Here is a 144,179-nt window from a genome sequence, read left to right as displayed (position 1 = left end):
ACCTTCATAGGGTCCAGTCCAGCTGCCTTTTTCTTTCTTTTTCAGATCTCAGCCTAAATGTCATCTATTCAGAAGGGCTTTTCTTTTTCACTGTGGAAGATCCCCAGTGAGTTATACCCTGTCTGCCCTTCTCCTTGACTGTGAGTGTTGTCATCAATAGGACATGGCAAAAGTGATGGACTACCACTCCCATGATTATGTTATGCCATATAAGACTTTGCCTTAGCTGGCCAGGCAGGATGGCTTATGCCTGTAATCCCAGCACTATGGAAAGCTGAGGTGGGTGGATCATTTTGTGTCTGGAATTGGTTCCTTCTGGTGGGTTCTTGGTCTCGCTGACTTCAAGAATGAAACCACGGACCCTCAGGGTTGAGTGTTACAGTTCTTAAAGATGGTGTATCTGGAGTTTGTTCCTTCAGATGTTCAGATGTGTCTGGAGTTTCTTCCTCCTGGTGGGTTCGTGGTCTTGCTGACTTCAGGAGTGAAGCTGCAGACCTTCGCAGTGAGTGTTACAGCTCATAAAGGTAGTGCAGACCCAAAGAGTGAGCAGCAGCAAGATTTATTGCAAGTGAAATAACAAACCTTCCACAGCATGGAAGGAGACCCTAGTGGGTTGTTGCCGCTGGCTTGGGTGGCCAGCTTTTATTCTCTTATTTGGCCCCACCCACATCCTGCTGATTGGTCCATTTTACAGATAGCTGATTGGTCCATTTTAAAGGGAGCTGATTAGTCTGTTTTACAGAGTGCTGATTGGTCCATTTTTACAGAGTGCTGATTGGTGTGTCTACAAACCTTTAGCTAGACACAGAGTGCTGATTGGTGTGTCCTTACAGAGTGCGGACTGGTGCATTTACAAATCTTTAGCTAGACACAGAGTGTTGTTTGGTGTGTTTACCATCCTTTAGCTAGACAGAAAAGTTATCCAAGTCCCCACCTGACCCAGAAGCCCAGATGGCTTCACCTCTCAACTTGAGGTCAGGCGTTCAAGACCAGCCTGGCCAACATGGTGAAACCCCACCTCTACTAAAAATACAAAAATTAGCTGAGCATGGTGGTGGGCACCTATAGTCCTAGCTAGTTGGGAGACTGAGGCAGGAGAATCACTTGAACCTGGGAGGTGGAGGTTGCAGTGAGCCGAGGTCATGCCACTGCACTCCAGTCTAGGTGACAGAGCAAGATTCTATCTCAAACAAACAAACAAACAAACAAAATAAAACCTTGCCTTAGTTGACTAAGAGTCAGAGAGACTCTTGCTGGCTTGGAAGAAACAAACAACAGTGGTGTGAACTGCCTATGAATATGAAGCCATGTACACATAACTAGACTATCTCCAGGACTTGAAGGCTGCTTCCAGCTGATAGCAGTCATACCATCAAGCCATCATTATGGCCTCCCAGTCATACCATCATAAGGAAATGAGTTCTACCAATGAATGGTCTAGTGAGTTTGGAGAGGGGCCCTGAACTCCAGAAAGAATGAAAATCAAAACCATAACGAGATATTACCTCATACCTGTTAGGTTGACTATTGTCAAAAAGTCAAAAGATAATGTGTGTTGGTGAAGATGTGGAGAAAGCTAACCCTTATACATTGTTTTTGGGAATGTAAATTGGTACAGTCATTATGACATTAAAACAGTATGGAGGTTTCTAAAAAAATTAAAACTAGAACCACCATATGACACAGAAATTCATTTTCTAGGAAAATAACCAAAGGAAATAAAGTCACTACCTTGCAAAAAAACAAAAAAAAATCTTCACTGTCATATTAATTGCCGCATTATTCACAATAGCCAAGATTGGGAACCACCTAAATGTCTATTGATGGATGAGTGGGTAAAGAAAGTGGGTAATACACACACACACGTGCGCACACACACACACACACACACACACAGATATGCAGTGGAATATCATTCAGCCTTCAGAAAGAAGGAATTCCTGACATTTGGGACAACATGAAAGAACCTGGAGACATTATGCTAAGTGAAATAAATCAGTCACAGAAAGACAAGTACTGTGTGATCTCACTTGTATGTGGAATCTAAAAATGTTGAAGTCGTATAAATAGAGAAGGGTGGTTTCTAGGGGTTGAGTGTTAGGGAAAATTAGGAGATACTGATTAAAAAGTGCAGTTTCAGTGATAAGATAAATTCTGGAGTCCTAATGTACAGCATGGTAACTATAGATAATAATGTATTTCATACTTGAAATATGTTAAGACAATAGATCTTAAGTGTTCTCATCATTCAAAACAGTATCTATGTGAAGTGATGGAAATATTAATTAACTTGATCATGGTAATCATTTCACAATATGTAAGTGTATAAAAACTTCATGTTGTATACCTTAAATATACACAAATCTTAAAAATTATTAATACATAGTATTTGTACATTTTAATGGGGTATATGTGATATTTCATTATAAGTGTAGAATGTACAATGGTCAAGCCAGGATAGGTAGGGTATCTATCACCTCAAATATTTGTCATTTCTATGTGTTGGGAACATTCAAGTCTTCTCTTCTTGCTATTTTGAAATACACAACATATTGTTGTTAACTATAGTAACCCTACTCTGCTAGCAAACATTATAACTTATTCCTTCTAGTAAACTTATGTTTATTTAATCAACGTCTTTTCATCCACCCTCACCCCCCACAATGAATGCACTATTCCCAGTTTCTTGTAAATATCATTCTACTCTCTACTATGAGATCAATGATTTTAGCTCCTGTATGAATAAGAACATGCCTGTCTTTTTATGCCTGGCTTATTTCACCTAAAACAATGACTTCCAGATCCATCCATGTTGCTGCATATGACAAGATTTCAGTATTTTTTATGGCTGAATAGTACTCTATTGTGTATATATACTACATTTTATTTATCCATTCATCCATTGATGGACACTTACGCTGATTCCATATCTTTGCCATTGTAAGGCTGCAATATACATGAGGGTACAGGTATTACTTTGATATACTGATTTCCTTTCTTTGGATAAATACCCAGTATTGGAACGGCTAGATTTTTATTCTAGTTCTAATTTTAGTCTTTGGAGAAATATCCATACTAGATTCCATAAAGTTGCTACTAATATAGATTCCCATCAGCAGTATAAAAGAGTTCTCTTTTCCCTGCGTCCTCATCAGTGCCTGTTATTTTGTGTATTTTTTGTACTAGTCATTCTAACTGGGTTAAGATGATACTTAATTGTGATTTTGATTTGCATTTCCCTGATGATTAGTGATGGTGAATGTTTTTTCTTAAATATCTGCTGGCCATTTGTATGTCTTCTTTTAAGAAACGTCTGTTCATGTCCTTTGCCTCTTTTTAATAAGATTATTTGCTTGTTTTTATTTCTTTGCATTGTTTGAATTCCATGTATATTTGGATATTATTCCCTTTCCAGATGAATATTTTGTAAATGTTGTCTCACATTCAACAAGTTGTCTCTCTTTTTTTTTTTTTTTTTTTTGAGACAGAGTTTCGCTCTTTTTGCCCAGGCTGGAGTGCAATGGCGCGATCTCGGCTCACCGCAACCTCCGCCTCCCGGGTTCAAGCGATTCTCCTGCCTCAGCCTCCCGAGTAGCTGGGATTACAGGCAAGTGCCACCACCCCAGCTAATTTTGTATTTTTAGTAGAGACAGGGTTTCTCCATGTCGGTCAGGCTGGTCTTGAACTCCCGACCTCAGGTGACCCACCTGCCTCGGCCTCCCAAAGTGCTGGGATTACAAGCGTGAGCCACCACGCCCGGCAACAAGTTGTTTCTTTACTTTGTTGATTGTTTGCTCTGCTGTGCATAAAGTTTTTAGTTTAATATAGTCCCGTTTGTCTATTTTTGCTTTTGTTGCCTTTGCTTCTGAGGTGTTAGCTATAAAAATCTTTGCATAGACCAAAGTCCTGTAGTATATCACCTATGTTTTCTTTTAGTCATTTTATAATAGTACGTCTTATGTTTAGGTCTTTAATCCATTTTGAGTTGATTTTTGTATATGGTAAGATATAGAAGTCTAGTTCCATTCTTTTACATGTAATATCCAGTTTTTCCAACATCATTTGTTGAAGAGGATATTCTTTCCTCAGTGTACGTTCTTGGCACTTTTGTTGAAAGTGAGTTGGTCATTAAATGTGTGGATTTTTTTATGGGCTTTCTATCCTGTTCCATGGGCCTTTGTGTCTGTCTTTTTTTGTGTGTGCGTTTTTTCCCTTTACATGTTGTTTTGGTTGTTCTAGCCTTGTAATAAATTTTGAAGTCAGGTAGTATGATGCCTCCACCCTTGTTGTCTTTGTGCAAGATTTCTTTGGCTATGTGGGTTCTTTTTTGGTTCTGTATCTATTTTATGATTGCTTTTTCTATTGCTGTGAGAAGTGACATTGGTATTTAGATAGTCAATTGAATCTGTAGATTGCTTTGTTAGTACGGTCAATTTAACAATATTAGCTTTTTTGATATATCATCATGACATGTTTTTCCATTTGTTTACATCCTCTTCAATTTTTTTCATTAATGTTTTATAGTTTTTCTTGTAGAGGTCTTTCACCTCATGATTATGTTTATTCCTAAGTATTTTTTGTAATTATTTAAAATGGTATCACTTCTTGCTTTCCTTTTCAACTATTTCATTATTGCTGTATAGAAACATTACTGATTTTTGCATGTGGACTTTTGTATTAGTCCATTTTCACACTGCTACAAAAATACTACCTGAGACTGGGTAATTAATTTATAAAGAAAAGTTTAATTGACTTACAGTTTTGCATGGCTGAGAAGGCCTTCAGAAACTTACAATCATGGCAGAGGTGAATGGTAAGCAAGGCATATCTTACATGGTTGCAGGTGATAGAGGAAGCAAGCAGGGGAAAGGCCACACACTTATTAAACAACCAGACCTCTTGAGAACTCCTTTACTATCGTGAAACGAGCATGGGGGAACCACCCACATAATCCTATCACCTCTCACCAGGTCCCTCCTTCAACATACAAGGATTACAATTAGAGATGAGATTTGGGTGGGGAGACAGAGCCAAACCACATCATTCCACCCCGATCTCTCCCAAATTTCATGTCCTTTTCACATTTCAAAACCAATTAGGCCTTCTCAACAGTCCCCCAAAGTCTTAACTCATTTCCAACATTAACTCAAAAGTCCAAGTCCAAAGTCTTATTTGAGACAAGGGAAGTCCCTTTTGCCTATGCAACTGTAAAATCAAAAGCAAGTTAGTTACTTCCAAGATACAATTGGGGTACAGGCATTGGGCAAATCTTTCCATTTCAAATAGGAGAAATTGCCCAAAACAAAGGGGCCACAGGTCCCATACAAGTCTAAAACCTGGCAGGGCAGTCGTTAAATCTTAATGCTCTGAAATGGTCTCCTTTGAATCTATGTCTCAAATCCAGAGCACACTGATGCAAGACATGGACTCCCATGGCCTTGGGCAGCTCTGTCCCTGTGGCTTTCAGAAGTACAGCCCTGAAGTTGCCTTCATGGGTTGGCATTGAGTGCCTGCAGCTTTTCCAGGGGCATAGTGCAAGCTGCTGGTGAATTTATCATTCTGAAGTCTGGAGGACAATGATCCTCTTTCAAAGCTCCACTAGGCAGTGCTCAGAGGGGAGTCTGTATGGGGGTCCCAACCTCACACTTTCCTTCCACACTGCCTTAACAGAGGTTCTCCATGAGGGCTCTGCCCCTGCAACAGACTTCTGCCTGGACATCCAGGTGTTTCCATACGTCCTTTGAAATCTAGGCAAAGGCTCCCAAAGCTCAACTCTTGTCCTCTGTGTACCTGCAGGCCCAACACTACGTGTAAGCCACTAAGACTTGGGGCTTGCACCGTCTGAAGGAATGGCCTGAGCTTTACATTGGCCCCCTATAGCCACAGCCATAGCTGGAGCAGCTGGGACACACATCACCCAAGTCCTGAAGCTGCAGAGGGCAGCTGGGTCCTGGGCCTGGCCCATGAAACCATTTTTCCTTCTAGGCTTCTGATAGGAGGGGCTGTCATGTAAGTCTCTGGCATGCCTTGGAGAGATTTTCCCCATTGTCTTGGCTATTAATACTCAGCTCCTCAGTACTTATGCAAATTTCTGCAGCAGGCTTGAATTTCTCCCCAGAAAATGGGTTTTTCTTTTCCACCACATGGTCAGGCTGCAAATTTACCAAATTTTTATGCTCTTCTTCCGTTATAAACATAAGTTCCAATTTCAGAACAACTCGTTGTGAACACACATAACTAAACACTTTCATAATAAGCTAAGTCACCTCTTGAATGCTTCACTGCTTAGAAATTTCTTCAGCCAGATACTCTAAATCATCTCTGTCAAGTTTAAAGTTTCGTGGATCTCTAGGGATTGACAAAATGCTACCAGTCTCCTTGCTAAAGCATAACTCCAGTTATGCTTTACTCCAGTTCCCAGTAAGTTCTTCATCTCTATCTGAGACCACCTCAGCGGAGACTTCATTGTCCCTATCACAATCAGCATTTTTGTCAAAACCATTAAACAAGTCTCTAGGAAGTTCCAAACTTTCCTACATCTTCCTTTCTTTTTCTGAGCCCTCCAAACTTTCCAACCTCTGCTGTTTATCCAGTTCCAAAGTTGCTTCCACATTCTCAAGTATCTTATAGCAATGCCCCATTACCTCTGTACAAATTTTCTGTATTAGTCTGTTTATTCACTGCTACAAAAATACTACCTGAGACTGGGTAATTTGTAAAGGAAAGATATTTAATTGGCTCACAGTTCCTCGTGGCTTGAGAGAACTCAGGAAACTTACAATCATGGTGGAAGGCAAATGGTAAGCAAGGCACATCTTACACGGTGACAGGTGAGGGATAGAGCGAGCAGGTGAAAGGCCAGACACTTATCGAACAACCAGATCTCATGAGAACTCCCTTACTATCACAAGAACAGCATGGGGAAACCACTCCCATCATTCAATCACCTCCCACCTGGTCTCTCCCTCAACGCATGGGGATTACAATTTGAGATGAGATTTGGTGGGGGCACAGAGCCAAACTATATCAACTTTGTATCCTACAACTTTCCTGAATTTGCTTATTTTTCTTTTTTTTTTTTTTTGTCTTTAGGTTTTTCTAATTAAAAGATAATGTCATCTGCAAAGAGGGACAATTTAACATCAACTTTTTCAACTTGGATGCCTTTTATTTATTTCACTAACCTGATTGCTCTGGCAAGGACTTCCAGTACTATGTTGAACAGGAGTGGTGAAAATGGGCATCGCTGCTTAGTTCCAGATCTTATAAAAGAAGCCTTTAACTTTATCCTTTTGGTATACTAGGAAAGGATTTGTCATAGATATACTTTATTATGTTGAGATATTTTCCTTCTGTGTCTAGTTTATTGAGAGTTTTATCTAAAAGGGATATTGGATTTTATCAGTTGTTTCTTCTGCATCTATTGAGAGGGTCATAGGATCATTTTCCTTCATTCTGTTGATGTAATGTATTGTGTTTGTTGATTTGCATATAGTGAATCAACCTTGCATCCCTGGCATAAATCCCACTTGATCATAGTGGAATCAAGTGGGATTAATACCAGGGATATATTGATAATAAATTGATAATTAAGAAAATAATTATCTTATAATTATTACATTATAAATAATTCTAAGATAATAAATCAAGTGGGATTTATTATCTGTTTGATGTGGTATTTAATTTGGTTTGCTAGTATTTTGTTGAGGAATTTTGTGTCTGTATTTATCTGAGATATCATTCTGTAGTTTTTTTTTTGTTGTTGTTATGTTCTTGACTGGTTTTGATATCAACGTAATGCTAGACCTGTAGAATGAGTTGGGAAGAATTCTCTCCTTTCAATTTTTGGAATAGTTTGAGGATAATTGGCATTTGTTCTTCATTGCATATTTGGTAGAATTCATCAGTGTTGCCGTCTAGTCCTGGGCTTTTCTTTGCTGAAAGACTTTTTTATTACTGATTTAAACTCCTTATTCATTATTGGTCTGAATAGGTTTTCTATTTTTTCCTTATTCAATCTGATAGACTGTATGTGTCCAGTTATTTATCCATTTCCTCTAGGTTTTCAAATTTGTTAGCATGTAGTTGTTCCTAACAGTCTCTGATAATCTTTTGTAATTCTGTGTTGTCAGCTATAATGTTTCCTTTTTAGTCTCTGAATTTATTTGAGCCCTTTCTCCTTTTTTTCTTGGCTAGCCTAGCTAGTGGTTTTCTGACTTTATCTTTTCAAAAAAACCAAGTTTTTATTTTGTTAAATCTTCATATTTTTTTAAGTCCGTATTTCATTTAGTTCTCTTTTGGTCTTTATTGTTTCCTTCTACTATTTTTTGTTTGGTTTGCTATTGCTTTTTTGTTCTTTGAGATGTATTAATAGATTGTTAATTTAAAATCTTTCTACTTTTTGGATGGGGACACTGATTGCTGTAAATTGCCACTTCATTTTTGCTATATCCCATAGGTTTTGGTATGCTGTGTTTTCATTTTCATTTGTTTCAATAATTTTTAAAATGTTCTTCTTAATTTTTTCATTGGATAAGTGGTCCTTTAGAAGTAGGTTGTTTAATTTCCATGTATTTTCACAGTTAAAAAAATTTCTATTGTTATTGATTTCTAGTTTTATTCCATGTTTATCTGTGAAGATACTTGGTATGATTTTAATTTTTAAAAATTTGTTGAGTCTTATTTTGTAGCGTAACATATAGTCTACACTGGAGAATATTCCATATGCTGATGAGATGGTTGTGTATTCCACAGATGTTAGATAAAATGTTCCATAGATGTCTGTTGGATCCATTTGGCCTAAAGTGCAATTTAAATCCCGTATTTCTTTGTTAATTTTCTATCTTTACGAGCTGTCTAATTCTGAGAGTGGGGTGTTGAAGTCCCCAAATATTATTGTATCAGAGCCTATCTCTCCCATTAGCTCTAATATTTGTAACATATACATATATTAATATATATAGATGACAAATATATTTATATACTTTGTGTGGGCACCAGTGTTGAATGTATATATTTAGAATTGTTATATCTTCTTGCTGAATTGATCACTTTAATATAATGTAATGACATTCTTTGTTACTTTTTACCATTTGACTTAAAACTGTTTTATCTAAGTATAGCTACTTCTGTATGCACATATAGCTGTTTCTGCATATACTCCTATACTTCTGTGTGTGTGTCTTTACAGGTGAAGGAAGTTTCATGTCAGCAGCATATAATTGGTTTGTATTTTTTTCTCCATTCAGCCAGTCTATCTTTTAAGTTGAAAATTTAATTAGTTTACATTCAAGGTTATTATAGATAGGTGAGAACTTATTCTTGTCACTTTGTTAATTGTTTTCTTGTTGTTTTTAAAAATATCCTTCAATAGATAATAACAGAAAAAATAGAACAATCATTGTGGTTTGATTATTTTGTAGTATTGACATTTGAGTCTTTTCCTGATTTGTGTATTTGTGCTACCACTGAGATTTATATTTTTGTGTGTTATCAGGATGGTAGATACTTATCTTTCCTTTTCAGGTGTAGTACTTCCTTAAATATTTCTTGTAGGGCTGGTTGACAGGTGATGAATTCCCTCAGTTTTGCTTGTCTGGGAAAGAGTCTGGGAAAGACTTTATTTCTCCTTCATGTATGAAGGATAGCCTTTCTGGGTGTAGTGTTCTTGGCTGGCAGTTTTTTGTCTTTCAGCACATTGACTATATCATCCATTCTCTTGTGGCCTGTAAGATTTCTCCTGAGACATCTGCTGTTGGTCTAATGAGACTTCCATCATAAGTGACCAGATGCTTTTCTCTTACAGTTTTTAGAATTATCTCTCATCTCTGAGTTTTTACAGTTTACTTATATGTGGAGAATAATTTTTTGGGCTGCATCTATTTTTTGGGTACCTGTGAAGAAGACCTTTTTGAGTTGCATTTATTTGGAAATTGATGAGCTTCCTATATCTGGATATCTAAAACTTTTGCTAACTTGGGAAGTTTTCAGTGATTTTTTAATAAATATTTTTTAACTTTGGGCTTCTTTTGACATTTTGGAACACCCCAAATTCAAATATTTGGTTTCTTAACGTGTTCCATATGTCACCTATGCTTTGTTTGTTCTTTTTTATTCTTTATGTCTTTTTTTCTGACTAGTTTATTGCAAATAACCTGTTTTCAAATTCTGAAATTATTTCTTCTGCTTGATATGGTCTATTTTTGAAGCTCTCAAATAAATTTTTAAAACTTTCACTTATTGAATTATTTAATTTCAGGATTTCTGTATGGTTCTTTTTTTTTTTTCTTCTTCTTCTTCTTTTTTTTTTTTTTTTTTGAGATAGGGTCTCTCTCTGTTGCCCCAACTGGAGTGGAGTGGTGCAATCTTGGCTCACTGCAATATCCGCCTCCTAGGTTCAAGCAATTCTCCTGCCTCAGCCTCCCAAGTAGCTAGGATTACAGGCATGCAAGACCAGACTCAGCTAATTTTTGTATTTTTAGTAGAGACAAAGTTTCACCATGTTGGCCGGGATGATCTAAAACCCCTGACCTCAGGTGATCCACCCACCTTGGGCTCCCAACGTGCTAGGATTACAAGCATGAGCCACCATGCCTGGCCTGTTTGGTTCTTTATTATGATATCTGCCTCTTGGGTGAATTTCTCATTTACACCTTCAATTTTTTTTATTTCTTTGCATTATTTATCTATGTCCTCTTGTATCTCACTAAACTTCTTTAATATCATTACCTTGAATTATTTTTGTGGCATTTCAAATATTTCTTTTTCATTATAATCTGTTGCTGGAGAATAATTGTGTTCCTTCAGAGGTGATTTGCTTTTTTATGTTTCTTGTGTCCTTTATTGATACCTGCATATTTAGTGTAACAACTGCTTCTTCCTATTATTTGATTTGGCTTTCATAGGGGAAGGTTTTTCCTGAAGATGTATCTGTGATATTGGTTGGGTAGAGCATTTTAGCTTTGATTCTGTCTGTGTGCGGAAGTGTAATCATTGTATGAGTTCTTCAGCTGCAAACAGCATTAGTGGTATCTGTTATTTCCTCAGTGGATTTTGCTATGGTTGTTAGTGGAGGCTGTGGTGAAGTTTTGCTTGGAAAAAGGATGCCAGGTGGTTCCGTCTTTTGGGCCTCAGTGGTGGCAGTGGCAGGCTGAGTGTACCTGTCTTTGTGCTCTTGAACATCATATGTATGCAGCAGTGTTAGTGATTCCAAACTGGTCAATTCTTGGGCCTTCAGGTGGTTTGCTTAGGAACTGGCAGCAGCAGTGGTAGGCCAAGTAGATGGGCAAGTTTTCAGGCCCCTGGGAAGTATATGTGATGTGATCAATAGCCATAGCAGTGGAGGGAAAACCTTTTGACTCCTAGATGGCACATGCTTATGTTAACATTGGCTGCAACAGTCTGGGTAGGCCAGTCCCTAGTGGTGCATGGATGTGGATACTGGCTATGATAATAGTGGTCGTCAAGGTGGGTCCATCCTTAGGTACCTGGGAGAAGTGCACAGATGCCTACAGTGGTGGACAGGGCAGGGTAAATCCCCAGGCCCCTGGGTGGTATTCTCAGACACTGGGGATGTTGGTGCCAGCAGTAGCAGACCTATCTTCAGGATCCCCGTTGGTGTGTACAAGTGCAGGCTGAGTTTGGCAGAGTGAGGTGATTCTCAAGTGTCCTGGCAGAGTGTTCAGGTGGCAGGAACATCAGTGTTGGTGATCAGGGAGAGCCCGTCCTCAGGGCACGTGCAAGTGTATTGTGGTCCTGCTGCTGGGGGGTTGACAGCATTCATGTCAGGGGCAGTAGCCACAGGCAAGTGATTATCATACTTTGGCGAGCATGCACTTTAGCTCCCAGCAGCAGCATCAGTGACTGTGGGCATGGAGAGCCTGTCCTAAGGGTGAGTGCCAGTGTACTTCGGCCCTCCTATTGGTGGGTGTGGGGTTGCTGTCAGTGGCAGTAGCCACAGGCAGGCAGGTTTCAAGCTCTGGGGAGCACATATTTTGGCTCCCTTCATTCTGGGGGCAGCCTCCCTGGTTTGCTGCACTACCTGTTCTCTGGGGTATAGGACACTGTGTGTATTAAAGTGCTGGGGACCCCACTGCTCTGCTGGGTCCAACAGGCCTTGTGCTACTGCAATTCTCCAGGTATGTATGAGGGATGTCAGCGGGGCTTCAGGGGCATAGAGATTCAGAGGCTCTTGGGCTCTGGGACAGGATGCAGTCTGGTGGAGGCTGGGTTCCCAAATCGGCACTCTGCTGCAGCTGCTTAGGACTTGGAGTGTGTATGGGACCCAGTTTGAACTCCTTTCCTGGAGGAATGTTATTATGTGGTCTCTAGAAAGCTCCCTATAGTAGCCTCATGACCCACAAGGATTGAGGGCAGTAGTCCACGGTGGGAATGTGGACCACTGGGGATTACTCACTTACCCTTTCTCCATGCTGGGGAACCTCTCTGGGTTCCCAGCCCATCCCAGCTGAGGTGACTGCCTTGCTTCTCCTTTTGTGCCTCAGGCATTTCCTGTCACTTCTTCATTAAATTCCCAGTGATCTCTTAGATGCTTTATTCAATGTGTGAGTATTTATTTACTACTTTGATTCTTCTTTATAAAGGAGGCAGGTCCTGAATGCCTCTAGTCAGTCATCTTGAAGTGCCTTCTCATATACAATTTACATTTGTCAATTATAACTCAATACAAGTAGGGTTTAAAAATCAGCTCAACCAACACCTTGATTGCAGCCTTGCGAGACCTGGGTGGAGGATCTAGAAAATACGGTCATTGAACTTCTAATCCACGGAAACTGTGAAATAAGAGATTTGTGTTGTTTTGGGCCACTATATTTGTGGCAGTGGAAAACTACAATATCAGTAAGTTATTCCTTAGTAAAATATCAGTAAATTATCACTCTGTTTTAATCCTCTGCATAATACTTATATCCATAAATATTTTATTTATCTACATATTACTTATTTGCTTCTCATTACCAGAATGGAAGCAACATGAAGACAGTTATCTTGACTCTATTATGTAAAGTTTTCTTTCCTGTATGTAGATCAATGTTGACTGACATGAATAAATGTGGAAAAAAAAAAAAAAGACAAGGGAAAATGCTACTCGTACTCCTCTCTGTACTTACTCCTTCCCAGAGTTTACCTCCACTGATATTCTGGTATGTACCTCCCAGTTCTAATTTTATTTACTCATGTATACATACAAAAATGTATACTTAAAACATTTTATGAGATTTTGCTTTCTTTTTTTTTTTAATTATACTTTAAGTTCTAGGGTACATGTACACAACGTGCAGGTTTGTTAGATATGTATACATGTGCCGTGTTGGTGTGCTGCACCCATTAACTCGTCATTTACATTAGGTATATCTCCTAATGCTACCTCTCCCCTCTTCCCCCACCCCATGACAGGCCCCAGTGTGTGATGTTCCCTTTCCTGTGTCCAAGTGTTCTCATTGTTCCATTCCCACCTATGAGTGAGAACATGCAGTGTTGGTTTTTTGTCCTTGTGATAGTTTGCTGAGAATGATGGTTTCCAGCTTCATCCCTGTCCCTATACAAAGGACATGAACTCATCCTTTTACACGGCTGCATAGTATTCCATGGTGTATATGTGCCACATTTTCTTGAAAGATTTTTCTTTATGTCTTGATCATTGACTTTCCATTTAATACCAAAATATTTAGAAATATTTCATGCCTTAGAAATGTTCCAAATACTCCATGTCACCTCATATCAGCTTAATTCTGTCTTTTTATTATGGAATAACACTGCATACTATGGATGCACCCTAACTTACCTAGCATTTCATTATAACAGGTAGTTTATATTTTTTTAAACAAAATCACTGTTTTAAAACAGTTACACAATTTCTCTTTACATATATTTTCATGTAAATATACATATATCATGGAAATATACATATTTGTGTATAGTAGATCCTAGAAATGGAATTTCTAGAGTAAAGGTCATGTGCATTTTATTTTAATCAGTTTTTCTTACCTGAACTGTTTCAATAATTTATTAAGAGATCATGCCATCTTCACGTCTTCCCCACTCCTCTATTCCACTAACATTTTAGTGTTAGGCTAGCATATCTCTGACTATGCAATCAATAACCTTTCTAAAACTTTCAGTGTTTTCTTATAGTCTACCTAATAACATCCCAACTCCTTGGTCTGGCATTCATGGCTGCTACCTTAATTTCCTAGCCTTCCAGCCTCATATTTAACTATCTACCTCACATGTTTGGTTAGTGAGCAAACGGGAAAATCTATTCTCCAAGCATTCCTGGCGATTTGTCTTCTACGTATCTCATTCTTATTCTTCCTTCCTGTAGAGTTCTATTCTTTTCTCAGTCACTATTGCCCCTGCCCTGTCAAGCAGCTCAAGTGCTGTCTTTTCTAATGAAAGATTTCTTAGGTTTTCTAGTCTTTGATAATTCTTTTTATCTGTAAATTTTTCAATTGTTTATGAACATTTTACAAATATAACCCATAATCCTCAACACAACCCCTTGAAATAGCTATTAGTTTGCAGACAAGCAAACTGAGGTTGGATAATTTAAATCAGTGTTCTCCAACCTTTTTGGCACCAGGGACTGGTTTTGTGAGGGACCCCTGGTTTCAATGATTTGCCTAAAGTCACACTTTTTATTTTAAGTGACAGAACTGTAATGCTAACCTTCTAAGCCCAGTGCATAGTCCACCATACAACGGCTGCCTCTCCTTTCTTCTGAATCCCTGTAATTCTGCACTTGTACCAGTCTAGTCTTTGGGACTTATTCAATTCTCTTATACATTTTAAACATTATTCCTCTTATGTCATGGTTCTTTTTATATTGTAAGCTCCTTGAAGTCAGGTAACTTCTCTTAATTTAACTTAAAAAATTTCCTGCAACCTCATAATTTGTCAGTTATGCTTCATTGGTGAGTGAAGAGGATTCAATTACATATTCATTGTATTTAATGAGAAAAGTCATATTTATGTAGAAAATATAATGAGTCTAGTTAAGGCAAGCTCCTTTCAGGGTGGTGAGCTCAGCTTTACATACAGCCAGCATCTGTGATGCACAGTGTAACCTAGCACTGTCCTTCAAGTCCAAGGTCTGTGTGCACTTAGTTCTCAGGTACTTATGCATATGGCTTAACCACGGTTTCTACCAACTAGTTTACAAGTGTCATATATATCCCATTTGTAAATAATGCCTAATTATCAGTAATCAATCTAAGGAACTCAGTAGAGTTCTTAGCCGCACTGAGACTTTGCATCACTTCCAGCAGATTGAAGGTCATATTCTGTCTCCATTCCTGTGCCAGAGGTTTTGCTTGGGACAGGCTAGGGCTAGGTCATTCCTGGCTTCATGGGTTTCTTCTTTTGTTTTACTCGAGAACCAGCAACAATCTTGTTTACAAATAAATTTGTAAAACCACCCATGTGTACTCCGGGACAGAACCACTGATGAAATTGAAAAGTGAAGATGATGTTTATATATTTGCTTGCATACATATTTTAAATATTGATTTACTTCATTCTCTTAAGAATTCTTGACATCTAAAATGTAATTAATTCTCCCTCAGTACCATGCTACCAGGATGAATAATCTGATAAGAAAACTGATTCTAAGTAAAATTAAGTAATCAGCTAATTACTACTTACACCCAGACCAATATGTTTTCGTCTTTCCAGTCCCCAGTGCTCTGCTTGATGCTTAGATGAAATACATTGCTGGAGACCGAGACCAGGTTTCAAAGGTCAGGGCATATTAAAAATTGTCAGAGAGATCCTTCTTTTTTTCTAGTGGCAACATATGATTTTAAGCCTTCCTCGTAGTGATTTTAATTATTTTTATTTTAAATACAGAAGTAGTTTTGCAAAAAAAAAAAAAAAATTCTAATAATAGTGAAAATGTCCATTGGTCCCCCACTTTTATTTCCATGAATATATCTTTCCAGGTGTGTAGTGTGTGCGTGCAGATGTTTAAAATACACTCATGCTAAGTCACTATTTTGCAAATTATTATTATTTTTCACTCCAGAATATATAATAGATCCCTTCTGTGTTAATACATAGCCTCCATCTTCCAGATGCCTCAGGCTTCAGGCTGACTTTTTTGCAAAGCTTCCTCAGCAAGACTTGCCTTGTTTATATTTATTATATGTACTTCTCCAACCATCTGGGAAGAATGTGGTCAAAGGTGAAGCAGTGCATGTGGCGATGTCTGCATTACCCACAGATCCCTGGTGAAGCATCACTCATTGTCCTTTGACCCATGTTGTATGAGTGCAAAATGATATTTCCTTGTGATAGACTTATCACCTTAATATTAGAACGTAAGCTGGAAAACAAACTAGAGCATTTTTCTTTTTAATTATTGATCGCTGAGTCATACTAGCCTCTGAATGCTTCTCTGGTGATTTGAAAGAAAACCTCATTAGCTTGTCTATGCATTTTCATTTCATAACAATAACTAGTTTTTTTTTTTTTACCAGCTTATATATTTTTAAAGCCACATATATAAATATAATCTAATTGATTAGAACATTTAACAAATCTTATATCTAGATTGATGCTCATTTAACATATTCAACTATTCTTTTTTTTGTGGGGGGGGATGGAGTCTTGGTCTGTCACCCAGGCTGGAGTGCAGTGGAACGATCTCGGCTCACTGTAACCTCAGCCTGCTGAGTTCAAGTAATTCTCCTGCCTCAGCCTCCCTAGTAGCTGGGACTATAGGTGTGCACCACCATGCCTGGCTAATTTTTTGTATTTTTAGTAGAGACGGGGTTTCCCCATGCTGACCAGGCTGGTCTCAATCTCCTGACCTCGTGATCCTCCTGCATTGGCCCCCCAAGGTGCTGAGATTACAGGTCTGAGCCACCTCACCTGGCCCATAAATAATATTGAAATTTCCTCTCCACTTGACTAATCAAGATGTGAAGATTTTTCTTTTCTTTAAAATCTCCCTACCTACATGTGTATATACACATAGATATTTATGTGCATAAATCATTGCTTCTTCAAATTAAATAAAATTTTCTCATGACACCCTCCTTTAAGTATAGAATAGAGAGAAAATAATAACATATTCTAGTATGGGTTGAGAGAAATAAAAATGTCTTATAATTCAAATAAACATTTCAAATTAAACAGGAAAAGGCCTTTCCGATGTGTTCATTTTCATTTATGTCTTTGTCAATTTACCTTTTATGAAATACAGTTTTATATATCTAGGATATAACTTTGTTTTAACATTTTTTTAAAGGTCCCTCATGGCTAGTTTTGGAAGATGCTCTGCTTCTCCAAGAAGGAACAAAAATACCTCCCAGATGCAGAATTCATTCATACCCCGAGAAAAGGGAATAAAAATTTCTCTATGTCTGTTGCATTTCACATTGAATACTGCTCAGCTTCAAACCTGAATGATCAACATGATTTCTCTAGAAATATTTAATTCCTCTTGCTATCCAAGTTAGTGAGTCTGGTTAGAAGAAATGTTTCTTCTCAAATTGGATAATGGTTTACATCTTTGGGATTCACAAAGGCGAAGCCATTTCTCCCAGAAGGTCATACAATAAATATTATGTACCTTAACATTCATATTTGAAGTTATTTTATTATTCATGTGTCTGTTTTGATGATCAGTTCTGATTTTCAACTTTCCTTTTCAAAAGCTTGCAAGAAAGTACTTGTCCTTGAGCTTGGGGGTCAGCAAATATTTTCTGTAAAAGGCCAGATATTAAATATTTTAGGCTTTGTGGACCAGATAGTTTCTGCTGCAAGCACTTAACTCTGCTTCTGTGGTGGGAAGCAGCCGTAGACAATAAGCAAACAAATGGGCATGACTGTGTTCCAATAAAACTTTCTTTACAAACACAGGTGGTTGGTCAGATTTGGTCCCCAAGTCTTAGTTTCCTGATACCTGCTTTAGCTCAGTGTTATTTATAGCACCTGGTTCATGGAATGTCTATTACCACTCTAGAATGTGATAAGGAGCTTTTTCCAGAATGTAAATCTGTATAGTGTTTCTTTCATTGAGGAAGTCATGCAATAGATGTGAAAATGTGAAAAATATGACAGTTGAACTAAATACTCCTTCATGACTATGTAGGTTGATTTATATTCTGCCTCAAACTCCTTGTTTCTCCATGTACTGAGAAAAGATTTTTTGGCCAGCACCGGTCCCTGGAGGACACCGAGTAGAGTAGCGCTGCTCAAGTTTATTTTTCTGTATATCCATCTCTGAAAATGTTGCAATTCATGATTAAGTTAAATTTAAACTTTTTCTTCCCCAAATAGAGAATAATTCTTCTACTACTTATTTTGTTGCTATGGTTGGAACTACAGCTCTGCTGCAGGGCAGAAACAGGAGTTATGCCAGCAATCCCTTCTTTAGCAGCTGTGGAAGCGCTGTGTCTCCATTTCCTTCATTGAGCTGATATTCATGCTGTATTTGTCTTTAAGGACAACAAATGTTGAATCTTTAACTTTTATAGTAAATTGCTCATTAAAGGAGATAGTTATTGAGAGGTAATTTTAACTTTTTCTGTCAAATAATAACAGAAAAGGATATTTAGAGAAAACTGATGCACGTTTGCCAATTGCTCTGTTTATTTATATCAAAACCAGAATTAAAAATGTTATGATATGTTGCCACTATAAACACATGTGAAAGTGTTTCCCTTCACAGTCTAGGTAATTTGGGGGAGTGCTGATCAGTGGATGCATAATATGTGAACAAATATGCAATTCAATACCTACAATTTAAAACCGCTTCTGTGAATGTATTTCCAGCATTCTCATTCTTCCCAAAACAGTAACAGACATGAAGATGAGGTTTTTAGTGCATGAAATTAGAAGATATTCTTTCTTTCTTCAGTTCTTATCTATATGTGATAGAATTTCCAACTTCTTAAAGCCTGAACCAACTGGTGTTTTTCTGTGCTGAGTAATCTTTCCTAATCATTTAAGCTTAAAATGGTTATACACATTGGCCATTTGGTTTGGAATTGTTGTCTCTATTTTTTAACCTAACAAATGACAATTTAAAATTAACTATATTACTTAACATGTCAAATGTGTAACCATTTTTAATTTTTTGTTTTACAATTATAATTAGTGAATAATTTGTGGGATGTGATGATTTTCTACTGAAAACAAATAATTTTAAGACATATACTGTATTTTTGTTTATGCTTTTAAAGAACTTAGCAACATTCGAAATATGTAGGATTTCTTCTTTGAGCAATACTGCACATTTCTTTGTCACACAAATCACTCAGTATATGTTGCAAGTCTTGGCTTCATGTGGATTTCAGAGATGTGAGAGAAAGTATCAAAAGATAAAGCCTGGCTTGGTAGAACCATATATTCATTCCTTCATTAAGCATTTTTTGGGCCATTATTCAGTGTTCAGAATTTCTGCTTAAAGCACTTGAAGATAACAATTGAGTTTGATAGGACTTCATAAATGTGCTTTATAATTTAGATTTAGGTTTTCATAGCTTTTATCAATTTAGTCACATACAAGCAGAGATGTTTGATCATATTCTATTTCCTGGCTTCAACGTTTCAAGCCTCTCCAGGGCAGAAATGAAAGATTATGAGTGTGCTACATTTCTATAGCTCTTTCATTTCTACCCCAACCCTAGCTTACTTTCAAGTCTACAATAAAAATTTTGATCCAGATCGGATTTATGTGAACATTATTTTTTTCAGATTGACCTACCCTGTGACTGAATTTTGCAATGAAACCTTATCAGGTTGTTATATACCATTGCAACTGGGAACCTTAAAATTAGATGGAAGAAACAGAATATGTTACCAAAGGATGGGCTGACTGGGCAAAAAGTGGGTTTTAGCTTGTTTCATATTTTTTGAGCATATAAACCACTTTAAAAGTTCGCAAGTCTGTAAAGCATTAGCTCTAGATATTTCAAATGTGCTAAGGTTAGAATATGCAGTGAAAAATATAAAACATCATGTGAAGGAAATTCTGATATGCTATTATATTAAGGAAAGTAGATGGAAGTTCAGGAACATGTTGGAAAGAAATCAAGATAACTAGATTTTCTTGTTTTAACTTCCCTACAAACTGATTGTGACATGAAGGATAAGTGATCTTTGTGTCATGGATGTCTACAGACGTGTGATCAGTTTGTTATCAGTTAGTGTTGTCACTCCGAACTGTTTCTCAATTTTGAAGAAAGTCAAAGAAACAGCGTTTTAATCAGTTCATCCAAAATAAATAAATGTGAAATATCTGTAAGGAAAATTTGGAAGTGAAAATAGCTCACACACTCTCCATAACTATATTGAAAGGTGGTATGTATATTGACTAAACTAGCTGGGTTGCTTGGGTTCAAATTTAAACTCAGCCATTTACCGAGTGACATTGAGGCGGCTTCTTCAACTCCCCATGCTTTAATCTCCTCATCTGTAGATTTAAGGACACTGACTTCATACTTTTGTTGTATTTAATACATGTAAGTACATGGAAGAGTTTCCAGAACAAAGTAGGCACACAATAAATGTTATTTCTTATTGTTTATCAATGCAATCGTTGGCATCACTATAGTTACATTTGAACTCATTTTGGAGTGAACTCTGAAGTCCAGGGTTCTAGATTGAAAACCATTGCTCTAAACTCATAAACTTACAGAACTGAATTTTAATTTAGAAAAATAATTTAAATCAATAAAACAGGATTTATAACATAGTATTCTCATTGTTTATTAAAGTTATAAAGTATTAGGCATTTTATATATGTGGTTAATTAAAAATTGTTTGCCCCATTTTATTTTGACTTTCTACACTGAGTTGACAGAGAAAAGTTAGGGTATGATCCTTATTTGCTGACAAATACACAGAAGATGACTTTTCTATCCAAGGCTGACCACAGACTGAAAGCTGAATTGTTCTTTTGATATTGATATTATTTTATCCAGAAGTCATTTTTATTCTTAATTTCTAGCTGTGTTGTTTTGCTTCTCTTTCTTCTTATTCCTCCTCTTGTTCTTCTTATACTGATAGATATAAGTTAGATTTTTCTGTGCTACAGACTGAGGATGCTACATTTGGACTCTGTATCTAAGTGCATGGAAGAGTAGAGATGTTTCTGAATTATTTATAGTCATCCATACTATATAAAATACTCTGAGTAAATAGGATTATGTATAAAAGGCACATAATCTATTATATTTTATAATATATTAAAATTATTCTAAATTATAGACTGCACCATGTGATATACGTCCACAAAACATAATTCTAGTAACAAACACATTTAGTTTATTGTTTCACTTGTGAATGTTGGTTTTACCTGGGAAATTCTGCTTTAAAAGTAAAACAGGTCTTACCTAGTGAAGCATCTTATCTAAATGTTGTTTGAAACCCTTTGTGTTCTATAATGACATGACATAAAGCAATATGAATTTAAACAGTTGTTTGGCTTTTCTGCATTTAGTTCTGAACCATGTAGACATGTATTATCAAGCTTCAAAAGTTTACTTGACATCATATAATAGCATATCATTGGCATGAAATGTTTTATATATAAACTGCACCATTTTACATTTTATTTAAATATGTAGGTTTGCCAAGGGCCACACTGTCACTTCCTTTTACTAAAATAGATTACCTTAAAAATTACTATCACAATACCACACTTCAAGGTCCTACAGAAAGCTCTGGATTTAAAAAAGTTATATTCTGACACTTTCTTCCAGTGATAAAAGAAAAAGAAAAATCAGTCTCTCTGAAGCAAGGCACGTGTATGGAATATCATAGGAATTCAAATTTTTAATTGAAAAATTATGATTATAGGAAATATTATTATCACTATTTTTAATTAATTCTTTTTTTTATTATACTTTAAGTTCTGGAGTATATGTGCAGGATGTGCAGGTTTGTTACATAGGTATACACGTGCCATAGTGGTTTGCTGCACCCATCAACCCGTTATCTACATTAGGTGTTTCTCCTAATGCTATCCCTCCCCTAGCTCCATACCCCCTGACAGGCCCCAGTGTGTGATGGTCCCCTCCCTGTGTCCATGTGTCCTCATTGTTCAACTCCCACTTATGAGTGAGAACATGTGGTGTCTGGTTTTCTCTTCCTGTGTTACTTTGCTGAGAATGATGGTTTCCAGTGTCATCCATGTCTCTGCAAAGGATATGAACTTATCCTTTTTTATGGCTACATAGTATTCTTTGGTGTATATGTGCCACATTTTCTTTATCCAGTCTATCATTGATGGGCATTGCCTAGTGGAGGTTCTGAAATTCATCTTTAAGGACTTTGTACTTTTTCTTCTTTACACATTTATAGAAATTTTTTTAGCTTTTTGACATTGTTGATTAAAAAAAACCAAAATAAACTTAAAACATGAATTACTAAGTAGTTATCAGTTGAGAAATGTTTAATTTTAATAGCAAAAATATTTTTATTCTTAAGTTTATGGCATGCAATTTTGTTCACAATAGTAGATTTATTTGGAAAACTCAGAATGTTTTCTTCTTTATTCTGTGATAGTGTTTTTTTCATTTACTTATAATTTGTTTCAGTTAAGGTCAAAGAAAATAGAAATCATATAAGGTAAATAGCAAATTGGTATAGATTATATAGGGTATTTCTGTATTGAAATTTATTTATGTGAACTTCAGCATTTTAGATTTATTGGATGTGACTTTTTTGTTTATAAAATGGTTGATCATTTATGCCGTAATTAGAAATATATTTGTACATGTGACTTTTCCTGTATTTGAATCATGTCAGAAAAACTTACATAGAAACTCCTTTATAAGAGTTCAACAAATCAGATTCTCAAATTTGATTGTTATTGTAATTGAATATTTCACTTAATTTTTCTGTACATATCTTGATAAGATGGTGCAGAGACGTAATAATTCATATTTGTTTTTTAAACAATACCTGAAAATATATAACAGGAATTTGTCAATTTCGTCATCATATTATTTACAAATAATATATTCATAATTATTTGAAATTTGTCTAAAATAGCTAAATACTCATTTAGTTTAAGTCTCAGGGAGAAAAGAGCAATGAAAGCGAGACTCAAATATATTTTAAAGATGATGTGGTGATAGTGCCATAATAAACACCTGAAATAAAAGTACTCATTTATATTTTGTATATTGGCTTATGTATTTTAATATTCCTGTTATCCTTAGTCTTCCCTTCACCATTCAAACATCAGTAAGGGTCTTTTATGTCCACTGCCTCAAGCATACAATATTCAAAAGCACTCCTACTTTTAATTGTAGGAATAAAGGGTGCTTAAAGGAGAAAAGTGTTTAGTAAATTTTGTAATCTTATTTGCAAGCATCAACAGCCCGAATGTGGGTGACTCAGAGCATAGGGTTTATGCCAGTGAGAGGGAATTGGTGATGAGTCTCAATAACACAAAGCATTGGATTGTGAAACAGACTCGACCGAGTAAGAAGTCTCACTCAATAACAAGTGTTGCTATCATGTTGAGAAGATGTAATCATGAGGTGTAGGTAAAACATGGAGAGATCCAGGGCCTTCAATGCAGTTACCTAGTTTATTTCTTGTCGGTCAGAATGTGCTCTGGCTCGGCTTCCCATGTGAGGCCTCTGTGTGATATTTGTGGCTGCATAAATGACACAGGAGAGAACCGTTTTTCTATGGCACACTGTCATAGCAAATTATTTCAGATGGTTGTATAGCTTATGTGACATCTTCTAGAGAGCCATATGCTATAAATTCGTAGATTCCTGGTTCACTTAGTACAAACAATCCTAGACAAACTGTGTATATTCTGCTAAAATCTTTTCATAGATAAGCACTTTCTAGGTAGATAATAGGGAGTTTCCCCATCTGCCTTGTCCTGCCACAAGGAAGTTTATGTATTGTAAACTTTGTGCTTAATTATTTTCTTTCTGGGAGACATTCCTGAAGATACATTCAGCTACAGGGCAGGAAAGAGACTTGAGGAAAGGTGCATTCAGTTAATGGCTATTGGGTGTTTGGAAATAAATCCCGTGTTTGCCATATCTTTCAGCTTGGTCCAGGGAGAATGCATGACTCTGGAGATACCACACGTTTGTAGGTATCTCAGTGCTGAATATACCATAGAATAATTTCCCCAGGGCACAGCCAGCAAGGTAACAAGAGTCTCTTGGAATATCAGAATCATGAATGATCAGTGGTTGCATGAAGGACTTAGTGGACCAGCTTGAGGGTAGTATCAGAACTTTGCACACCCAAGCATGTTGAGGAAGGGATTTTAAAAGTTAGTGTATCTACAATAAAAATGGGAAAACAGGTGTGAAGACCAGTGATCTAGAAGCGGTCTCAGTTCATAGGAAGAAGAGGTATACTGAATGTGGACTTGTCAGCTGAATGTCATGGCAGATTGGAGACATCAATAGCAGATGCAATAGAGGTAAAGGATGATACCTAGACGAGGAAAGATCAGGGAGCCTTGATGATGGCCAGTGCTGGCAGCAGACATTACATGGACAAGACGTCCTTGACTCAGTGTCAGGAAAACATGTGAGACCACTTAGAATTTATATTATTTCAGGGATAGGAGAAGAAGGAGAGAGAGAGAGAGAAAACTTGGTTTGACTCATTTTTATCTTGGAAGAGGCTATATTACCTTGAGTTGGTAAGATAAATTCTTTTAGTTAAAAATGAATGTTGTAAACCAAATTGCATTCGGTTTTAGAAGTAAAAATTACATGTTTGAAAGACTGAATTCATGACTGTGACATTCAAACATGCCGTTCGCTCTTTGCATACTTTTCACCCTTTGCTGAAGAACAAGTAAATAATAGAGGGAAACTGAGTAAGAAAACACTTCTGTTCTTATCAGTTGTGTTACCTTGATTATGTTGCTTAATGTCACTGACTTGTAGTTTTCTTATAAAGAATAACTATTCATACAGTTGCTGTCAAGAATAAATGTGATACTGGTGAAAATACCTAGCGTGTGGCCTGGCACATGTAGATTTCCAATAAATGCTTGGAAAAGCATAATCTGAAGAAATTTAATGGAATAATATTACTTCTTACCATTTCATATGGTATTTAGCTTTCGCTTCCGTACTAAGGCAAACGTTCTGTGACCCATTGAGATTTTCAAGTCACCACTTTTGTTCTTCGGTTTCTGGAGTCAAAACATTCCACCATTCAAACACAAATGAATTTGCAAACCTCAGTGGACGTCTTTTGAAAAAGAAGACACTGGTTGACTTCTGATTGCTGCTTTAAAAAACACCCTGAGGAATGTCCTAAGTTTTCAACTGTTATTAGAAGTACAAGTTTCAGTTTTGAATTAGGGAGAAAACATACCAAGTACCCCAATGTTTGTATTAGGATAGTCCTAGATGTAAGCAATGAATCCTTGCAGATGCTGATCTGAAATAAGCCTTGCTATTCTAGAAGTAATCCTCTATAGCATTCATCTTTATTTTTAAAACTCTGATATTTAATTATTTGAATTTATTATGAGACTTGTATAGACTCATTATAATTTACATGAAAGGAAAAGGTGAATGCATTTGTGATTTTTCATTTATTATTCATGTATTTATTCATTCTATTTTATAATATCAGTGGTTGCACTGATGTTACAGGGATGTGTGCATTTTCAAGAGGCTCTGCTCACCTCAAATATAATAAATCATACCTGCAAGCTATTTGGGAGCACTTCTTCTCTCATGTGATCTGGAATGTACAGGTAGAAAAGATGCAGCATTTCCTCAGGATATTTTTTAAAGCAGCAATCAAAAGTCAACCAGTGTCTTCCTTTACAAAAGATGTCCACTGAGGTTTGCAAATTCATTTGTATTTGAGTGGTGGAATGATAGGCATGAAACTAATTAGAGACCAAAGGCTACACTGCCATTCTGTCTTCTTCTGGGTACAGCACACTCTAGGAGTTTTCTGACACAGAAGCTTGAGGGGGAACATATGGCTGAGATTCTCATTCTTCAACAAGTCAGTCCAAAACAAAGCCCAACATTCTGCCCATAGTTTTTTGAATTTTAACAAAAAGCCTGAAGAAACAAGAGGAAGTTAAAAAATATTCTAAACAGTACTTTTAGAAGTCATCATGGCAGCAACCTTTAATAAAGTAATACATATTTTGATTGGGTTAATATTTTTAAATAATGAATTTGGACTTTAAATTTCACAATAGCATGTAAATTATTTAGAATTTATAATTGCAATAAAATCAAATGTGGTTGGTAAAATAATGATATGAAGAAGCAATCTGTCATTGTCTTCCTAAGACCCATGTTTTCTTTTAGGTAAAATGAAGACCTGGTATTCAAAGATCTCTAATTTCCATTGCTGCTCACACATTTTCTGAAACTATTTCATCATTTTCTTTTGTTGTTGATTTTACTTTTGACTTTCTCAGCACTTAACATAGATGTCTGATAGCTTTATCTTTTATAACCATGCTTTTGAGACTACAATCTTGTGACACCGTGGATTAAAATGAGACTTGTTTGGAGAAAAGTACTATAAGAAAATGGACATTATATAAATAGTAAATTAAAAACCAAGTGTCATCACTCGGAACCTGGAACTCCAGGTGTTCAGTGAGAAACATGGTATCTCCTATATGACATTAGGAACTTATTAGGAAGTCAGTGACAAATTTTGCTCTTTTTTACATTTTTATGACGTTATTGAAGTCAGCAGAAACTTAATATGAGTAATAGGGTAAGAATGTGACCTTTGCAGTAGGTGTCATTGTTATCTGTAGCCCTGTTCTTATATCACTCTGAGAGAGTGTTTTGTCAAATTCAATTTCAAATCAGAAGCCAGTTGCTTTTGCACCTGTGGGCTGAAACAAGCAGAAACAGAGAGATTGTTGTGCAGGATGCATTTTCTGGCCTGGAGCCACTAATTACAGAGGCTGTGTTGGAGGAAGCTGAAATGCTTAGATGAAAAAATCTGAATGCTTAGATGAAAACTCCTCTTAAAAGGATTGCAAGGAACATTTTCATCTAAGAAAACAGTCGAATTTTAAATTAAAAACACTTTGGAGATGGCTGTGTAGTAGTTTAAAGTCAACCTAGGTGTTGTGCTGTATATTATTGACTCTGGAATCAGTCATGTTATGAAAGAGTAATACTTAAACTTCATTCTGTTTCTCTTTTCTTTAGAAATCTAGACATGAGACAGATAATCTTCATTATGTTGATAACTGACATAAACTGGAATTAGAAATGAGAATACAGTTAAAATTTTTGTAGAAAGAATAGAACAGACCTATATCCACAATGACCTGGAATATATTAACATTTTCCATCCGTAGTCCATAGAGCCTCTCTTAAATTTCTTTTTAATTTGGATCAGTGTGGCCAGTTCACAAGAAGTTTTCAAGTCTATCTAACGTAATCAAAATAGATAAACAAAACTGGATTTCATCTATCTGATAAATTTAAAGAAATTCAAGATGACACTTAAGGTTTTATGAGATAAAATATTATTTATATATAAAATGCTTAATGACATATTTTAAGTTCGATTATTAATGTAATTCAACATAAGAAAGGATTTAGTCTCAATTCCACAGTTAATAAACTGCAAACATTTATAAACAGAAGAAAAAAGCACTAAATATTTAACAAAATGACAAATTAGAAAAAAAAAAGATTATGGGATTGTTTTTACCCTTCCAATAGCAAATAATGCTAATTTAGGTTATACAAGTGAAAAATTCACTTTATATAGTCTATTTGAATTTTTTAAAAGTATCTTTGGGATTCTACAGAGAACTGGAGTCCAAGATATTATATGAGTGTAACACAGATAGTTATTTTCTCAAGAAAATGGCTTAGAAGACAAAGGGCAAGGACATAGTTATTTTGTACTAAGGAGGCATGCCGTCATTTGCATCAGTTTAAAAAGGTGTCAGGTTAGTTTTATGTTTGGTAAATGGTAAAACACTATAGATTTTTTAAGCTGTTAAATATTTAATAGCTATTGACGTTAGCTCCAGAAAACACCTTTGATTCAGAGATAGTATTCTAAGATACTAGCATACAGTGATGCAGCAGCCAAAAGAGCTAGTGCAATTTTTGAAAACAAACCAACAGTGTGCTCAGAATTTTTTTTAAGGCTATACAATGGATAGAGACAGGTATAAATTTTCAGGCTCAAAATGCTAAAAAATAGAAAAACTGGACAGAAATAAAATCTAGATACATAAATTTCTTAATGTCATGAATGAAGACCTTTTTTACAAAAAATTATCAAATGCTAGAGAAATGCACACATTTAAAATGTTATCAATAAAAAATGAACTTTTACTTGATATAGTCAACAGAATTTCATAAATCTAAAGGTTAATAATCATAGAGAATACAGTTTAATAAACGGAGTTAATGATTTTTGCCTTTAATCAAAGAGCCACATGGAACTTATTACAGAAGCTATGACTAGTTATCAAGGAGAACATCATATCCTTCCACAGTGTGGCTCTTAAGGCCCCAGAATGCAAATAAATATAAAATTCACTAGGGCCCTACATATAATAGCTTTTGTTTGGATCATTTGAAGAAGTTACTTCAATAAATAAAATTAAGTTCAATAGAATATGTTTTTATAATACATGTAGGGAGAAATAATTGAAATAAATATTAGACAAAAATGATTAGCTTTGTTAAGTATTAAAAATACACTAAAATATTAGTGTTTATAATAAGCTAGTCTCAATAGCAAAATATTTTTGTTAAAATTATTCATTCTATTTGTGCATTTTAATATTTCTATATACAATTGGACAAATTTATATACCTTTATTATAGATGGATATTATTATCTGTAAATGCATGCTTTAGTTTTCAGAAAACTTCAAACATTGTTACCTAATCCATTCATATATGAACATGAACACCTGACTTTTGATTAGAAAGTTGTTATGGTTTGTCCATGACCCCTTAAGAACCAAGGAGTGATGTAGAGTCATGCATTAGCTTTCTGTCTTTCCCTCATTTTAGAAAATGAATTATTTAGTAGCAACTTTGTGTATGTCATTAAGATTAAATCTCTGTCAAAATTGTCCTGCAGGAACTCTAAAGGGTCTGGGAAAATAGCTTTGGCATTAACAACGTTGCTAGGTTTTTACATTAAAAATGTTGCTTTTTTTCTGACATACTACTTTGTGTATTTATGTGGAGAGAGTGTGTGTTTGTGTGCATGTGTGTGTTTGGAGGGCAGAATAAAAATTAACTAACTAAAGAGTGGGTAGACATATATTATTCCATTAGATATATGACTTTTTTTTTTGCGCATGCAAGTATGAAAACTTTTGGAGTGTCAGAGGATGAATGGGTATGATTTGTTAAAGTTGGATATGTTGATAGATGATATATTTTTCTATTACATAAATTGAAATGGAGAAATGCTAAACTATGAAGTACTAAAGGCAGTAATATAGTTGTTTAAAATGACATAGGAATGGAATAAAACATATGATGACTTGGGATGATATTTTTCTATTTTAATTTACAAAATTAGTTTAAATAATATATTTAATATATATAAAATAATAATATATATTAAAATTATTAATTAATATATAATTTAATATATATTAATGTAATTATTTAATATATATAAATTATTTAATATAATATATATTTAATAATATATGGCTGAAAGACAACTACTTTGATTATGGATGCCCTGTGTCCACACACAATAAAAAGTCTTGCATCCATAGCTGCTAGTAAAAATTTTATTTTCTTCCAGATTTGTTGTTTTCATTCTTTAGCTCATGAAAAGAAAGTCTAAAAATTACTATTCTGAGTTTCTACTTGAGAATTTTTTGTCATTATGAGAAAAACCTTTTGATCTTAGTATTCTTACAGTTATGATCACACAATGTTTTCTTCTGCATTCTACTTAGTCAACCATAATAGTAGCATACTTAATCTTATTCAAGAAAACTGTAAAAATATTAAATTATTTGCAAGCATTGCAGCTTTATTTAATTAAAATCTCACTTTATTCTTAGAATATTATAAGGAAATGTGAGGTGAAGGCAGTTTATAGAAATTCAGCATACTAAATGTTATCAGGGAGCAGGATCTAGTTCTTGATCTCATATCGTGATAAACTCACATTGACTGGGTTTCCATACTTTACTAATTACTATTCTCATGAAACAGTTTTTGTTCGGAACAAGATGTTAACCTGTGTATTAGTTATGACATTACACCTGTTTGTGTGTCTCATTGCTGCATAATCTTTCAATTAGTCAAAATTTAGTGTATTTAATTTCTTCAAATGGTCATTGTAAAATAAATAGAAGCCTTCAGTGTGAGGATATTTGGATTGTGTAGATACTGCGGAGGCTTTCTATCTGAAAAGAAACTCTGTTCTGATAGTCTTATACAAACAAACCAAAGCTCATTTAATTTGTAAAATAATAGACAACTGATAAAATTTATAATAGTAGTGGAAGTTACAGTAAGTTATCAAAATATATTATATTTTTATTAATAGTTTAATATAAATATGTATATGTATGTCTTCACAGATATGAAGACTTTCATGATAATTAACTCAATGTTTATTGATGACCCAGGTGCTCAGAAGGGGAGAGGAACCCAAGAACTGGTGAGCTGCACTGAACACTGCCATGAAGTTAATTTCCGCTCTGAACTCTGATAGTCCTGGTCTAATTTCATTTTCTCATTCACATTTTTATTTACCCAACATTAAAGGGGGAAATTTTCTCCCTGATTTTTTTGAGAGAATATGTAGCCTAAGAATCAGACTCTATAGCAAATGGGTCAAAAAACCAGAGGTCCATCTGAAGGGAAAACAAACAAACAAACCAACAACAAACAAGCAAACAAACCAAACCAAAAAGCAAAAAACTTGTGTGGTTGAAGTAACGGAATGAGGGATTCTGAAGGATAGGAAGCTGTAGAGTAGTTCATTATTTCTTAGGAAGAACTGTTAGGTTATGACAGAGTCCAGGGAGGGTGTGGTCATGGAAAAGGGTGAATAAGTAGAAAGGGAGTGAAGTTGTCTGAAAACAAGTAACCAAGATGATGAGAGATGTTGAAGAGCTATAGACATGAACACTGTAGGCACCTAAGATGATGTCATGACGGAAAGAAGTCTTAAGAGCCTCAAATGCCATGCTCAAGCAAGAATTATATTCAATGTCTCTCTTTCTTCTAGATGAACACAGACTGCATTAGATACCAACCCTGACTATTTAAGTTTGTAATTCAAGTGAAATAAATCAATTCTTCCTCTTAAAAAAAAAGAATTGGACTCTATAATATTGAAAATAATATTTACATAAAAGGAAGAGAGCAAAATAATGTAAATTATTTATTGAGGTAAAAAATGAAGTAACGTATTAAAGTTTCAACATAAAATGTTAATTCTTTTCTTAAAAGCCCCAGCTACATTTCATGAAAAAGACATTTTAAAAAAAGAGAGTCTACATCAGGATTTTCCAAGTTAAAAAAAGCAACCATAAGACAAAAGCACCTTAGAGGCTTCAGTATGGAGAAAGGGATAATTTCTGTAATGTCAACATGCAATTTAGATTGTAATTGCTTTGCACTTCGAACTACGTGAACAAGTCTGATAAGGAGAGGGAAGTATATCCTACAGTTTTTTTCCTTGATGTGATAACAATGTGTAAATATTTTTACTTTGCTTCATTTTTTTCTGTTTAGACAAAAACCCCAAATTAATATGGTTTAAAGTGGTATGGGAACATAGTATTTTAGTTCAAATAAGAAATTCTGAGTTAATAATCTGATCCATTTTCTTACTCTCAGGTGACAAGTTAAAATAAAACCCCAAAGCCTATTCTATTTTTAGATTCTTTAAGACTATTTTGGAATTAATGTAGTTTGGGGGTTACTTTTTACTCATGATTATGAAAAAAAGCTAGTAAGTTCACCCTTATCAAGTAAAATCAGGCAAGAGAGCCTGGTGAAATCCTGTTTTTATAATTATACATTAAGTAATTATGGTTTGGGACGTAATTCTTTTCAATATTCATACCTCTTTAGAACTTGTAATGCTCAGTGCTTGCTTTGAAGTTAAGAAAGCTCTGGGTACAGTTAAGATGCCTAAAAAGTACTATGAAAGTGTTAAATCAGACCAAAATTGGTGATAAAAGGGAAAGTAATAATAGGAAATATTCATTTTGTTTTGAAAGGTGCCCAGACAGTCATGTCAGGACAGCTAATATGCAATTGGTTTTGTATTCATGCTGTTCAACTACATGTGGGATCATGAAAAATTCCCAGTAGCTCTGCTACATTTCTTTCCTGTTATTGTTCTTATTTTAGAACCTTGATTTCACTTAAAAAAATGCATGAAATGCCCACCTCAGAGCAAACTATTTCACCCCATGTGTCTTCTATTGAAATAGCTGCAATTTACAGGATCTGTAGATAAAGAGGTCAATTTGTTTTATATAATGTGCTATTATTCAGGAAATACACATGATTTTTAGATTCAGAACTTGAGGTTTCAAATATTTGCTGTTCACCTAATAGAGTATCCTGGATATATAACTGTCACCTGTTCCTGGAGTCACTGCTGCCTTCTGGGTCCCTTGCTCATCATCTCTTGTATTCTCTTTTGCCCATCTTCTCCCCGGAATGTGGTCCTGTCACTCCTGCGTGTCGCTCTTAACTACCAAGTGAATTGGAGGGAGTGCCTTCCTTGTTAACGTGGAGATTCACACACCTCATAGAGAGATGCTAAATATAGATTAGCACCTACATTACGCTTTCTTCTTGATATAGCAGAAGAATTAAAAGTTCACAAGAGAAAAGTTTCAAGAGAGAAACAAAATATGAATACTAGGCACTTGTCTGAAATGTTTTGTGTCTGGAATATTTGATATTTGCAATTTTGTTTTCTCTTCTCAGGGATCTCCCGTCACTGAGATGAATATTCTATATGAATGTTTTGCTTGAATTAGCGAATATAATTATTTACTAATTATTATGTTATGAAAATTTCAAAGTGACATAAGTAATTAGCACAACAAATGTGAAGTATGCAGGTGGAGTGCACAACATTCTAACCGTCTTAGCTGAAATTCTAGATCTTTCTATGTAGCTGAAATTCTAGACCTTTCTGTGTCTTAAGTTTGTTTGTTTAATGTTAATGTATTGGTAACTACTAAAAAGCCTAACTAATAATTGTTAAATAGTTAGTGACTGGATTTGTTCATATACATTGATCACATTCTCTGAATGTTAAAAATTCCTACAGCTAAAGGAAAAATTGAAGTAGCTATTCCACTATTATCCTCTGGAAGGTGGGATGGACCCCTGATACCAGATTTGGTCTAGATGTTGAGGCTAATGACACCACACACATACACTACGAAGGTATGTAGAGCTGTGCTACTTTCCTAAGGAGGATTTCTGGTGAAGGCAGCACAGGCTCCCAAGCTGGTCTAATAGAAGGGAGAGGCCAGGGGCTTTGATTTTTATTGTGCTTTGTGGGTAGGCGAGGTGAAGTTTCCCAGGTTAAGTGGGGCCTTACATATTTGGAACTTTCTATTGGCACTAAAGGAGGGAACCCACCTGGCTTTCTTATGGTCTACCCAGATATTGAGCAAGAGAGAACATGTAAGAGATGGGACCTAAAGCTGTCTGCAGTCAAACACCAAAAATGGAGTCAAACTCTAAAATGACCTTTCTAAAACCAGTCCCTTGATAATGTCTCTTATCTCTGCCTGCACTGAAGTCTTTAATTCTCTACCCTCTTAGGCTGCTTTATTTATTGATTTTCATGGTGCAGGTCACAACTGACTAACATACAAGTGAGCCTTGGTTCATTATTTGCCTCTTCCAGCTGAAACTGTAGTCTCCCCAAAGCAAAGGTTGTGTCTGTTAGTTTACTGTTGTATCCTCAGCACCCAGATAGTACAGAAAGAAAAATAGGCACATGATAATTAAAAAAAACGTCTCTCAGATTTACTAGACTATAAGCCCCATGAAGGCAAGACTGTGCCAGTTTCAGCCATGGTTGATTCCAATGACTCAGAGAGATGCTTCACACCTCAGTAAATATTGGTGGAAAGAATTCATTCTTTCAGTTACTTTTTTTTTAGATTTGAATATTATTTTATTTATTTATTTTTGTTAATTATACTTTAAGTTCTAGGGTACATGTGTGCAACGTGCAGGTTTGTTACATATGTATACTTGTGCCATGTTGGTGTACTGCAACCATTAATTCATCATTTACATTAGGTATATCTCCTAACGCTATCCCTATCCCCTACCAACACCCCACAACAGGCCCCGGCGTGTGATGTTCCCCTTTCTGTGTCCAAGTGTTCTCATTGTTCAATTCCCACCTGTGAGTGAGAACATGCAGTGTTTGGTTTTCTGTTCTTGTGATAGTTTGCTGAGAATGATGGTTTCCAGCTGCATCCATGTCCCCACAAAGGACATGAACTCATCCTATTTTATGGCTGCATAGTATTCCATGGTGTATATTTGCCACATTTTCTTAATCCAGTCTGTCACCGATGGACATTTGGTTTGGTTCCAAGTCTTTGCTATTGTGAATAGTGCCGCAATCAACATATGTGTGCATGTGTCTTTATAGCAGCATGATTTATAATCCTTTGGGTATATCCCCAGTAATGGGATGGCTGGGTCAAATGGTATTTCTAGTTCTAGATCCTTGAGGAATCACCACACTGTCTTCCACAATGGTTGAACTAGGTTACAGTACCACCCACAGTGTAAAAGTGTTCCTGTTTCTCCACATCCTCTCCAGCACCTGTTGTTTCCTGACTTTTTAATGATCGCCATTCTAACTGGTGTGAGATGGTATCTCATTGTGGTTTTGATTTGCATTTCTCTGATGGCTAGTGATGATGAGCATTTTTTAATGTATCTGTTGGCTGCATAAATGGCTTCTTTTGAGAAGTGTCTGTTCATATCCTTTGCTCACTTTTTGAATGGGTTGTTTGTTTTTTTCTTGTAAATTTGTTTGAATTCTTTGTAGGTTCTGGATATTAGCCCTTTGTCAGATTAGTGATTGCAAAAATTTTCTCCCATTCTGTAGGTTGCCTGTTCACTCTGATGGTAGTTCCTTTTGCTGTGCAGAAGCTCTTTAGTTTAATTAGATCCCATTTGTCAATTTTGGCTTTTGTTGCCATTGCTTTTGGTGTTTTAGACATGAAGTCTTTGCCCATGCCTATGTCCTGAATGGTATTGCCTAGGTTTTCTTCTAGGATTTTTATAGTTTTAGGTCTAATATTTAAGTCTCTAATCCATCTTGAATTAATTTTCGTATAAGGAGTAAGGAAAGGATCCAGTTTCAGCTTTCTACTTATGGCTAGCCAGTTTTCCCAGTACCATTTATTAAATAGGGAATCCTTTCCCCATCCTTGTTTTTGTCAGGTTTGTCAAAGATCAGATGGTTGTAGATGTGTGGTATAAAACCACATGATTATCTCAATAGATGCAGAAAAGGCCTTTGACAAAATTCAATAGCCCTTCATGATAAAAACTCTCAATAAATTCGGTATTCATGGAACATATCTCAAAAAAATAAGAGCTATTTATGACAAACCCACAGCCAATATCATACTGAATTGGCAAAAACTGGAAGCATTCCCCTTGAAAACTGGCACAAGACATGGATGTGCTCTCTCACCACTCCTATTCAACATAGTGTTGGAAGTTCTGGCCAGGGCAATCAGGCAAGAGAAAGAAATAAAGAGTATTCAATTAGGAAAAGAGGAAGTCAAATTGTCCCTGTTTGCAGATGACATGATTGTATATTTAGAAAACCCCATTGTCTCAGCACAAAATCTCCTTAAGCTGATAAGCAACTTCAGCAAAGTCTCAGGATACAAAATCAACGTGCAAAAGTCACTAGCATTCTCATACACCAATAACAGACAAACAGAGAGCCAAATCATGAGTGAACTCCCATTCACAATTGCTTCAAAGAGAATAAAATACCTAGGAATCCAACTTACAAGGGATGTGAAGGACCTCTTCAAGGAGAACTACAAACCACTGCTCAATGAAAGAAAAGAGGACACAAACTAATGGAAGAACTTTCCATGCTAATGGATAGGAAGAATCAATATCGTGAAAATGGCCATACCGCCCAAGGTAGTTTATAGATTAAATGCCATCCCCATTAAGCTACCAATGACTTTCTTCACAGAATTGGAAAAAACTGCTTTAAAGTTCATATGGAACCAAAAAAGTGCCCTCATTACCGAGACAGTCCTAATCCAAAAGAACAAAGCTGGAGGCATCACGCTACCTGACTTCAAACTATACTACAAGGCTACAGTAACCAAAACAGCATGTTACTGGTACCAAAACAGAAATATAGACCAATGGAACAGAACAGAGCCCTCAGAAATAATACCACACATCTTTCAGTTACTTTAGTATAGCACTTTAGCATGGCTCTCCTGTATCTTTTACTTTCAATGGAGACTAAGCTATCTTTAGTGAAATCTTGTATCATTTAAGTTCCAAAATACAGCAAGAACATGTTAACTGAATCTTGTTAACTTTTAATTAAATCCTGTTGATTTGTTTAAAAGTTTGGGCAGAGCAGCAGCTTTATCAGAAAAGTAAAAATTGGGAACTCACTTCTAATGATGAAATGATGTTAAAATTATAAACAGTTTAGGGGTATGTACACAGGACTATTCTTTTGTTCACAGGAAGCAACATGAAATGTCTTAATTCCTGAAAAACTAGGTAAATTTTCAATTTAAAATCAATTATATAAAACTACAGGACAGCACAATTGAAGTCAGGGAAAATCTAATAAATAATCTTCTGATAAAATATGGGTTTTTGTAAATAAACCCAACTCCTCCCAACATAAATGAATAAATGTATAGGTGGATACATAGATAGAGAGATAGAGAGACAAAAACAAATAAATTAGATGTTGTCATGCTTCTCAGTCTAAGCCACATGAGAATACAAAAGTTACTGCCTTAGGACTAAACAATACTTTTTTGATTCATTAAATGTTCTGAGACTTAGGTTGGTTAATTTTAGTTCTTCTAATACGTTCAGTTCACTCTGATTTAGTAACTGTTATCACAAAAGTGTCTGATATTCTGCAACTGTGCAATTATTTGGCTGACAAACTCCAAGACTGACTGCAATGCTGTCCCAGCCTCGAAAAAGTGGCTTAGCCCATACTCCTTCCTGGTGTCCAAACCTTAGGTTTGCTTTCATCTGCCTGCTTTTTACTAGCAAAGAAAGGTGGAGTGCTAGAGCTTTTTCGGAGTAGTCTGTTGCTCAGCAACCAGGCTTGTCCTCTTAGGAAACAGGTCAGGAAAAAGGAAGAGAGATGAGGGGGTGATTAAATGTTTGTCTGCCATCTCTGATAAAGCAGATATCCTCTGAATGGAAATTGTTACAGACAGATATCTCCAACTCACGGGGAACATATTGATCTCATTAGGCAAGGGGCTAATATCTATTTGCTAGAAATATTGTTTCACCATCACCTGGTGGGAAGTTTTAGTAGCTGTCAATATTATAGAATGGTAAGATAAACAGCATTATATTTGGTAAGGTCCTGAATTTTAGTATAGTATGACTATTATCTCAAGGTCAAAGAAAAATCATTCCAGAATGACAAGAAAGAATGTTTTATTTTATATAGTAGACATTATTTAGTCATTCAGGGACACTTTAAATGTCATAACAAAATCTAGGTTCTTTTTAATGACAAAAACTTATTGAAACATCTTTCTTCTGTTTCTTACTTAAAAATACTGATGGATAGTATTTCTCAGGAAATATTCTAAATACAAAACTGCATTGCAGAATCACGAATACCTCTAATTACAATTTTTGAGATAGGAAAATGCTTCTTTTAAATAAAATTTTCTTTTGGATTGTTGGGAAACTGAAAACAATACCCCAAAGTATGATGCTGTGGCCCGATGAGGACTTTGAGCTGAAGGACATTGGAAGGGTCTCAGAAGCGAAGTCTCTGATCCTTTCTTGCCTTTCTTTCTCCTGCTCCCCTTCCTTCCCCAAGGAAGGCCATAGAAACTGGAAATATTACTCCCCTGCCCCCACCTTTCTGTGTAGGAGCTGGCCAGAAAGAAATGATCTGACCTACCTTGTTTGCTGGTAGATTATAAGACCATCATTCCAGAAGGGTCTTGCCTTATACCTGGGAGGAAGAAATGCCACACAAAGAGGCCAAGAAGAATCTGAACAGAAGGACTTGCTGGGTTTTCTGCCTCAGACCATTACCTTTAGCTCATACCCTTTTGTCCAATCATATTTGCACATGGCTGTCCATTCTTCATCAAACCTAAGAGTAAAAATAGACAGTTTACCTTAAGTCTTTGGGTCTTCATTTCAGAAGGCTTCTGTGTCAGGAAAACATTTTGAATAAATACATGTGTTTTTCTTTTCTCTTGTTAATCCATCTTTTCTTACAGGAGTGTCAGCTGTGACCATTATGATGGGTAAGGAAAGGTATCACACCTCTCTGCCCCTGCAACACAACATATTCCATGATGTGAGCTTGTGTTAACTGTATAGCATTTGGCAGATTTATAACCCTAAGGAATTAAATATAAGAACAACATACGTGAAAATAGACTGTGGAAAAAGGAAACTATGATTCTTTAAAAGCCCTCTCTTGATACTTCTCTTAAATTTTCTTTATGTGTACACACACACACATACACACACACATATACACACACACACATCTCAGCTGACATAATTACACTAAAAATCAACATTTCTTTCTTATATTACTTGACTGGCACACTATTTAAAAGAGCCAATATGTTACTTCAGTTATTTTTCAGTTCAGTTCTTTTTAGTGCTGTTAAGAAAGTAGAGCTTATCAGTTTTAAGTTCAGGGTCAGAAATGAATATGAAGTTTTAGTCAAGCAAGATGAATAAGCCCTTGAGATATGCTATATAATGTTGTAATATAGTCAAGAATAATGTATTCTACACTTAAACATTTAGGAAGGTAGATCTTCTGTTGAGTTACCATAATAAAATAACAAAATAAAATAAAATGTAGCGGATAGTTAACAGAAGGTGGAGTTTCCTCACCGAGAATAGCAAAGGGTCTACCCAGGACACTGCGGGTATTTGTAAATATGTCTTGATATTTCTGCCAGCATCTAAAACTAGGTCTATGCATCTCTTTGTTTACAATTCATTTATTCATCCATTTACTATTCAGCTTTTTAAAAGGCTAACAAGAAATATGAATAAATTAATTTAGCAATGACTTACTGCCTTTAATCTTGTTTTCTCGGTACACAATCTATTGGCTTTGAGAATTGAAGACAGCTAAGCAATTTAAAAACAATAGAAAAATATGAAGTGAGATTCAGCCCTTTCATATTCATGATGAACTCAATATATTACAAACCCAAAAATCAATCTGTATTTTACTTTGTCTTCCATAAAGTGGGGTTTTGACATCACCTTACATCTTTAATGAAGTATTGGAGTGCTATATGAGATCTTATTTTTGAAAATATTTTAGATCTTAGTTATAGCTAGTTATGTTATAATTAAGAATAATATTGTTCCTTGACCAAAAGTTACTAATTTTATTCTCTAGGTATCACTATATAATATACTCACATTTATATTTACATATATATTTTATGTATTTTGTAGTTTAGCTTAAGTAGTTATGATTTTTAATAATGGAAAAATTTTTATCACAAACACATATTATATGTGTTTGTTTGCATCTATCTGTCTGTCTGTCTGTCTATCTATCTATCTATCTATTTATCTATCTATCTATCTGCCATGACCCTGTAGATTTATCTCAATTGGTTATAATTGTTATACTTCTGGTTAACATCTCTATCTCAATATTTATGTCTAGAACTGGAATGGTTCCATTCACATCATTTTTACTCCTACTTTTCAGGTCTCATGCTTGCAGTAAAACCCCTGACAATCAGAAAGCAGAGGCATTCTATCTACTTCCAAGACCATTATACGATCCCCTGTATTATTGCTTAACTTTTATCACTAAAATATAGAGAGGCCACATTCTATGTGAGGGATGGAATTCCTCATAATTTGCAAAATTAGACTGATTTTCCATAGATATTTATATTTTAACATGATCTGGTTGAATTTAGCTGGGGAACAAAAATGGCAAAAATATGTTTATATTATATAGGCACAATGGACTTTTAAAAAAAAAAACAAGGCAAAGTCAGCTAACTTTTGCAGCAATTTTGAACCTAAGGAATCTCTCGCTTTATAAGTTTTGTTTACAACTGTAATAGACTAGCAGCGTATCAAACAATTTGCATTTAAACGTGATAATAAGGAAAAAGAGATTCTTTAAAATATAAAGCTCAGATCAAGAATAAATTATACATGCAAATGTGCTGATTTATATGCAGAGGATGCATTCTAACAGTGGGGCAACTAAAGATATTAAGGCTAACGCTTTTCCTGAGTGCCCAGTAATATTGAATTACAATTGAATACCTATAGAAATGAGTGTGACATCCAAATGGTTACCAAATGAATATATTATGCTCTGTGATGTTTCACTGAATTCTAAATGAGTTCAGAATGATGACATACCAAGAGGTGCTGAAGTACTTCAGACACACTCAGTCAAATGTGTATGTGGTTAAATAAAAGCCCGTGGAATGTTCCTTACATAAAATTAGTTTTTCCTATTCAAAGGGAAAGTACAGCAATTTATTTTTTCCTTGTAGTCTCATCACAAGTAGAAGTTTAATAAACTCCCTTTTGTTTTTAGAGAAACTTGCAATTTGAAAGTTACTTTGCAATGCTTTGGAACCATAATGCACTACACTTGTGATCTTGCCTTTAGTGTGCCCTATAACATTAAGTATGCTACCTTTTCTGTTTAATATGAAAATAAGTATAAGTGAACTAATGGCAGGACACTATGCTACCAACAGGCTTTCTAGAGAACTGGGGAATTGGGACATTTTTATTAGTTATATTATTATTATTATTATTTTACCATGTTTATATAGGAAATACTAAATGCTGTTAATTATATTACAATAAAATACTTATATTCTAAGTTCCTGCTCCTTTTTGAAAACACTGAATTTAATGTTGATAGAATTAATTTCAAGGAGTGAACCTAGAGTGGTCCCTCTGCAGATGATTTCGCTGAGGTGAGATCTGTCCTCTAAGAATAGTTTGGAGGAGCAGGTGCCTAGACCAGAGGTTCCCAGAGAGTTGTAACTCTCCCTGTTCAATTACTGAAGCAGAAGACAGGGCTGAGTCAGAGAAGAAAGCAGAGAGGAGCCTGGAATGGAATCTGTTTCTTGGGGCTCCGGAGAGAAAGATAAGGCCAAATTTAGCAGGCAGAAAAGGGCTGTTATGTTCCTCTCTTGTCTTTCACCAAGGAATAAAATCCAATAATTCATACAATATTATAAATTCTGATTCTGCCAATTACGTGCTATGAAGTCTTAGTGAGATTGTATCATCTCTGTAAACTCCAGTTTTTCAAGGTGTAAAATGGGGTGAAGCTTAGATTGTTGGACAATTGAAGATACAACAAAAATATTTTTAAAGCCAGTGGTATGAGTATTATTGAGCCAATTCATGGTTGTTGTTACTCTTATTCAATTGGGTCTCCCAAGGATCCAGTACTCTAGGACTTGGCTGTCCAGACTTACTCCATAGTACAAATGCCTTGAATTGCTGTTCTTCTCATGCTTGAATCCCTCCCATGCTCTTCCATGCCCCCATTTTATCCTACTCCCTATTTCACTTCCATGTGTTAGCTCGCTGAGATTCTTTCCATTCTTCCTACAATCAAGTCCTTTGCCTCAGAGTCTCTATGCTGGCTGTCTCTTGATCTTCAAATGGTCAAGCTCTTCTTGTGTTCCTTTTTTTAAAAAAAAAAATATTATTTTACTTTAGGTTCCGGGATACATGTGTAGAATGTGCAGGTTTGTTACATAGGCTGGCAAGGCTATGGAGAAAGGGGAACACTTTTACACTGTCGATGGGAATGTAAATTAGTCCAACCATTGTAGAAAACTGTGTGGTGACTCCTCAAGCATCTAAAACCAGAAATACCATTTAACCAAGCAATCCCATTACTGGGTATATACCCAAAGGAGTATAAATCATTCTATTATAAAGATACATGCACAGGGATGTTTATTGCAGCACTATTCACAATAGCAAAGACATGGAACCAATCCAAATGCTTATCAATGATAGCCTGGATAAAGAAAATGTGGTACATATATACCATGGAATACTATACAGCCATAAAAAAGAATGAGATTATGTCCTTTGCAGGGACATAGATGAAGCTGGAAGTCTTCTTAGTTTAAATATCTTACCCTCTGCTAGATCTTCCCTGAGTAACCAATCTAATTATAAAATTATGAAAACATTTTCTACAAATCATCCTATTTTAATTGTCTTCTAGCAATGGTCATTTCTTAAATATTCTTGTTTGTTGCATTGATTGATTCTTTTTCCCTCCAATAGAATGCAAGCTCCATGAAAGCAGGGCTTGGTTAATCTTGTTCACTTCTGTATCTGCTCTACCTACTATGATGATGGAACATACAAGATACTCAGTACATATTTGTTGGGATGAATACATTTCTGATGTAAGGTGGCTGTGATGTTAAATTTACATTGTCTAAGTGTATGGAAAGTTCTCTCCTCTGTGCAGACAGTAATCCCTTACCCATTTAAAGTAGGTATTTCAGTTTTCTTTATGATATTCTGAGGACATTTTGCTCTCAACTGGAAATTGAATGGTAACACTTTTCTCCTTTTGCTCCTCCTCCTCTTTCTTTTTCTTCATTTTTGCAGTGACCCATGACCAGATTTACTGTAGTATGTCATGAAACTCAGTTGAAATTTCCCCATTCAGTGTTAGTGTAGAATGTAAGTAGCCTGAGATTCCAGTCAACAAAGACTAAATTTTAAAATATGATGCTGTGACTTCAGGTTTCTGTGCAGGGCTCTTAACAAAAGTATTGAGCTTCATGTCTGTCCACTGAACAAGACAGCATCATGGAATAAAAAGAGAAAAATCGTTTTCAGCCGACCTTTAATGACCTCTCTCTTTTTAAGGGGATACATGAAAGCTGTCCAGGTAAATGAGTTGGGCCCTTCACCAGTCATAGTCTTCAGAATGTGGTAGTGGAAATCTGCCAAAATCCTAAAACTGAATAAGGAGAGCTGTTTATCCGAAACAAGCATTTTATTTTATTCTCTGAATTTCAACTGATTGAATTCTGAGAACAACTGATTCAGATAATCACATATTATTAAATCTTCATATTGAGTATAAATTAAAAAGTATCCGCTATTTGCTAATGAGAGAAAGCAGTATCCCCACTCTTTTCCCTTTTAATAAAAAGTTGGATAGGTGCTGTATGAGTGGTCTGCCCTGAGAACCTTCTTGCTCTCTCCATTCTGCTCTCAGCCTCCCTGTGATTCTTAAAGAGTTTCTCCTCCCAATGAATGATAGAAACTCTGTTCTTCTCTCCTGTGCTTTCTCTCCCTTCTGATGTTAAAATTCTGTTTTCTTTGGATGGGCTTCTTCCACTGCAGAGTGGAGGGATGTGAAAGCTTCCAAAATTATGGAACTAGAACATTTCTGCCATAATCTATCCCTGCTTCCACTAATAATTTTTTTTGGTTCTTGTGCTGACAGTTAAACCCCTAAGAAACAGAAAGCAGATATGTTCTATCATCTTCAAGAACTATTTTCTGACCCCTTGTATTATCTGTTCAGTGCCCATCACTACAATATAGAGATGCCACAATATATGTGAAGAATGGCATTCCTCAAGACCTACCTGCTAAATAAATCACACCAAACAAGTTTAATAGTAGTAAATTAATTTTTTCATGTTAAAAAAATTAAGATTCAGGGGATACATGTACAGGTTTATTACCTGGGTATACTGTGTGATGTTGAAGTTTGGGCTTCTACCAATACCATCGTCCGAGTAGTGAACATAATACCTGATAAATAGCTTTTCAACCCTTCATCCCTCTGTCCCTTCCTCCCCACTTTTTGAATTCCCAGTGTTTATTTTTCCCATCTTTGTGTCAGCCTGGACCTACTGTTTAGTACCCACTTATGAATGAGAACATGTGCTATTTGGTTCTCTGTTTCATTGCTATTACGCTTAGGATAATGTCCTGGAGCTGCATTTATGTTGGTACAAAGGCCATGGTTTTATTCTTTCCGTAGCTGCATAGTATTCTGCGGTGTATATGTACCACATTTTCTTATCCAATCTACCATTAATGGGTACCTGAGTTGATTCTGTGTCTTTGCTATTGTGAATAGCGTTCTGATAAACATACAAGTGCATGTGTCCTTTTGGTAGAACTATTTATTTTCCTTTGGGTATATGACCAGTAATGATATTCTGGTAGAATAGTAATTCTATTTTTAGTTCTCTTAGAATCTCCAAACTGCTTTCTACAGTGGCTGAACTAATTTATGTTCCCACCAACAGAATCTGAGTGGTCCTTCTTTTTCTCTGCAAGCTTGCCAACATCTGTTGTGTTTCTCAAATTTTTTATTAATAGCCATCCTGACTGGTGTGAGATGGTATCTCATTGTGGTTTTGATATGCATTTCTCTGATCATTAGTGATGTTGATTGAGCATTTGTGTTTTTGTATGTTTGTTGTCTGCTTGTATGCCTTCTTTTGAGAAGTTACTGTTCATATCCTTTGATGGGATTATTTTAAATGGGATAATTTGTGTTTTCTTCTATTTTCTTGTTAACTTCTTTAAGTACTTTATAAATTCTGAACATTAGTCCTTTGTCAGATGCATAGTTTGCAAATATTTTCTCCCATTCTATAGGTTGTGTGTTTACTCTATTGATTGTTTCTTTTGGTAATATACTCTACTAAAATAAAAAAAAAATTAGTTGAACATGGTGGGCTGTGCCTGTAGTCCCAGCTACTCAGGAGGCTGAGGCAGAAGCTCCTGCTTAATTAGATTCCACTTTCTTTTTTTGTTTTTTTTTTTGGTTGCATTTGCTTTTGAGGAGTTGATCATAAATTATTTGCCTAGGCCAATATTTGGAAGAGTATTTCCTAGATTTTCTTCTAGGGCATTATAGTTTGAGGTCTTACATTTAACTCTTTAATCCCTCTTGAGTTCATTTTTGTGTAAGGTGAGAGCTACGGGCCCAGTTTCATTCACTCTCCTTCATGTGGTTAATCAGTTTCCCACTACTATTTGTTGAATGGTGTTATTTTTGTCAACTTTGTTAAATGATGTTGTTTATTTTTGTCAACTTTGTTAAAGATTAGTTAGTTGTACTTGTGTGGCTTTTTTTTTTTTTCAGTGATCTGTGTTCTGTTGCATTAATCTATGTGTCTGTCTATTTTTGTACCAGTGCCATGCTGTTGTGGTTAGTGTACCCTTGTAATATAGCTTGAAGTTAGATAATGTGATGGCTCTGGCTTTATTCTTTTTACTTAAAGTTGCCTTGGCTATTTGGAGTCTTGTTTGGTTTTATATCAATGTTAGAATAGTTTAGAAATCAGGAAGAGAACACAGACCAAATCTGGATCCCCAGATCTGCTGAAACAAAGGGCAGGGATTTGTTAAGAGCTAGGGTGGAAGAAGGTAAAAGTCATCTGTGTTTGCTAATTGGCCTTACCAAATGGAAAATAAAGTTTTCCTTATCTTTGTGATAGTAGGTAATTTAACGACTTGGAACAAGGTGCCCACCAAAGTTATGCTCCTAACCTCCCATAGAGACTGGGAGGTGAGGGCGCTGTCTTCTTTGATGATTACATTTCAAAGGGATGGCTCCCAGGTCCTTGAGAAAGACATTCCTGGGTTGTAAAACTGACAAGAGGCAGCCAGGCATGGTGGTTCACGCCTGTAATCCCAGCGTTTTGGGAGGCTGTAGGCGGGCAAATCATGAGGTCAGGATATTGAGACCATCTTGGCCAACATGGTGAAACCCTGTCTCTACTAAAATACAAAAAAATAAAAAATAAAAAAAAAATAAATTTTCCGGGCTTGGTATCATGCCCCTATAGTCCCAGCTACCTGGGAGGCTGAGGCAGGGGAATCACATGAACCCAGGAGGCAGAGCTTGCTGTTAGCAGAGATCCTGCCACAGCACTCCAGCCTGGCCACAGAGCAAGACTCCATTTCAATAATGAATAAATAAATAAATAAATAAATAACCTGACAAGATGCTTTTAAAAACATTACCTTCTCAAAGAGGCAGAGAAAGCACTTACAATTACAAGATGTTTTCCAAGTAAATGCTCTAAGAAAAGGGAAGTCAGGGTCTAGAGTCTAAAGTCAAGTAAAGCTGAGGGGAATGTTAAGGCCCTCTTGGTCAGACATAAAACTAATTTCTCTTAGGACCAGCTAAACTTAGGGGCACTTTATAATGAGAGATTGCTTCCTTTTTTTCCCATTTGCCCTGATGACATGTGGTCCTTCTAGCTGGCTTAAAGGTATGCCTGGCCTAATGCTACATTTATTTTCTCATCTTTGTCTCTAAAATGTCACAGAGTATGCTTTCCTAACAGCACAGTGAGTCATGCAGGCTTTTTGACCATCATCATGGTGTTTTTTATTTTCATATTAATTTGCATTCCAAAGGTATTGATTTTAATCATTTATTTTCCAGCACCAGCACTAACACTTGATGAATCCTTGCATGATATTATTAGAATTTTAAAGAAAATTTAAGTGACTTTATGTTAAAATACTAGAACAGTGGTAATCAAAATCAACTGTAGAAGTTCCTATGTGTGTAAATAACAGCTTGAATCACAAGATACTGTAAACGTTTAGAAGTGGAGATTTCTGTTTACCAACAAAAGTACTTCCTCCATGAGAAGCCTACAATTTAACAGACTTTATAATTCATATGCCTGTCAGCTCTGCAATTTTTTTCATTATTAACTGAATCATAAAATTATTTCACATTTGTATCATTTTAAACTTTCTCATGAAATTGGTTAACAATATTAATCAATAGCAAATTGTGAGTCTAAACTTTAATTTGCAAATAGCAAATTTGCACCTTAGTTAGCAATGGCTACAATTTTAGCCAGGTAAATTTTCAGAGAACAGATGCTCTAATGGCTTCGGGTCAAGTACATGAATGCTTGACAACATGTACTCACAATAGTTTATAACATTTCATCTGAGTCATCTTTGCAAATATCAATGTGCTAATAATGATGATACATGGGCAATAGTTGGGGGGACATTATTGTCTTCATTTACCTGCCAAATGTGCAATCAAGATGTTCATCTTTTAGATAGTTGTGAAATCTTTTCTTTAATGATCAGTTTTTTCCAATTTTGTGACCACTATTTTATTTCACAGGACATTTTAATTAAATTATTGAATCACAATCATGAGGTATGATGTTACATTCTAATATTTAATGAAGGTCTGATATGACTTGAATGGTTCTTGTGTTATCGTTGAATTGACTGATCATGTCTCTTCAGCACAAGAGGTTACAGTTGGTATACTTTTTACAATAGCAGTTATAGCAAAGAATGCAGGCATGGACTTCATAAAATATATATAAAGAAAATTAACAATGTCTGCTCTGCACCAAGTTTGGTGACAAAACAGTAGAGTTCTGAACTTACGACAACTATAAGGAACAATGCTTTTGTCAATACTAAGTATGCTATTTTATTCTTTTAGCTTCAGTTAAACATTTATGAAAGCTATGAAGTATATTGGCATTAAGTATATTTTAAAAATGAGTAACAATAAAAGAAGATGAAAAACAGCAACTGTTACCAAATTGTTTAATATGTAGGAAGTTTTAGATAATGGCGAATATTTAATCTGAGTGCAGCCAAATTTTTTGCCATTAGAAGTAGCTTTATTCTTTGTAACTCCCTTTTACAAAAAGGTTATCATTTAAAAACAAAGGATTTTATTATCTATCAGAAATACACAAGAATTTGCAGAAGCTCAGGTTAAGATCAGGGTTAAGGTTAGCTATAGAAGGTGGCACCCCATGTTTTGCTTTTTCCTGGTGATTTGGCATTAAAAAGGGCAATTAAGCAATGTCTAAATCTTACTCTTTCATGCATGAGGTATGTATACAATGGCTTTCTCAAATTCAGGTATGAAGCTCCCCATCTACCTCCTCCACACTTCTTCCCTTCCACTCTGTGTTCCGGTAATAACCTGGAAGAAACTCTGACTCTTCATGAGAAAATTTAAATTATTTTTTAAAATTTAAACTATTTCCTTTAAAAAATGTAAGCACATTCTGAATTATCTGGATGATTATGTTGTAACTGAGTATATTTAGGCCTTTTAGAGCCCATATCTGTTTTATTGTTATTATTATTCATTTTACACAGTAACTCTTAACATAAAATTTACCATCCTAACCATTTTTAAGAATACATATGCAGTGTTGACTATATGCATATTGGTGTGCAACAGATCTCTTGAACCTTTTCATCCTGAAAAACTAAAAATCTATACCCACTGAAAAACTCCCCTCTGATGGTTGATTTTAGGAATCAATTCTGCTGGATTAAGGGATACCCAGATAGCTGATAAGGCATTAATTGTTCTCAGTGGTTTGATAGGAACTGAGCTCACCTGTTTTCTGCTGAAAGGCAGGCCCAGGTGATTTGGCTTTTGGTGAGTATGAGGGGCTGCCCCAGGTGTGTCTATGAGAGTGTTTCTGGAGGAGATTGGCAATGAGGAAAATCTGTCCTCAATGTGGGCGGGCATGATCTGTCTGGGGTCCAGGATGGAACAAAAAGGTGGAGAAAGGGCAAATTCTTGCTCTCTTTTCCAGAGCCAGAATGCCCTCTCCTGCTCTTAGATTTCAGAACTCCTGACTCTGTTCTTTAGACTCTGGGACTCACAGCAGTGGCCCACTCAGGCCCTTGAGACTTTGGCCTCACACTAAGAGACCACTGGAATCTCTAGTTCCGTGGCCTTCAGACTTGGATTGAGCCACGCTACTGGCTTCCCTGTTTCTCCGGCTTGCAGACGGCTCCTCGTGGGACTTCCAGTTTCCATTACTGGGTGAGCCAATTCCTCTAATAAATCCCTTTTCATATATCTGTCTCTACATATATCTTATTCGTTCTGTCTTTCTGAAGAAGCCTGGTTAAAACATCCCCCTTTCCACTTTCCTGCCAGCACCTCCCTGGCAAACACTGTTCTACTTTCTAAGAGTTTGACTATTTCAGATACTTCATGTAAGTAGAATCATACAGTACAGTCATATGCCACATAACTATGTCTTAAGCAATGTCACACTGTGTAATCTTAAGAGACCATGTTTATATATATGCGCTATATATATGCTCTCTCTCTATATATTTATATTTATGTGTAAACCATGGTCCCTTAAGATTATAATGGAGCTAGAAATGAATGCCTAGTGATGTCAAAGGTGTCATAATTTTATAGTACAATGCATTACTTCTATGTTTGCAGTGATGCTGGTGTAAACAAACCTACTGCACTACCAGTCACATAAAATTTTAGCACATATAATTAAGTACAGTGAATAATACTGGATAAAATTAATCAATGACTATGTTACTGGCATGTATTTACTACAATATACCTTTAATATTATTATAGAATGTACTCCTTCTACATATAAAAATAGTTAACTGTAAAACAGCTGCAGACAGGTCCTTCAGGAGGTATTCCAGAAGAAGGTACTGTTATCATGGGAGATGACAGCTCCAGGCATGTTATTGCCCCAGAAGACCTTCTGTGGGACAAGATGTGGAGGTAGAAGACAAGGATATTGATGATCTTGACCCTGTGTAGGCCTAGGCTAATGTATATGTTTGTGTCTCAGTTTTTAACAAAAAAGTTTAAATAAATAAATTCCAAAATTAAAAAAATACTTATAAAGATACACAGAAAGACAATGTTTTTGCACCATTGTACCACTTTGTACAATGTGTTTGTGTTTAAATGTAAGCGTTATTACAAAGGAGTCAAAAAGTTTTAAAAAAATTGAAAAAGTTTACAAAGTCCAAAGCTAAGGTAATCTGTTCTTATTGAAGGAAGAAAACAATTTTAAAATAAATTTAGTGTAACCTAAATGTACAGTGATTATAAAGTCTACAGAGTGTACAGTAATATCATAGGCCTTCACATTCACTTGCCAATCACTCACTGACTCACACAGAGCAGCTTCCAGTCCTGCAAACTTCATTCATGGTAAGTGCCCCACACAGGTGTACCATTTTAAATCTTTTATACTGCATTTTTACTATACTTTTCTATGTTTAGACACACAAATACTTACCATTGTGTTACATTTGCCTACAGTATTCAGTACAGTAACATGTTGTATGGGTTTGTGGCCTAGGAGCAATGTGCTATGTCATTTTGCCTAGACGTGCACTAGGCTATACCAGTGTATTAGTGCATTTTCACACTGCTGATAAAGACATTCCGGAGACTGGGCAATTTAAAAAAGAAAGAGGTTTAATGGACTCACAGTTCCATGTGATTGGGGAGGCCTTACAATCATGATGGAAGGTGAAAGGTACTTCTCACATGGCAGTAGACAAGAGAGTTTGTGCAGGAAAACTTTTTTAAAAAAACATTGGATATCATGAGACTTATTCACTATCATGAGAACAGCATGGGAAAGACCTGCTCCTACAGTTCAATTACCTCCTACCAGGTACCTCTCACAGCATATGGGAATTCAAGATGAGATTTGGGTGGGGATGCCAAACTGTATCAACCACATATAATAAGTTTGTGTAAGTACTTTCATATTGTTTGCACAAAGATTATACTGCGTAATGACACATTTATCAGAACATATTTCCATTGGTTATATGATGCATGGCTGTATTTTTTATGTGACTGGCTACCTCACTTCCTATCAGGATTTCTTGTTTTAAAGGTTGAATAATATTCCATTTTATATATAAACCACATCTTCTCTATCTATTCCTTTGCTGATGGGCATTTAGGTTTCTTTTACTTCTGAGTTTTTGTAAATATTGCCGCTCTAATGCAATGAACATGGGTAACATGTAAATATCTGTTTGAGATCCCTTTTTCAATTGTTTTGGATACATGCCTAAAAGTGAAATTACTGGATCATATGGTAGTGTTATTTTTAAGTTTTTGAGAAATGTTCATACTGTTTTAATAGGGCCTGCACCATTTTATATTCCCAACAAAAGTGCACAGAGGTTTCAATTTCTCCATGTCCTCAGCAATACTTACTATTTTCTGTTTTGTTTTGTTTGACAGTGACCATCCTAACAGTTGTGAGGTGATATCTCATTTTGTTTTGACTTGCCCTTCTTTAATGTAAGGGAGCTTGAGCATCTTTTCACTTGCGTGTTTGCCATTTGTATTTTTATTTTAGGAGAAATGTCTATTTTTGTTCTTTGCCCATTTTTAGATTAGATTTTTTTTTTTTCTGTTGCCGTTGAGTTGTAGGAATTTCTTCCATTTTTAAAGTTGCCTTTTCACTTTGTTGGTTGTTTCTCTTTACTAAGCAGAAGATTTTTTGATATACTCATTTGTTTATTTTTGCTTTTGTTGCCATATCCAAGAAATAATTGCCAAATACAAAGTCATGAATTTTTTCTCTATTCTGTTTTCTCTTGGGAGTTTTATAATTTCAGGTCTTGTGTTTAGGTCTTTAATCTATTTTGAGTTCACTTTTGTATATGGTGTGAGGTTAGGGTCCAACTTCATTCTTTTGTGGATATCTGGTTTTCTCTACACAATTTGTTAAAGAGTCCCCTTCCCCCATTTTATTTCCATCATAACTTTTGTGCAGCCTTTTCACCTTCGTTGGAGATCATTCGACTATATGCATCAGAGTTTATTTCTGGGATCTCTATTTGGTTGTATGGGTCTAATACCTTTCTTTATACCAGTAGCAGACTGTTTTGAATACTGTAGTTTTATAATACATTTTAAAATGAGCAATTATGAGGCCTCAAGCTTTTCTTTTGTTTCTCAAGATTGTTTTGCTATTCAGGGTCCTTTGGGATTCCATATGAATTTAATGATTTGTTTTTTATTTCTTTTCTGCAAAATAATGCCATTGGGATTTTGACAGGGATTTCATTGAACATACAGATTGCTTCAGTATAAATTTTTTACAAATATTAAGTCTTCTAATCCATGAACATGAAATGGCTTTCCATTTATTTGTGTCTTTAATTTTCCAGGAGTGTTTTTCAGTTTTCAGTGTACAAGTCTTTTGCTTCCTTGGTTAAGCTTATTACTAAGTATATTATTCTTTTTTATGCTATTATAAATAAAATTATTTCTTAATTTTCTTTTTGGATTATTTATTGTTAGTGTATAGAAACACACTAATTTTTGTGTATTGATTTTTTATCTGACAACTTTATTGAATTATTTTATTAGTCCTAACAATTTTCTGTTTGGGGGTGGAATTTTTTTAATATGTAAATAATGTAATCTGCAAACAGATAATTTTGCTTCTTCCTTTTTTATTTAGATGACTTTTACTTCTTTTTCTTCCCTAATTGTTCTGATTAGGATTTCTAGCACTTGATGAGTAGAAGTGATGAGAGTGGGCATCCTTGCCTTGTTGCTGACCTTAGAGGAAAAGTTTTCAGTTTTCACCATGAGTGTGATGTTAGGCTGTTGGCTTTTGATATATGGCCTTTACTATGTTAAGGTAATTTCCTTCTGTTTCTTGTTTCATTAGTTTTCTTTTTCTTTTTTAATTATAAAAGGGTGCCAAATTTTGTCAAATGCTTTTTCTTCATCAGTTGAGATTGCATGTGATTTTTACACTTCATTCTGTTAAAGTGTTGTATTACATTGACAGATTTTTATATGTTGAATCTTCCTTGCATTCCAGGAATAATTTCCACTTGGTCATGATACATAATCCTGTTAATGATGCTGTTGCATTTGGTTTATTAGTATTTTATGGAAGATTTTTTGCATCAATATTCATCGGGGATTTTGGTGTGTAATTTTCTTGTAATATCTTTGTCTGCTTTTGGTACTATGGTATTGCTGGCCTCATAAAATGAGTTCAGAAGTGTTCAATTTTAATTATCTTCACATTTTTGGAAGAGATTGACAAGAATTGGTGTTAATTTGCCTTTAAAAGTTTGGAGGAATTCTGCAGTGAAGCCACCTGATCCTCGGATTTTCTTCCTTGGGAGATTTTTGATTACTAATTCAATCTCATTAATTATAGGTCTTTTCAGCCTTTTTATTTCTTCATGATTCACTCTTGGCAGGTTGTACATTTCTAGGAGTTTATCCATTTCTTCTATGTTATCCAATTTGTTGGCATAAAATTGTTATCAGTATAATCATAGTAGTCTCTTACGAACTTTTTTTATTTCTGTGACACCAGTTCTGATGTCTCCTCTTTCTGTTTTTGAGTCTTTTATCTTTTGTCTTAGATTGGATAAGTGTTTTCTGATTTTATTAATCTTTTCACAAAAGAATTTGTTTTCCTCTTTCATCAGTGTTTGAAGTCAAGTGAAGTGAGACAGAAAAGAGTTCTTTGGGAAGCCCCCTGAAGAGCCAGAATATTGTAAACACACATTCCACTTTTCTCCATCCCTCCTAAGGAGGAAACCATGAACTGACCACTTTCTTCCAATTACAGTGGACTTTATTGGCTTCTGTCCACAGTATTACAAGGTCTATAGTTCTCCCATGAGCCACTGGGCTCTCTTGTTGTCCGTGCTCCCTGTGCTTCTAAAGTATATGACTTTCCCATTGAGTTGGGCAAGACAGACACCAATCTCTTGGGCAGCTTTCTGAAAAGCCAGAATGTTGGATATACTTTCCATCTTCTCTTTCCCTCCATAGAGAGACGATGGAAGTTGGGATTTTTCTCTCAACTATAAACTGTGCTGGCTTGGGGGACAGGCTGATGCAGTTAAAATTAAGTTACTTTTCTTGCCTACTTCAATGTGATTAGCCTTGTGTTTGAGCTTGCCGTGGATATTACGACTTCTTAATGGGTTTCTGAAGTTCTTACAAGGTTTTTCAGACTGTATATTATTGTTAAGTCTTGTTTCTATAGGTTAACAAAGCTCAGGGTTTACTATTCTGTCATCTTGCTGATTTCACCTTCCCATATCTGGTTTTGTACTTGAGATCAAAATGGTTCCAAGTAGAAGGTCTACAATCCCTTATCTGAAACCCCTAGGGCCAGATATTTTCCATAGCTTTAGATTTGAGAAAGGTAACGCAGTACATACACTGAAAAGTATATAATTTCTCAAGGGAGGATGGGGAAATCACTGAAATCAATAGAAACAAACTTGAATCAAATCAAATTTCTATAATAACATATGTGGCTGTTCAAATAAGTGGGAAATAATGACTATAAATATACTCTTGTTAGATTGTATCAGGATTTTTTAAAATAAAAATCATTTGGATTTCAAATCATTTTGAGGTGGAGAGTGAGGATAAGCAATTGTGAACAAGTAGTTCTTTACTTTCTTTGACAAATAAGGCAATAATACAGTGTCCTTAATATATAAATGATATGTACATGAAGTGGTGGTGGTAATGATTTAGTGGATGTGGTTATTAATTTATTGCCTCTAAGCTCAAAATTCACCCTTTTTATCTTATTTGTGAAAATGGACCTGAGCTTTTTAGATATTTTTCCTTTGGTAGCTGGCTCTAAGGATTTGCAAATAAAGGGTGTACAGCAACTTCAATGCCTGGATCATTGAGTACATGGCAGCTAGCAGCTTTCCCTTGATACCACATTAGGCAGTCCTGTAGCAGACTGTCTCTGGTCAAATGTCTCTCCATGAGTAGGTTTACCTGGCATTACAAAGAATTTGTTTCTGGCAAGTTCTACTGGTACAGTACTACAGTGGTTTCTTTGTCATAAAATGAGCCACAGTTCTAGGTTCTAAATGTCGTTCCTGTGGGAGCCCTTCCTTAAGTGTTCTGTCCCAACTCTAGAGGTAATAGTTGCACCTTATATTTGTTAATTTTGGATTTTTAAAATTCTCTTTACATCTAACTAGCAAATATGTTTTTATTCCAATCCAATGCAATAGTTATTCTTTATATTAAATGTTTCCTGTCCAAATTGTTCAGTTTCTCTTTCCTGATCAGACTCAGACTGATATAGTAGTCTCTTCATACAAATGTTTAACCATAGTTCAAATGGAGAAAGCTAGTGGAAAAATAGGAATTATCTATGGAACATACTAAAATCAAAAGAAATAATACTGTAGCTGCCAAAAGCACATTCACATTCTGAATTGTAATTTGACAACAGCAAACTAACTTGTTTTTGATCATGGTAAGTTAATGATGTTAATTTAAATTTACCTAATTTTAATATAGTTAAAACTGGGAGGGGGGAGGTTATTTAGTATTATTGGAATTATGAAAAATAGGAATTTATTCAGGTAACATTAAAATGAAAATAATATATCAATATTGGTTATGCACTTATATATTTTTCCGATTAAAATAGGTTTTTACCTGTTATGAGTTAAATTCTGTATCCTTCCAAATTGGTGAGTTGAAGTCCTAGCCCTCAGTACTTCAGAATGTGAACTTATTTGGAAATAGTATTGTTGCAGATGTAACTAGTTAAGATAAAGTCATAAAAGTAGGAGGCCCCTAATGCAATATGACTTATGTTTTTATGAAAGGAGAGAATTCGGACACAAGCATGCATGCAGGTAGAACATTGTGCATATGTGAAGATGGCCATTACCAGTCAGAGAAAGTGGCCTGGAACAGAGTCTCTCTTCAGAGCATTCAGAGTCAACCCTGTCAATATCTTGATTTCAGACTTCTGGCCTCTAAAACTCTGAGACAGTAAGTTTCTGTTGTTTAAGTCACCCAATTTGTGACACTTCATTTCACCAGCCCTAACACACTAATACAATATCTGATTAAGTTATAAAAAAGATACAGTTTTATCCTCTTCTGCAAATTTGCTCAATATTCTTGAAGCTTTTATACACAATTAATTGCTTAGCTGAAAAAAGTTTAAGGCATATCTATTCATAAACTTCATTTTCTCTCCTAACTCTTCCAAGAATTTACTTGCAATATTATTTATTGAACTAACTAGAGCTTGAAAGTATCAATTTAAAATAATCTTTATGATGTCACTTTTTTTTTCCTGCCCCCTTTTCTCTGTTTACATGTTCATGTAACTTTAGAGAATAAAAAACCTTAGGACCAAATTGATCATCATATAGAAACTGTTAAGGTATAGAATATATAAATGTGATATATAATTAGACTGTAATGACACTTGAATCAAGAAGAATGTAAGGTAGAATGCATTGCATTCTTTATAATCATAATTAGTATAGTATATACATAATAAGCCTTTCTCTTTTTGTTCTTTTCCTTTTTTCATCGTTCCTACCTGTCAAGGCATTGATGCTTCTCTTTCTCTCTCACTTTTCTTTGGTATTACTCTCATGTAAATATATTTTTCCTGTCTCAATTGACATACAATTTTTTTCTTGAAAGATGGTAATTATTTAATTACATTTTAGTAGTTATTTTGTGTTCTAAGAACACATCATTTGTGTTCTTAGAGCTAAAGAAAATGGAAGTCAAGAAATCAGTAACACCAACAGATAGAAGAAAATTAGCCTCCGGATTCAATCTTTTCCTATAAATCATATTTGTTTGTTTCTATGACTAATGAATGCAGTATGGAAATTATTCACACTCCAGCAGCAACCTGGATAAAAACCCATTTTCAGAAGGCTTTGAATAAGAATAAAATTCAGCATTCATTATTTTAAATGCAAATAGTGGAATCTGAGTAGGATAAGAGTGTCAGAGTGGAAGGGCGTGTTTTCAGGCATTGCAGAAAGCTGTCATGGTGACTAGGAGGCATAGCAACTTAATTATAAAAATAAATCTAAAAGAGTGAGTCAGGCACAGGTTTGCGATTTTACTCCTGTCAATGTTAGATGGAGACTATATCCTGAAAATCTGTTATCAGGATCCTGAGAAAAGCATTAGAGGAAGAACAGGATAACAGAAAATCATACTTTTATGAAGATAGAGATATAAAACATATTTATCTGCAGGTTATTTGAGATTCCAGCAACTATTTCTGGAACATTTTCTAAATTACAGTCAAGGAGTAATGTTTTAAGTGTGAAACAAAGAAAATAATATGTACTGATTTGTATTATATCACATATCTTGGGTTTTATAATGATAATTTTACACTCATCTTTTCCCATGAGTGTATTTTTCTCTGCCATTTCTCTTGATTATCATAAACTTAAATAAGTAGCAAAGACTAGGGCATACATATATTGAAATTCAGAGCAGAACATTAACTGGAAATCAATCCTAAATAATATGGCATCATTCTAAAGATAGAGTATGTCCTCTCTCAGCTTGAGTATATTAGGGTAAAGTATCACTGAGATTAGTTTGAGAAATGTGGGGTTGAAACCCTGCTCTGGGCAAAGAAGTCCTCGTAGCCACTGCTGTGAGCTCTGTAGGGGCCAGACCCCAAGGCCCTGGTGTGCAGCAATTAAGCTTAATTGGCTAGTTGGACTTCTTTGGGGGATTGTGGAGGAGCCTAATTAGCAGCAAGCAGTTGATTTTCCACCAAGGTGCTCTTTCACTTCTTCCCACATTTAGACTTTGAACTGGATGAAAGTTTAGAGGTGAATTTCCCCCCAATGGTATGAATTTTGATGTGGAATGATCAGGTAGGAGATTACTGTCTCCATGATGGAAACATTCATTCTAATTCTATAACCCATATACAGTTCCCACTGGGAATCTCATCTGGCGATTACCTGGAGAGTTTCATGTGTTTAGTTTGTGAAACGTGGTTTTGTTAGTTGTTTCCCTACTCATGACCCCACCCTTCTAGAGAACAGGACCAAGGAAATAGGCAAGAGAGAGGCTACTTGATATATTTAAGGAACTGGTTACAGACATTTAGTCAAACTTTGATTTTTTAAAAAATTTAATTTCACATGGACCATGAAAGGATAACAAAATCAAGGTGCTTTTAAACATGTCAACCATGTTTGTAAGCACTTTTAGAGTTTGTGACCAACTTATATATAGTTTACAGAAAGCAAACAGACACTTCCAGCTTCAGTTTGTTGTGTTTTCTGCTTCCAGATTAGATATTACAGGAGTATTGAAAATGTGTTTACTGCATATGAAATGCTGTCAAACTGCTTTGTGAAAGGAACATTTCTTGCCCTGGAGGAGCTTATCACTCATGTAGAAAGAAAGTCAAAGAAATAGAATATTGTGGTCAATAGAATTTTAGATGAACATTTTATTTAACATCTGGAAGCAGAAGTTTTCTTCCTTTCCAAGGCATTTCAACACTATATACATTTATCTTTCTAAAAGAAAATTTTGATTTTGTTATTCTGTTGCTGAAACTAAACTCCTTCAAAGCTTGTTCTTTACCCTGTACACAGAATGTGAGATGTTTTTTGGAAAGATTTATCTGAACTCTCCATCCCTGCCTAAGAACTTGATATATTCTTCCTCGAACTTTGCCCTTTTCTTTTCATAGCAAATGTGTCCTGGGCTTGTTTAATTTTCTCCCTGTTACTCAACTGTACTTTCCAAAGAAGCAGATATCCTACCTACCTTATGCATTTTTGTATTCCTAGAAACGAACTCACTGTGTGCCTCTTATCAAGTATTCAGTACAGATTTCTGGAGTATATGAACATTAATACCGCCAACTGGTGGCACATCATCAGGCAACAAAGCAAAACCAAAAAGAAAAGTTCTATTTCTCTTTTGTGTGGATACCTATAATCTTGATTTGTTATGTGTAGCTTGTAGAGAGGAGTGGTAGAATATCTAGGGACATCATATCTCCACATTCAGATTCAGCCATAGTAATCAGGAGACCAATGAATGCCAACACATAAGACTAAATCATTTATTTAAATGTGGAGCTGATTGGGCATCTCTCCTTTCTTTCCTCCATACCTTTGGAAGCAAAGAGTATGAGCAAAGAGTATGGAAACTCATCACTATGAGTTTCCCCCATTCGTTTTCATGCCCTATCACTCTGTCTGGTAGATTTTTAGGACCAGTTAAAGCATAACTTTTCCCTCATCTTTCATTAGAGGCTCTTCCTACGCCAAACAAACACATAGGCACACACACCCAATTTTTCTTTCTCTCTCTCTCTTTTTTTTTTTTTTTGGAGACGGAGTCTTGCTTTCTTGCCCAGGCTGGAGTGCAGTGGCACAACTTTGGCTCACTGCAAGCTCCGCCTCCCGGGTTCACGCCATTCTCCTGCCTCAGTCTCCCAAGTAGCTGGGACTACAGGCGCCCGCCACCACACCCAGCTAATTTTTTGTATTTTTAGTAGAGACAGGGTTTCACCGTGTTAGCCAGGGTGGTCTCGATCTTCTGACCTCGTGATTCGCCCACCTTGGCCTCCCAAAGTGCTGGGATTACAGGTCTTTCTTTCTCTCTTAAACTTCCCACTGCCTCACTTCATTGATACACATGTCCGCAGGGCCCTCTATCAGTGAATCCCTGTAATAATTTCCCTATAATGTGATCAGTGACAGTAATATTTTATTTAACCCATTGAAATAAGTTTCTACCTCTTATTTACTTTTTTATCCATCACAGTTAGGAAACAACCTAACGGTTAGTTACTTCCTAGACTGCTTAATGGTTGAAAGGACCATTTAGATGACTGAGCAAATGGATGAATGGATGGATGGATACACATACAGACTGGAGCAGTAACTCTTTTTTCATTCATTGTCTGTCAACTTGGATTATTCTTACATTCCAACAACAGATTAAGTAGGTGAGAGTAAAAACTCTGCAGGAAGAAAATAATAGCAAAATAAGCAGCAAAATAAAAATACATAAAAAAACTTATTGCAGGTACTCATCCTCATTCTTAGATGTTATGCATCAACATATCAATTTACTTAAGACATTTTTGCATTTTGTGGAGATTTTTGTTAATGTTGGAGTACAGATAGCATAAAGTTTAAAATTTTAACACCAAAAAATAAAACTAATTTTAATGCATTGTTTTGATTATAGTTTTTCTTAAAACTTCTTACTGTAGTGTATTTAGTGCATGCATAAATTATATCTGTGTACTGGATAGATTAGCAAATTGATAGGCAGCTGTCTTGTGCCACTCATAGAGGAAAAGGTGTTTAATTATTTTCAAAATGTGTATAATATTAGAATTTTGTATTATCCTAAATATACACAAGATGATTTAAACAAAGGGAATTACAGCTTTGTTATACCACAGCAACGGGCTCTCAGGAATACAGCAACACAGTACATGAAGCTGACTTTCAAGTGGGCAACCTTGCTCTTCTGCAATGTTGCATAACTACGATATGGAACCACAAGTAGTGTAATATAACTAAAACTATGTATGGTAAATTTAGGATTTACAATGATGACTTCTTGTTAGAAGACAGCAAACAGTAGATCTGAGAGCAGTAAAGTTTCAGTTGAGTCATTGCACTTGTGACACTTATTTTAAATGCAATCTGTTTAGCCCAAAGTATTACCAACTTTAGAAAATACGTGCCTCTTTCACAGGGCATTTCTCTTAACAATTTGTAGGCAGCCTGTTGAAGAGCTTTCAAAGAGAAAAATCTCATCTCATACAAAATAATGTACTTTAATATATTTTCATTGAGAATATCTTCTCTAACAAAAGATGACTACTACCTTTTTCTGTCAATTATTATCTCCCGCTCTTGGGGAATGGCTTCCTGCAAGGTCAAATGTGCCTCTATAGTCACAATTCACACAACAAAATGTCTGAGCGTTCTCTCCATGTTCCTTGAAATAAGATTAGTTATATTCTACTCTTTGGGTGGTCGTTAGGACACAGTTCTTTACAGGCTTCTCACGTCTTTGCCCATTTTGCAAGCAGAGGCACTGACTGCTTTGGTTTTGGTGCAATTTTTCGAGAATATTTGTATAGCAAATGGCCTTGGAAAGAGGCATAGTGTCTCTTTCCAGAGCAGAAGATAGGTATGTTTACTGCCCACTATAAAAGATTCAGGTACTCTAAGCTTAGCTTTTCTCTTTTGAAATACAAGCTGCAGAGTTTACAAGTGTCACCTGACCCTCTGAGCATCACCCTGTGGAAACTGGGACTGGAAGTTACTGATGCTCTGACTACTATTACTAGTAATACATATTACTAATAGTAATGTATATTACTATTGCTGTGAACTATAACATCTTTTTTCCAGTTCTAGGAGCCTGTGTCTTCTGCTAGTATTCACGAAATTGTAGAAGGCTAACTCGTTAGCTTGAAAATAGGGTAATATATCATTCACATTAAGGAAGAATGGTTAGGTAAGATATATTAAGCACTGAGATGTAGAATTAATTATGCTTTGGTTTTAACACATACTTGTAACATATGTTCACTAACGTCTGAGTTGTTACATGGAAGTTTAGAATTCTACTAGGAAGAAATGCTTCATTATAGTATAGTATGTGCATTTATTCAGTGTTATAGCAAGAGTAAAATTATATTTACATAATGTATTGCATAGCTCTTGAAAGCCAGTACACTGCCTCTTTTTGTCAAAAAGTTGGTACTTAGAATTCTAAGTTTAACATTTTAATCTTGAGAGGAAAGTAATCTTAAACGTTTTGCATTAAAAGATTTTCAGATACTTCCTACATAAAGTTCTTCAATTATTTCCTTTTATTTCATGTTCCTAAGAAATCATATTTTTCCTAAGCATGTATATGAAATGCTCATACTTAATAAAATTTTTTCAATTCAAATATGATTATATATTAGAAGTTAGATCATTTATATATGTTTAATTAGTGCTATATTATTTCAAATTCATGAAATATTACAAATTATAAGTTTGAGATTATTCTTTTAAAACTATTGTGAGGCCTAATTTGAACAACGATTTTAGATAACTCAAATACAGTTTTACAATGTATGCATTTTATAAAATAAATTAAATATCAAAATATTTAAATATCTTTTATTTCATATTATAGATTTAATAAAGTAATTCAGCATAATCATATTGTTATTATATATTCAGAATTTTGAATTATCTGAGAAATGCAAATGCAGTGGGATATAATAGTATTATTCTTATGCAAATTTAGTACATTTTAATGTTAATTTATAATAGTCAGTGTCTGATTATTATTATGTTAATAGTGAGAAATATGTTTGAGATTAATGAGTTATGTGTATTTCATAGGTTTTCTTTTTTCAATGCCCTACCTTTCATAGATTAGCCTGGATGTGCTGTCAGGGACTGGCTATTTTCATTGTGGGAAAATGAAATTTTACTCTCAAGAATCAGTATTTTAGTAGATTTTACTCTCAAAAATATGATTTATTGTGCTTTTTTCTCCCTTGATTCATCTCTGGTTTTTGTTTCCACTATTTTCATATTTACTTTCTTCATTTTCTTTTACTCTTCATTTCAGGTTTCTTTGCTTTTTCCTTTTAGCTTTTTACTCTTAGACATTGACTTCTTAAAGAACAGCTTCTGATTGCAACTACCCAACATAACAGTGAAAAACAATAGCAACTGGACTCCTTACTAAATATATATTTTTGTATAATGTAAAAGGAATAAGAACATGAAATAAATTCTTTGAAAAATAGTTCACCAAAACTATATGTTTGTGAATGTGCTTGTGTATGTGCATCAATGTAATTATGAGAAATGACAGAGTAAGCTGTTTAAAGTCAAACTCAAGTCCCAGCTATGTAGCTTGCTTTGGGACATTTAGCTACTTAACTCTTTTTTCTCTCTGCTTTCTCATTTGTATAGTTAACAAATTATCTAAAATTTGGAAATAAGGCAAAGGAAAACTGCATTTTTTTTTTTAGTGTCACAATAAAACATTGTGCCACAGACTCACTCAGGGATTATTTTATTGCCTAGGGTAGGGGGTTGGAAAATTTTTTTTTTTTTTTTTTTTTGAGATGGAGTCTCGCTCTGTCGCCCAAACTGGAGTGCAGTGGCCAGATTTTTTGTATTTTTTTTCGTAGAGACGGGGTTTCACTGGGTTAGCCAGGATGGTCTCGATCTCCTGACCTTGTGATCCGCCCATCTCGGCCTCCCAAAGTGCTGGGATTACAGGCTTGAGCCACTGTGCCCGGCCCCTAGGGGTTGGCAAATTTTAACCCACAGGTGAAATCCAGCCCAAATCCCATGCTTGTTCATTCTTTGAGCTAAAAATAGATTTTGCATTTTAAAAAAGTTGCAAAAAAAAAAAAAAAAAGATTAAGAAAGACAAATATGTGACAGAGACTTGACGTAGCTCACAAATACTAAAATATTTACTATATGAGCCTTTACAGAAAACATCTGTCTACCCCTGCTCTAAAGGAATGAAGCATTGTTTGATTTAACTGTGTACTATTGATCAGGATTCAGACTCAGTGAAGGCAGATGATAACTAGAAGTTTAATAAATTACAAATGATTTTTGTCTGCTGGTGAGGCAATGATTTCTGTCTGCTTAAAAAACAAAACAAAACAAAACAAACAAAAAACAACCCAGCCAGGCACTGTGGCTCATGCCTGTAATTCCAGCACTTTGGGAAGCTGAGGCAGGCGAAACAACTGAGGTCAGGAGTTCGAGACCAACCTGGACAACATGGCGAAAATCTATCTCTTCTAAAAATACAAAAATTAACTGAGTGTGGTGGTGAGCGCCTTTAGGCCCAGCTACTCAGTAGGTTGAGGTAGGAGAATCGCTTGAACCCAGGAGGCGGAGGTTGCAGTGAGCTGAGATCTCGCCATTGCACTCCAGCCTGGGAGACAGGGAGAGACTCCATCTAAAAACAAAAAGCAAAAACCAAGAAACAAAACCCTAAAGGACATAATGGTATTACTCTTTAAGACATTAACCATTTCCATATATCACTTTGTAATAATATTTCAGCATCTTTTAATTGGCTGTAAGTTCTTGAGTCTCATTCTCTTTTGAAAAAGCTTTACTATCCTGCTGGTTCCCTCCTTAATTAAGAACATAATCTTATTGACATGTCTTTATTTTATATTTGTATATGAATCAACTTTTTAACTTTTAGATATTTAAACTTCAACAATAAATGGGCAGTCTGCCACTTTCCTATTTAACTATCAACTCTCAGGGTTTTAATACAACATGGTCTTAGACAGTAAGTGGACTTTATTTGCTCATCTTAAATGTCAGTCTAGATGTTCTTTTAGCAGAACTCCAATTAAGAACCTCTCAGGGTTATTCCATTCTCCCCAGATTTTTCAAAGACTATTTTTTAGACTAGTTTTAGGTTCACAGCAAAATTAACAAGAAAGTTCAGAGATTTCTTGCACCAGTCCTCACTCATGCATAGCTTCCCCATTATCGACATCCCCAACAGAGTAGTATATTTGTTACAGTTGATGAACCTATATTGGCACATCATTATCATCTAGAGTCTAGATTTTACATTATGATTCTCCATTTTTTTAATGATCATGTTTGTGGAATAGTGAATTCTTATTGCTAGAGCTCATCTGCTGATACCAGTAGAGTTGTAGGTTTATCAACAACCGTTATGTTTCTCTTTTTCCTCAAGCTTCTTTATGCAAATTTTAATTATTGTTATTGCATGATATAATTAAATAATATGCAATGAGATGAAATTAGTGCAGGGGGAGATTTAATTCAATGAGGTTGAAATTGAGTGCTTTGCTATGGCTTTGTTAAAGACATAACAAAGGTGAATTGCTAAATAATTGCTATGCAATTAAGTGTGGGTAAAGCAATAGCAAGAGATTGGTGTGTTTGGCTGTGACCAGGCCTCTACTTGGAAGCATCTAATTTTGAAAACACATGTGCTGCATATAAAGCAAAAGTTTGCCTATCATATGGATGGTTTTGGAAACATAAAATAAATCATGCTATTTTGCCTCAATTTTTCATTGTTCAAACAATATCAAAGTGGAAATATCAATACAGATAAATCTGTACAAATAAAATGGAAACATGGAAGATCTGCTGAATCTTCACAGCTTCTCCTATTGCCATGAAATTTTTTCCTATTTATCAAAGGATATTTATTTAAAGAAAGAAACAATTTTAGAAACATTTCAAAATAAATGTTTTTTAAATAAAATTTGTTCGCATTTCATAAATAGGTTCCAGTGATGAATGAGACATAAATAATTGAGTAGACAATGTTGCTGATTGGGGTTAATTAGTTTAAAAGCCCATTCCCAGGGAGATTCTTCTCTCCTTAATCAACCCAAAGATCCAGGGTGCATTTAGTGAGGCATTCGGAAGACATGGGGGAGCAGGTGTACCTTTTGCTCTAAATAGCTGAACTCTTTTCCTTTCTCAAGTAAAGAATTCAGGCAACTACTGTAAGATTCTGAGCACTGACTCCACAACTAGACTGGGGTTTCATATGCTTTTTGCATGCTTTGCCGATGAGAAGAATTCTCCTTCTCTTCTTTGCATTTTTTCACACATCAATTTACAGTTTCTCTTTGTGAAGTCTCTGTTGACTTTGGTTTAACTAGTCCCTGTCTTTACAATTATACATTGATATATAGTGATATGAATTACCAATATTTATATCCACGTACACTATCCTGCAATTAACATTTATGCTGGAGTTTAGTTGCATATTTTACGTGAAAATAGAATTACTTTTCTTCTGTGAAAATATGTTGAACTGTGAGCTGTTATCCAAATGCTGTCTTTTTAGCTTACTGTGCACTTTTGAAAGACTTTTAAAAATCTTTTTTTGCCTTTCCACATTGCCTACGTCAGAAGTGTTAATTCAATGAGAAATTCTTACAACTCAACTAGTCAGATAGTAGTTATTGAGTGCTTAGGCATTTATAGTCATAGTCCTTCAAACTTGAGTTAAGAAATGTCCATTCACATGTCAGGGCTAATGACTGCATTTTAATTGTGAAAAAGAAGTGTGTTTTACTTATATTTAGTCTCTGTTTTCAAAGTTATTGATTTAGAAAATAGATCTTCTGATTTGATTAATGCTGCTTTCATTTCCTTTTTGAAATGGAGATATTATGAAACACAACTTGTATAGACCTAAAAATAGCCAGGTGATATATGCCATTAACACTTTCAAAAAACAAAAATTTAAACAGAAACAGAGTTCATTAAGTAAATATATGTGTATATTCATATATACATGTAACCTTAGATTTTTCAACAAAGTTCTACATTTACTTTAAGGTACTATAATACTATTTAATTTCCACTGGCTTCTACCACTTAAAAGCCATTTTCCCAGATGTAGTTTCTGTATTATTTAGTTTAAAACACAGTTAAGGCTCATGGATTGAAATTTCAATCAATCTTTAACATTCTAGTGTTAGGGTTTATTTACTCTTTTAAAAGACTGCTTCTAGGTTAAAAACAAACAAACCTGCGAAGGAATCTAGAGAATCACTGGCCAGCAAACAATAATTTAAAAGAAAATTTTTAGCAGGTCAATCATAACTCCAACAGTTTAAATCTCTCTTACAGTGTTCTTGGTCTTTTACATGGATTATGATATGTTGTCATAAAAGATTCATATTCAGATATTAAACATTACTTTGAGTGATTAATAAATTTATTTTTTTCTGCTAAATAATAGGCATTTTCTTTGTCTTTTCCTCATAATATGTAAGAAAAAACTTACAATTTTGAATTCATGATTATATCTTTGGGGAAAACATGATATATTTGAAACGCACAATAAAAACAACAATTTAAAGGTATCATGATCAAAATATTTACTTCTTTAAACCTAAAACTGACACTATAAAAATAAGATATTTTAATTAAAATCTATAAGAAGTAAATGCAAGAATATTTAATATATCCAAGTTAAAAAAACATTTAACTTTTTTCTTATTAGTTTTTAAAAAGAGCTATTTATTATATTTTATCTCTAAGCCATCATTGTTTACAAAATTAATGATCTAAATATTACAGCTTATTTTCCTAAATGCACAAAAGAAATAAACGTATTAGGACAAAGAACTCAAATCATATTCATAAGGAATTAATTGCTTTAAAATCCTTATTTGTGAAAACAGAAATAAATGAAATTATGTTTTATGTGAAACTTCCAGGAATAATTAAACAATCATCACCCAAGAAAACCATGTACATTGAATAAAGCAATTTTTGTTTCTTAGAAATATTCATAGCTGAATTTATTCTAGATATAACACAAATCATAAATACTCAATGGCTACCCAATAAGCTGATTAAACTTCATTGGACATATATATATATATATATATATATTTTTTTTTTCTTTTCCAGATATCTAGCCCTGTTTTTGCTTCTTAAAAGAAAAAGAAAGGCTAATGTGATTTCTTTAAAAAAAATGCATTTTTAGGTAAATGTTATTTTCCCACTTTCTGTTATGTTTGGAAGCATACTATGTTCCTTTATTAGTATTAATTATACATAGACATTATATATTTCAACACACTCTATACGTAGTATTTATACAGAACATACAAAAATTTCTCCAAATGGCATAGCCGAGGTAAATAAGCTATCACTTAATATTCATTCCTGATCATTGCCCATTAAAATGCAGTGGCAAATCTGACAAAACAATAAGAGGAAACTAGACTGTGTGACTCTTTATTCATATAATAATTGATTACCGCTGTGCAACATCCCACTTTTTTCACAGTTATGAAATGAGTTCACTTTAAATTAGTTGGCATCACCATGAAATAAATTACCTGGCCATGTGGTTGGGAAGCAAATCAGGCCCACATTTGGTATAATTGGGGTGAAACTGTTATATAGGGATTTTGTGAGTGAAAACTAAGATATAATTTGTACATAGGACATAAATGTAGAGAGCAGCAATACTGAGACCAAATTGTCTGGTTTTGTTTTTAAGGAGAATTTTCTGGTTTTAGAATACATTTCTTAAGTTTTCCCACAATTATTTATTTATGTTAGGCATAGCCTACATGATTGGGAATATTGGCTAATTATCTTCCATATAGACAAAGAAAAGAAAGTTCAATCTAAATTTCAAGTCCAGGATAATGAACCTAAACTTTTCTTGAAATTTCAGGAAAGAAATTTAGACCATTTTCCAAAATTATGGCCCAGAATGCTACTATGGTATAAAAGGCCAGGTTGATACTAAGCTTCATTAGAAAGGATATTGCAAAAGAAACTGAAAACACTTTTTTCTCTTCTTTTATTATATCAATATGTGTTTTCATCAACAATATCCTGAGTACACATAGTTGCTATACCACACAGAATTTTAAAAACTGTAGAGCAAAGTAACTAAAACAATGAAAGTGGTTAGAATGAATTCTACATATAGACAGACTGAAGAAAACCCCCCAAAATAAAAGCAAATTTGGGAAGGGGAAGTTGGAGACTAGATTATGTTTGTAATGCCCTCAAGATTTTAGATTTTTACAATATAGCATTAGAAAAAAATTTGTTGATTATATCTTGAGGCAGAAATAGATCCTTTCTAGGCAAATGTAAGAAACTATATTTAAGAGAATCACTATTGGTGGAATTATTAATACTTGAAATACAAATAAATTCAAAAGGATTTTAGATAAATTCATGGATTATAGTTCCATAATTCATTGTTAAAAAGGTAAGATCATCTTAGAAATATATCATTTTACTTCTTTAGGTCTGACTAGTGGAGGGCAAGCAGAAATTTCATTAAAACACATTCTGTGGAAACTTTCAGAAGGTGGAAAGCACTGTGCTTGGAAAAATCTTAGAGGGTCATTTCAATTTAAATATCTTGTAATCATATTAATGTTTTACTGCTTACCTTAGTTTTTAATGTTAGCACCTCATTTCTTAAAGTTGATGGAAACATTTTTAGGAAATGACATTAAACAATCATTGAATATTTAAATACGTGTTTAAGGAATGTTAATGTTGTTATTCATTTCTTGCAAATTAATCCTTTTTACTTAAAATTTCATCCATAAAATTACTCATCAATGGTAACTGATGAAATAAAATAACATATGGCATGAAAGAGACCATGTGTGTAAGATGTACATCTGATATTTTATTAAAAATTCTCAGTGATAAGTATTCAAAAATCTGCAATTGTTTTCTTTTATTTAATCAGAATACCTAGAATTGTCACTTAGGGTGGGAGTGAGTTGAGGAGGTAGGTGTTGTTATTGAGGGTCTTTGGCTGGGATTCTATTAGAGGTCATTTAACATCCAATTTTCAACAAACCGTTTTGACACCAGCTGTATTTTTTTAGGTACTATCAAGCACCTACGGTTTCTAGGTAGTGAAAGTTTGATTTGTGTCTTCTTTCACATCATTAGAGAAAACTTGAGAGGCAATCATTAAACATAAAGTCTTGCTCTATGGTAACGAGAAAGAAGTTGCAAACTGACTGTAAAGAGAAAATTGAAATACTTGATGAAAGGGATCATGTCTGGGTATTTGAGGATTAGTTGGAATTTAGATTTCAGACCTCAGAACAGTTCTAAATTGGAGAGAGGACTACACTCTTCTGTCAGAGCAGGGAGCCCACGTGGGAAAACCACTGCTCTGACCAGCTTGGTCACTTACCAGCCTTGTGATCCGAGGAAATAACTGAGATTTTTTTCTTTTCACATCTAAAAGTGGGATGTGCTTTTAATTTCTAAGATTGCTTTTATCCTCAAAAGTCTATTTCTTCTCTGAGAATAATTTTAAAGTTTCCCATTTAAATAGAGAGTAAATTAAGGTTGAAATCTCTAGAATAAATGTTAAAAAGTGTAGCTATTTTCCACTAAGTGCACCTTAAGGCACATTGAATGCTTCACAACCAATTTCTATTTATGTCTTCTTTTAAAGAATTTGCAAATGTACAGGGAATATTCCATTTGCATACATTTAAATGTTTATTTTTCATGATGAAGGGGAGACAAAATTTTGTGTATCAAATGAGTAGTTTGTGAAAACATAAAATAAGCCATGCTATTTTTCCTCCATTTTTTAATGTTCAAACAATCTAAAAGTAGAAATACCAATACAGATAAATAAATCTGTGCAAAGAAAATGGAAACATGGGAGATCTGTTGAATCCTTACAGCTTCTCATATTGAAATGAAATTATTCATATTTATCACAGGATATTTACATATAGAATTAAACAATTTTAGGAACATCTTAAAATAAACACATTTAAAAAATTGTTTGGGTTTTATAAACAAGTATCAGTGCTGAAGGAGTGAATAGATACTTCCCCACAATTGAGTAGATAATGTTGCAAATTTTTAAATTTTATGACTTGCTATATATTTCATCTTATAAGGATTTATCCATGCTCCTTAGTCTTCCACTGTCTTTTACATTTCTGTTAATATAAGAAAATCAGTATTCCCCACCCTTGAGGCCTTTTTCATACATAACTCATCACATTTCATATGTGATGCCATTGAATTGAGCCAAGTGATATATTTTAAAAAACTTTAGTCTATGGTGCATTCAAGACATACATATAAATGTGTATACATTTCTGTGATTTAAAAAAAAATTTGAGAGGCATAGCAGTTTCCATAACCAGCAAATTATTAGAAATAGTTGGAAAGAAATTGTAGGAAAAAACCAGTTAAATATGTTAACTGAAGGCTTGTTTTTTGGTTCAGAAATTCTCTTTTTACAGAAGTGAGTTTTTTTGAATAAAGCAATGGTATTTAAAATTGTGTATATGATGCTCAAAAGTCTTTCCTACCACGTGAAGATATGTACAATTTCTTACATTATAATGTAATAAGAGTATTCAGTTTTGGTTTAAGACTATATTGTATCTCCATAAACTTTCTTTGTACTTCCCCTGTAGGAGATTAAATAGCTGGTAAAGCAAATGCGTTCTAAACAAATGAGTTAGAAATTCAGGCTTGATGTATAAAACATGGGTAAAAAATGTTTTCTAAATCCTAAACAAAACAAAAGACAATGCATTGTGCTTGTGTATTTAAAATATTGTAGCCCTGAAGTCCAGTGACTAATTAGTTAACTTTTACCTTCCTCACAAAAAAGGGAGCCATTTTTTATGATTTGGAACCTGTTGACTATTTACCAGTTTTTTATAAATCTCTGACTTTAGAAATCGAGGGAAAGAATCTTTGGCCATGAGGCAATAGATTAATTTCTGAGCCTCATCAAAGCATTTGAGTGTTGGTTCAGCAATATTCTTTGAGATGAGGTCTCTGGTGCTGAAGTCAATGTTAATCTGTAGAAAATAAGGTTGCATATCATTGGATTAGTTTAATCAAAGAATGTATAGTATATACATACATATTATTTGAAATTCTTTCTAAACACAAAGCTAATCGGATGCAAAACAGCAGAAAGGTCATGTATTCATTTTCTAGAATGCAGAATACATGCTTAGTTTAATTATTTTTCCTTGCTTGAGAAGGGTAGCATTGACAGGAAACAGTGGTAAAACTTTATTTTGAGATTTATTTTTTAAAAAGACAAAGTGAAAAAGCAAGTAAGACATTTTGCGACTTTACATTTTTTCACCTACCTTTTGTTTTCTAATACTTTGACCTGAGTACATAAAGTGTCATTTTCATAGGCAGAACTATTACTAGAATTTATTAGGTTTGATTATACCAACTCATTCCCATTCTCCATATTTTCCTTTGTTCCTTACAGCACTGCTTTTCTTTCTAATTTGTGTTTCTTTTTGTTTGATAAATGGATCAAATAACATCCCCTCTTCACTGATTCCCATCTCTCCCAAGGAACATATATCTACATATAATCTACCTGTTTCTTTACCATTACCACACATAGGCATTTCCAGTGAGGTCTAATGGAGATCTATTATATTCTATTCTATATTCTATATATTCTCCAAACCTTTTTGTGGAGATACTAAGATCCCCACATATTCCAGGATATATTCTGAGAAGCAGAAAAGTTTATATCCAAGTTATCTAACTTAAACTGAAAATAGTCATGAAGTTAAAAAAGGTTTTTTTTTTTTTCTTTTTTTTCTTTTGCTCTTATCACCCGGGCTGGAGTACGATGGCACAATCTTGGCTCACTGCAACCTTTACCTTCTGAATTCATGTGATTCTCCTGCCTCAGCCTCCCTAGTAGCTGAGATTACAGGTGTGCTCCACCACCCCTGGCTAATTTTTGTATTATTAGTAGAGATGGGGTTTCATCATGTTGGCCAGGCTTGTCTTGAACTCCTGACCTCAGATGACCTGCCTGCCTCGGCCTCCCAAAGTGCTGGGACTATACAGATGAGCCACCGTAGCCAGCCTCAGAAGAGATTTTAATCTTAAAATTAAAAGCTCACCATAGGCGGATTCTGTATCTGTCTTATTCATCATTCTGTTTTCTAGCACTTAGCAGAATACCTACCACATAATAGTCAATCAATAAATATTTGTTAAATGGAATTTAAATGTCCCTTGGCAAAATGCAGGAGATGGTAAAAATGTTAGAATTTTGGATTCTGGAACTATAAATGACAATTTATGGTGCATTAAATTGAGGTTAAACAATAGACATAGACACCTGCAATCAAATTACTCCTCAGCTGTTTACTTGCTGTTTGTATGAGTGAAGTAGTTTCTATAATTTTCTTACATCTTCAATTTCCATAGTGTAAAAGAGAATAGTAATAGCACCTATCTTAAAATGTTTTAAGGGTTAAATGACATAGGAATATCAAACTATTTTAATATTATTATTCTAGGAAGAAAATAATAAAGAAAATAAGTAATTTGAAAAGAATAATCAAAAGGCCACTATTTGCTCATAGATCTTTCCTTTCCTTTGGGACTTCAGCTACTCAGTGATCCCAGAATATACCTCCACTTTTCTTCCTTTGATTACCTTCTTGAGCCCCTCATCAAAGTTCCAGAACAAGTACCAAAATAATCTTAAAGGCCTGAAAACCTGGAATCAGTTGCCCGTTTCTCATACAGGAAGATGCTGCAGGGCAGTGGAAACACTTGGGGATCCTTTTCAAGTCTGTCCTCTAACACTTACGGCTTTGGTGACCTTGGGTGAGTTACCTTAATATTTCCAAGTTTCTGCTTCTTCAGTTTTAAGCTATTGATAGTTTTTGACCCAGTGATATAAGAATTAAAGCAGGATGATCCATATATTTATTATTTCACAAAAATTATGAGTGTCTGTTATGTATAAGATGCTGCTGTATTTGGGGAAACAAAACCAACAACTAAATAAATGGTGTTGTTTTAGATTTAAAGTTGAAAGATAAGAAGAAGATGGTGCTCTAAGAATCTGGGGAAAAACACTTAGGGTAGAAAAAATAAACAAATAAACACAGAGTCCCTAATGCAAGAAAAAAATTGTTAGGTTCTAATGAGCCACTACACCTGAATAGCTGGAGTGCAGGGTGTAAGCAAGGAATTTTTGTTATAAAGTTGTAAGAGGAGATCCAGGCCAGGTCTCGTAGAGCTTGTGTGCTATGTTCAGGACTTCTTATTTTCCTACTAGAAGCAATAGAAAGATACTGAAAGGTTTTGTGCCAGGAAGTGGAATGATAACTTATATAATGAACATATATAGTGTCCCATAGTGGGAATCAATAGTGGCTATTATCAAGATCTTGTAGCAGTTTTTAAACATCTACTATAGTCTGTTTCATAAACTTACCTGGTGTGGGAATATGAGAATATATGTAGCCTGTTTCCTCAATTAACTATATTGTTAAGTCTTTAACAGCATCATCTGTGATTTATTTAACTTTGTATCTCCCCTAGTGGTTAAGCAGAGGAACCTAACCTGTTTAGACACTCATCAAGGGAGTTTTTTTTACTGACAGCATGGCCAAGGTGTGCCTGCCAAACAGTGCTAACTTATTATTATTACTGTTGTTGTTGTTGTAACTGAACACCTATAATAATTCCTCATTCCCTATTTAAAAAGTCCAAAGCCATGATTTTGGCATTCATGGCCTTTACAATGTGATACCTACTTACATATTTCTTCTCTTCTATGTGTACCCTGTATTCCCATCAAGCTAGACAATTCCACTTACATTTCTTGTATATTCTTACTTTTAAACCTTTCTCATAATATCTCAATCTAACTGAAAGTCATGCCTTTTATCCTAAGTCTTTCACAAGTCTTTTTGTCTTTAAGGCTAAATTTAACACCTAACATTGAAGTTTACGTGTGGATTTTTTTTTCTTTCTGATCTGTCAAGGGATTTTGCATTGCTTAGATGATATTTACATTTTGAACATCCTTTCTTATGCCTCGCACACTATAAGGACTCAATAAATACATGTATAAGCAAGTGAAAAAATGGTTCCATATTTGTTCAAAATCATGTTTAAATTTTAGAGAGAACTCTTCAATTTCAACATAATAATGCCAATTAATATTGTTTTTGAAATATATTAACCTTGTACTTCTGACCTATCCTTGCCATTTTTCTGATTTGCCTATTTTCCTACCAAGGAACTGCCAGCATCAGCAATTGGTAGCTAAGTAATGAGAAGGTGTGCTGTTCTCAGGAGATAATCAGTAGTCTTATAAAGCTGTGTCTTGGCAGTTCAGCTTAATGTCAGTGACAAAACATCACACCCACATGTTTGTGTAAATGTAATTATATTTCTTAAAGTCGTTCAAGCTAACGTAGAAATTGTCTCTGACACCTCTCTTTTCTATGATCACTTATCTTGTGTGTTTGTGTGTACATGCACATATGCATATAAATTCTCTTTTATTTTCTAATTTCACAATGGTCTTTTTAATTCTCACTCTTATTCCTCCAGCTTAGGGCTTTATAACCAACATTTTCCCTAAGTTATGGAATTTATAATTTATCTGATACCTCTTTTTACAGTATCTTTCCCTTCTGAACACAATAGATAATATTACTAAATCGGTTTTAACAGAATATAACTTTTATCATATAAAAGTTCAGTTGAAAATCCATTATTTTCTATAACAGAAAACTTAAACATCTCACTGTGGCATTTGAGATTCTTCACACCCTGACTTGAATATGTTGTTCTGAAATCAACTTCTACTTTTTCCTATTGATATACATAAATTGGACTACTTTCTGTTCCCAAAGTGAATATTTTACCTAAAACTTTTGTTTACACTGTTTCACCATCTAAAATTGCTTTTGCCTCCAGAATTATATCCTGTACAGATTGTCTTCTACTTTTATCATTTACCTTAAGTTGAATATCCTCTGAGAAGCCTTCCTTGTTCACAGAAAGTCACTATAATTTCTTTTTTATTATATTCAGTGTTGGTTTTAAAATCTCCAGAAAATTGGCCAGGCATGGTGGTTTACACCTGTAATCCTGGCACTTTGGGAGGCTGAGGCAGGCGGATTACCTGAGGCCAGGAGTTAAAGACCAACCAGGTCCGACATTGTAGAACCCCATCTATACTAAAAATACAAAAATTAGCCAGGCGTGGTAGCGGGTGTCTGTAATCTCAGTTACTTGGGAAACTGAGGCAGGAGAATCACTTGAACCCAGGAATTGGAGGTTGCAGTCAGCCGAGATCGTGCCACTGCACTCCAGCCTAGGTGACAGAGCGAGACTCTGTCAAAAAAAAAGAAAAAAAATTCCAGAATTGATTTTTTAAACAGATTTGAATACAAAAGCTTCTGATAATGTTAAGTATTCAATGTGATTATCAGAGAAAGATTTGTTACTACAGATGAATTCAATAGTTCATGATGTGGAATTAAGATGTCTTCTATTTTCTATCTTTTCTCTATTTCTTTTACTAATTTTTTATTTGCCACAGGTCTTTTAAAAATATAAGCAGATCATATATATATTCCCCAAGTTCTGCCTCAAGTCTTTTCTTTCTAGACTTTTTCCTTAGTGACTCTGTCTTCTCCCATGGCAAAGTATTTTGAACAATACCATCAGCTCTAAAATAATAATAAGAGTACTTCAAGATGATTATTTTAACTGTAAATAATGTTGTTTTAATTAAACATTAGTACTGATGTGCTAAGTTTTCATATGGCCACTTTATGCTAAATATCACACACCCATATAAGATGGATAATATTATCCTTTTTTGGTGGTGTTGGGGGGAAAGTCGTAACATATTTTGGAAAGCTATCTATTTTATTTTTAGTAATTTTTTCAATTTATTTACTTGGAGCATTTATGGAGTAGGTGCTTAGAAACTGTGCTAGGATTTGAAGATAAAAGATGATTAAAGTAAAAAGTCAATCAAGAAGACAGATTTTGAAACAGTAACCCAAAAGAAAAAATTGCTTGAAAAAAAGCTCTAAGGAAGAGCTTTCTGAAGGAAATGAAATTTTAAGCTGATTTTTCAAGTAGTATTATGATAGTGAAATATTAAAGAGGAAACTTGCACGTGGAATGGTAAACTGGAAGAAGCCCTGTGGGTTTTGAGAAGAAAGGTAAATCACAAAAGGCATAAAGGTGCCAAATCATGTAGGACATTGTAGGTCTTGTAAGGACTTCTTTACTTATTCTGAGGCCAATGAGGAAAATTTTATGTAAGGGACTAATGTAACCACATTTTTGAAAAAGCACCGCTGGCTCCCATGTGGTGTAATAGCTGGCTGTGGGTGAAGGAAAGAAAAATTAGGATACCACGCCAGAAGATCAGGCGGACAATTGATAGTGAATTAGGATTGGTAATGTCACAGAGAATAAAGGGAAGTGCATAGATTTCAAAGCTATTCAGAAAGTAGAATGAATGGGACTTGTGATTGAATAGTTATGAGCTAGCGCAAGGCAGAACATCTTTTTAAGAATAACTGGATATTAGAAATAATCTAAAGAAAGAGATGATAGAAAATGCTGATGGATTGAATATAGGGTATATGAGGAAGAGAAGAACCGAGGGATGACTACAAATTATTTAGCCAGAACAGTGGAAGAACAGAGTTGTTATTAACAGAGATAGAGAGAACTTGGGTTGGAGAAAGCTTCGAGCATGAAATCAGGACTCATATTTAAATTTGTGAAGTTTGAGATTCCCTTTTAAAGCCATAGAACTGGAAGAGATCATCGGGAGAGTGAGTATAAGAAGAAAATAGATGAGGAGTGTCTCTTATTATAATACATGTTGGATTATGAGTAGAAACAGGAAAAGAAATGGTGAAAGAGTAGTCAGTAGGGGAGAAAGAAATTCAGTCCTAGAAGCCAATTTAAGATATTTCCTTTAAGAGGGAATCCTATATTTTGTTAAATGCCCCTAGAAGTCAATTCTGGTGATGTATGGAACTATGCTATCAAGAGTGCCTTATCTTTTCTTTTCAACTCCCTTGACATTTTAGTAAGATAGATATACATATCTTACTAAATAATATATGTAACTTACTATGTGTGTATTTTTTATATAGAGAGAGAGAGAGAAAGAGAGAGTTATATATAGAGAGTTATATATTACTGTGTTTCTATATGTAACTGAAATATTAAAGAGGAGACTTGCACATGGAATGGTAAACTGGAATAAATATATATATATATATACACACACACACACACACACACATATATAAATACACACACATACACACACACACATGTATTTCTTCCTTCTTCCTTTAATAGAGTCACTCCTTGGGACATGTCCGTGAATTGCACTCCCAACCCAACTCGGCACTCCTCTCAAATGTGATTTTTGGTTGTATTCTACCAGAAGATACTTGGATGCATTTCTATCTCTAAAAGTAAGATAGAGGAAATACTGAGTTGGAAGCGTACTAAAGGTGGGACTCCATCAGGAGGTGACCCCCTAGAAACTCATACTTGGCAGTTGCATGTTGAAGGTACTCGTGAGCCGCTTGGAAGGTCCAGAGAAGCTTAGACTTTGGTGAGCATGTCAAACTAGGAACTACAGAGCATGGGCTGAACATTATATCAATTAATGAAATAAACAGTGCCTCGTGTATTTTATTTACTGCTATAAATGGCTAATTTTATTTTTTTTGTATGGATACCCTTTGGTTTCAATGACTTTCAATATTATGTCTGTGAAACATAATATTTTATTTGCTTATTTTTCAAAAGGTCATAAATTATCTTAGATTTCTGAAACCACTACACTGCCAATCTTAGAAAACAAGACACAGGATTGTGGTTCTTAGAAAATGACAGCTGAGATGTCATCACAACCATTTAGAGGCTTTTAAATCCTGTCAGTTTTGAAAAGGTCTTGACACAGCTGACATTGACAACAATCCACTGCATTAAAATGAATGACTGCTTTATGAATGATGTTTCAGGTAGTTGTGTAAAAACAATTTTATTATGAAGACCCAGGATGTTTTAATACGCATGTGATTTTTGTTAACTGAAAGTGATGCAAACCAAATTTATTTTCTCTATACCAGCAGACTTAAATTTTTTGGCTTTCAACAAATGACTTTAGTGGAAAGAATACATTTTAAATCGTACCTGTTGGCTCTCTTGTGACCCTAATCTGTGCTTTATGTATTTTTACATAATTTGAATGAAAAGTTTTCAACTGTGCTCTCACATTCAAATTAGATAGCCTTTCCTCATTTAGAATGTATAGTGTAGCAGGAGACTGTCATTATGCAAAGGGTGTGTGCATGCATAAGTAAAACGCCTTACAAAAATGGAGCCGACAGCATCTTAGACCTCATTCACAACAGAGCTTAAAAATTACTATTCAAATTAAGGCCATCTATAATCATGTTTTTGGTTACATAATTCCTTTAATCACCACTAACACCTCAAGTATTACTTCATTTTGGCATCATTAAAAGCAAATGAATATCCTAAAATGTATTCTCAAAGGTGGCTATTAAAGTTGAATATAACAAAGTTTGTAACATCTAGAAGGAATTCATCCCTGCACAAGACTGTATCCTTTTGTTGTCATTGGCTTTGGAGGCAGAAATAGATGATACAAGGTGGCAGGTAAGATTAACACCTTAAATTGGGAAAGAGAAATGAGAGAAATACAATTCAAAACCATCTTGATTAATTAGACAAGTAGTCAAAACAAAGATAGAACTGAATAGAAACCAGATGCTTCTCTGATTTCTGTGGTGATAAAGGAGATGACACATATGAAATCATAACGTGTACAGATGGCTAAAAATAAATATACAAAAGCCACAGCTATGCTGGAGCAGCTGAAAGGGAATCAGATTGACCTGTTCCCTTCACCAATTCCAACATGCTAAACTAAGGTCAATTTAAGTGGCACAGAGACATAAAAGTTTAAAGAACACCTGAGCCTTTTGTTTTTGAGTTGAAATGCAGAAATTATGTTTTGAAGCACAGAATGATTCTGCAGATTATTAGAAGAAATACTTCGGACACTTTTTTCCTTCTAATGTCATATTTGAATCTAGGCTTCATAATCTAAGAAGTTACACAAATTAGAATACGAGAAGAGAAACAAAACTTTTGATAGGAAGATATATTGTATGTGACTAGATAATTTTATGCTTCTGCCTTTGGCATAAACCTTCAAGTATCCCAGGCTATGCCATAAAAACTTAAAATGAGTGGTAGATCTGGGGGAAGAAATTTGAAACTTAAAAGTGTGGGCTGAAGACCACCCTCTCCATGGATCTTAATGACTGCAGGGCTCATCATTTTATCTCTAAGCCTCAGTTTTTCACCTTAAAATGTGAATGAATGTAATACTCCCCTAAGAAAGTGAACATGATGAACAAATGAGATAATCTATGTAAAATCTCTATACAGATATTATGGTTTCTTTAGATCTCCTTTTCTCTTTCTCTCTCCCTACCTCTTTCTGTGTCTCTCTTTCTTCTTTTGAAGGAGATCTCTACTAGAAGGAATGAATAGAAATGTGGAAATCACTGGGATCCAGAAGGTGCAGTTGCCTCAATTTATACTTGAACACACACAATACTAGGCTTCTTTCACTGCTGAACCAGTCTTCTAGGCACTGGCTAGTCCTTTGCTTGGCTCCTTTGCTTGGCTCTTCTTCCTCTTCCTCGCCTATCCTTCTCTCTTTCCATCTTGTCTTGTTTCCCTGTACAGTCAAATTTCTGGTCAAAGCTTTCCAGTTACTTCTTCGAAATATATTCCCTGATCCTCTAGACTTGGATTTTCCTGTTGCAAACTACCATCTCACCTTATATTTCCTTGTTAGGACACTCATGGAAGTTTATTGTAATTATTATTTTTTATCTAGTGTCTTCCTACCAGAATATGGGGAAGGATCTACTCAGGGACCATGGCTGTCTTTTTCTTAGTAGCACCAGCATAATGCTTAGCAGATACTAGGTATTCAAGTATTGATTAATGAACAAAAACCTAGAAAATTAACAAATAAGCAAGCACATTATATACAGAGATGATTCTGTAGTTGGGAGAGCACTGTTGTCTAACAGTCACTAGTAGAGCAGAAATACGCTACTCAAAATAACATCAACATATAGAGGAAGTGGCATTTAAAAATACAAAGAAAAAATACGAATATAAAATGCAGAATACAAATTGGCATCACAGTAATAGGATAAAATACTTCTAGATGCCTATTTTCCTGGGCTTTTCTCTGCCAACAACTCATATATCTGTTTCTTCCCTTAAGACTCAGTTTAAAACTATCCTTATTTATAATGAAGGCCTTATCTCAATATGCTGCTGTCTCACTGGTATTTAATCATCATATCCTTCCAGGTAGCATAAAAATAATTTCATCTTTGTTTTGCAGTTAATCATTTGTTGCTTTGCCATTTTCTCTAGTTCTATACACTTTTATTTTTTAACCCAACTATATTGAAAGGTTCTTTAGAATCAAGCTAAGGTTTCTACTTATTTTATTTTCTTACATTTCCTTATCAAGAGCTGCCTAGCACAGCAATACATTGTGTCATACTTATGTGTTTGTTATCTGTTTTCCTCCCTAAACTGAGCTTCCCTTCCATGGAGGGATTTTATCTTGTAAGGATGTGACTAGGCTCAGAATAAAAAACATTTATTGATGTGAAAGATAATGTGACTCAATAAGCAACATTGTGCTGCATCAAAAATAAAAGTAAGAAGCCAAACACAAATATTAAGAAGTGTCTTGCACAGACCCGTGAAGATGTGCTCTCCTTTATGACTATAATTTCTTCTTTGTTTTATGAGATACAGTGTCCTCACATTTGGGAGATACATTTAAGAAATAAACATTTTGTCCTGTTTTTTTGACTTAAAAAACTACCAATGTGTTTTTTTCTGGATTGTTGATAGTGTGAAATTGAATTTATATAATTTTTAAACATTACACCATGATATGATTTGATACTATTTTCTAATTTCATAGAATGACAATCAACATTAAAAATTTCCCCTTAATGACATATTTTTCATCCTGTATGACTTTCCTTACAATATAGAGGAATGATGACATAAATATAATATATATTTAAAAGATGTTAATTTCTTAGCTGGATATGAAAATATTAATTTTTAAAGATTATTTTCTCAAAGTTAAATAATATTTTCTTGAAAATTCAATAATAATCTGAAATTAGTGATCCAAGCTGAAGCAAAAATAAGTACAAGTTTAAGAATTTTTTTCTTTGCCACTCACACATTATTAGTATGTACAAAGTAGAGATAGTTTAAAAATATATATTGTTTCTCTAATAATTTTCTTATTTTCAAGTCACTTAGTCAAATACTTGGGTCATGATTTTGTTTTTCTGCTGTATTTTCTCCTGAAGCCATTTGGGTACAATTTATTCGATGAGCAACTCTTTTTATTTGGACCTGCCAATTTGCAAACCCATTTTTATAATATATGTTCACATTTACACTTCTCTCAAGTCTTGACATTGCTTATCTACGTATGTTCTTAGAAATATGCTAAGGTTTGTTTCAATAGTTAGTTTCAATAGCACTTATCATGACTTGTTTAAGAAAGAAAGGAATTAACATTCCTTAAAAACTGTTCTGCATGATGTAAACCCTAGATACACTATCTTATGTCTTATGTATCATTCTCATTTTTCGATGTAAATGTATTATTATGCTTTTTCAGATGAGGAAACTGAGCAGAGAGATAAATAGCTTATGACAAAACTATGCAAGTGAGGGATCAGGATTTGAACCCAGGTCTAGATAGCTCCAAACTTTAGTTTTTCTGTTACATCATACTAACACCCTATTAATTTGGGAACTGGAGAGAAGGTAACACTTTAAAGGAGAAGACATAAAATCTCATTCTTGATTTAATTTTCCATTTGTGCAAATCATATTTTCCATCTGTTGCAAATATGTCACTGAGTCTTGTCAAGTCTGCCTACCCAATACAGCTAGAATACTTCCCATCATTTCTTTATTTCTACTGCTGCCTACCTATCCAACCTCATCCCCAACTCTTCTACTCGCATTAGCAATATCAAAATGCCTGCAATTTCTGGAAAATGCTAGGGAGCTTTATACATTGGTGCTCTCAGTGCTGAAATAGTATTTCTTCATTCGTTCTTTTAATAAAATATGACTCATTTTTCATGTGTGAACCACATTGCAAATCTAACTTTAACTCTCCAGGTAGATAAAATTACTCTTTCCTATTGTGCTAATAATGAACTTTAAATGAAGTTTTATTATTATATCACCTATTGTGTATTTTACTAGTTTTATTACATGTCAGTCTCTCTCTTCTTTTACTCTGTAACTTCACTGTGGGAACAGATACTCAAAAAATCAGTTTAATGAATAAACATACTAATAGTATCACTATATTTAACACATAACTGATGAACTTTAGAGAAATACCTTGAAGTTTGCAATTGGTATAATATATAACAAGCAAACTCCCTTTAGTAATTTGAATAGGAAACAACTAATAATAACTGATAGGAAACAGAATAAGTATTTCATATATATGTGTGTGTGTGTATATATATCAACATAGGGTATATATATTTACACTTGCATATTTTCAATTAATTTGGTACTATAGCATTTTTAGAGATACTTCAAGGAAAGACTATAATTTATTACTTGAAAAGCAGCCATCAATTTAATTATATTTTGTTTTATCAAAATTAATTAGATGGACAATCTATAAAAAGCTGTGAAGTTTTATATCCCAAAATAATAGCAATACTATTTAGTTAAATTATTACAATATAAATTAATTTTGGAAGAAAAGGTTAGGAAAATAAATAAAACTATTTTATCAAAATTGATGGTTTATGATATATTATAACCTTGAATTCAGCTATAATTAAAAGATGACATTTTGTGTTAGAAGATTTTTCACACACAATGTTTCAAAATATTATCCTAAAGCAACTACTGTTAATTAGATGAATTCATAACATAGGAAAAAATATGTCTTTCAGACCATTGTAACAATAAGTAGGATATCTTTAGGGTTAATTTCAAAGCAAAATGACACATCAATCAACCTGAAAAATCTTACATGCAACATTTTCAATCTTCCAGCATTATTTATTGATTCTTAGATGATGACTTGGACATAAATGTTGAAATAGCTCCACAGGAGTTAAAGTTCTTTATCCACCCCCATGAATTCCAGGCCATGTTTCAATGGTTCACGTGACTATTAATGTTATACTAGACTAATATATGCTGTAGTAATTAATATCTATCTAAAACTTGAACTACTAGTAATATGGTAACTAACTTTGTCTCATATTTTCTGAAAATGTTTGCATTTCATCGAGTCTATCTTTTTTTCCTGTGAGTACAACCATCCTCTCTTACCATGAATCCTCATTTTGGATCAGAATATATAGTAACTGTCACTTATACAGATATCAACATTTCACCTCTGTAGGAAAGATGACTAGTAATAGTAGTTTGTTTGGTACTAGTAGTTTAATGGAGCTTCCTGTTTGTAGGTTACTTATACATTAACACTCTTTGTTTATGTAATATATTCAGCAAGAAATCCAAAGCAGTTTAGAAATGTCAATTGTTTAAATTTTACAGTTAAAATTTTAAAAGGATTCGAAAATGATTATGGTTTTGGCTCTGGAAATTAAATCAACTGTAAATGAGATATTCCACACATAAAACTCTTTTGGGGGCTATTATCAGAGTCATTGCAGGTTTCTCCCCAAGGCTCTTTCTAGTTTCCTGATCTTTAAGCAGTACAGGTGAGTCCTGATCACTTGATACAGAGCCGCACATCTTTGGCTCAATTTTACCATCAAAGAAATAAAGGCAAGCAACATATCATTTTGTTTCAATTAATCCACACACATTAATTTGTTTTTACATATTCGAGAATGTTATCCATATTGACTTTGTCTAATTCCTAGTTTAGCAAAAGAAAAACAAGAAACTACATTGGAAATTCAATAGCATTTTGAAGTAGGATTTATATTGGGTTGACTTTAGCGCTGTTTGAGATATTAGACATTATTTTTCAAGGGCCTGAGTATTGTTCCAAAGAGACAGAAATATTAGTCATACCTAGCCCATAATAAGTGTTGAAAAATACTTACTGAATCAACAAAAAAAAAGAGAATCATCTTAAGGAACTTCTCTTGGAAGCTACTGACATTTTCTATTTAAACACATAGCGAGAAGTTGGTTATCTTTTAGATGGATTTAAGGTCTTCTAATTGGGAGCAGATTTGTTATGGGACGACTCTTCACTGTTCTGAAGTAGTTCACTCACCTCTTTAGGTGCATCAGCTTCAATGAATTCAGAATAAATCATCCTGGCTTTGGAAGCAATTTTTTCTGCATTTTTCGTTTTCTTAAAGTCTTCACAGGCAAGCCAGAACTCAACATTTTCTTCACTAAACTCTGATTTTAGAAATGTTCGAAAAGCATCTAGACCAGCTATGAAATATATGAGAAAGAGTTTTGTATAATAGCATACAGAGTAGTAATATGACCAAAATGAGTACATTGTATAGTATGAGCATTTACTGGGTATTCAGTGGCAAATATTGATCATTCCACCTAAATGTAATGTATGTTTTAGTTGCTAACTTTAGAAAACTTTATTTTGGATCAGTAATTGTTAACATATATACACACACAAAACATATGTGTATATATATATATCTATTTCTACAATTAGCTTCATTAACAAAGAACAGCTGTACTTTTTTCTTTCTGTATTTGAGAAATCTAGAAGTTATGTTTAGGAGATCTTGATGGTAGTTACCTCACAGGAAGCCCCACGGATTTTGCTTTTAAGGTTTATTGCACTAAGCTCAGGTCAAATTAATGATGTTATACTAAATTCAGGGTAAAAATATCTTTGTTGCTATGAGTTGGTGCAGAAACAAGGTATGATGCTAAAGTGTTAAATTGTATTGGTTTGGGCTTAAAGCAAAGGAGGAAGCGTTAGCTTTTATTAGTTTTGGGTAAATATATAGACCAACTCAGTCTCAAAACCAAGAAAGTAACTGGCAACATATTTGATGTGAATGCTTCTCCCCTTTATGTGGCAACAAGCAACTTTAATTCCATAAAGTAAACACAAATACGTAGGGTTTTTCTCCAATGTTGCCTTAAGCAAAACATTGGTGCCTCCCATTCTCCCTTGTGGTACCTGTTTATGGAGTTCCTCCTCCTCCTAGGTATTATCCTTAGCATGTACTTCTCCAGAAACTTTAGATCAGGAACTGCAAATGGACTCACTTATTCACAGGCATGTTTACTCTGGCTTGATTATGATATGATGCTCTTTTAAATGCAATTGACAACAGGCAGGGCTTTCAGTCTGTGATTTCCATGAGTCTCACCTCTTCCCCTTATCTTACTTTCAGTCAAATTTACACTTATATCCCTTACTCCTAAAGATATTTGATATTGTGACCACTTGTTTAGACCCTTCCTTCTCTATTTTCCTCATCAAAATGGGCCAGGAAACATTCTTCTTTGGTATACCCAGAGCTTATATGAGAAGGTAAGTGCCTCTGGTTAGACAACAGGTCAGAAAGATCATTGTCATATTCCCACTGTGGACAAAACTAAACCAATACATTTAGGTCATGTTATTCAGTGTCACAGTTTGTACCCTTTTTCTGGCTGTCTCTATTTTGAGAATGTATATCTCTCTGAGGAGTAAAACATGTCAGCACTTTTGCCACTCAGAGAAATTTGCCTTCCAAAACGTTGGTGGTTTACTCCTCCACCTGCCAGGGAGGCCCCCTTTGCATGTGCTCCAAACAGCTGCTCCTTTCCTGCAGACGGAGAGAGTTAATCCTTCAAGTTCCAAAGTACGGGAGGAGTAAGTTTATGGAAAAGCAGGGGATAGGCCAAATTGGCTACAGAAATAGAAAACAATGAGAAAAGTGAATGAAAAGAGGCTTAAGTTCGTTGTTCATGGGTTGCTGCCTGCAGAATGTAAAAGTGAAGTTTATAAAGATAAAATAGAAAAGGACTTTCTGGAGCAGAATTAAAGTGTCTAAAAACACTGTATTAAAATAGATTTAACGGAGTTTTTTAAAAGTTATTTGAAATAAGTTTGAAATAACAAGTCATTGCAAAAGGTTATCAGGTACCAATTAACATTCTTGGTTGAAATACTGGAGAGTGTGGATACAGTTAATATATGAGCACTATATAAAAATTCAATTAACTTCACGTTCCTTGCATTTAAAAATACATTCAAGAAGTTTCTGTGACACCAATTTAGGTTATAAAAATCCTCTTAGTAACACTCAATTAAAATTTTTCTTGAATTCAGTTCAAACAATGATGAAATTTCAGAGATCTAAACAGAATTTATGCTAAGATGTATTTTTGTATAGAGAATAAAGTGTTCTTTAATAATACAGAAAGAAAGAATATTGTAGATTCATGCCTGGCAATATTTTATATGTGCATCATCAAGGCATATGGAGCTTCTCCCTAGGAGGATTTTCTAAATGCATCCCAGAGAGATGGGATGTTAGAGATCAAGATACAATTATTATTTTCCCCTGCTCTCCACTTTTAACGACAGGCTACTCTCAACTAAAAATTAATATCTTTCCTCTTCCTGTAGCTTGATTCAGGACCCAATGGAACAAAATAAACAACTTAAACAACTAAACCTGGGGCTAGTTATCTCTGTCTTGAACATGATATTTTGTTGATTTACTCTCCTATACATACAGTTTGAATGTTCAAAAGATGCCAAATGATTTTAAAGTAATATGCTACATAAAATTAAACTTACTATCTGAGGGCACTCTCCACAGAATGGAATGCTTACTGGCTAGTATCAACAAAGGGTGTTAAATGGAATATGTCAGCATTATGGGGTGAAAACTAGGCTAATGCCTATGCTTAGTACATGCAAAGTATGTCTGCAAATCAACAAAAACAACTAGGTAATTTGGTGAGTCCTTTAGCTGTTTAAAGCATTAAAAAGCATTCATACTTTGCTATTTCTCTGGTATTATAAAAAGCAAAAACCAAACAACTGTTCAGATGCCTATATGACTTTTCCATTTCATGTGGGAATGAAATATAAAATTGCAGAAGATATGCAGAGGAACGAGTTTGCCTTCATCTCACCCTTCCTGCCTCTCCTCTATAGTATTGTTGTATGGACTTCCACTACTCTGAAGCCTTCTGGGTCACAACACGCAGAGATGATTCAGTAAGCCCTTTAGCAAACTTGATCTGTCCTATTAGTTATACACTTAAGGAGAAAGAAAATACGCCATTTAACACTTAATAAACTGCAGTTCCACAATCTCATCTCTTCAATATATGCTCTTAGGTGGATTCTGGAAGTTCTGTTGATTCTTTAATGTTTATACTTTAAAAATTGGTGACTTAGAAGTAATATGTTTATAGTATCTAAATTCATCTAAGTCAATCTAACTTTATACATAAATAAGCAGCTGTGAAGAATTTATTCAGGTCTATTGTGTTTTATATTTTTCTAATATTCTAATTTTTATTCTTCATGAATTTAAAATAAAATGCCATTTGATTTATACAAATAATACTATATTATAAACATTTTCTCTATATGTTTCACAGTGCCATTTTTCCCCTTTCAGATGAGATAGAACTGCAGATTATTTGTAACACAAGCAGAAGTTATACCTTTTTAAATGATTATTTTGTATATAAGTTGTGTTGACTAAGATGTCTTATTAAAGACTAGGATGTTTTATTTATAATTGGCCAAAATTACCTTACTGAACCACTCTATCAATTATAAATATATATTCACACATATACATAATTAATACAAACGTATACATTTAAATATGTTTTTATATTCACTGAAAGTGAGATAACACAGTTGATATAAAGTACTTTAAAATACCTTTTGTTTTGGCCAACTGTACATATGAAACAAGTGATTTATTTAAATTTTCAACTTTTTCAACAGTTTGTATGTTTCTTTCAACTTATACCAAAGGCAGTCATGATGTACATCAAATTAAAGTGAGCCAGCTGGGCGTAGTGGCTCATGCCTGTAATCCTAGCACTTTGGGAGGTGAAGGCAGGCAGATCATCTGAGGTCAGAAGTTCGAGACCAGCCTAGCCAACATGGCGAAATCCCATCTCTACTAAAAATACAAATATTAGCTGGGTGTTATGGCATGCTCCCGTAGTCCCAGCTACTTGGGAGACTGAGGCAGGAGAATCCCTTGAACCCAGGAGGCGGAGATTGCAGTGAGCAGAGATCATAGCACTATACACTCCAGTCTGGGTGGTAAAGCAAGACTCCGTCTCAAAAAAAAAAAAAAAAAAAAAAAAATATATATATATATATATATGTGTGTGTGTGTGTGTGTGTTTATATATATATGTGTGTATATATATGTGTATATATATATGTATAGCGAGTCTAGGGCTGGCACTGTGACTCACACCTGAATTGAATCCCAGCACTTTGGGATGGCGAGGTGGGTGGATCACCTGAGGCCAGGAGTTTGATACCAGCCTGGCCAACGTGGTGAAACCCTGTCTCTACTAAAAATAGAAAAATTAACCGAGTATGATGGTGCATATCTGTAATCTGAGCTACTCAGGAGGCTGAAACAGGAGAATCGCTTGAACCCGGAAGGTGGAGTTTGCAGTGAGCTGAGATCATGCCACTGCACTCCAGCCTGATTGACAGAGTCAGACTCTATATTAAAATAAAATTTTAAAAAGGAAAAGTTAAAGTAAGTCTAAGGAAATGGAAAACTTCACTTGCTAGTTTGAATTTTCCTTTTGTTTTAATGTACAGAGTTCCTATAAACTTATTTTAGACCCAACTTGATTCCATTTAGATTTTGGATTTTTATGAATTTATGATCATTAAGAATTTTATACTTCATTGACTAAACTCATACTTTATGATATGTTACCAACTTTCAGAATTTAATTATTTATATTTAATTATTGTATTTTTAAGCCTATTATTAGTTAGATCTTACCTTGGTTGGCTAAAAGTGTGTCCATATTTTCAGACCATGTCATTGCTTCCGTAGTTTGTGACCTGTAGAAACAGCATCTACCCTTGACAATAGCATTGTGATCTTTCTCTTCTCTAACCAATAGTAATATCTGAGTTATGTGTATTTTGAATTACGTCATTCAAATGAACTTCATGCTGCTAATCAAATAGTCAAACGTCAAAAAGTTATATAGTGCTATTTACAGTAGATAGCTATGGTGACATAAATTGGGATGTAATTGGACATCAGCAAATTATTAATCTAGCTGACAGTGTTAATAATATTTGAAAATTCTTAAATTCTAATAATGGCATAAGAGATTGGTTCTGTGGATCAATGGTGAATTTCTTTTCAACTATGAGTATTTTTTGTATGTATAAATTAACAAATAATCATATTTGTTAATTTATGTGACATTACTCTAGTCAAAATTTATATTAGCAAAGGTGATGAATAAACTACTTTCTAAGTTTTTATGGTGTAAAGATTATTTCATAATTATGCATCTCAAAAAAGTTCAAAAAAGTTTTAAGAATTTCTAGCATGTGATGAACTTGAAAACATTTTGTTCATAATATTTCAAAAAGTCTTTACCTACTCTGAGGCAGCCTTTATTTCTCTTTAGACTGGTATACTTCTAGTTCTGAGCTGATTTATTTAAATCTAGGAATCTGTCAAGACAGAGTAATATCTTTTCCAAAGCAGTCAAAAAATTTATAGGCTTAAGTCTTCTGAAGAAGGTTACTTTTGGGGATGTGATGTAGAAATAATAAATCAGGTTTAAGATAGAAATTTTCTGAGATGCAAATATACATTATTCCTCTTAATAAATAAACACGATCCTGATGAAATAAGCCCCTATTCGTAGAAAGCATCTACTGCCCAGAAATAAAACCACATTGGATTACGTAGCTGTGATGTGCAAATAACTTAGTTGTGGAAATAGAGGGTCCAATTTAAAGTCTGTGTTGAAATTATCAATAATAAAATAGAGAAAAACTCATATATCGCAATTCTTATAAAACTTTTGTATTTGCACGGCAAGATGATTAATCTTAAATATGCTAGTGTGAAATGATTCCTTTGCTTTTGTATTACTTCTTTAATTTGCTGCAGTTTTTATAGTTTTTCCTCTACTGATGCAGTTGTAGTTGCATCTTCAGTTAATAATGGTCATCCTCATTGAGGACACACAGAGAGGGCAATATAGCTAAGAATTCATTTTACTATTTTCCATTACTCACATTTCCAATCTCAAATTTCCTTCTCCTGTTGTAAGCAGCTGACTTTCCTTTCTTCTTTGACTTACTAAATCTTGGGGACACAAATTACCTGTGAAACCATTTGGAAATAGTGTTTTTTTTTCATTCAAGTGGACACAAAATTTGGGTTGTTCAGTTTCTGTCTTTCATAAATGGAGGATGAGACACAATCCTACATTTAATTTTACATTGAAGAAATTTTGTGTACTCTATAGCCTGTTACTCAAATAAGCTTATGTTATATTTCATGTAACTCAAATATTAGATCTTGTAGGAATTCTAAAGTTATATGGTCACTTAAAATACATATGCTTAAAAATATTCCTGTTTGTATACTAAAATTTGGTTCCAAGCAGGGTATTCAAATTAAAGCTACTTAGACCTGTGGAACATATGCTAATGAATAGGATAGAGAGGAGTCTGGCTATGCAGAATGCCCATTTTGAATGAGGAACAGGCATCCAGGAAAAAACAGTGAAAAATAAAATCTAGACAAATTCATTCAAAGATGAACATTTATATTCCCATTAGTATGTAAGTTATCTGACGACAGGACTAAATGTTATTTTCTAGCACCAAGAACAGTGTTCCTGGTCTATGAAATATTAAACATATTAACAAACAATAGATGACCAAACCCCATATATTGACACATATTAAAGCCTTCAGTGGAAGATGGTAAATGTCCTCCAAGATGCTGATAAATTACAATGATAAAAAGTATTGAAAGGTATAGCTAAATTGTATTAGCTTCGAAGACATAGGGTGTTCTGGGCAAGAAAAGACAAAAAATAATGTGAACACATCACTGGATCATCATGAGGTATGTGAGGTTGGAGAGAATGACCGACATCCATTCTAGAAGGCAGTGTCCTTTAAGGACAGACAGGTTTTACTTAAGCCAAAAGCAAAAAGGCATATTCCATGAAGATCTTTTTGGATATAAAGGAGTATTTATAGAATGAAGGTGTTTACATAAATAATAGCTATTTATATTGTCTTCATTAATGTAGAGAAACAGTAAAAGAAAGAAAGCAAAGTGGGGGAGATGGTGTAGAACCAAGGATAAAAGAAAAATTCCTAATGTTTTGAATTACAGAGAGAGGCTAAAATGTTATAGATATTTGATAGATATAGACATGGAATACTGTACATAATAGAACTAGGGATATGGGCATATCCTAGTATTAATCAAGGTCCACAAAATGCTGACATTGTTTTAAAGAGAAGAAATTGCCCATCAGCTCTGAAGGAGTACCTCTGCTGGTATGTAACAATGCCTCGAATGCCCTCAGTCCATTCCTTCAGAGCCTATTTCTTATCCAGAAGGTTACATTTTGACTATCTGAGATGTTGAAAGAGTTGGAGGTAACACAGCATTTACTTTTCAGAAATTAGGTGAAATGTAACTATTTTAAGGAGTAATGCTTGTTTGTTGCCAGTTAAAATAGTAAAATTTGGAGTTTCTTGTAATTCTGTGGAAGAGCAAATTGATGGTATCTATGAATAAACTAAATACATTATTTATAATAGCACCAAAATGCACAACTATGTATTGGATGTTTACAATGTATACCACATTGTGCTAAGCATATCATATACTTTATTTCATTTAACCTTGAAAATAATAGTCTGTTTTATTCCAATATTACCAATGAGTAAAGAGGCTCAGAGATACAAATAAGTAGTGCAATATTCCACAGACAGTAATGGCCAGAGTTAGAATTGAAACACAAGTGTGTCTGCTTTAACCCAGATTATTTCATACTTCTTAAATAGATAAGTTAATACATATATGTTTGTACTTAATTCATGTTTTATAACATTTATAATAACTGAAAAGTTATTTTTTCTGCAATAGAGATTTATCATACTTCATAGAAATATTATTTTTCCTCTAAATAATAGTTAAATTGTGGTAACTGGCTGCTCAATTGAAAGTTTACACGAAACAGAGATTCTTAAAGCTTATACACTATCAGATAAAAATAGGGCATTTCTTATGGTAGATGGGAGTAAGAAATATCATTTTCTGTTTTTAAAAACTGTAACTATATACATGTTAAGAAAGAAATCTATTGAATAAAAGTTGGGGAAAAAAGAGGGTGGTTGATTTTAAACTCTACTGACTTGGTTGACTTTTACTTGATATGTGCTATCTGCAAAAAATGGACAATGGCCACTCCCTCATTTCTTTTATTCTTCCTTTTATTGAGTTTTAACAGAAGTTTTGTCTGGCTCTTTTCATTTCTGTGTATATTTACTGTAAAATTCTGATGCATAATCAGAGTAAGGTTTTGCTTGTGTATGATTTGCCATGAAAAGTCACTGTGTATCTGAAGCCAAAATTATACTTAGTATTTCATGGGGTTTTGGCTGATTTCCTTTCTACTTTCTTCATTAAGCAAGTGCCATCAAGGCCAGCAGTACCCATATTATATGTCCAGAGAAGAGGCAGGCCAGATGGGAACTGCGTGAAAGCTACCAGTTATCTTGCTAATTGTGCCAGCTAGAACCAGTTGTATTGCATTAAAAAATGTGGAATCCAACAACTTAGCTGTTCACACTCAATTAGCAGTGTGCTGGAGAATGGAAAATTCAAGCAAGGAGTCCATGTGCTCCAGGAAGTAACAGCTGCTTCCTTACCCAGCCCTTAATATCCATGTAAAAATTTTCAATAAACATTGTGCTAATAATTTTTGCAAGGATCATGTATATGTTATGTCTCTAATCCATCTCATAATTTTTTAAAAAATTACATAAAGAAAGCACAATGGTCTCTCTCCACTTTATAACCTTCCTTTAGCCCACATAAAGAATAAATTGCAAAAGTAAACCACAAATTCTTGATATGTTTTCGAAAAGAAGAAATCAATAGAGAAAGGAGAAAAAATCAGGAAGAAAGACAACAATTAGTGTATATATCATAAATGAAGGAAATAAAACATCGAGACTAAAGAAGACTCAAGTGTTTCATTTGTACATCTTCGGAGATAAAAATAGCTGGAAACGGCAACTCACTTCACTGGCATTTTTCGTTCCACTGTCTGTCACAGATGATGCCGAGTTTCTCTTTCTGACTGATCTTCAAGCTGAAGGTAATGTGACAGCAGGAACATTACAATTAGTATGCAAATACCTATCCCCTGGGTTACAAATTGGCATTCTTTAAATCCTGCTATTCTCAGCTTTTTTGTTTTTATTATTAACTTTTCATTGGTCAAAGCACTTAAACTTCTAAGTAATAAATAACTCTGAATAAATGTGACATTTCTCTGAGTCTGTGGCATAATTGAAATAAATTCCATCTGAAAGTTTGTTTTCTGAAGTTCATATTCATCTGCTTATAAGACAACTATTGTTCACAGGAGGTTAAATCAATATATATTAAGATATACATATTTGAAATATATAGTTAATATTCACCTTTGAGTCTTTAATCTGCCTAAAAGATCATTTTGTTTTCCTTTGTTCTTTGATTTTCAGAAAATCTGAGGAAGGCTCTACATCTAATATACTTATCTTAAACAACTATATATGTTTAAGCAATTTTATTCATGAGCTAAAATGTTCTAATATAAGACATTGCAGTTTTCTTTGAAATTTATGCAGGTTTTATGGCTTAATAACGTATATTTCTCTCTTTTAACCATGGATGTCATGTCATTTTATGCCAATATTTATGCAATGCAATGTTTAATGTAATAAGGCCAATATATTTATCAAAACAAAGACCATATATTGGCAATTTTAATTATAGTCAAAGTTTTATAACTTCATGCTTTGTCAAGCTTTTATCTCAATGTAATACAGTTCTTTGGTAGTAAAATTCAACTGGTATGTGTTTATGACCCTCAATGTCAATTAAAGACTATTGAAAGATTGACAGTTTTTCAGGTGAGAGAAAGAAAGGAGTCAGAAGAAGGTAGAAAATGTTCTTCTCCTTGACTTAGCATGGAAGTACCCTAGTTGATCTATAGAAATGGCTAGTATGAGTGGCCCTGGACTAATGAAACTGAGAGAAGAAGAAGAAATGACCTAAAAAGTCAGTGTATCATTAAGAAGGGAAATCATCAATTAGCTCAATCCCTTTTGTTAATTCAAGCTCCATTAAGTAATGTTCTTATGATAAGCAAAATCTGAATCATTAAACATATTTTGACTTTTTGTTTTGCTCAGGGGGGATAATGAAGTATTAATTTTATAATATATGCTTGAAAATAGTACAGTTTGGAAAATACACTGTCAAAATTTAAAGACCCTCTTGGTAAAACAAAAACATGCACAGTCCTTAAGAAATAGGAGCCAGGGCTAGGCTTACTTTACATTAAAATGTTAAAACAAAAATTTAAATTTCTATTTTGAGTTTAGTGCAATTGCAAGCATGCTTTTTCTCATAAATCCTTCCACAAACCACAATTATTACTTGTTTAGTGTGCACTTCCCATTCCTTTCAATCTTCTTTTCATTGTTTAAAAAAAACTCAGAATTAGATTTTATTTATCAAAAGGAATCATAATACAATGAGCAGGTGAGGAAATAAGCTTTCTTATTAGGTGGAATGATGCTTTATAGCATTCAATATATCTTGACAAAAGAATGCCATATAGATACTGTTGAGACATCTAAATACCATCAGCTTTCAGTCCAATGAGTTTAGGCTCCATTCTCAGAACTTATGCCCGGTGTGATAAGCTAAGTGTACAACCCTCCCTGAAAAGATGTCTGTGTCCTAATGCCTGGAACATGTGAATATAGTACTTCTCTTTTGAGAAGTTGATTATCCTAGATTATCCTGGTGGACTGGGTGTAATTATAAGGGACCTTTTTAGACGGGAGAAAGGAGGGTTAATGTCTAGTAGTAGGATATTTCAGGATGAAAACAAGATGTTGGAGTGAGGTGAGAAAGGGTTAAGAGTCAAAGAACGTAGGTGGCCTCTAGAAGCTGAAAAAGGCAGGGAAAGAGGTAGTCTCCTCAAAGCCTCCAGAAGCAGCTGACCATGCTAATACCTTGATTTTGACCCAGTGAGACTGATTTTGGACTTCTGGTCCTGATATGGGTTGGCTGTGTCCCCACCCAAATCTCATCTTGAATTGTAGCTCCCATAATTCTCAGGTATTGTGGGAGGTACCTGGTGGGAGCTAACTGAATCATGGGGGCAGTTTCCCCCATACTGTTCTTGTGGTAGTGAATAAGTCTCATGAGATCTAATAATTTCATATGGGGTTTACCCTTTTGGTTGGCTCTTTCTCCCTTGTCTGCCGCCATGTAAAATGTGCCTTTCAGCAGCTGTGATTGTGAGGCCTCCCCAGCCAGGTGGAACTGTGAGTCCATGAAACCTCTTTTTCTTTATAAATTACCGAGTCTCAGGTATGTCTTTATCAGCAGCATGAGAACAGACTAATACAGGTCCCCTGGACTCTGAGATAATAAATGTATATTGTTTAAGCAACTAAGTTGGTGGCAGTTTTTTACAACAGCAATAGAAAATGAATACATCTAGGGAACTCCCCTCTTCAAAACCCTCCTTAGAAGAAGGGAGGTCAATAATAAAATAGGCATAAATTTTGAGTCAAGAGTAACAAGCTCATATGCAAATATGGATTCTTCATCCTGGACAATAACCTTGACCTTTCTCAGTCTCTTTGCTACTGATAGTATTGATAATACCTATCTCACCAAGTTATTGTGTGAAACTGAAAGAAAATATAGCAAGCCAACACATCTTACATAGGATTATTTATATATGCTTATTTATTTTGTTTCTTTTGTCCTCATTTGACATTCACAGAACCATGGTTAAGATAATAATATGCGAGATCTTATGGACAATACTGTCATGCAATCAATGGGAATTTCTGTGGAAAGATATGAGATTTATTCTGCAATATTTTAAAATACTTGTACAAGAAATCATAGATAGGTGCTGTAGGAATTCAAAACTTTAATCAGACAGTATAAAATTGGTCATTCTGGATAATTAACATGATGAGAGTATGTGTGGAATAATTGGAAGACTGAGAGGCAGATGGGAAAGTTAAAGATTATGTTTAACTCCATAATATATATGATATATATAAACATATATAAATATATAAATTTTATTTGTCAGTTACAAAATTAACTAGTTTAAAAGGTAAAGGGGAATTAGCAGAATCATGGAAGGTATTTCTTTTTATTTTCAGTTTATGGGTTAAGTTCATGACACAAATTATACTCGTAAACCACTTTAGAGCTGTAATATTTTTGGAAACTGGACTCTGCAGTCAACTTTCTAGTTTAAAAAGTAACATAGTTTCTTTTCTCCTTGAAATTGCAAAACAAAGTTTAAGAACATTTTTAAAAAGTATAGTAAACTGTTCCAAACATGAGAGAACAAGGGTGGCGATAGATGGATGGAACAGTAAACATCAGTGGTATTATGTCTCAGCAGAGGAGATGGGGTTAAGAGGGTCAAAGGAACAGATTTCAAATCTGGTAACTTGAAAGAATGGTGATTCCACTCATGATCATGGCAATCCATTAAAAAAACAAGGTTAGGAAAATCAATACATAAAAAAAGGTTTAGAGATATGTAGAACGTTTAGACACAGTTTGCTTAACTTTCCTGTCAGAGGTCATAGTAATTTTATAGGCATATTCAAAGACAATATAGAGCATTTAAATCTACATGAAACCCCTCTATTAACCTAAGAAACTACTGCTATTTATACTTCATCATTAAAAGTAGGATAAAAAATTAATAAGAATTTAATTCTGGTACTTGCATAATTTAAGCAAAAGTATCATATTTTATCTTGATACAAGTGCTAAACAATGTTCATTAAAAAAAAAAATGCTGATTTGATTGTATGACATCCAAGTGAGAATGTCATGAAAGATTTGTGGAAAAAACACCATAGCAGTTAAAATAATTGAGGATTTTAATCAATAATAGTTAAAATGCTTCAGACATATGTGTCAGAAACTTTCTGAGCATTATCTCTTTGGTTATTATTCAATGAGATAGTCAATATTTTTATTCATATTTTAAATATGAGGAAACTAAAACTCAAAGAGGCTAAATAACTTGCTTAGGCTTATATAACTAGAAAGGAGAAGGGCTGGAGCAAGATTGAGTGGGGGCAATTTGGTATTTGAGTGGTAGTGATAGTTAAAACTGCTAGATTTAGTTTAACAGGTGAAATGACAGAGAAAAACAGAGCTGAGAACTGAGGGCTTAAATGTTCATTTATTCAATAAATATTTAAATACTTTAGTGACTGCTGAATGTAGAGTAACACTTATGTTTTAGGAATAGAAAAGGGAAATGAACTAGGGATGAAGATTTAATGCAATAAGCCAGAGAAAAGCTAAGGGTACAGAGTGGCATGGAATTTCCTTTAAAAACACTGTTCACAGCCTTTTGGGAAGAAGAAAGAATGATCAAGAGGTCAGATGACAGACAGGTTAAGGAGAATGATGAGTGATAAAATACTGTGAAATTTGTTAAGATGGTCTCTTGCACAGGTCACAGCAAAGGAGATCAACAAGAATGAGATTAGATGAGCAGGACAGTTCACCACAAAATCACACTGATTGTTATTTGCCCATATTATGTTTCTATTCAAATTATAATAGGAAAGGAAAGATTAATTTTTTTTACAATTGTCTTCTTAGATTTATATAATAGGGTTATATAAGTGGTTTATTTTAGGACTAAATAATTTAAAAGTTAATTTTCTTTTTATAAACAAATGGGAAAAGAAAATTATATTTTCTTGATTCTGCTTTGCCTCAAGTTACTGCTATATGAGGTTCAATTTATAAAGCAATGAGCCTGAGTTGTGTATGGTTCATCAATTATTTCTGAGAGCAGTTCTAATGGAGAAGTTAGAAATGTTTTGAGCAATGACAATATCGCTGAAATGTGTCTGATCTCCCCAAGTGGCTGCTTGGAAATATAACGCTCATTTGGACGTATAGTTCTTAGTATGCTTGTTGATAAATTGGTCGCATTACTTGCTAGTCACACTTCGTGACTTGACTGTATGTCCTAAATGTATTTTCTTTGTTTTCTTAGAACATGTACTGTCATTGATAGTTAAAGAAATATCTGCCTTAGTAAAATAAAATATTTAGAAGTTCAAGATTTCTGATGTAAGTAAAAATGTCTTTTCTTATGTTTTGAAAGTGAATAACATTTTTTCACTTTAGTGAATTCATATACCTCAATGAATTAATCAAAATTCTAGCATGATAGATATAAAAGTATTGTATAAATTTAAAAGTCAGCTTTTTGGGAGGTAGAGAATGTTTAAATTCACATTGTAATCTCATAGTCATCATCATATTTGTTATCATTTGCTCTGTTGCAATTTTCCTTTACTGTAGCTGAATATTTTTAGAACACAAAGATAAATAATCATTTAATTGACCCTTTCCCCTGTGTTTTACATTTCTGTGTTGCCATTGTGTATACATAGCATCTGTTAACCTATTCTTCTGAGCTAACCTTTCCTGTCTTTACTGTCTGGTGAAGACCTCAGTATTCAATGCAAAAATATGCAAGGCAGAGTAGCAGTCATGGGAGATATTAATAAAGCTAAGTAATATAATTTTTTAAAAAAGTATTTTAACTGAAATCTATGTACATCCTTAGCCAAATTTTTATTAACTTTTGAACAAAAACATTAATAAGAAATTAGCTCAATGGAATGCCACAGTCTGGGTAGTACAATTCTATTAAGTAATACCACAGTCTGGGTAGTGGAATGTTGACATACTGAGAGGAACGATTCTTTATAAATTCTAGCATTTTAAAAATGTACAATTTTTGAGATGGTACTAAGATTGTCTTAATATTTTGGGGCACTGATGCCTAATAAAAAATGGAAGAAACACAATTACTACATCCAAATATATTTTAAGTATAGCATACAAGATCATTGACTATTTTATAAGGAAAAGGCTCAATGTCTTTTATTATATATTCCTAGAATAAATTGTCAAAGCCATGATATAAATTAAAGTTTATTTAATTATGTTATTGCAACTATATCCAAATTTCAACTATGGGTAACTTGTACCATCCTATTTATAAACTATTCTGAATAGAAAAGGAAAAAAAAAAACCAAATAAAATTCTCACCAAGACAATCACTTTTTTTCCCCCTCAACTCATAACAAGATTATTTTTATTTATTTTCTTCATGACCAGGTATCTCCTCCTGCATGGTCAGTTTGCTTTCATATCTTTTTTTTTTTTTAACCCTTAACTTGTAAAATTCATTTTTTTTAAATGGAGAAGGAAAAATGACAATTAAAAATATTCACTCTTCGTTGCAAGTATTATAAAATACCTGGCTTGATTCTTAGGGATATTCAACCATTCATTTTTTTGACAGGTTAAATGGGTTTCTCTTAATATGTAGATTATTGCTGAAATAACTCTCTTTTAAACAGTATAAAGAAGGCAGGAAGTCATCTAATATGTGCATTGCCAGGAATCAGACAGTAACCATGTCTTCCATTGAATTTATCATTCTTAGACTACTTGAGCCTTTTATTTTATTTTATTTACTTTATTTTATTTTATTTATTTTATTTTACTTTATTTATTTTTTAGACGGGGTTTCACTCTTGCCCAGACTGGAGTGCAATAGCGCAATCTCAGCTCACTGCAACCTCTGCCTCCCAGGTTCAAGCGATTCTCCAGCCTCAGTCTGTCAAGTAGCTGGGATTACAGGCATCTGCCACAATGCACAGCTAATTTTTTGTATTTTATTTATTTATTGTTTTTGAGGCGGAGTCTCGCTCTGTTGCCCAGGCTGGAGTGCTGTGGCACGATCTCAGCTCACTGTAAGCTCCGCCTCCTGGGTTCACGCCATTCTCCTGCCTCAGCCTCCTGAGTAGCTGGGACTACAGGCGTCCGCCACCACGCCTGGCTAATTTTTTTTGTATTTAGTAGAGACGGAGTTTCACCATGTTGATCAGACTGGTCTCGATCTCCTGACCTCAGGTGATCCACCCGCCTTGGCCTCTCAAAGAGCTGGGATTACAGGTGTGAGCCACTGTGCCTGGTCTGAGCCTTTTAATCTTCTGATTAGTGGTGCTTTAGGCTTGACTTATAGACTGGTTACAGGAAATTCGGAAACGTCATACGTGTATTAATTTTCAATTAATTGATTTTTAGACAATATGCTTTATACGGAGAACATTACACAGGTTGTTAATCTGGATGCTATTACAACAAATATACTTCGTTCAACAGCAACTAAAAAAATTTATTTTTGTTGATTTCCGGCTGCTTACCTAGAAGTCTAAAATGCTGGCCTGGTAGTATGTAAACTGTTTTTGTAAAACACAGGTGTTTGTGTTTTTGTTTTTCCTCTCAGACACACTGACTGCCTGGTATTCCCTGAAAGTTCCACTGTTTTATAACTATTGCTGATCTTGAAATTTCTTCTACTTGGAATTCTTTACCCAGTTTTTGTCTTCTTTAACTTCTCAAGGCTTAGTTTAAAAATTATCCCTTCTTGGAAGCCTTTGGTGTTCTCCAAAGAACCAGCCTATCAATAACCTTCAGCTGGTAGCATTGTGATGTTACTGATTATATATTTTCTACTGCAATATCCAGTGTTCTGGTCTTTTTTCTTATCCAAGGTAGAGATACAGTCTTGTACATCTCACAGCATATGGCATGGTGCCTAGCACTATATGAATGTCCGGTGAATATTTGCAAAATAAATAAATGAAATGGGTAGGTAGAAAAACAATATGTAAAACTAAGGAACATACTAAAAAAAATGAGTAACCAAAAATGAGGAAGAGGTTCTTTAGTAAAATTATTGACAGTGATCTCTATTAGTAAGCTGCTATCATGTGCAACACACTGCATACTAGCTTTAAAGAGAATATCTAATTTCATTCTTATAAAAATTCTAAGATTCTCATTATATATGTGAGAAAATAAGCTCAGATAATCATTTCCTTCTTCCCAAAAGTTACTTAGTTTTAGTGGTGGAGAAAGGATTCAAACAGGTTTAACTGATTCCAAAATCCATGTTCTTTCACAATTTAAAAATTCAAATTATGTTCATCCTTTGCTGCAACAAAAGAACAAAAGTAGCAAGCTTTATCCTGATGACCTATGAAATGATTTTTTTTAGGGAAGCTAAGCTCTGTGAGGATAATACAATGAACAGGTTTATTCAGGATCATACTTTAATACTGTTATTTGTAGGTCCAGATATGGTGATAAATATTTAATTAGAAGAGTATATGAAATACATGTTAAAAAGAGGATTTGTGCAAACTCATTAGGCAGTCTTTCAAGCTTTGTAATGACATAAGTGGCAAGTGGATTATGGTTTATTTTAAAAGACTTGTCAATGCAATGTTGTTGGGGGAAGGGAAAGAAAGTGGAGAAAGAGAAAAAGAGAGATGGAACACATTCTTTTGCAGATTTAACAAATGATTTCACATGCTTCATGCTGTTTATTCTGTGGGATTGTTCTCTTAGCTAAATATACACACTCATAAATACCACATATTTCCTACTGTCTGTTTAAACTTTTGCAACTCATTCTTTATTTTCAATAGCTCTTCTCTCTTCAGCATCTGTGTTTTTTTTTTCTTTTTGTCCCAAATTTCTCACATATATTACAACACAGTTCAGAGGCCTCTTTTTAATTTTATCAAGTTTTTAAGCTAGCATTAGAAGCAATGTCCAGTGACCTTCGATGGTATAACTTTAAAAGTATACTGTACTCATTGTCCTATGAAAAGATCTAATTCTTCCTGAAATAGAATTCAATATAGAATCCCAATATAGAATAGAATAGAATAGAATAGAATAGAACAGAATAGAATTCAATTCGAAAACAAAAATGGAAGAACGTTAGCAGAAAATACTTCATAAACTGTATTTGATCTTGACTGTAATAGCATATAACTATTTATTATCTCTTCTTTAAAGGTGATAACCTAAAGTGAGCATTAAGATTTTTTACTCATAGTTACATGACAAATACACTTTTTAAATTAATAACTGCTGGATATGGAATTGAAGCTCAGGTATCTTTAAGTCCAAATATACTTTCTACTACACTTACATTGAAAAGTTCACTGTCTAGAAATGTAGCCTAGATTAGCAAAGGCATGCAGACCCAAAGACAATGCTATGTATACATCTTTTTATAATCATGATGTCCTTAGAGAGCCATATGTTAAACTTTTTCCAAAGGATTAATAATTTTGAATTAAATTTTAAGTCATACAACATGTTTTACTTTTTCCAGCTTTTAATTTTGGCATAATTATACATTCACAGGAAGATGTAAAGACAGAACAGAGAAGTTTCAGACCCTTTGTGCAGTCTATCCCAGTGGTTGGCATGGTTTGCATCTTATATAATTATAGTACAGTAACAAACCAGTAGTTGACACTGGGGTGTATGTGTTTGTCCTTTGTCATTTTATCACATGTGTAAATTTACATAACCACCAATGAAGTCAACATACAGAACTATTCCATTACCTCAAAGATCTCCCTCATGTTATGTCCTTATAGTACCTTCTCTGTATCATCCCTAACCCCTGGAAACCATTCATCTCTTTTTCTTTTTTGTTATTTTGAGAATATTATAAAAATACGATCATACCACACATGTCCTTTTGAGATGGGCTCTTTTCAATCAGCATAATGTTCTTGTGATTAATCTGCATCATTTCCCATGTGAATAGCCCTTGCCTTTTTATTGCTGAGTAGTATTTCATAGTATGTGTGTATCACTGTTAATGTAATCATTCACTACTTAAGGACACTTTGCTTGTTTAGGGGTTTTGATCTATGACACACAGAGCTGCTATGACTAGTGTAGGTATTTGTATAGACATACATTTTATTTATCTGGATTAAATGTGGAGGGTTACAATTGATGGGTCCTATGGTAAGTGTGTGTTTGTATGTGTGTGTGTGTGTGTATTTAAGAGACTGCCAAACTATTTTCAGAGAAACTATCACTTTATATGCTACCTGCAGTGTATGACAGGTGCACTGTTTCTGCATCCTAATGAAATTTTTGTTTTATCATTAAAGACATTTTTATCTGTTCTAATAGATAGGCAGTGATAACTCATTTTGGTCTTAATTTTAATTCCCTAACAGCTCGTGATGTTGACCCTTTTTTTATGTGACATTTGCCATCTATATGTTCTCTTCAGTGAAGTGCCTCTTGTATTTTACCTTTTTTACTAATTGTTAGTTATTATTATTTTTAACTGTTGAGGTTTTATTTTTTTTTATTTAAAATTATTTTTTAGAGACATTTGGGTAGGAGGAGAGTATCTTGCTCTGTCACCCAGGCTGGAATACAGTGGCATGACTGTAGCTCACTGACTGCAGCCTTGAACTGCTAGGCTCAATCCATATTCCTGCCTCAGCCTCCGGGGTAGCTAGGACTATAGGCGTGAGGCACACGCTCCATTGAGTTTTGAGAATTATTTATGTATAGTAGGCATGATCACTTTATTAGATACGCAGCTTGCAAATATTACTTCCTAGTATGTGGTTTGCCTTTTCATTCTCTTAGCAGGCTTTTTCGTAGAACAAAGGTTTTTAATTTTGGTAAAGTTCAATTTATTGTTGTTTCTTTTATTAATTGTGCTTTTGATGTCATGTCTAATGACTCTTCCCCAGGTCCTAGATTCCAAATACTTTCTCCTGTTACACTCTAACCATTTTAGAGTTACATTTAAATCTATGATTCATTTAAAACTATTTTTTTAAAATATAAGGTGTGAAGTTTAGAACAAGATTTTTATTTTTTATTTTTTTTATTTTTATTTTTTTTTTTGCCTATTGGTATTCAATTGACAGTTTGGCAGGGATTAAATTTTAGGCTGAAAAATATTTCCCTTTATAATTTTGATGGTATTGCTTCATTGCCTTTTTCTATCCAATCTTACTGATTACTGAACCCATATAATTCTCATTTCTTTGCATTTGTATTACTGGTGTTATGAGATACTTTGATTCTGTTCATTTACATGGTTCTTTTTTCATTCACTAGGTTGATTTATCTTTTAAATATGGAGCTTTATGTTCTTCAGATCTGGGAATTTCTCTTTCATTATTTTAAGAAATAATTTTCTCCTTTCAATTCTGTTTTTCTGTACTTTATGCTTATCAGTTAGATCATGAACATCCTGAATTTTACTTCTTTATTAGTAATTTTTACCATGGTAAACCCTCAGTCTGTCTAAGATTCTACTTCATTTTCCCCGTTGTATTTTTTTTGCATCAAATAATTTCCCCAAAATTGAAAAGGATTTCTATTTAAGACCGTTCTCTAAATATCTTAATTATTGTGGATATATGCAATGTTCATTTGTTTAACATTACTTTTAAATGGTCTCAAGGGAAAAGAGATAAATACATTTTCAATCTTCTAACAAAAGTAGAGACCCCTGTATTTAAATTTTGAAAAAATATTTAAAGTAGTAAATATTTCAAAATGTTATTTTTCTAACTCATGATTTTCATACTCTTCTAGTATTTTATCAAATACCTGTACCTTAATTTTTAAGTTACTCTCATTGTGCCACTCATTAGGTTTTTAAGTATGTCAAAGTTTTTGAATAATATGTTTTAAAGTCAGTTTAAATTACACACAGTCTTATTTATTTATTTATTTATTTATTTATTTATTTATTTATTTAGAGATGGAGTCTTGCTCTGTCACCAGGCTGGAGTACAGTGGCACGATCTGGGCTTACTGCAACCTCTGCCTCCCGGGTTCAATCGATTTCCCTGCCTCAGCCTCCCGAGTAGCTGGGACTACAGGCATGTGCCACCACGCCCGGCTAATTTTTTGTATTTTAATAGAGATGGGATTTCACCATGTTGGCCAGGTTGGTCTCGATCTTCTGACCTCATGATCTGCTCACCTGGGACTCCCAAAGTGCTGGGATTACAGGAGTGAGCCACCACACCCAGCCACAGTCATGTTTATTTAAAATAGAATTTTTTTTTTTTTTCAGATCACTTACAACTTTTAGATCCAGAAACAAGGGAGAAAATAAATTCCACAAAATTTTCATGGCTACATACAGCCAGACATTAACAAGAATGTAGAGCTATTATTTATTGAGGGCTTCATGTGTTCTATTATAGTCTTTCTTAAAGTAGCCTAGTTGAGTAGAGCCAGAACATATACATCAACCATAGGTTTGAGTTACTACCACATACACAAACACTGATACAATCTACTACATCATAATCACCTAATTAATTACCAAAATACATCTCAGTGCCACATTCCCAACTTTTGCACAGATACACTTGGTTACCCCTCAGCTCATCAAACTCAAAGTGTCTAAAACTTAATTCATTTTCCATTGTCTATCATTCAATCCTTATTTTTTTGTTTTGACTTAACTATACTTGTAGTCACTGAATTAAAGACTTCAGAGTTATCATTAACATAACTTCACATGAAGATAATGGCTTGTCACGTCTCATTCAGGTATCTCTCACATTTATCTGTAACTCTCCAACTCCAGCAACATTCCTTGTCCACGCCCTCACTTCTTAGTGATTAATGTATCTCTTAACTAATTGTACTGCCTCCAGATTCTTCTCCTTCCAATCCATCCTACATATCTTAAAAGAGTCTTAATGAAAAACATAAGATCTCATTATCTTTTGCCCTAGGATCTTATATGCCTCCGTCGTTTACCAAATTGTGTGTAAACCTTTTAAGATGACTTTCAGCATCTGCCAGAATCTGGTTTCCACCTGATTTTCTAGATTTTATTTCAAAGTTTATTGGGTCAAAGTAGCTTCTACTTTAGGAAAATTCTTCCCCTCCCCCCCACACCCTTTTTGAATTCTGAACCATTTTGTATATCTGTCAGTATTTTAAACTCCCTCTGAAATTGACTTAACCTCACCATCTTTAGTTGTCTAAATTCTACCCATGGATTTCAAAGCTTTGCTTGCATGATTTCCCATCTCTGATCCACAGAACTGGAAACGATGCCTTGCTCCTCTGAACTTTCATAACACCTATTATATGCTTTATCACTTTCTATCTTGTGTACTTCTGATGTGTGACCATGTCTTGTTTCTCCTTTTAGACTTTTTATTGCATAAGGGTAAGTTAAATATTTATTCAGCTTTAAATTATTCTCAATGCCTAGCATATTACCTCATATATAATAACAATGCCAGTTGATATATAATATTAACAACAATGTGATATAGAAATATAAAATATTTAAAAATTTATATTTTTCTTCCTCCCTCAACCTTTAGGAAGCTCTTCACCACATGATTTTAGCTTACTATCAACATGCATACAAGATGAAATTTATCACTGAATTAGAGTACTTCTGTTTAAATCAATAAGCTTATATACCTAATCCTACTTATAATGTGGAAAAGGCAAAGAATATCTGTTCTGTGTGTGTAGGTTTTTGGGGTTTGGAGCATGATTCTTTTTTTTTTTTTTTTTTTTTTTTTTTTTTTTTTTTTTTTTTTACTTTTCCCTGCCTATGCTGACCTTCTTTTCTTATCTGTACTATTGCCTGAGGCAGTAATATTATAGCACAAAGATTTGACTACAGTTTTATATTAATTGCATGACACACTTCATTTGAGAAACGTCTCTCTTCTTCATAGAATCTGTGAAACTGCCTTAGTACTTTAATTCCTTTGTTACAGATATTCTTTTAAGTTAGAGTAATAGGTCATTATATGTTTTTATTTTTCTTATGTAAGTCACAATTTACATAGATGCCCCTTTTCTCTTAATAATAAGGAGAGAAATTAAAAGACACTTCCATATTTTATTCTTTTCAAAAATAGAATCAGAAATAGTCAAATCAGAATAAAAAATAGAAAAAAAATGTAGCTTTAGTAGTTAATCTCAGAGAAACAGCCTAAGGGAAGCAAAATTAACAATGGAATGAAGTATACCTCTGCTCATAATGAAACTAACATATATCCAAGGAAAAAAAATGAATAGGTAATTGAATTTTATGCTCATACTAGTGGGATCAGTTCTATATATTTTAGATACTCAGTATCACTGAATTCACTGAGGTGTTATCAATTTATTTCCAGGTAAACCTGACAATATCAGATACTAAAGTCTGTGTAATATCTGTTAATATTAAATGTGTGATTTATTGTATCAAAAAACTTATAACCTACATCATTACGAGTGATACTAACTTCCCTGATTCTCTTCTTGTCATTTAAAAAGAAAAAAAATGCTCATGGAATTGTAAAGTTGATCTATGGGAAATAATTTTAAATTGTATAACATTTTAAAGGAGTAAGTTAATTGAATTTAATCATATTTACAATATGAATGTATGAGACTTCAATATCAAGCTTTAATATTTCTGTATCAATAAATATGATTCTTGAACATAATAGCTATCACCTGCAAATTATTTGTTGATTTATTTAATCAATCCTCTATTAAACTTAAGGGTTATTTCCCCTTATCCACTATTGTAATACTGTGATGGATGTCCTAGTGTACACATATTTTATACATATGTAGTTATATCAATGTAAATTCTTAGAGATGAGGTTTCTAGATCAAATTTTATGCACAATGTATATTTTGATAATTATTTCCAAACTTCCCATTAGACACACTTTACCAATTTGCTTTTACAAGTCCTATTTCTCTAAACTTTTCCAACAGTGAGTTTTTATCATTTAAAATAAAAGTCTTTGCCATTTTGATTAAAGAAAGTAATATAAAGGCCTAGCATAGTTGATGGCCTGTTTTGTAAGATTCTTATCTGAAGCTTGGAAACATTTAACTTAGAAAAACATAATAAACCATAGGGACAAATTATTAATTCAATTACTAACATTAATTCAACTACTAAGCATTTAACAAATAATAAAATCAACAAATTTCAGGTAACCATCTGTGTTTAATTTTTTATCTCTAATTCTTATACCTCTTATCCTGTAAATTGAGCTAATACATTTTACATAACAAATTAGTATTAATTCCAATAGTTTTGTATCATGCGTCTGTCCCTGGCCGCCCTCAGAGCCGTGCCCAGCCTGGCATGCATATGTGATGGTTAAGGATACAGTTAAAGAGTCAATCACGCGTGTCCACAACAGAGACACATGCAGCCTTGTATGCCTTCTTTTTAAAAGTTGAGAATATAGTATTCATTTTGCCTATGGGATATTGTTCACATTGCCAATTACATGGATTTTACTTATCAAAGTAAAGACAACCTTATTGATTTCCACTTTGATCAGACAATATGACTTAAAAATAATAAGCATTTCATGAGAAATTATAACTCTTCAATTGCTATAGAAGTCAGAGTATTTTTTGCCATGTTAATTCATTGCTCGTGTCATCATTTTGTGCATATAACAGGGGATATAATTGACTTTCTTTATTCACTAAATGCTCAGTTTGTTACTTACTAGAACTTTGCTTTCCAGATGGCAAATTCTTCTAAGAATGTTTTTTTCTGGTTGGGAGCAGTTGCTCACGCCTGTAATCCCACAACTTTGGGAGGCCAAGGTGGGCGGATCACGTGCGATCAGGAACTCGAGACTAGCCTGGCCAACATGGTGAAGCCTGGTCTCTACTAAAAATACAAAAATTAGCTGGTGTGGTGGCACGTGCTTGTAATCCCAGCTACTCGGGGGTCTGAGGTAGAAGAATTGCTTGAACCCAGGTGGTGAAGGTTGCAGTGAGCCAAGATTGTGACATTGCACTCCAGCCTGGGCAACAAGAGCAAAACTCCATCTCAATAAATAAATAAATAAATTAATTAATAATAATAAAAATAAATGTTTATTAAAATGCAATAATCTTAAATCTTATAGACTTTTGGGATTTAGCATTATTACTAGTTTTTTACTTTCTGGATTTCTTGTATGATTTGTGTATTTTATAATCTGCTTGTTGCTAGAATATTTTGTTGTCACTTCTTTTTCTGATGCTTTTTCAGAGGCTATTATTGTCCTGAACTCTGCACATTTTATACTGCATTTATTTTCTTTTTACTCATTGCTCTTTGCCACTCAGTAACACCCATATCCAACTCTTTATTAAGATCACATGCTGTTTGGGTAATTTGTATAGCTTCTTAGGTCAGTTAAATGTTTAACAATTTCTCTGTTATTCGATGCACATTGAAAGAGTTTATGTGCTTCTAGACATTCTATTCTTATTTTTGAAGGAAATGGCTGACTTCTCTAAGACTCATTGAAAAACCATTTTATTAGAACATAAACTGATTCATCTACTATCCTTGACAATACTCTAAAACAGGATAAAAGAGCCCTAGAACCTGTGTATATTAGAACTTTTTGGAGAGCTCTTTTGAGTTCACTGTCTCTAATATTAGAATTATGCAGATCTGTACATTAATTTATTGACATTCTTTACCTGCTATGAACAAAGTGGCTAGTACAATTTATATCCTTGTACTGTCATTTAAGGCACATAAAGATACTAGTTCCAAAGTTTGGGAAGAATATTGTGTTTGAAAACAGTTGTGTATATTGTAAATACAAACTGAGTTAATACATATTGCATATAAAATATTTTTTATTTTGACAGGACTCTATCATTGTGTGCATTTTCATACTCTAAAACTGAGAAAATTGTATTTCACTTTGCATATTCAATTTCTTGAATTTTAGTCATTAGAATAAAGACAACTTTTTGGCTTTTATGTTGATTAGGCAATATGACAAACGTAATGAGTACACACATAAGTACTTTTAAGTTTATGAAATTATTTTCCTTATGTCATTCAAAGTTGTTAAAAATAACTTTGAGGTAAATATTATTAACCATATTTTTTAGGTGTGCAATTTGTCTTACGTAAGTCATAAAATTAGCAAGCTGTAGAATTAAAATTTGAACACATTTTGTTTAGCCGTTTTTAGAGAGTCTAATTTGGCTTCTTTCTTTCTCTATCCAGTTCAGTAATGCTGAATACAACCCCATTGTTTATATGATAATGGCTTAATGTATTTTAAAAAAACTGCTATGTAATTAAGTGGTATAACATAAAAAGAAACATCATTATTTTAAAGTTATGTCAAACCTTTTTACAAATCTAGTACCACAAAGGTTACCTAGATTTGTTTGTCCTTAGAGACAACAGTCCCTGCATATTCCTTATACTTAAGTTGTAATATTTGCAGGATCCATAGCTTTCATGTATCAATTATGAGTCATAGAAGAGCCATATTTTATCTTAATAATGTGAATAATTAAAATAATTCCTATAGAATACAACTTCTGTTTTGCAAGGTAACATACAGAGATCCATATTCTTTCTGAAGGATCTGTCTCCAGTTAATCAAATAAAAATTCTTGTTAGTATCACAAGACAATTTAAAATTAGAAAAACTCACAAACTGCCTCTGACAAAGGTCTAATGCCCAGAATCTATAAGGAACTTAAATAATTCAACAAGAAAAAAACAATGCCGTTACAAATTTGGCAAAGGACATGAGCAGAGACTTCTCAAAAGAAGACATGCAGCCAACAAGCACATAAAAAATGCTCAACATCACTAATCACTAGAGAAATGCAAATCAAACCACTATGAGATGCCGTCTCACACTGGTCAGAATGGCTATTATTAAAAAGTCAAAAAGTAACAGATGTTGGCAAAGTGGCAGAGAAAAGGGAACACTTATACATGGTGGCAATGTAAATTAGTTCAGCCTCTGTGCCATGCAGTTTGTAGATTTCTCAAAGAACTTAAAACAGAACTACCATTTGACACAGCAGTCCCATGACTGGATATTTACCGAAAGGAATATACATTGTTCTACCAAAAAGATATGCACCCATATGTTCACCGTAGTACTATTCACAATAGTAAAGATGTGTACTCAACCAAGATGCCCATCAACTGGGTAAACATAATGTGCTTCATATATACCATGGAAAACTCCACAGCTATAAAACCAAAACCAAATCATGTCCTTTGCAGCAACATGGATGCAGCTGGAGGTCATTATCCTAAGCAAATTAATTCAGGGACAGAAAACTAAATGCCTCCTGCTCTTAGTTATAAGTGGGAGCTAAACATTGTGTCCATGTGGACACAAAGATGGGAAAAATAGACACTACCTATTGGGTACTATGCTCACTACCTGAGTGATGAAATCATTTGTACACCAAATCCCAGCATAATGTAATAACCTAAAATAAAAGTTGAAAAACAAAACTAAAATAAGATATTCAAGACAGATCATCCTCATTCCCAAGGATAGTGGAAATTAAAAACCAAGAGAAGAGGCCAAGATTTAACTATGTTATCACCAAATGGATTTTTATAGCTTAAAGAGTATCACCGTTCCAGCCTTCTCTTAGACTCACCAATTTCCTATTTTTCAATTAAGCTTCTGAATGATTACCATGTAACTAAGACATTTGTTAGCCTGGAATGGACTTTGTAGGCTTGCCTTTGATGGATTCAATGCAAAGATTTTTTTACAAAGAAGTTAGAAAGGATAAGTGGTGTTTAATAAATATCAATAAAGCAAATGTATTTTTTTCTATGGATGGAGATTTTTTACTGCCAAAATTTTAGAATTATGTGCATGTGTGTGTGAGTGTATCATACACACATTCCTCTGTGAATACTTTTGGTGTTTTATGTGCAGATTTCCAAGTGCAACATAATCTTTATTTTTTTCCAATGTGAAATTCACATTGAAATAAAATACTATTCCTAAGGGAGCAAGAAGTCGTGTTCTTGATACTCAGCTCAATTCTACAACTACTGCTATATGAAATTGTTGTTAAGTTCAACTGCCAATGCCTTATCTTGCTGTGAAACAGATCTCTTTCAATAGAAAAATCTAAACAAGGAAAATTTATATGTAAATGTAAATCAGTATTCAAACTGAAGTGAAAATTCTCCTAATGAGAAAATTGTTTAAGTATCTTGTAGAATTGGTCATTCTAGAGTTTCATTAACTTAATTTCAACCAAAATATAACTAAAGATATTGTTAGTAACAAGACCCATTGATCCTTTAATATTAAAGAGAACTCTTTATGCTGTTTTTATGAAGTTATGACTGTAGAGAAATAAACATGTGTCTGTGGAAACAGTTAATAACGATTACATGTGTATTATTTCTATCTATATTTAGCTACTTATTTGCTCTTCTTTATTAACTGTGATATTTCTTAGGGATGAACAATGAAACATGATGTAAACATTTACATAAGGCAAAATTCATTTTTTAACAGTTTTTTTTCCTTACAAACAAGTTTTTTGAATACATTTCTTAGCATAATACTTGAACCTGTCTAAAGAATAGCCTGATTTATAATCTCTGGGCTGTGCATTTATATGACTTGGAACTTTAGTTTTTTTTCTTTTCTGAACCTATGCATTCTACTACTTAGATAATCTTAATAACTTTTTGAGTAATCTTCAGGAAATTTATACACATCACTTTCAGGCTGATGGTTGTCCAGTCTTCACCTGCAGTTCAACCCTTCTTCTGAGCTTCTTATCATTTCCATTGCCACTTAAAATCTCCATAAGCATCTAAGTATCTATATGCTCATCATCTTTGCCCTCTATCCACATGTCTCCTAAAACTTTTTTTACCAGTCAATTTTTCAATCATCTACTCAGTGACACAAGCAAATCTGGGAGTCATTTTTCATTCTTCCCTCACTCTTGCCATTATCTATTTTCTTCATGTTATATATTTTCTTCATATTTCCTGATTTATTCATTTCAGTTTCTCTTTACTTTCACTAGTCTATTACAACTTTTGCCTAACATTCCTGCAACAGAGCCTTAAGTGCTCATCTGGCAGCTTCTCCTTCCTTTCTAAAGGCCATACTCCATAATGCAACAGGATTCATCACTCTGAAAAGCAAATCTGAGGTTATGTAGTTGCCTGAGCAGATGCCATGCAAATAAATGGAATTTCCTTCACAGCCAAACTTTATGCAAAGGCAGAAAGAGGCAACTGTGTTTCTGGGGTAAAGCGAGGAGTGACTACACTTTCTTCATCTCAAACTTCTCTTGTTGCAAATCTAACACTGTATCTGCAATTTCCATCTTCCTCATCCTTTGTGTCAATACATTGAAGTCTCTTTTAAAAACACACCACTTATTTTTTTAAATAAACTATTTTGGAATAGGTTTAGTCTTGCAGACAAGCTGCAAAGATGATATAAAATCTAGATAGATGCTTCCTCCATTCCCTCCACCCCCTTAATATTTTACATTATCATGGCAGGTTTTTAAAAACAGAAATCAACCGTGGTATATTACTGATATTTAAACTCCGAAATTTATTCAGATTTCATCTAGTTTCCCACTGATTTCCTCTTTCTACTTCAGAATCCAATCCAGACTACCAGGGAATTTAAATAATGCTGATTTTGACAGAGAAAACGTTTTTGCAGTTATTAGAATCTTAGTTTAAGACAGTTTAAGACACCCTTTTAGAAGGGTGAACAAATAGGACAACAGGCAGTGAAATTTGGGGAGATGGTGTTGGGGTGTTTGAGTGGTGTGCTGTAGCATGGGATCCTGGCTGGAGGTGTCTGGCATTACTGGAAGAACTTGGGAAACCAGGTAATGCCATGAGGAGACTTGATTTAGAAGATACAAATTAAGGGGGTTGTTAGAACACATAATGGGTTGTTAGAAACAAACTGAAACAATTTCAGTTCAATAAACATTCAGAGAATGTTTATTGATTACATAGAAATGGATACAATCATGAGTCCAACCTCAAAATGGGAAAATAATTGTGGAAGTAAATGAAAGCATATGTGCCATTGATTAGAACTGTGAATTTGTAAATTTCTTCCTAAGAGGGCCTTTCTGTGGCATTTGATGGGCCTGTTGGTCTGGGAGTTTGAAAAAAATATTCTGAGGTTTGGAACAATTAATTTGATTGATTAGATTGATCATTTCCATGATAGGATTTTTATTCTGCAGATACAAAATTTATAATGAACTTTAGATATTTGAATGTCATGCTTCTATATTCAAATGAATCTCAGGTTCTAAAGGAAGTGAATATACCTTTCTTGTGAAGTCATGTATATTCCTAAGGGGAAGGACTGGGTAGTTGTCAATTTCCCTGGAAGTTATCAGCTGCAGTCCCCTGCAAGGGGCAGGATATTAGATTAGCCGTTCCATTTTTAATTTCCTGGGAACATATTGTGTGTTTACAAAGATATTGTAAGAAAAATCTGCATCAAATTACTTTTTAAAAATGAGACTTGCAGAAGATTTACTTGCTATAATCTGTGTGTGTGTGTGTTGGGGAAAATTGTGGGTGTGTGTTTGTGGTTTTAGCTGTTTTTTATTTTTTGGTCATAGTTTTCAATTCTAATATAAGGAGCTACTCAAAATGAAGGATTTATTTCAAGTATTGAAAATAAAAACATACTCAAAAAGCATATTCTCTTCAGATCAGGGCTCTTTTTAATACATCAAAATGTGAGTATCTCAGGTTCATGAGAAAATAATTTGATTTATACTAATTGTACATCCATATGGTACATCTTTTAACTTATGCTCATATTATATATTAATATACAAATGATTCACGTAAAAGTAAAAATGACATTAAAATAAAATCAATAAGAATTAGCTCCTTTTTATGAAGTGTCAATAAGTTTTTAATTTATTTACGTTTGTAGTGTTTGGTACCTAAAGTTATAATCAGAAAACAGCAAGGATCAGGATGATTTTAAATTAGAGTTAGATTTCATCAGTATGCCTGGGGATTAGAAAATCCCCAAGTTATAAAACTTTCCACCAGTTCCAATGAAAATTCAGCCCTAATGTCAAATCATTTTAAGTTTATTAGGCACTTGTCATAACACTAATTATAAATTAGATCATTTTATATTCTCGAGATTGAGAAAAGTAATTAAATTGGTGGTTTCATTAGGTGATGGACAGTTTTAAAGAGTTTATTTCTTCTGGAAAATCAAGGTGTATTATTTCAGTTTCTAAAGAAGTGCTTATTAGAAAACATGGGGTTGGATAGAAATCTAAATCTAACAGAAAATGATAATTTTGTCATGAATATTGACTTAATTTTATTAATAGCTTTTAATATACATATTTTAAAGATATGAAGTCTTAGCTTTAGAATTTAAATATTAGGATATTTCTTCATTAAACTGAAAATTCGAATTCAAAGTAGATATTTAATTAGATGAATTAAAAATATAGAGTCATCATAATATTATCTATTATACAGTCAATCCTTTAAAATATGCTAATTGCAAGGTTTATAAATGACGTGGGGAGTCGAAGTTTTATAAATCCTCAAACATTATAATTAGTCTTTGGAATCTTTTTTTGTTGTTGCTGTCCAGACATAGAAATGTACAAATGTTTAATTTAAGGTCAGCCAAGCTAAAAAAATTTAAAAATATTTTTAGTCAATTGGCTAATTCTAAATTTGCTTTGTTTATTCTCATGTTATTTCTTATTCTCTCTTTTTTTCTGAAACTACTAATGTAGCAGTAGGAAGTTAAATTAATACTATAGAAAATCATAAAAGTCATGTTCAATCAAGGTTTTAGCTTTAGCTTTAGCCCTGCTTTAGATTGAATGTGTTTTCTTACCAGGAAATTCTGGAGAGGTTATTACAACACACCCTCACACATACACATACATGTTCCTTTACATTTTACATGGTCTGTGCTAGAGGATTAGCATTTATTGAGTTTCTACTATATGAGGTGCTCTGATTCTCGACCTCCCATGCCACATTGTGATGTTGAACATCTCTGTGCATATATTCTTGTAAAATGTGTGTTGCAATTTTTATGCAAATCTTTTAATTTAAACAAATGTCATTGTGTGATATATTTCATTTTGCTTCTTTTTAACTTTTATTTTAAGTTCAGTGGTACAAGTGCAGGTTTGTTAGATAGGTAAACTTATGTCATGGGGGTTTGTTGAACAGATTATTTCACCCAGATATTAAGCCTAGTACCCATTAGTTATTTTTCCTGACCCTCTTCCTCCTCCCACCCTCGATCCTCTGAAAGCCCCAGTATGTGTTGTTACCCTTCTGTTTTGTAATGTCTTTCATCTGGTATTGTGGTTTTAAAAAGATCTATCTATATTGCTGTGTGACCTTTGCTTCTAATTGCTATAATATACTTCACTGTGTGGACTCATTATCCTTTCCCTTTACCCAAAGGCTTCTGACTTCCAGCAACCACAGGTAAAACACAGTTGGGTATCCCTCTTCAGCTCCCCTTTGTCACCACTTTTAGATGAAGAAACAGAGGCATGAAGGGTTGAATAATCTTATCAGAATTGCACCGCTAGGATTAGAACCAGTCTAGTGGCAGGCACATAGAGGAAAGAGAAGCATCAATTATTAAATATCTATTGTAGCAGAAGTTTTATGTCAAAAAATCAATTTTATCCACTTAAGTGCCTTATGTAGTAGCTAAAATGACTCAAAAAAATCAGAAAAGTAACCCGAATAATCATAATTGATAACTGGCAGATTCAGAAGTTTACTAATACTGGTCATCCCTTAAAGCTCATCTTGTTTTTTAATTAACCAGTGTCTCGTTTCAATGAATGTATTATTTTTAAAAAATATGTAGGTAAGGTTGCTTGATTACTCAGGTATTTCTCTCATTTTGGGAAATTGCATACATAGCCTTAGCAAACAGCATGTAAAATTGTTCCCAAATACCTATTTTTATTTGCTTGTTTGTTTTCTTATTTTTGGGTAATCTACAGCAGCAGAAGAATATATATATATATATTCTATATATATATATACACACACACACACATACTCACACACATAGATTGGAGGATTAATTTTCCTAGTAACAAACATTTTGAAACAACTGATATAAAAAATTTGGAAGGGATTCTCATGTTAAAAGCTTATTGGATTTTTTTTGGATTTTTAGAGAAAGGGTTCTGTTCTGTCACCCAGTCTGGAGTGCAGTGGTGCAATCATAGCTCACTGCAGCCTTGAACTTCTGTGCTCAAGTGACCCTTCTGTCCTCAGCCTCCCAAGTAGCTAGGATTACAAGTGTGGACCACCACACCACATCAGGCTAATTTTTAAATTATTTTTATAGAGATGAGGGTGGAGAGGGGACCTTGGCAATTTGCCTAGGCTGGTCTTGAATTTCTAGCCTCAAGCAGTCCTCCCGTTCTGGCCTCCCCAAATGCTAGAACTACAGGCATGAGCCACCATACCCACTCTTGAACTCTTAAAATAGATTTTACTCTGTCATTCATTTTGTTTATTGATTTGCAGATGGACATCATGACTACATAAAATTATTTCCATTTTTCATTTCTATCTAAGTAAAAATTACCAGCTGGTTTTTATGGCGATAATGACATGGATCAGCAATAGTTCTTGGAAGTGTTATTTTTCAAAAAATTGTTGAATAAAAAGATTTTTTATTCTTTCAATAGATATTATTTTCCTCCAAGCTTGAACAGTGATGAGCAGGATGATTAATCAATATCATTTTAAGTACTAGAATGGCTCCTGAATGATAAAACCCATCAGTAAAGACAGACTAAGCCAACATTAAGAAGTAAATGATATCTGACCTAGGAATTTCCCTTTAGATATGACATTCTCCCTGTTTTTCTGCTAGAAGACAAATCTTGGGTGAGGACTACATTGCAGAAGGGCCTGAAGAGAGAGTTGAGCTCAGTATAAAACTTCTGACAGATTTTGCTGTTCTGGGAGGGACAGAGTCTAGCCCCAAGGAGGGGGAATGTTAGAGGCAGTCTGATGGGGTGAGATCCTGTGATGTCCTTCAAATGAAACCAGAGGAGATTGCTTTACTTCTTTCCCAATTGCTCAGAGGCAATTAGCAGAAGTAATTAATAGTGTTACTTCGAGAATGCTGTGGCTGCTTGATTTATTTTCAAATCAAATAGAAAATTGTAGTGTCCCCTTAACAAATTCGCAGGTGTACTTGACATTTCTAAGTTTAATGACTAGGTTTTTTTAGAAAATGCAATATTTTGACATTGTCTAAAAATAACAGGATATTGATTTCTTAAAAAGGCAATTATATGATGAATATATTAATATTTATTAATATTTTAGACTATAATTTTAGAAAGCAGGAGAAAGGGTTGCCAGCATTTGGTGTCATAAGTTTTAGGGCATGGTACAAACCACTAATATGTTATACATATGCTATAATACATGTACTAGTAAATGTCAAAACAAGGTAATACCATTTCATCTTGAGTTGTGAATGCACATTTTGACTAAAAATTTTATGAAATTACAAATTAAAATTATATAAACTAATTTTAAAGAACTTATTATCAGTTATAAGTTAATAAGACTTAGGGTGGTATGAAGATGCATTTTTCAAAATTATTTTAAAAATTAAATTTGAATAATAGTGAAAGTACTAACTGAAATATATCTTTAAAACTTTAAATATTGTTGAAGTAGTGCTTTTATCCTATCAAGTTCTACTCAAGTCATTGAACCATATATAAGTAAAGACATAAAAATAGTAATATTATATTTAATGTGTTTTGTATGCTGTATATAACATCTTTCTTACATTTTCTTTATTTATATAATTCATTACTTTCAGGTATGGTAATTGGCCACCTGCTAACTGTGTGTCCTTGAGAAAGATGTTATTATTACTTGTTCTAGTTGCTTTTCTAAAAGGATATAAGAAAAGTATGAGATAGATTTTTTTTTACATTTCTCCTAGCTGTAAAATTCTATGGGTTCTATAATCCTATGTCTTGTCTTTTTTTCTCCCCTACTGTGGAGTCTGATATCCTTTGTTCATCTTTTTTACAAATTTGAATCAGACTAGTTGGCAAAGTGTCAGTTCTCTGACAATCTGTGATAATATATTATTTTGCGCAAATGTTACCAAATGAATAGCTAGTAAAATTTTTTCTTTTTATGATTCCAAACTCGCTGAGTTTGATGAATAGGATCTAATATTTGGCATTTTTATCTCTAAATGTCATCAATTTAATCTTTGTAACAAGTTCATTTATATAATAAACTTTAAATCTCTTTATACTCACACAAATGCAATGCAGGGGAAATCACTGTCCTTGCTCTCTTGATTTCTTCTTTGTTGACAGGATAGGTGACAGAATCTGCACTTCTTTCAGATGAATTGTTTTTCAGGTGGTAACTTTTCTATATTAACATACTCCCTACCATATATTTTTCTTTTCTACACAATCTTCATATAACCACATTATTTTTGAGGTTAAGTTTAATATCTAAACACCATTGAATCCATTCCATAATCAAGATATTTAGATTGTAGTTAGTTTTAATTTGAAGAATTTTGGTGGTGTTTCTATCAAATGTATAATAAATTTAACAATAACTCCGACTATCTGAGTCTCTTTTCTTAATGACCTGGTACCTATTCATGTCAGTGTCCTAAAATCTTCAAATTGTGAAGTCCCATACATGTGGTATGGAAATTATTTTTTCAGTCAAAAATATGTAAATCTTTACTTTGCAATTGTACTCCCATAAAGTAGCTCAGTTTGAGGGACAAAAATAAAACAAGCCTTTATTTTTCTTCTTAAGGCAGTATTTGCATGACTTTCATATGGTATATATGTTTGCATAGGAAATTTGTCTTTAGTTTCACATCTGCCCAGATTATAGCCTTTAATTCAATGATTCAAAGCTTATCTGGAAGACACTTAAAATATTTGAAAGCTACATACTATTATTTTATGATTTCAGCTACTCAAGACATAACTTTTAATGTATAAACAACATCTTTATCAAGTCAAGCAAATAGTGAAGGGAAATTACCAAACTATGGTCTTGTTTTTAAAGGAATGGGCCTAAAATTGGACAGATATACTTGAAGTGGTGAAAGAGGAAAATATTATACAACCATTTCATGTGTCCAGATTATTTGAGCCTTTCCTGTATCAATGAAACATCAGCTGTTGCGGTGAGATCATCTTTAATGCCCATCCTATTTTATGATCTAGATGAATTAATGATTAATGTATTGAATATTATTTGTTTTCTATACTGTAACACTGGCATATCAAAAACTTCAATAGATTGTCACATTTTAACTCTTGACCTTTGGGTTTTATTGCAAATAATTAACTCTTTACTACTCACATACCCTCAAATGTAGTAATATGATTTAAGTATTACTGCAGGAAGAAATATATTGTTTTACTAAGTAGTTTATTTGACATTTTACTAAACTCTGTTAAATATATGTTATGTATGTAGTATTTGAAATGTGATACATCTATAAAGGAAAATATTTAGCATAATTGTTAGCTTTACCCAAACAATTTTGAAAGTTAGGTTATTTTCTTTTTGTCTCAGTGTCTGTATACTTAATGTCCCTCGTGTGCTACACACAGTGACTGAAGAAAAGCTTCATGAGAAGAAACATTCACATATAAATTTTGATCATTTTCTCAGAATTAATAAATCAAAGAGAAATGCTGATACTGTGTAATAAATTCGGCCATATGTAACAGACTAGCTTTCACTAATACAGATCTGTGCCTCCTAATGATGCTATAGTCAATAATGAACCACATAGATGATGGTGATCCTGTAAGATTATAATACTTTCCAATCTTACTATGCCTTTCCTATGTTTACATATGTTTAGATATGCAAGTACTTCTTGTGTTAAATTGCCTAGAGTATTCAGGACAGTAACATGGTGTACAGGCTTACAGCCTAGGAGCAATAGGCCATATTGCCTAGATGTGTAGTAGGTTATGCCACTTAGGTTTGTAAGTTAATTCCATGATGTTCATACATTGAAATCACCTAATGACATATTTCTCAGAACGTATCCCTTTTGTTAATTGATACATGACTGTATAAGTATGCCAGTTCTTTAAGCAAAACTAAACAAAAACAAAATGGGGCACTAGATAGCTCAGGGAAAAAAATAGAAAACACATTCTGTATAGAATAATAGCTGTTACCTCTTACGTTCTCTGTTATGATTTTGATTTCATTTTGAAATGCATATTGGATGTAATGATTTATTTTAATTCTGATAAGAGGTAATGACTTACTTTTAAGTCTGATTTTTTTGTTTTTAACCATGAGTAGTGGTAGTCTCATCCAAGTAAACATATTTTATACTACTTTTCTGAACCAGTTCAAATCTAAAACTGAGTTACCAATGTTTTTATAGGCAACTGGTAAATTCTGAGAAAAAGTAATATTGCAGGGTTTTTTTTTTAACTCTCAATTTATGGGAATTGTTTAGAGAAAATGTAGAATGATAAATAGGGATGTGCTTTGGCTACTTTAGTCAAAGTCTGAGTTCTGCTACACATTATGTACATTGTTGTGCAAGATACTTAACCTTTAAAAACCTTTATTTTTCTATCGATAATATATAGAAAATAGGATTGGGTTCTTATACCTATTACATTAAGAATTAAATGATACCATGTAAGCATTTATCAAAGTGATCACTAGATGGTAAACATTAACACATGTTAGTTATTACTGCTAAGGAAACTATTTTAATACTTAAATTTCATATGATCATAAAAATAAAATTTAGAATATGATTTTAAATCATTATTGGGAAAAGAAAACACATTTAAAAGGAACACAATCTCTTCTCAGCCTTTTGGCTAAGGCCAAGTGTAAAAGGGACACAAATGTAGTTTAGAGCAAATTTAAGTGATGTGGTTAAAAAAAGGAGGTAATCACAGTATGATAATCAGGTCAGATTATTTCAGTATCACGAAGAAGAAGAGAAGTTACAGAGAGAAGTAGGAAGACCTTAGTAACCTAATGCCTACTAGGTAGTCTGTGGCAAAGTTTTGAAATCCTGTAAGATTATAATACTTTCCAATCTTACTATGCCTTTAATCTTATATTATATATAAGATATCTAAATTATATAAAAAATATATAATTATATATTATAATACTTTCCAATCTTACTATGCTATATAAATGGTGAATTCTGAGCACAGGGTTAGAAAGAAAGGTCACCTGAATGATAGAATTATGCATATTTTTACAGATGCAGGATTCTAGAAATGTGATTTACAGAGTTTATAGGAAAGGCAGTCAAGGAAGAAAGAGCTAAAGATACAGATTGAGGTTTCAACTGAGGTATAGTTTAGCCAGGGCTATGGGTGTTGTGAGAGAAATTTTAAGGATGAATGTGGTAATATATATGAAACACTCTCTGTTCCCTGGAAGAAAAGTTCTATAAAAACGTAACATATTGCTGATTCTTAGAACGAATGGTGAAGGTTGAAAGATTTTCAGATGTAGGGAAAGGGCACATTCACAATCCAGTGAGAGGCAAAGGATATTGGAAATGGAAGGTCAGAAACAAGAAAGGAAAAATAAAATTTGAATGCTTCTTACAAGACTACACACACATGCACACATACACTACAGTTTTAAACAGAATTATTTTCATTGGAAATACTCTGTAAAATAAGTTTATTGATTTCCAAGATAGCTGCACTTAGAATTGAATAATTTAAGCACATAAAGTGAATATAGTGGTCAGAGAGAGGAAAGAATGAATTTGGATTAATTGTCTAAGGAAACAATATCGTAAAAGAAAAGATATAATAAAAGAGAAAAGAAAAAAAAGTAAAGAGATAGGTTTTTGAATAAAAAATATTTTGCCAAAAAGTTCAAGAAAATGTTTTGAAGGATAGAATTTAGAACTGTTCTAAGAAGTTCTGTATCTGGTAGATAAAGCAGTAGCTTGCCAGAAGATATATGGCCAATTTTAGATATATAAAAAGAGTGGGAGGAAATACAAGGAAATTAGAGTGTGCCACCCAGAGTGTCTCATGTGGAGCTGCTGATTGCATGTCCGGATCTCATAATTGATGCAGAGGTGGCTATCAGTTAACTTAGCCAACAAATACTTTTGAAATAAATCAAGTCTCCAAATTACAAACAGTATTGAAATATGTTATCATTGAAGGTCTATACTTCCTTAGTGATTTAAATCTGGATATAGTATTGATGCTCTAATTAGAATACCATATTGTATTTTTTCTAAGTGGTCTTATCAATTAGAATTTTATAGTTAAATGGGGATCTAATAATTAATGTCTTATGACTTGAAGAGCCTTTGGAAAACACATTTATCAAATGCTCATGGGAAACAATTCAATTCTATAGTGTTATGATAAATTGAAATCATGTGTTTTGTAATGTATCTAAAATATACTTGAAAAGATAATGGACTTTTCCATTTGTAACACCCATGGCCATAAAAATCTTATGAAAAAGTAATTCAATGTCTTTGAGTTCAGAATGTTACAAGATTCTTTTACTATATTAACTTATCACATATGTAAGTGCAAAAAAGTAAAGAATAATCTCAGGCTTTCCCATTATGGTTTTTCTGTACTTACAGAGAGGAAGTAACTTTGGCTTTGCTAACAGACTATTTCTTTTCCTCTTCTTTTTCTTCCATTCCCCCTTTCCATTCACTTATCAAACCTGTTTGATTCCAGTTTCAAAATATAATCATGTCTTTACTCACTCACCTCTATCTTCATTATATTGATTTAAGCCTAAACTGCCTCTTCTCTGGATTACTACAGTTGTCTCTGAGCTATCTCTGTGTTTTCTGGGTTTTAGTCCTGTAGTGTTTTCTCAGTGTGGCCACTTGAGGGATACTTGTAAAATGCAAGTCAGATCATATCACTCATCCACTCACACATTCCCCTGGCTTTCCGTCTTGCTCGGAGTGAAATCCATGTTGGCTGGGCACAAGCTCACACCCGTAATCCCAGCACTTTGGGAGGCCGAGGTGGGCGGATCACTTGAGGTCAGGAGTTTGAGACCAGCCTGGCCAACATGGTGAAACCATGTCTCTACTAAAAATACAAAAAATTAGCCGAGTGTAATGGCAGGCACCTGTAATCCCAGCCACCAGCTACTGAGGCAGGAGAATTGCATGAACCCGTGAGGTAGAGGCTGCAGTGACCCGAGATTGTGCCACTGCATTCCAACCTGGTCAACAGAGTGAGACTGCATCTGGAAAAAAAAAAAAAAAAAAAAAAAAAGCCATGTCCTGGAGTGGCCTGAACATCCCTACAGAATGTGTCCCTATCCACCTCTCTGATACGGTTTCCCATTACACAACTTTTTGCTTGCTCCACTCTGGGCACATTGGTCTCCTTGCTGCCTTCCTACTTGTCCAAGCACCCTTATTCCTAAGCGTCTTTACACTTGCTTTTCCTTCTTTCTGAGTATTCCTTCCCCAGCTAGCTATTCCCATGGCTTACTAGCACACCCGATTTACTTAAATGTCAAATGAAGGCTTCTCTGACCAGTACACTTAACATGGTTAACACACTGCAGCTTCTCCTTCCTAATTGTTTTTTTCTCCTTCCCCACTTTATTTTATTCACAACATATAATAGCACTTATTACCAACTGGTGTACTGTAGCATTTATTTTATTTTTCTGTTTATTTTCTCTCTTACTGCTTGACTACTTGAATGGAAAACTCCAGGTAAGCTTAGATTTTTGTCTTTTACTTTTCTATCATAGCACCTAAAACAGTTTATAGCATGTAGAGATTCTTAAAAATATTTATTAAGTGTATAAATGAATTATGTTATCCCCAGAAGCTGGCTAATGTAATGGGCACCTTGATAATGCATTATTGTCTTGAAGTGTTAAAATACTGGAGAAGGGTCACTAGATAAAAGGTCAAGGAAGCAGTACTCAGTGGGAGAGGGAAGTTAGGGAGAAAGGATGGCGTAAGGGGAATGAAAAGTCTGTGGATGTTCATGAAAAAATGAAACTATGCCTGCATCAAAATATCTCATGTATTCCATAAATATATACATCTACTATGTTCCCACAAAATTTTTTTTTAAATCTTATCTGCTTTTATAAGTTAACAAAACCTTGCCTGTGTATTTTTGCCAATAGATGTCAGTGGTTGACCATATGAGTGAAATTATTGCAGATACACTTGTTTTATGCCACTCTTAAAGGCTAGTCTTTAAGGAGTGTCTCATTTCTTAAATGATCCTTTTTATTATTTTACCTTGAGAAGTAATATATATTATGACATGATAGAGTTGACGAGACAAAATGTTAATAGATTCCCTAATATACTGAAACTATTGAAATTTAAGGGCTATAGGAAGTATTTAAATGAAAATGACTTTTTTAAATGGTTACTTTGTTTATATAGACTTATGTATATTCCTTCAACCGTTCAATTTTCAAAGTGAAAAATAAATTGTTCGTACATATAGTGTTTTATTCACATCCATGCTTGCTATGGAGACTTTTATCCAGGTTTCAATAAATTTAGTTTAATCCAGTACAATTCCCAAGGCAGTTTGAAAAGAGTTTCATTTTTTAAGTTATAAATGGTAATTGAGTAGTCATCATCTTATATCTGTTAAGAATGATTGTGAACATTGCTTTTAACGTGAATATTCTTGTTTCAAAGTCCTAAGTACCTCCAATGAGATACAATTGTTTTCCATTTTATGTTCTACTACTTAATATTTTTTCTCAATGTTTATTTCCTTAATTATATCTTTCAGAAATAAAATTAATGTTGAAAATAAACAGTGTATGTTATACTTACATGGATTTATAGTTTCAAAAATACCTGTCAACAGGTTTTTAAAAATTTCAAGAATGATATCATGCTTCTCTTCTTTGGTCAGTGGGAAATTCACAAACCTCTGAGATATTTAAAAAATTCTCCTAATCATGATTATTTTTCCTAGAAAACTGCTGTTACTATGTTGAACAAAATAGTGAGGCAAAATAGTTTGATAAGGGTTTTATTGAACAGAACTAAAAGATGTGCCATCATTTATTGATTAATTCAACATATATTTATTGAGCTCCTCCTAGAGATCAGAAACTTAACATGTCTTCTCTTTTTACTATGGCTGTCTGTTGCCATGTAAAGAAGGTTTTTTTCTCTTTTTCTGTGTATAAAATAATGGAAAAAAATCAATTCAGCTGCACATGGTGATCCCAGCACTTTGGGAGGCCAAAGTGGTAGGATTGCATTGACCCAGGAGTTTGAGACTAGCCTGTGCAACAAAGTGAAATAGCATCTCTACAAATATTTAAAAATTAGCCCAGTGTGGTGGCATGCACCTGTAGTCCTAGCTACTCAGGAGGTATAGTGGAAGTTTCACTTAAGCCTGAGAGATTGAGCTTGCAATGAGCCGTGGTCTCATCACTGCACTCCAGCCTGGGCAACAGAGAAAGACTCTGTCTTAAATAAATGAATAAATGAATGAATGAATGAATGAATGAATAAATAAATAAAACTCACTGGGTGAAAGAAAGTACAAGACACAGAGTTGGAGAAAATATTTGCAATAGTTAATCTGACAGAAGTTGCACATGCGTCATATATAGGGAACTCTTACAAATTAAGAATAAGGTTTATAACCCCACTAATTCAACGGAGGGAAAAGGCTAGCACATTTCATCACAGAATATACTAAATAGTCAATAAACATATGAAAAATGCTCACCAATATTGGTCATTAGAGAAATAAAAATGAAATCATTGTATATCCACCATATGTCTAAAATTTAAAAACAAGACTGTGGAGCAACAGGAACCCTTACACAGATTTGATGGATGTGTGCATTGTTACAACCATCTTGGAAAACTGATTGGAAACATCTTTTAAAGCTGAACATCTGCAAACCTTATGATCTGGTAATTTCTTTCCTAGGTATCTATCCAAAACAACTGCATACATGTGTATACCAAAAGATATGCATCAGAATTTCATCAACAATGTTATTTGTAAAAACGCTATACTAGAAACAATCCAAGTGTTCATTTGTGAAAGAAAGAATAAATACATTGTGGAATATTCATACAAAGAATACAGCAATGAAAAAGAATGACCTCTTGCTACATGTAACAACATGAATCCATTACAGATTATATTGAGGCCGAGTGCGGTGGCTGACGCCTGTAATCCCAGCACTTTGGGAGGCAAATCCTGGAGGATTGCTTGAGGCCAGGAGTTCGACACCAGTCTGGCCAATATGATGAAACATCATCTCTCAAAAAAAAAAAAAAAAAAATTAGCTGGGCATGGTGGTGCACGCCTATAGTCCCAGCTACTCTGGAGGCTGAAGCAGGAGAATCACTTGAACCCATGAGGTGGAAGTTTCAGTGAGTCATGATGGCACCACTTCACTCCATCCTGCACGACAGAGTAACACTCCGTCAAAATATATATACAAAAAAAAAAAAAAAAAAAACAAAAACTAGTCACAAGTAAATATTATAATTTAATTTTATTTATATAAAGTTCAAAAGCAGTCAAAACTGATCTATGGAGGCAGAAATAATACCTTTAGGAGAGGTATTGACTGAAGGAGGTCATGAGGGAGGCTTCTAGAAAGATGGTAATTTTTTCTTCCTTGATCTTGATGATTTTACACAGGAATGTGCACTTTATAAAGTTATCGCAATTTGTTTACCTTTCTGTATATGTGCTATACTTCAGTAAATATTTACTTGGAAATTGAACTGATTACTCTTTTCGTAATTGTTAATAGAATAACACTCATACATTTTCTGTCACTTCATAAACACTTGACTATTCCAGGTAAAAGATCCCTTGAGACTCTTTGCAAGTTAGGCAGAAGGCTTTCCTCATTCACTCATTTACATTTTTAACCAGTGTCTATATCGTATTAAGAGGGTAAAAGAACAGGACTGTGGTGATGAAGGCAGAAGTGAGATTATTCTATTCGAGATGCTGCACTAAACAAAGCCATTTAAAGCACAAAATGAGCTCTAAAAGTTTTGAAAGAACATTATGAGATAAACACAGTGGAATACAGTTTTTATTTGTTTGTTTTGTTTTTTACCTGATATACTAAGACATATTAGGATAAGGATCACACTTTTTACTAGCTCTTAATTCTGGGGAAATCTTACTCTAATTTTTTCTCTTTTTTAAAAAACGTAAGGGTCATTAAACAATATAATGCTTGTGTTTGTACCATATACATATACATGTAACCTGCACCATATGCATATACAACCAAACAAATCAAATCAAGAAACATGTTACCTATGTGTTTAAATGCTTTCTGGTGATAATTCTTTATATCCCATTTCTTGTAGATATCTGAATCCTATCATGAAAAACAACTGAAATAGCCAAATTCCCTGGAAAGAAATATTTCTCTGGTTGAAAATATATCACTCCCTGTTTCTTGTCACACAAAAAAGTATTACTTAATTCCACAAAAAACTTACTGATTGCTTATATTTTGTGTAATAAGTGCACAACATAGCATTAAATAATAATAGAAACATATAGAAATTATGAGGAAAACACTTTAAAGTGAGATTCTTATTGTCCTTTTTTCCTTGCTTATTTTGTTCGAATACGACATTCACTTTATAACATACATGGCTACGTGGACTACATTCAGTTCATCTCCCAGTTTTTTTTTTTTTTTTTTTTTTTTGTATACCATTTGTTTAAGTTCTATGGCTAAAATAATGTGAGGAAAATAAGTACACAGTTTAAGCTTAGCCAAAAATCACGTCTTCTCTTTTTCATTTGTTTTTCCAACTTGAATGAATGTAAATCATTTCCTTCACCTGTAGTCTGTAGACCTTCAGTAAATGAGCTTCAACCTGTTCCTTCTCAGCTATGAGCACCTGTGAGGAGCTTGAATATTTCTGATAAGTCTTTCTCATCATCGTTGATAAGACCATAGCTAAATATACGTAGAATTTATGTGTTATATATACTGAAAAACTTAAGTGCTTCTTTCAAAATTTTCAATATTATAGTCTGGAAACATTATATTATCTAGAAGAATATCCTGAGTTGATGACTATACAGAAGAAAAAAGATGAATACTGAAAAATCTTTTCAGACTTGAAGTTGTTATTGTGATTGGGATCTGAGAGACTGAACTTGTATACATTCCCTTAGTTTTCTGCACTTGAAAGCTGAAAATACAATTATAATGGCGTTAGGTTTTGTTTATGATGATACATAATGACATAAATGCAAGAAACATGATTTTATATATATAGTACTTATAGTGTATATGCAAATCGTACACATAAAGTTTATGTGCAATTGTATATGTATAGTATACATACATTATATGTATATAAACTAGATAAATAGATGTGCTTTTGATACTTGAATGATGCAGGTGTTAGGAGTGCTGATCAATTGCATAGTCAAAAATTCATATATAACTCTGACTCCCCAAAACTTCAGCTACCAAGACCCTACTTTTGACTGAAAGCTTACCAATAACATAAACAGTTGATTGACACATATTTTATATGTTACATGTACTCTATAATGTATTATTATAATAAATAAGAGAAAAGAAAATGTTATTAAGAAAATCATAAGGAAGAGAAATTATATTTTAAGAAGATAAAATATATATTAAATGGAAATGAATAGTCATAAAGGTCTTCATCCTCATGGTTGTCACGCTGAGTAGGCTGAGTCGGAGGATGAAGAGTACAGGTTGGTTTTGCTGTCTCAGGTGTGGCAGAGATGGAAGAGGTAGAGAAGGTGGGAAGGCAGGAGAAGCAGGCACACTCAGTGTAATTTTTATTGAAAAAAATCTATGTATAAGTGGACACATGCAGTTCAAATTCATTTTACTCAAGAATTAACTGCATATGTATCATGTATGTATACTATACATATATAAACTTGTCTACTGTACACATTTGTGAATATTTATATAGAAATAGTAAAATTGTTAGGAAAGCTAATATTTTACTTTAAAAGTTTATTTTCTTTTTCTCTGGGTTTATGTGATGTTTCTCTTGAGGTTTCTTGCAACATAAAGGAAAAAATAACTGTTTAAAACCGAAATATTTCTCTTATATTTAGCCTAGGGCAACCTCCTGAAAATGGATAAACTTGAATTTTGACAGAAGGAAAGTGAAGATAATTTAATGGTCAAGACCCTGTCTTAGAAAATATTGCTGGAGCTCTTTGAAATTTGAGTTGATGAGTTCCTCATTGGCAAAGTCAATTGAAAGACCAAATTAAAAAAATCACTCTTTAAAAAAATAAAATTTAGAGACAGGATCTCTCTTTGTCACCTAGGCTGGAGTGCAGTAGTAAAAATATAGCTCACTGCAACCTTGGACTCTTAGGCTCAAGCAATCCTCCCACCTCATTTCCTGAGTGGCTAGGACTACAGGTGCATGCCACCATGCTTGGATAATTTTTAATTGTTTTTTATAGAGACAGAGTCTTGCTATGTTACCCAGGCTGGCCTTGAATTTTTGGCCTCAAGTGATCATAGCACCTTGGCCTCCCAATGAGAAAAGATACTCTAAAAGCTAATGAAGGCAGAAGTTATAAAATATTAAGTAGGTTAAAAATATTACTCTTCAGTTTGGAAAACTGAAGATTTCTTCAGGAACTTAAAACAGAACTACTCTTGAACCCAGCAATCCATTACTGGGCATATACCCAAAGGAAAATAAGTTGTTCTACCAAAAAGACACATCCCCTGTTATGTTTACTGCAGTACCATTCACAATAGCAAAAACATAGAATCAACCTACATGACCATAAATAGTGAATTGGATAAAGAAAATATGGTACATATACACCATGGAATACTACACAGGCAAATAAAGAACAAAATCATGTCCTTTACAGCAACATGGATGCAGCAGAAAGCTATTATCCCAAGCAAATTAATGTAGACACAAAAAAACGAAAACTGCATGTTCTCACTTATAGGTGGTAACTAAACTTTGGGTACACATGGGCATAAAGATGGGAACAATAGGCACCACAGACTTCTAGTAGGGGGAGGAAGAGAGGAGGATAAGTTGAAAAACTACCTATTGGGGTCTATGATCACTACCAGGGTGACGGGATCAATCATATTCCAAACTTCAGCATCACGTAATATACCCACATAACAGACCTGCATATGTACTCCCTGAATGTAAAATGAAAGCAGTTTTTTTTTTAAGTACTGCTTTTTTTTTTTTTTCTTTTTTTTTTAAATCATAGGCCACCTTCTACAGGAAATTCCCACCACCTTCAGGGACTTTATCCATTAAAATGGCTGAGTTAGGAAGAAAGATTTGGAACCTTCCTTATAGTTCCAAAGCAAAGCTATACATTCCAACAAATGCCAGTATCAGCAATTTAAAATAAACAAATGCGTTCTATAGAGTGTTCTAATTATCACTGCTAAAAAAGCCAAAACACATGAAAAAACAATATAAATCCCACACAAAACCACTCTACTCTGCTCATGAAGAACTCACAGTCTAAAGGGGCAGACCATAAGAAATCTAGCAAGAACGCAAGTGAATTTAAAAACAAACCTTGAAGGTATATAGTTGCCTTTCATACTTTTCTCTCACTGGCAACAACTTACATAAGAAATACAGCTTTATCATTTAATTCCGGTGAAAACTTGGGCATGCTGAATTTTTGTTCCCTCGATTGTTAAATAGGAAAAATAATTAGCTAATTTGTGAAGATTTGGTGACGTGTGCGAAGCTCCTGATATCGCGTGCAAAGCCTCTGTATCTGCACATTGTTCAAAATTCCTAGTTTCCTACCTTATCTAACCTTACTATTTTAAACAAATTATAGTCTGTTTATTAAAAGAGGACAATAAAGAGGTCAAAGATAATAATGCAGGATCATGGGAGACATAAGAACAATAATATAGGATTCTTAATTTTGTCACAGAAAACTGTTCCATATTTCTGGATTTTTGACTCAGTATCTCATAGCTATCTGGAAATGCATGCCACTGTTCACAAGGAATGATATTCAGGAATTTCTCAGAAGTAATTCTGAGATCCCAGGGAAATGAGTCAGAGCATAACACTAATGGACTGTAAGCCAGATGCATTATAATAATTTCTAAAGAATGGTGACTTTATATTTTGTTTTAAAGAGGTTGAACATACATTAACAACAGCAACAACAAAAAATATGACTTCCAGGTACAAAACTTTTGTCCTTGAACTTCACTGGAGAACTTCAGTACTTCAAATAAAATGTGTGATGATTTATATATGTATGTTTCCACTAAAGGATAGATTCTTAGAAACTTCCAGATAATGTCAATTCAGTTAATATCAATGCTTAACACTTATGGAAGTAGTATCTTTCTAATAGATCACTAAGAGATTATTAAATTAGATTAAGAGAAAGTAAGAAAAAAGATTTGACTTTCCAATTACATTCTTTAGCTTACATACATTTCGCCTGATTGTAACAATATTAATGATACAGGCGATTACCCAAAGGGACTGTGATTTTCCCACTTACAATATTTAGCTGTAGCTTTAAAAAATAAAGTCAGATTATTCGTTCATTAAACCCAATGTTTATCTCTGACACTGGTACTAATGAAATAATTTTGAAAGTTAGTATTCTTTCTAAGTTAGCCATAGCATCCTCAAAAAGCTGACTAAATTTCTCCCAAATATCTTAATGTACCTTTAATATAGTCTGTTACAAACATATTATCTATTATTATGTAGAGATCATAATAGAATCTATTTTTTTCTCAGTTTGGAAATAAAATATACCATCAATTTTCCCTCCTTCATGTAAAGTACTTCTTTTATCTTTTCCATTTTTCTCCCTTTTTAGATTTTAAGGTGCATCTCTATTTCTTGTACTTCAATTATTTAGTTTAAGATGTTTAATTTTGAGGGTAAAATTATATTTCTCATTGCTCATGGTATTATAATTTTTTAGCCAGAAGACCATACTGCACTAATATATTCAGAGAGTATTCACAGTGAGTTCTACTTCTTTTAACCTAGTAAAAATCAGTAGTGTTGGAGTCCATCATTATATAACTATTAATTGGATAGTTTTTCTCTCAAATTCCCAATGCATTTATTTTTACCATCTAAAGAGCTTTGCTCTGTATTCCTACAGCTCAGTCTGTTTTTAAGATGTCAATTTGTGTAGCACAATCTGCAAATTATCTTGTGGCAACCACTACCCCTTTCTTTCCTTTATTAATGGAATCCCTGAGTTTTAGCTAAGCAGATTTCCCAGCTATTCTTGCAACTAGGTGCAACCATGTGACCAGGATTTTGCCAAGAATAACAAATTGAAGTGATAGTCATGAATTATAGATTGTAATTTTATGAGAAAATTGCTTGCCCTCCAGTTTCTCTCTTCTTATTGGCTATACCGTGGATGGGACAAGGGTGATGAATAAGCAAAAGGCTAACGAGATTTCGGGATGACGTGACTGGAATCACGTCAAAATACTGGACTGGCATGTGAAAGTAAGTGAACTTCTGAGTTGGTTGAGCCATTAAATTTTGTAATATCTTTGTAAGTGTAGCTTAGCCTAATAACTGATTAATACATCGAAATTCCATTGGAAACTTCTAGATAACGTGTAAGTGCCACCGGTACCCACATTCTTGATAATTTTCTTTTCTTTTTCTTTTTCTTATTATACTTTAAGTTCTAGGGTACATGTGCACAATGTGCAGGTTTGTTACACATGTATACATGTGCCATGTTGGTGAGCTGTATCTTCAGATTTGTCTTTAGTCTTTTCATCTCCCTCTAAAAATAGTTAATAACCACTCACTGAAAGACAACAGAGGGCACACTACTGAAATATGTCTTATGGGATCACTTAATTCCTTTTAGGAAGAAGGTATTTAAACAAATAAACCAAACCACTCTAATGTTTTAAGAAAATCTACACAGCCCATTTTTTTTTTTTTTATTTTGCTGCTGTTCCATAGGGGTTCTTGAATCTAGAGTGTGAAAGAATAATGAAAATGAGATCAATTAACAAAATGCAAACAAGTAAAAAATGACATAATATTTTTACATATAAAATTTTGAAAGGTGTAATAATATTAGTCTGAGTAGAGAAGGGGCTTGAAATAATTTTAACTTTTATCTGGAAAGAAGAAACATTAATATTTTCAAATTTTCATCATGTTTTGTTGGAAGATTTTCAACAGTATTGAAAACTAAAGTGCATGTATGGAAACCGACATCCTTTGTCACAGTTTATTTTCACACATCGGAACACTAATTTCTTTCAATTCTGTGCTCTAGTATAATGTCATATCCTGCAGTTCTCTTTTTGTACCCTAAGGTATGGTCCTATGAAAGTATTTTAGTTCCAAAAATTCTTTCTTTCTTTTTCTTTCTTTCTTTCTTTCTTTCTTTCTTTCTTTCTTTCTTTCTTTCTTTCTTTCTTTCTTTCTTTCTTTCTTTCTTTCTTTCTTTTCTTTCCTTTCTTTCCTTTCTTTCTTTCTTTCTTTCTTTCTTTCTTTCTTTCTTTCTTTCTTTCTTTCTTTCTTTCTTTCTTTCTTTTCTTTCTTTCTTTCTTTCTTTCTTTCTTTCTTTCTTTCTTTCTTTCTTTTTCTCTTTTCTTTTCCTTCCTTCCTTCCTTCCTTCCTTCCTTCCTTCCTTCCTTCCTTCCTTCCTTCCTTCCTTCCTTCCTTCCTTTTCTTTCTTTCTTTCTTTCTTTCTTTCTTTCTTTCTTTCTTTCTTTCTTTCTTTCTTTCTTTCTTTCTTCAGATTTTTCAGATGTTGTGCCTTCAAACTGCAACAATTTTTTTCTGCCATGGTTTTAATTACCAACTTTGCATTATCAGTCAGTCTAAATAAGCCTTCCTGACCATTTATCATGTCTTTTCCTGTTTTCCTGTTCTCCCAAAGTCTGGAATTATGTTAATCTCATATGTGGTGCCAAAAATGAAAAAAAAGTCTCTGTTTATTATGTTAGAATATTATGACAATTAGTTCTATTTAAAAAAAGCTATTATGATGCTTTTATTCCTAACATAATATGATTTTATTTCTGTCACAATTAAAATATAAATGACAACTTATTGTGATTACTTTCCTTCTTTTTTCCTTCCATTTTTGCTTCTAGACTGTGTATCTATATAGAACACGGATCCATTTTGGACACTGTGTAAGATTTAAAATTGAATCTGCAAAATTACTATCCTCAGTAATTTTCTAATTCTATGCAGGATAAGAAGTGTAAAAGAACTACATTAGGCTGGGCACAGTGGCTCTCATCTGCAATAAAAGCAACTTTCGGAGGCTGAGCTGGGAGGATTGCTTGAAGCTAGGAGTTCCAGATCAGGATGGGCAATATAGTGAGACCTTGTCTCTACAAACAATTTAAAATAAAGCCCGGCACAGTGGCATGCCCCTTTAGTCCTAGTTACTTGGGACGCTGCAGCAGGGGGATCACTTCAGCCCATGAGTTCCAGGTTGCAATGAGCTCTAATCATGCCACCGCATTTCAGTCTAGGTGTCATAGTGAGATCCTGTCTCAAAACAACAACAACAACAACAACAACACACACACACACTCCACAAAACTTAACCACAAAAAGAAAGCTGAAAGTGGTGTATTTCATAATCAAGTCACTGTGGGAGTTCCGAGGAGGAATCTCATTGAGTCAGGGAAAGCATCATCAAACAGGTGACATTTGAGATGGGTCTTAAAACATAGTAGTAAGTTGGTTAAGAGAGGAAGGTCACAAGATTATGAATAGTGAATCCTATGAGCAAATGTATGGAATTTTACAGCTCTGGAGAAATTCTGAAAGTTAGGTTGTCCAATCGCTCCTTAAATGCAAGCCTGCAATTGTACATTTTTCTTTGAGCAATGGAAAATTGATCAAGGTTTTAGAATAGAGATATGACTTGAGGATAGCTGCATTTCATAAAAATATGGCAGCTATATATAAAATGGATCAGAGATGATACAGACATGGCAGAAAGCAAGTAAAGATACCTATTACAGTAGCCTATGGGTAAATCTGAATTAGGATAGTGGATTTAGGAATAAGGTAATCAGTAGATACAGAAATATAATGCAGGAAAATGTTAGCATATTACTTGTGGGAAAGGAAAAGGGGGAGTCATAGATGAGTCTGAGATTTTAAACATTTATTGCTTAGCAAAGTAATTTATATAAGAACATGATTTTCCAATAGAAAAATGAATATAGTACAGACTATAAGGCATGAAAAGTTGAAAACTGAAAACATGTCTTCTTGGGGATACAAAAGAAATATAAAGACATTTGTAGATATAGAAAAACTTTCAAAAGAACAAAAATAACATGAGAAGATATTCCTAGAAAATATCTTAGGTGGTTTAATTTTCCAGGTTATGAGAATAACATCAGTCCTTGACAAGGTTGTGAAATGAGCAGATAATGCCTTTATTTTTTCACTTGCCCTCTCTTGGACCAGATATTTAGTATGGGATTCATGTTGACGAGGCTTAGAAAGGTTGCCCCTGTTCTCTGGCCGCTGTTATCTCACCTCTGTGCTGTTGATAGTCTCTGACCTGTCTACATCAATTCTTCAAGATCTCTTTCTCAATATTTCAAGGTAAAATTAGATAACCAGTTGAGCCAACTTGCATTAATGTTAACAGTAGAAGACTGGGTATTTTCTTTTCTCCTTCCATAAAATATTTCTATTTAGCCATTTGGGTGCTATAATTCTGCATTTATTGGTAATTCATTATAAGGACTGCATCATTGTAGTTTTAGAACAGATAAAATAAATACAAGAAAGGGATATTGGGTGGTTTGTAGTAACTCAATCCTCTAATTTCGACTGTCTTTGCAGTTTACCAAGGGATCGGCTATTTGGGCTGGATTAAAAAGACTGAAATTACTGAATTTATTTAATCTGTAAATTTGTTACATGCATTTGACAAAAATATTGAGTGACATATGCAGAAAACAATACAATGTGTCTCTCATATGGCATTTGGGAGGCTTCATGACAGTTTCCTCATAATTAAAATAGCAATAATATACTCACACTATTTAGCTTCTGAAGTTGTTACATGATTCTAATGAAAATAGTAAGTGTGATTTGTGAATTATAGAGTGCTATAAAATGTATAGTATTATTGTTTGTTGTTATCTATACTTAGAATATAGTTATACATGAAGATTCTGGCATATTTTTTTCTGGTATGACCTTTAATATGCTCAATTTCAGAATCTCACTCTTTGTTTAATGATGACTACTGAAGGTGTTACTGAATGATGTTAATTCCCAAATCCCACGCTACAAACTAGCTATTTGATGAGTTACCCTTATTATCATAAAACAAAAAGTAATAGGAGTAAAAAAAAGCAAACCAGAGTCCAAAAATTCCATGTGGTATAACATACAGCTGCTATTTAACTGAAAAATCCCAAAATACAGATGCTAATTGGACTCTATATGAATTATTAAAATAAAGGTAATGAATATTCAGATATGTTGCAATCAGTAGTTCCGTAAACTATTGTTGAGAGAACCTCTAAATCCTAAATGAGTAAAAATATAAAAGCTTAAAATTATGTCAAAACATTCCAAAATTCTTTTCTATCTCAGTACTAACTCTAAAAATAATAAGTTTTTATATTTCTTCATGTTTGTGTATGAGTGTGTGTATGTGTGTGTGTGTAAGGAATTTTGTTTTGAGGTAAATCTCTAGTCAAAAAATAAATGACATAAGTTACATGTAATATATTACACTAGACTCAGGTTTTGTATACTCTTATTTTTTTTTAATAGACTTTCATAGCCAAAGAAATATTTATCTCCTCACATGGTATCTCTAGGCACTGTGATTAATAGTCTAGAAATCAAACAGTATAGGTATATAGCAGGGCCTGTACTAGGGTAAAGGGAATGAGGTGCTCTCAGATATAAGTGTGCACATTAAACCCCTCAGTAATCAAGATAGATAATGTTTAAATGTGATATTTAAAAAATTAAAATCAGTGCAAAAATCAATGATGAATAAAATTTCACGTCTTATGTAAAAACAGGATGAGAATGACTAAATTTTACTTTTGTCTCAGGCTGTATCATGGCTCAGCACAGCAACATTGTACAGATATTTTCTAATGTCTAAGGCTATACATTAAATTCTATCTTTTCAAAATTGGTTCCAAGGTCAATACTCAGAGACAGTACACATTTATTCTCTAAACTGATCAAATATTTCAATATATTTTTCGGTTATCTGTTTTAATTTTAAAATTTCTGTCCTTTGCAGGGAGATGGATGGAGCTGGAGGCCATTATTACTAGCAAACTAATGCAGGAACAAAAAACCAAATACTTTATGTTTTCACTTATAAGTGGGAGCTAAATGATGAGAACACATGGACACAGAGGGGAACAACAGACACTGGGGCCTACTTGAAGATGGAGGATGGGAGGAGGGAGAGGATCAGAAAATAACTATTGGGTACTAGGATTAAATACCTGGGTGACAAAAAAATCTGTACAACAAATCTCCATGACATGAGTTTACCTATATAACGAATCTGCTCATCTACCCCTGAACCTAAAATGTAAATAAATCAATACAAATTATATACAGATGTATAATAGTATCTTCGGTATTTTGGTGGGTTTTGTACGTGAAATGTGGTCAATAAGAGAAGGTTTCCAATCAGCTAAGCTGCGTATTCTTCACCACTGGAAGTAACAATAATGTGTGTGTGTGTGTGTGTGTGTGTGTGTGTGTGTATACGCACTGTTTGATGGAGCCCAAATTACATTTTATGACTTAAAACATAATATATATTTTTAAATAAATATAACTTTAGAAACATATTTGTTTAAACAAACATAAAAATCAAGAGATTTTTCTAAAGTATAGGTATAAAAATGATAGGAAAATATTTGTACCACACAAAGAATGTGGACCTAATAGTCAAAGATATGTATGTACTCATTATGATAATTAAAAAAAAAATTAGTTGATTCTTGGTTGGCTTTTATGTGGCTCAAGTTTGGAAATGAATATCAATAATTTATGTTTTGTATCATTCCATGAAATGTCATCATCAAAATATCAGAATTCCCCCACAAATTATTATTTAATAATTGTATTTACATAGGTCAAATTTTTTTCTCAGGAATTCAGGTATGAATTTGCTTTCTGCCTCGTGATAGAAATTTGAAGCAGAAATGCAGCTTAGCTACAATCAGTGAAGGGGGTGATATGGAATCTGAATTTGGAGTTACAGAAATCTGGGTGTGAATAAAACTTTCTAGTTGTGTGAATAGAAAAGTTTCTTACATTCTCCAAGGTTGATATCAGGTTTTACATATTTATTTTCTCTAAATTAATTTATATTTATTAATATATACCTCAGTCCACTAGGCTATTAAACAGTTTAATATCATTCATATTTATGTTCTGTCAACATATTCCTACACTCACCACTAGTGGAAGAAATCAGGAGGCCTTAAATTAAATAACATCATTGGGTGAAAAGGTAAATCCTCCGATAATTTGAGTATTAATAAATTTAGGATCTTACACAAGAAAACAGTAGGTCGGTAGGTTGGTAGTTAGACATTCTGTAGCTCTTAAGGAAAATGACAGAATATTGACCTTAAATAATATTTGTGTTGGTGATGAAAGGTAAGAGTTAGAGTAAAAGGAAAGGAGGGTATTATGAGATGGCGGTGGTGGTAGCAGGCAATGGGTAAGTTACAGACTATCTTTACAGTAAAAAAAGATAAATTAACATTAAAATTTTAAGTAAAGGAGAAACCACTGTTTTTCTCCTTGACTTAAAGGAGAAACAGTATTGAAAGGTAAGTATTGAAAGATACCAGTAAAGGGTTTTCACAAAGACCAAAATTGGAGCATGCTGTATTATTTGATTTTTGTTCTCTGCTTGGCCATGAGCAGAAAAAGGAGAAAAAAAAAAAGTTCTCTGACAAGTTGCGCAGAAGTTAAAGGTTTCTTATTGTAGAAAGAAACCAAAGGCTAATTTAAAGTTGTTTTTTAATGTGCGGTTGTGTCATTTTGTCATTTTACTGTGCCCTATGTAAAATGCTATACTAAAGCACATTGCTGTTTTATTGTGTAACTAGCAGGTTGAAAGGAAGCTTATTGGAGAACCAAACTAATCAGTAATTGATTATCAGAAGATACAGGCAATTAATTGAAAAGTCTTTTCTTTTTGTTCCCTACCCTGACCCTGGAAAAGTATTTCCTGTCTCAAAATTTTATTAAGAAGTATGCAACATTTCTATAGATGTTGCGATCAGGAAATATTCATTAGATATACTTAACTACTTTAATCATTTTAAAACCATTTTCTTATGGTCAAGTATGCAGAATAGGATTATAAAGGCAAGATTTTGGCCTTACCCACATCTTACGGTGATTTCGTTGAATTTCAGTTAGGGGGCATAAATATTTCAAGTCCTTTCAATGAAGAAGCAGCAAAAGAATCAGAATCAACTATGATAGACAAGATTCTAAAACAAAATCTAACCATGCTACTTTTAACTTAGAATCTTTTAGTGGGTTTTCATTTTCCAGGAGATAATGCCTATATCTTTTTTCTGGTCCTCTGTGACCAGTCTTCAATTTCTTCCTCTTCCACCTTATTCTCCCACTGTGCTCCTTCTCCTACCTAAGACACTAATTGTAATGACCTACTTACTCATGAGAATCTGTTTCCTTGTAAATTTTGGTATGGCTGTGTGGGAATCCTAAAATGTCTGGCTTGAATTTGCACACATTGGGAGAAAATTTGCATTTGTGTCTGCCAGAGATTCTAGAGTCTGGTGAATCAACTTGAATTGCTGACCCTTGGTAGGGTAGACCTGTGGCTAAAATCCTTAGGAACTTTTTCCACTCACACTGTTTTTTTTTGTTTGTTTTTTGTTTTTGTTTTTGTTTTTTTTCCTGCATCAGTGTCTTTTCTAGCCCACCCTTTCACTGAGTGAGTAGACTTCAATTGTCTCAAATTTATGTAGAGATCTAATTCCACTTCCCACCAAAATCTTTGTCTCCTGTTATTGAACTGACCTTAAAAAATTAGCCTCCTGTGGCCGGGCGCAGCGGCTCACGCCTCATAATCCCAGCATTTTGGGAGGCTGAGGTGGGCGGATCACCTGAAGTCAGGATTTCGAGACCAGCCTGAACAACATGAAGAAACCCCATCTCTACTAAAAATACAAAATTAGCCGGGTGTGGTGGTGCATGCTTGTAATCCCAGCTACTTGGGAGGCTGAGGCAGGAGAATCACTTGAACTCGGGAGGCAGAGGTTGCGGTGAGCAGAGATGGCGCCATTGCACTCCAGCCTGGGCAACAAGAGTGAAAATCCGTCTGGGGGGCGAGGAGGGGGGCAGGAAATTAGCCTCCCAGTTTCCAAGATTGGCAAAGCTTCATGTAACCTTGGAGTTCTCACCCGCCCTTCTTTTCTTTCAAGCTCAGTTAGTTATTCATTGAAAAGAATATTTGTTATATTTGGCCAGAAGCTATGTGTCTTCAAAAAAGCAATTTTGTTATTTTTGTCTTCAGAATATATTGTCTGGCATATTTCCAAGATTGAAAACCACAAACCTATACAAGAGAATTAAGGGTGAATAACTCTTCTCCCAGCAATTGAATGTATTCTAGATTGATGCCACTTTTATATGTAAAAAAATATGTTTAGTGCATGTTACTTAAAAGTGCTTTTTAAAAAAAGCATGAATTTGTCATTCTCTAGTTCAGCCCCGTCCAATAGAATTTTCTACAATGATAAAAATGCTCTATATATCTATGCTGTTCAATATGGTAACCGTTTGCCATATGTGACTACTGAGTATTTGAAATATGGCTGGCATGCCTCAATTTTTAAAGCTCAATTAATTTCAATTTCAATAGTTACATGTGGCTGCTGCTACTGTATTGGACAGTGCAGCGAGTGAGACAAATGGTTTTAATTTTACCGCATCTGGCAGAGTAAGAAAAATATAAGCAAAACTACTGAAACCAAAAACAGTAGAACTATGGAGCTGCAGTGGGGTGAGAAGCTTTAAATAAACCGGCACAATTGCTAAAATGAAAAATTGTCAACAGAGCTGCTTCTAGTGGTTTTCAAATGTTAATGTGGTCAGAAACCTAAGTGTCCATCAACGGAGGAATGGATATAGAACATGTGGCACTAATACACAATGGAGTACTATTCAGCCATAATAAAGAACGAGATTCTGTCATTTGCAACAGCATGGATAGAACTGGAGGTCATTATGTTCAATGAAATAAGCCAGGCTCGGAAAGACAAACATTACATGTTCTCGCGTATTTGTGGGATCTAAAAATCAAGACAAGTGAACTCATGGAGATAGAGAATAGAAGAATGATTACCAGGGGCTGGGAAGGATAGTAGGGGAGGCAAGGAAGGTGGGGATGGTTAATTTGTACAAAAAATAGTCAGACAGAAAGAATAAAACCTAGTATTTGATACCAGAACAGGGAGACTACAGTCAATAATAATTTATTTGTACATTTTAAGATAACTAAAAGTAGAGTTGGATTGTTCGTAACACAAAGGATATGTGCTTGAGGGGATGGATGCCCAATTTTCTATGATGGTATTATTGTGCATTGCATGCCTGTGCCCAAATATATCACATACCCCATGAATATATCCACCTTCTATGTACTCACAAAAATTAAGAAGAATTTTAAAATGTTAACGTAGTCAGAATCACCTGGAGGACTTACAAGTCCTCATACCCAGAGTTTCTGATTCAGTAGGTTTGGGTGGGGTCCAAGAGTTTATGTGTTTAAAAAGTTCTTAGGTGATGCTGATATTGCTGCTCTGAACAAAGCACTTTGGAAACTCTCAGTCTGATTTTGTCATAGAGTTGCTAGTTCAGACATGGAAGTTACTCAAAGAGTAACAGCTGTGGCCTGAGCCCCACCATCCTGTTTCTCTTGGAAACACTCTGGCTTCTTTTTTTTTTTTTTTTTTTTTTTTTTGAGACGGAGTCTCGCTCTGTCGCCCAGGCTGGAGTGCAGTGGCTGTATCTCAGCTCACTGCAAACTCCGCCTCCCGGGTTTACGCCATTCTCCTGCCTCAGCCTCCCGAGTAGCCGGGACTACAGGCGCCCGCCACCTCGCCCGGCTAGTTTTTTGTACTTTTTAGTAGAGACGGGGTTTCACCATGTTAGCCAGGATGGTCTCGATCTCCTGACCTCGTGATCCACCCGTCTCGGCCTCCCAGAGTGCTGGGATTACAGGCTTGAGCCACCGCGCCCGGCCAGAAACACTCTGGCTTCTAAGCAAGGCGATTGTGTGATTTCTCCAGGAAGTGATATAAAAATTAGTTGGAAATCTAGATCTTTTCATTATTTTAAACAAAGGTGAACGTGTAAACCTTTTTACCTACATATTTTTATACTTATAATCTAATTAATGTATAAACCATCAGTAAACTATTGTCTAACAAATTTTGGTATTTTCTTCATGATGATGAAAATACATTCAGTGTAGCAAATACTGTTAGCTATCTACCCAACCCATCTTTCTTTCTAACAGCGCCTTGATTAAAAAAAAAAAAAAACAAAAAAACTACTTCTTGTATGACAAAGTTAACCTTATCTGTAGTTTCAAGATTAGATCTTAAATTTTTAAAATTGCTTAAGACTT

At 34.0% G+C, this 144,179-nt stretch overlaps 1 protein-coding gene across 1 annotated transcript; it reads right to left on the bottom strand.

The window, feature by feature from the left end:
• Positions 1-69,922: 69,922 nt before the first annotated feature.
• On the bottom strand, positions 69,923-119,858 carry RGS21 (regulator of G protein signaling 21). Its single transcript, XM_005540263.4, has 5 exons — positions 119,745-119,858; positions 93,676-93,746; positions 89,372-89,448; positions 84,661-84,827; positions 69,923-71,275 (listed from the first exon to the last, which is right to left on the bottom strand). Exons 2-5 carry the CDS (start codon positions 93,684-93,686, stop codon positions 71,072-71,074), a joined length of 459 nt encoding a protein of 152 aa, XP_005540320.1. The 5' UTR covers positions 93,687-93,746; positions 119,745-119,858; the 3' UTR covers positions 69,923-71,071.
• Positions 119,859-144,179: the final 24,321 nt, after the last annotated feature.

This window comes from Macaca fascicularis, chromosome 1, assembly GCF_037993035.2.
Source record: "Macaca fascicularis isolate 582-1 chromosome 1, T2T-MFA8v1.1".
Lineage (NCBI taxonomy): Eukaryota > Metazoa > Chordata > Mammalia > Primates > Cercopithecidae > Macaca > Macaca fascicularis.
The sequence above is the reverse complement of the archived record's forward strand: the minus strand, read 5'-3'. Positions and strand labels throughout refer to the sequence as shown.

Coding starts and splice junctions, on each gene's coding strand:
- RGS21 (XM_005540263.4), bottom strand. Junction 84,828..89,371: donor CACACTTTTAGCCAACCAAG/GTAAGATCTAAC, acceptor TATATTTCATAG/CTGGTCTAGATGCTTTTCGA. Junction 71,276..84,660: donor AAGCTGATGCACCTAAAGAG/GTGAGTGAACTA, acceptor TATTTTCTACAG/ATTAACATTGACTTCAGCAC.